Below are 104,562 nucleotides of genomic sequence, written 5' to 3'. Positions count from 1 at the left end.
ATTGAGCAATTCAAAAGAGATATAAAGTGAAAGGGGCAAAAAAAGCAGTGAAGTGTGATTCATATGGTACTTGTGGGAAAAAAAAAAAGATGTAAGCTTTTATATGCTTAAAATAACTCAAGAAGGACACAAGAAACCGGTTATAGAAGTTGCCTCAAGGGATGGGAAAAACACTAGAGAAGAGATTTTTTTGGTGAAAAACAAGCATAATACACATACAAATAAGTTCACATATCACAAGTGTACAGCTCAGTTTTCACAAACTGAATACATCTGAGTATCCAGCACTTAAAACAGGAATCAATCTGTCAGCACTCTAGAAACAAAAGACAACCCTCTATCACAATTCTTTCATGGGGGGGGGGGGCAGGGGGCTATGCTGGGTCTTCCATGCTCTGTGGGATTTCTGTAGCTGTGGAGTATAGGGGCCACTCTCTAGTTGCTGTGCTCAGCTGTCTCACTGGAGTGGCCTTCCTTGTTGCAGAGCACAGGTTTCAGGGCACGCGGGCTCCAGTAGTTGCAGCTCTCAGGCTCTGGAGCACAAGCCGAATAGTTGTGGGCTTAGTTGCTCCAAGGTATGTGGGATCTTCCTGGCCCAGGGACCAAACCCGTGACTCTCGCATTGGAAGGCGGACTCTTTACACTGAGCCACGAAGAAGCCCAACTCTGTTGTTTATACTCTGGTTTTTTGGCCATGAAGCATGTGGGATCTTCTGACATTTTAACTGTGTCTTGGTGTGGGTCTCTTTGGGGACATCATGTTTGGGACTCACTGCTTTCTGGACCTGGTTGTCTGGTTTCTTTGCCAAACTAGGGAAGTTTTAAGCCGTTATCTCTTCAAATAGGTTTTCTGTCCCTTTCTCTCTCTCTCCTCCTTCTGGGACCTCTCTAATGCAAATGTTCATCTGCTTGATGTTCCCTCAATGGTCCCTTAAACTATCCTCATTTTTGTTTTGTTTCCGTTTCTTCTATAATTGAGATTTTACTGGTTGTTTTGAGGATCAATACACAGATGTTTCAATTTGTACACAATTCTTAAGGTACATACTAAAAATCTAAAAAAATCATTTAGTTGTGATTATTTTCTGAACAGTTATTCCAGTGACTTTCCAGCTTGAAATTAGAGGAAAGTTTTCCTTAACAGGATGTGCTTAGTCGCTCAGTTGTGTCTGATTCTTTGCAACCCCGTGGCTCCTCTGTCCGTGGGGGTTCTCCAGGCAGGAATACTGGAGTGGGTAGCCTATCGCTTCTCCAGGGGATCTTCCCAGGAATTGAACCAGGGTCTCCTGCATTGCAGGTGGATTCTTTACCAACTGAGCTATCTGGGAAGCCCCCTCTACACTCTATCCACTCTTAAGTTTCTCTAACACAAATTTTCCTACCAGGGGAGTTTACTAATATCTAACCCTTGACATTTACAGAAGAAATGCCACATCCAAATTTGCCACTATGCAAAAAATGTTCACTGAATGGAATTTAATGCATTGAACTCATAAAATGACTTGCTCTCATTTTGTCACAAGAAAAATGCTATCACCAGTAAGAGTGTTCCTGACCTAGGAAGCAGCAGCAAATGAGTCACCTTGGAACATGATTTGCCATAAATGACAAGATGCATAACTGTAAAACCCTATTATCATAGTGTACTTACACATATACATTTACTGATGATATAATAATATAAACAACATACTACAAGCACAACATACTGTAACTGAAGTACTAAACTATCTCCACCAAGGGGAAAAACACTACCTCATCAACAATGGTAAAAAAAAGAGCAAAGCAAAAGCACAATTACACTAAAAAACCATTAAGGCTCCTTCTATCCTTATGTTCCATGAAAAATACAACCCAATGATACTGCAAAAATGATAAATATAACCTAATCAAATTTTGAACAACATTCTTGCACTAATTTTAAAGATAGGATTGCTTTTATCACTTAGATTTCTTAAGATTTCAAGAAGAATAACGACACTACATGTAACGATCAAGAGTTCAATCCAATTATAAATATATATATAAAAATCCAATTATAAATATATATATATAAATCCAATTATAAATATATATGCACCAATACGGCTATGGATGGAGGTTTGTGACATTGCACTGGAGACAGGGATCAAGACCATCCCCAAGAAAAAGAAATGCAAAACGGCTGTCTGAGGAGGCCTTACAAATAGCTGAGAAAAGAATAGAAATGAAAAGCAAAAGAGAAAAGGAAAGATATACCCATTTGAATGCAGAGTTCCAAAGAATAGCAAGGAGAGATAAGAAAGCCTTCCTCAGTGACCAATGCAAAGAAATAGAGGAAAACAACAGAATGGGAAAGACTAGAGATCTCTTCAGAAAAATTGGAGATACCAAGGGAACATTTCATGCAAAGATGGGCACAATGAAGGACAGAAATGGTATGGACCTAACAAAAGCAGACGATATTAAGAAGAGGTGGCAAGAATACACAGAAGAACTGTACAAAGAAAAATCTTCATGACCTAGATAATCACGATGGTGTGATCACTCACCTAGAGCCAGACATCCTGGAATGTGAAGTCAAGTGGGCCTTAGGAAGCATCACTACGAACAAAGCTAGTGGAGGTGATGGCATTCCAGTTGAGCTACTTCAAATTCTGAAAGATGATGCTGTGAAAGTGCTGCACTCAATATGCCAGCAAATTTGGAAAACTCAGCAGTGGCCATAGGCCTGGAAAAGGTCAGTTTTCATTCCAATCCCAAAGAAAGGCAATGTCAAGAATGCTCAAACTACTGCACAATTACACTCATCTCACACACTAGTAAATTAATGTTCAAAACTCTCCAAGCCAGGCTTCAGCAATACATGAACCATGAATTTCCAGATGTTCAAGCTGGTTTTAGAAAAGGCAGAGGAACCAGAGATCAAATTGCCAACTTCCGCTGGATTCATCAAAAAACAAGAGAGTTCCAGAAAAACATCTATTTCTGCTTTATTGACTATGCCAAAGCCTTTGACTATGTGGATCACAATAAACTGGAAAATTCTGAAAGAGATGGGCATACCAGACCACCTGACCTGCCTCTTGAGAAATCTGTATGCAGGTCAAGAAGCAACAGTTAGAACTGGACATGGAACAACAGACTGGTTCCAAATAAGAAAAGGAGTATGTCAAGGCTGTATATGGTCACCCTGCTTATTTAACTTATATGCAGAGTACATCATGAGAAACGCTGGGCTGGAGGAAGCACAAGCTGGAATCACAATTGCTGGGAGAAATATTAATAACCTCAGATATGCAGATGACACCACCCTTATGGCAGAAAGCAAAGAAGAACTAAAGAGCCTCTGGATGAGAGTGAAAGAGGAGAGTGAAAAAGTTGGCTTAAAGCTCAACATTCAGAAAACTAAGATCATGGCATCCGGTCCTGTCACTTCATGGGAAATAGATGGGTAAACAGTGGAAACAGTGTCAGACTTTATTTTGGGGGGCTCCAAAATCACTGCAGATGGTGATTGCAGCCATGAAATTAAAAGACGCTTACTCCTTGGAAGCAAAGTTATGACCAACCTAGACAACATATTAAAAAGCAGAGACATTACTTTGCCAACAAAGGTCCATCTAGTCAAAGCTATGGGTTTTCCAGCAATCATGTATGGATGTGAGAGTTGGACCATAAAGAAAGCTGAGCACTGAAGAACTGATGCTTTTGAACTGTGGTGTTGGAGAAGACTCTTGAGTCCCTGGGACTGCAAGGAGATCCAGCTAGTCCATCCTAAAGGAGATCAGTCCTGAGTGTTCATTGGAAGGACTGATGTTGAAGCTGAAACTCCAATACTTTGGCCACCTGATTCGAAGAGCTGACTCACTGGAAAAGACCTTGATGCTGGGAAAGACTGAAGGCAGGAGAAGGGGACGACAGAGAATGAGATGGTTGGATGGCGTCACCAACTCAATGGACATGAGTTTAGGTAAACTCCGAGGGTTGGTGATGGACAGGGAGGCCTTGCGTGATGCGGTTCATGGGGTCACAGAATTGGACACGACTGAGTGACTGAACTGAATGGGTTTCCCACATGGCTTAGTGGGTAAAGAACCTGCCTGCCAATGCAAGAGACACAGGAGATTAGGGTTTGATCCCTGGGTCAGGAAGATTCCCTGGAGGAGGGCATGATAACTCACTCCAGCACTCTCACCTGGAGAATCCCATGGACAGAGGAGCCTGGCAGGTCACAGTCAACAGGATCACAAAGAGTCCGACACAATCAAAGCGACTGAGCACACACGCACACACCCAACAAAGGAGCACCTCAGTGTGTAAGGCAAATACTAACAACCATAAAGGGAGAAATCGACAGTAACAGAATAATAGTGGGGGACTTGACTACCCCACTTTCACCAATGGACAGATCATCCAGACAAAAAATGAATAAGGAAACACAGGCCTTATGTGACATTTTAGAAGAGCTGGACTTAAATGACATTTAAAGAGCATTTCATCCAAAACAGCAGACTACACATTCTTCCCAAGTGCACACGAAACCTTCTCCAGGACTGACCACATGGTGCACCACAAGGCGCGCTCTGGCAAATTTAAGAAAATTGAAATTAGACCAAGCATCTCTTCTGATTGCAATGCTATGAGATTAGATATAAACTACAAGAAAAAAACTCTAAAACACAAGCACATGGTGGCTAATCAATATGCCACTAAATAATCAATGGGTTTCACTGAAGAAATCAAAAAGGAAATTAAAAAAAGACCTAGAGATAAATTAAAATTAAAGTACAGGGGTCCAGAACCTATGGGATGCAGCCCAAGCTGTTCTAAGAGGAAGGTTTACAGCAACACAACCTTATTTCAAGAAACAAAGAGAAATCTCAAATAAACAACCTAACCTTACACCTAAAACAACTAGAGAAAGAAGAAAAAATCCCTGGTGGCTCAGAGGTTAAAGCGTCTGCCTGAAATGCAGGAGGCTTAGGTTCGATCCCTGGGTCGGGAAGATCCCCTGGAGAAGGAAATGGCAATCCACTCCAGTACTCTTGCCTGGAGAATCCCATGGAGGGAGGAGCGTGGTAGGCTACAGTCCATGGCGTCACAAAGAGTTGGACAGGACTGAGCGACTTCACTTTCAAAGTTAGTAGAAGGAAAGAAATACAAAAAGATCAAAGCAGAAATAAATGAAATAGAGACCAAGATAACAACTGCAAAGATCAATGAAACTAAAAGCTGCTTCTCTGAAATGATAAACAAAATTGATAAACCTTTAGCCAGACTCATCAAGAAAAAAAAGGGAGAGAACTCAAATCAATGAAATTAGAAATGAAAAAGGAGAAGTTACAACTGACTCCACAGAAATACCAAGGATCCTAAAAGACTACTACGAGCACCTGTATGACTAATAAGGGATTAGTCTCCAAAATTTACAAACATCTCATGACATCTAACAGTTAAAACGAACAACCCACTCAAAAAATGGGCAGAAGACCTCAGTAGATATTTCTCCAAAGATTACATACAGATGGGCAACAGGCACAAGAAAAGATGCTCAACATTGCTAATTATTAGAGAAATGAAAATCAAAACTACAACGAGGTTATCACCTCACATCAGCCAGAATGGCTATCATCACAAAAGCCACAAACAATAAATACTGGAGAGGGTGTGGAGAGAAGGAAACCCTCCTACACTGTTGGTGGGAATGTACATTGGTATAGCCATTATGGAGGACAGTATGGAGGGTCCTTAAAAAACTAAAAACAGAACTACCATGTGACCCTGCAATCCCACTCATGGGCATATCTCCAGAGAAAAACATGATCTGAAAAGATACACGCACAATGGAGGCTAAGACATGGAGGCAGAGGAAGCAACCTAAATGTCCACTGACAGAGGGCTGGGTAAAGTAGATGTGGTGCATATATACAATAGAATATTACTTAACAGGATACACCTACCAATATCTTCCAATGTTGATATGTTGTTACATCATAAGTCCCACTAATTCACAATTCAGTATCATATACAAGACATACTCAAGGTTTTCAAGTGTTCATAGCAAATAACAAAGTTACTAGGAAAATTGGACTACCATGACCCAAGACGTTACAGAGTGCACAAAATTCTGACCAGAGAGCCAAGATCAAGGAGTGGTTTGCTTTGGGAAACAATTCTACCCAAAAACAACAGGGAAAGAGAAGAAATTTAAAGTGTTCAATGAGACTGTCCTGGCAGTCCAGTGGCTAAAACTCCATGCTCCCAAAGCAGGGGGCATGGGTTTGATCACTGGTCAGGGAACTAAGATCCTTCATGCTGCGTGTCAGAGCCAAAAAAAAAAAAAAAAGTGTTTAAGACATTAAATGCACTGCTGATTCCAAATCGCCATTTAATATGCTTCCCAAATTCAATATAATAGTATTTTCTGGTTGTACCGGAAAAAAAAAAAAAACCAACCAGCAAATAATCTCAACTCTTAAATAAAAAGTATTTATAGCAGCAACATGGATGGAGCTAGAGATTGTCAAACTGAGTAATGCCAAGGAAAGACAAATATGATGTCACTTATATGTGGGATCTTAAAAAATGGTACAAAACAACTTACAAAACAGAAATAGAGTCACAGATGGAGAAAACAACCTTATGATTAGGGGTGGGGGGGCAGGGAGGGAGGGATAAACTGGGATTGACAAAGACACATACTATATATCAAATAAATTCCACAGTATACAGTATAGTACAGGAAACGCCACTCAGTACTCTGGTTTAGGCCTATATAGGAAAGAATCTGAGAAAAGACTGGATATATGTACACCTAATTCACTTTGCTGTGCACCTGAAACCAACACAACAGTGTAAATCAACTATGCTCCAATAAAAAAAGTACTTGCACTTTAAAAATGAAGTAGGATTTCTACTTTCTTAAAGATACTACTAGAGCTACTAAAAAACTTTGCATTTACAAAATAATTGATAAAAATATTCCTCGGGATTGTTTGAGAAGGGACCACTGATAGACTAGGGTGTGTGATATTAATCACACGTAACTTCTTTCTTTCCTTGTTTTCAGTCTCTCCATTTGATGCAGGTAAACCTTTAGTCTCTTGGGTGGCCATTTCCACCTGTTTTCCCTTTGCTCCCTTTTTCCCTTTTGTATCTGAAGATTCATCCTTTCCTGTTGCCTTCTTTGGCTTTGTTTCCACTTTGGCAGGAGTAGATTTAGTTGACAACCTCCCAGGTCGCCTCTTGGGCTCCTCCTTCCCCACCCCTGATGAGGAGTTGACCTTCCTCTGGGGCACCCTGGCAGCAGAGTGGGCACGTGCTGGGAGTGGGGAGAGGAGTCTGGAAGCTGGTCTGCCTGCCCACGGCTGCTCCTTCCCCTGCCAGAGCAGCTGGGATACCTCATGGGCCCTATTCTTGGTTTTTTTTGTTTTATTCTTTTTCCTTTTTGGTGTTCTGATTGAGTGACTTTTACTAACCTTGTCACCCAGATCACCGGTCTATTTTTTTCCCTTCTCTGACTTCCTGCTGGTTTCCACTAGTGTATTTTGGTGTCAGTAAATGAATTCATAAGTTCTAAATCTTTCTTTTTTATAGTTTCTAGCCCTTTGCTGAAGGAGGCTTGCAAATCGCCTAGGCTTTCGGTGATTCTCTCATCAAGTTCATCCAGTTTTCTACTGAGTCTGATGAACATCTTTACAACTGTTATTCTGAATCCTCTATCTGGTAAGTTTCTTATCTCCTCTTCATTCAGTTGTTTTTCTGAGAGATCCTCATATTTGAAAGATATTCTTTGAAAGACATTTTGTAGTTCCTTCATTTTGCCTAACTCTGTGTTTTTTTCTACGTATATCAGCTTTGTCGCCCAGCCTTGAAAGAGTGGCCTTATGCAGGAGGTGTCCTATAGGGTCCAGTGGTGCAATCTCCCCTGGTCAGCAAAGCCAGGTGTCCCAGGGTATCCCCTGTGTGGGCTGTGTGCCTCCTGTGATGGATGGACAGCAGTTGTTGCAGCTGTGTTGGTGAGTGAGATTGGTCCCCAGGCAGACTTGGCTGTGACTGCTGCAGATGGCCTTAGTAGGTCAAGCTGGTCCCTGGCCCAAATGTCTACGGGCTCTGGATGAAACTGCTGTGGGGAGGGGGTGCTGGTGTATAGGTGGCCTCTTGAGTTCTCAGGGGAAAGCAGGGGCAGGGCAGGTGGTGTTAGTTAGGCTGATGGAGACTGATTGAAATGGTGCTCAGCAGTACCATGCCAGCCACGTGGAAAGAAAGTAAAAACAAATGCTGTCTGCCAGCACTTCCGTCCCTAAAGTTCCACTGGACCTCTGCCCCTCTGGTGCATACCCTGAAATTAGTCAATGAGTCAATGACTCTCTTTCTTGCATGGCCCAGGCACTTTTCAAGCTGCTGCCTCTGTGATGGACTTTGGAGCAAGTGAGTTTCTTTGTGAGTCCTTTAAAAGTGGAGTCTCTTCCCTTTCCTACAGCCCCTGGGCTCCTCGAGATGGGAACCCTGCTGATTTTCAAAGTCAGCTGTTATGGGCGCTCAGCTTCCCAGTGCAGGTTCCCCCAGGCTGGGGAGCCTGATGTGGGACCTGGACCCCTGCTCCTCAGGGGTACCTCTGCAGTTGTGATATCTCTCCTGTTTGTGGGTTGCCGCACAGGAGTATGTGGGGGTGGTTCTCACTAGACCAGGACTCTGCGCCTCCTACCTTTCTTAATGTGGCCTTTTCTTTATACCCTTAGTTGTAGAAAATCTGTCTGCTACTCTTCAGGTCAGTTCTCAGAGGCAGTGGTTCTATATGTGGTTGTAGTTTCAGTGTGTCCTCCACCAGCTTGATATGAAACTGAACAAAATTTTTAAGAGATGGTCTGCTTCATTCCCCAGTGTTATTAATCATTTATGAGCAGTAATTTGAACACAGGTTTTCAGACAGAGGCCTGTCCAGTTAGTGTTATAATTACAATAACAACTACAAGCTCCTATTTATTGAGTACTTACTTTGGGCAAGGCTCTATCCTAAGCACTTGGCTGAAATTAAGTTCAACCTAAACGAGGGCTAGAAAAGGACTCTGGAATCGAGCTCTGCTGCCCCTTGAGCAGTCACTTGCCCCGTCATTTAGTTTCAGTGTCTGTAAAAGGGGAGACATCTGAGACCTTGGAGCATGGGCCAGATCAAATACCTGAGGAACCTATTTCCACGGCCCAAGGAGTCAGTCCTGCCCGAGTACCAGGGCACAGTTCAGTTCAGTTCAGTCGCTCAGTCGTGTCCGACTCTTTGCGACCCCATGAATCGCAGCACGCCACAGCGTTGGGATAAGCCTCCCTCCACTCCCTTACCTCCAGAACCCGCCTCAATCTTGCCCTTGGGCTTTTACACACCTCCAGTTCCCGGAGATCTCAAGAGATCTCAAGAGATCTCAAGAGAGCAACAGAAAGGAGCACCTTTACTCCGTCAGAACCTCTCTCTTAGATGCCAGAAAAGCCAGATCAAGAGCGACCCCACGGCCTTTCAATGCCGACCACCTTCAGCTCTGCCGTTACTGTACTCTCGGCCTTTTAAACAAACCGCCCCGGAAAGTCTAATCCGAGTCCTTCCCACGGCGACCCGCGCTGTCCAACCAACGCACGTTATCTATAGCCAGGGTTAAGCCTCCTTGTACGTAGAGGACAGATTGAAAAAAGCCCGGATGTTGACGTCGGCGAGGCGCCATCCTAGTTAAGGGCAGGCCTGTGGGCCCTTCTGGCCTTTTTGTGAGGCCGGGCGGAAACAGCTAACAGCATTTCCACATTTCCCAGAAGCCTCTCTGCGAAGCACGGAAGTTTCCCGTGGTGCCGCCCCCGGTCCTGTTGAAGGTGGCAGATGTGCCCTGGGAGGCCGAGACCCAGCGGACGAAGGAAATCAACCGAGGGGCCGGGAGCTTCGGCGGATGTGGCCGGGTACTTATTCCCGGAGGAGTGGGGATGTTTTGCGGCCTGCCCAGAGGGCCATGAACCTGGACATGATGCTGGAAACTTACAGCCTCCTGGCCGCGGTCCTTGCAGCACGGGCGGCTCAGCGAGGACGCAGTACTCTGTGGGAGGGGAGGACTGATGTGCCCAGAGGCGAGTGGGTTGGAAGTGTGGGGCACTGGGCAAGCGTCCTCAGCTCGCCTCTCAGGTTCTCAAGGGAGCCCAGTGTTTCCCTTTGAAGTGAAGTGAAAGTCGCTCAGTTGTGTCCGACTCTTTGCGACCCCATAGACAACTATACAGGCCATGGAATTCTCCAGGCCAGAATACTGGAGTGCGTTGGGTAGCCGTTTCCTTCTGCAGGGGATCTTCCTAACGCAGGGATCGAACCCAGATCTCCAGGATTGCAGGCAGATTCTTTACCAGCTGAGCCACAGGGACCCTTCTAGGAGGTAATTAAGACCCCATACCTGGATTCTACCCCTTGGTGGAAGGAGAGGTGCCGGCTCAGGATCCAGATCTCAGCTGCTGTTAGCAGAGACGAGAGAAAGATAAACGCCTCCCCTACTCTGATCCTTTGCACACATTCCCTTCTCCAGAGCCCCTCCATGTCTCCCTGAATCTCATCTCCAGAAAGCTTCCTTTCTCACCATACAGTGGCCCAAGTGAGTGAAAGTCGCTCAGTCATGTCCGACTCTTGGCAACCCTATGGACTGGAATAGGTAGCCTTCCCTTCTCCAGGGGATCTTCCCGACCCAGGAATCGAACCAGGGTTTCCTGCATTGCAGGCAGATTCTTTACCAACTGAGCTATCAGGGAAGCCCTGATATCACGGAAGCTATCCAGGGAAGCACAATGGCCCAAGAGAACACCTAAATTAGGACTAGTAGCACTCTTGGGTGGAGAAAGCAGTGGCAGTCCACTCCAGTACTCTTGCCTGGATGGAAGAGCCTGGTAGGCTGCAGTCCATGGGGTCGCTAAGAGTCTGACTCGACTTCACTTTCACTTTTCACTTTCATGCATTGGAGAAGGAAATGGCAACCCACTCCAGTGTTCTTGCCTTGAGAATCCTAGGGACGGGGGAGCCTGGTGGGCTGCCGTCTATGGGGTCACACATTGTCAGACACAACTGAAGCAACTTAGCAGCAGCACTCTTGGGACTGCATTGCTGCCATCTCTTAGGAGGGCACCTTCAGCCACCTGCTCTTAGTGTTCAGCATGAAGGCTGAACTCATTTCCTTTTAACTTTTTATTTTGTAGTGGCTCAGGTGGTAAAGAATCTGCCTGCAAAGCAGGAGACCCAGGTTCGATCCCTGGGTCAAGAAGATGCCTGGAGAAGGGAATGGCTACGCCAGTATTCTTGCCTGGAGAAGAATTGTAGCCTGGCAGGCTGCAGTCCAAGGGGTCGCAAAGAGTGGGACACAATTGAGCGACCAACACTTTCAGTTTCATAGCAGATTAACAATGTTGTGATAGTTTCAGATGGACAGTAAAGGGACTCAGCCATACATATACATGTATCCGTGCGTGCCTGCTAAGTCGCTTCAGTCGTGTCTGGTTCTTTGCGTCCCTATGGACCATAGCCCCACCCCCAGGTTCCTCTGTCCAAGGGATTCTCAATGGATTGGGTTTCCATGCCCTCTTCCAGGGGATCAAACTGGTGTCTCTTACATCTCCTGCACTGGCAGGTGGGTTCTTACCACTAGCACCACCTAGGAAGCCCCTAAGTGTATCCATTCTCCTCCAAACTTCCCTCCCGTCTAGGCTGCCACATAACCTGGAGGAGAGTTCCCTGTGCTCCACAGTAGGTCTATCGGTTTTAAATACAGCAGTTGAACCCATTTTCTGAGGCTCCCACTCACACTTGGAAACTAATTCATCTAACTGGCTTTTCTTTCTGGGTTATTTCCTCCCTTACAGAGTGTTCTGCTTTCTGAACTGCAGCTGGAAATATGCTGGGGAATTTTTTAAGAAGGAGTATATTACTTGTGATTAGAGTTGAAATCACGACATAGTTATCTTCCATCTTTATTTTTACCATAATGTTTTTATGTGTCAACAGTTGAGAGGTCTTTCTGACCCATTGAGATTTGCTAGCCCTACTTTAGAACAGAAAACTCTTAAAAGAATAAACAAAAGGTTGGTGGGACTAAGTATGTCTGCATGTAAGGAGTGGTGCTGGAGGCTCAAATATTGGTATCTCTTGACCAAAGACTTCTCTGAATATGTTTTCCAAAAATGATTATTAATGGGAACTGAGGGTTACTTTTACTTTGCCACATAGCCTCTTCTGAATTGGTAGACCTGGATTCCAGGTTCAACTCAGTCCCCACTAGCTGTGTAGCCTTAAGCATGTATTTTTAAAACATTTTGTTTATTCTTGGCTGCGCTGCGTCTTCATTGCTGCATGTGGGCTTTCTCTAGTTGCGGAGAGCTGGGGCTACTCTCTAGTTGCAGTGGGAGGGCTTCTCATTGCGGTGGCTCCTTCTGTTGTGGAGCATGGATTCTAGGGTGCAAGGGCTTCAGTAGCTGCATCACATGGACTCAGCAGTTGTGGCTTGAGGGCTTCATTGCTCCACAGCTTGTGGAATCCTCTCAGACCAGGGATCAAACCACGGTCCCCTGCACTGGTAGGCATGAATTCTTAACCACGTCCAGGGACATCCTGCCTTAAGTAGATTACTCAACATTTCTGAGCCTTAGTTGGCTCCACTAGCAAAATAAGACCAATGTCAACTTCACAGAGTTGTCTGAGATAAAAGATGAAGGCATCTAGGCATATCTTTATGATTTGAAGAATGAATAGCAGAGCTGCCTCCTCAACATTTTAGTGTGAAAAATTTTCAACATTTCTAGAGTTTGAAGAATTTTATAGTAAGACTTCTCTGGTGGTCCAGTGGTTAAAATCCACTTTGCCAACCAGGGAACTCCCGGTTAATCCATGGTTGAGGAACTAAGATCCCACATGCCACAGAGCAACTAAGCCAGAGCGCTGTAACTACTGAGCCCAGGAGCCACAACTAGAGAGTCTATGCACTGCAAAGAAAGATCCTGAATGACGCAATGAAGATCTCATATGCCACAGCCAAGACTCAACACAGACAAATAAAGGAAGAATTTTATGGTAAACACTCACATGTTCATCATGGTGTGGTTGCGCCCATGACACAGGCAGGATCTTAGTTTCCCAACCAGGGATCCAACCTGGGCCCCCTTGCATTAGGAGCAGGAAGCCTTAACCAGTGCACCACCAGGGAAGTCATTGTATTAATTTTTAAAAGCCATGCATATTAATTATTTCGGAAAAACCTGAACCGAAATTTAGGGTGGGAGAATGCTCAAGAGGGAGATTATATATATATATATTTATGGCTGATAGCCCTTATTGCACAGCAAAACCCAACACATTATAACGCAATTTTTCTCCAGTTAAATACACACACACAGATAATTTAAAACTTCCTAATTCCAGCTTCACCAAGCACCTTCCTAAGTCGAGTCGGAGTCGGGTGGGCGCCGCGGCGGGGAAGAGAGTAAACCTGTACGAGGTCTCTACGTCGGCGACCCCGGGTTAGGACAGGTGTGTGCGTCTTTCCGCAGGAGCCAGGACCCGCTTCCGGATCCGCGGTCGGGAGGTGTTGGGGCCGTTGGGACACAGTCCAGGACCCAACAAACGCCGAGGTCCTTGGTGGGTTCCACATCCGGCTCATCGAAACTTCCGGGCGGAAACGCCCCCCAAACACCGGTCTCGCGGCTCAGCCGCTTCCTGCTGTCGCGGCCAATCACCCGCCGCCATGCGACGCGGGCAGGGAGAGTGCTAGAAGGCCCGGGGCCTTCCATCTTTCTTGAAGGCAAGAAAACTACCCTTTGCCTTCCAGTCCCTTACAAGTCCACCTGCAGAGCCATTGTATTTAAGGGCAAGTGAAAGATGAGAAGCCAGACGGACGCCATGTTTGATACGGTCAAAGGACGGCGCCCTTAAAGGCAGACAGAATTGAAGCCACGGTGTCGCCATATTTTCTGGAGGCACCTTCCGGGTCTCTTAACTCTGGTGTCTGTGTCCAAGCTGCCATGAAGTGAATAAACACCGAGGCGGTCTATTTGTCCCATCAGAATCCCGAATCCCAGCCCTGCTACTTCGGTTCCCTTGGCTGCGTACGGAAGCCGAGGCTGGGCGGGGCCTCGGGCTTGGGAGCCCTTCTTGTGGACGACGAGAGCTGAGGCCGGGCGCGGGGACCAGGCGGCCGCTGCTCGGGGCTGGGAGGCCCCATGGCGCCGCCCCCGGCCCCGCTCCTGGTGCTGAGACCGGGGGAGACCGGGCCTGGTTGCAAGAAGCCCTTGGCCGTGAGGTTCGCGGACGTGGCCGTGTACTTCTCCCCGGAGGAGTGGGGGTGTCTGCGGCCCGCGCAGAGGGCCCTGTACCGGGACGTGATGCGGGAGACCTACGGCCACCTGGGCGCGCTCGGTGAGGCCCCGGGTCAGAGCCCCCTCCTGCTTCACTGGGGTTCACAGGGGAGATCAAATAAGGACTTGGAGGATTGTAAGCCTTAATCCCGCCCTATCCCACAAACAGCACCTGCCACCTCCCATCCCTAACGTTTCAGGTAACCCCACGGGAATCCTTGCATCCCACATCTGCTTCCTTCTGGAAGGCGCACTGGAGACCCAGTCCAGGTTGAGCCTAAACTTTGAGGAGATGCCCTCACCCTGACGCGGGGGGCGCCGTCTTCCCAGGGCAGCCTCAAGCCAGCACCATGATCCCTGTTCTCTCCCAGGATTCCCAGGCCCCAAACCAGCCCTCATCTCTTGGATGGAACAGGAGAGTGAGGCTTGGAGCCCCGCCGCCCAGGATCCTGAGGAGGGGGAAAGCCTGGGAGGAGCTCTGAGAGGTGAGGGATGGTCCCAGGTCTTCCCTGCCTGGCGTTCCAGAGCTTCCTGTCTAGCAGTGTTTCCTTTCAGATCCCCACCTCCGGCACCCCTAAAGGAATGAAAGAGCCAACCGATGTTGGATACTACCTAAGGAAAAAAGGCAGACCTGATACAAAGTTTTCAGAACTTGAGACAACTTGAGACCAGAATAAGAATCAGGAGCCCAGCCTCCCTGTCCTAGAAATGGTGCTCATTCTCTCATTTTCAGGAACAACTAAAACTCCCTAAGAGGTAAAGAACCTGCCTGCCAATACAGGAGACACAAGAGACAGGGGTTGGATCCCTGAGTGGGGAAGATCCCCTAGATGAGGAAATGGCCACCCACTCCAGTATTCTTGCCTGGAGAAACCCATGGGCAGAGGAGCCTGGTGGGCTACAGTCCATGGGGTCTCAGAGTTGGACACAACCGAAGCAACTTAGCATAGAAGAATGAAAACAGCTTCAGGTCTGCCTTTTACATTCCTCAAGCAAAGCAAAGTGGCACAAGAGAAAATACCCAGTAATTGACAGCTTGGCTCTTCACTCCCCACTGGCCCTCACCAGAATGCTCATCAGCAAATGTCTTTCCTCCTCTGTAAATGCCTTAATCCTAGCAAAAAAATTGAGGAACCATAAAAATAATAGCTACTGCTTATTAAGCATTTACTAAGTGATGCTTCTACACATGTAATCCTCCCAACAACCCTGTGAAGTAAAGAAAGCATTATGATTCCCATTTGACACATGGGGAACCAAGGTCCACCTAAGAGATTTGAACCCTGCTTATGGGTCGCTAAGGGTTGGACACAACTGAGCGACTTCACTTTCACTTTTCACTGTCGCATTGGAGAAGGCAATGGCAACCCACTCCAGTGTTCTTGCCTGGAGAATCCCAGGGACCGGGGAGCCTGGTGGGCTGCCGTCTATGGGGTCGCACAGAGTCAGACACGACTGAAGTGAGTTAGCAGTAGCAGTATGGTTTTTCAAAGCCGGTGTTACTCGCTGGGCAGTACTTTTCTGGCACTTCCCTGAGGAAAAGCATCCTATAACCTAAGACAATATAAGCAAATGTGTTTTTTAAAAGGAACTTGATTCCTGTTTCCTAGGAGCTACCCCCAACAAAAAGGAAGAGGAACCTGAAGCAGGACTAGGAGCCAAAGCACCGAGAAAGGCTCCTGGGAAGGAGAGGCCTGAGGAGCTTAAACACAACCCTGGCACGACCGTCAGCAAAACCTCAGCCAGAGCACAGCCACCCAGACAAGCTGTCTGGGACCAGGGTGCAGGTGCTCAGCCCCCGGCCCCTGTACCCAGCGCGGATGCTCAGGCCAGCCAGCGGCGCCACGTGTGTGCAGACTGCGGCCGGCGCTTCACCTACCCCTCGCTGCTGGTCAGCCACCGGCGCATGCACTCGGGTGAACGGCCGTTCCCCTGCCCCGAGTGTGGCATGCGCTTCAAGAGGAAGTTCGCCGTGGAAGCTCACCAGTGGATCCACCGCTCCTGCTCTGGGGGGCGGCGGGGCCGGAGGCCTGGGATCCGGGCTGTGCCTCGGGCCCCGGTCCGAGGTGACCGGGACCCTCCGGTGCTATTCCGGCACTACCCGGACATCTTTGAGGAGTGCGGGTGAGCGGCTTCCGCTGGCAGGGTTTGAGCCTGACCTCGGCGCTGAGGACTCACTGGGTCCCAAGGGAGGCTCCTGAGTCAGGGCTTTGGGACCCACAGTTCATCCCTTGGGCTTTCCTCAAGGATCCCTCAAGTTTCCAAGCTTGTAAAAAGAGAAGTGCCTGTAAAGATTCAAATAGATCAAACTCGATACCCCCTCTCCCCCCATCTTTCTTAAAAAAAAAAAAAAAACAACAACGAAGAGAGTGAGATGCTGGACTTTTCTCAAAGTGTTATCTCAGTGGCAGGTGCAACTAAGATCAAAACTGTCTACAAAAATCCCCACTGCTTATCTGCAGCAGAGGTAAATGCCGAGGGGGACTAAGGCTGAGAAGGAGGCCTCAGATGGAGGGCCTGGTCAAGCCCTAGGTCACTCAACCATCAGGAGGCCCAGGCAGTGAAATGGGTGGGAAGTGCACAGAAGCACCAGATGCAGACCTCATGTCTGTAGCTTGCTCTCAAGGCACAGCTGGTAAGTCACCCTCCCTCCCTGAGCCTCAGCTCCCTCATCTGTAAAATGAGGGTCAATAATATCTACCTCAAAGGGTTACTGAAGACCGACATTGTAACAAGATAATATGTGTGGCAAAGTAAATGTGCAATAAACATTTGTTGAAAGAGTGAAAATGACTATTGATATTTTCCACTTCAGATCATGAAAAGAAGTCTGCTAAGGAGGCAGGGATGAGTATCAATAGCTGTGTTTCCAGATGAGTCACCCAGGGCTCCAAGTTTCACTGCTACAAGGCCGCAAAGCTGGAAACTGGCACTGCCCACATATTTCTACTACTTCCTATGAGCAGTCAGATCTGGGCAGAACACAGATCAGGGCCTCAGGTAAGAGTGAAGTGAGGAGCCAGCCTTGCCCGTTGGGCAGTCTCAGCAGGAAAGTGAGAGCCCCACCATAGCTAGAGACCTTTCACTGAGAAAGGGCAGTCAAGGGACTTCCCTGGTGGTCCAGTGGTAAAGACTTTGCCCTCCAATGCAGGGGACTAGGGTTCAATTCCTGGTGGGGGAACTAAAATCCCACATGCCTTGTGGCCAAAAACCCAAAATATAAAACAAGCAGTGTTATAACAAATTCAATAAAGACTTTAAAAATGATCTAAATAAAGAAAAAGGTCTTAAAAGAGGAAAAAAGTCAACATTCAGTGATCATATTGAATGACTTCTGTTGGAGACACTGCCTGGTGATAAAGGACTCCCAAGATGAGGAAAACTAATTTCCCTCATTCTGCAACACCATCTGTGGAATTTTGTGTAGGGCTCCAGGGACACACTGACTCAGGACCAACATTCAAAAGATTGATTGGGGCTGTAATGGAGGAGTCCAGAGGCACCACCATCCTGGTTGGTGATATACCAGGAAATACAACTTGGAAGAAAAGGAGTGGTTGTGCTTCCTACAGCATTATGTAAGAAATGGTTGTAGTGAGATTTTTCAGGCAGAGGAAGTAGGGATGGAGGCTTATTTCCCAGAAAGGATAAAAGATGGACACAGTGTGGAGTGGAGGTTAGAAGCATGGGCTCTGGAGTCAGACTGTCTGCCTTCAGATCCTGACTCAGCTGCTTTGTAACTGTAAACTTAGGCAAGTCACTTCTTGCTCCAAGTCACCTCTATATACCTTACTATCTTCATCTATAAAACCTGGATAATAATAGCATCTACCTCAAAAGACTGATGTAACGATTAAATGAGATAATACAGGATGACGCCTTGTACATTATAGTTTAACAAACATTGGTTATTGTTGTTATTCAAACACAATACAAAATAGTACGTGAGCAGGACCAAGAGGAGACATGGGCAGGTCTTCTGAATCAAGGAAGTCTTCCTAGAGGAGGTACTTCAACTGTCCTTGAAGGATGAGAAAGATTTCAACCAGGATGGGCATGTATAGGGAATGATCAGCAGCTCCACTTGATTGAAACATAAAGACTGAAAGTAAAGAATAATGGATACCAGATGCAGCCAAGAAGTGGAACCTATCTGGGAGGACCACAGATCCTAGTGGGGGATCTTGAGGTTCACCCTGTAGGCACTGAGGAGCCATAGAAAGTCCCTGTACTCAGTAGGAGCGAGTTCCTGCTGTCAGAAACTGTCAGAAAATGTCTTTGTCTGGACTTCCCTGGTGGTCCAGTGGTTAAGACTCCAACTTTCCAATGCAGGGGCTGAGGGATTGATCCCCGGTCAGGGAACTAAGATCCCACATGCCCTGTGGCCCAGCCAAATTAATATATATATATGTCTTTGTCAAACAGTGTGCAGTGTGACCCATGAGAGGAGCCTGGGCATGAGACATGGGAAATCTACTGGGCATCTGCTCCCAGGTAGAAACAGTCAGTAGTGGGACCAAGCTAGAAAGCAAGACTTTTTTTTTTTTTTTTTTTGCAGTTGCCCTTGTCTGCTGACCTTGGAAAGAAAGGTACTCCTGAGAGACTTCTGTCATAGAACCTGCATGGTTCAGTGAACTGACCAACATGAGCTGTGAACAAGTAAGCCCCAGAGGTTTCAAGCGTAGAGAGCTGCAGCCAGGGAGCCCAAGCACTAGGGCAGGTGTGAAGGTCCAGGGGTGACCAGTACTGGATGAGGTGAGTTATGGGGGGCAGGGGGAGAACTGAGAGGAGGAGCCACCGAGAGGGGAGCAGAACCAGACATAATGTGTCACGCAGAACTGCCCAGGTCAGCACTTGGCACAGAGCAAGTGCTGTCTACTCTTTCTCGTTTATCCAGTTAACACATATCTACTAAGCAATTGAAAGTGAAAGTGAAAGTGAAGTCGCTCAGTCGAGTCCGACTCTTTGCGACCCCATGGATTGTAACCTATCAGGCTCCTCTGTCCATGAGATTTTCCAGGCAATAGCACTGGAGTGGATTGCCATTTCCTTCTCCAGAGGATCTTCCCGACCCAGGGATCGAACCCAGGTCTTCCGCATTGTAGACAGACGCTCTCCCATCTGAACATGTACCATAACTCCCAAGCACTCAAACGACATACTCATTTCCCATGATTTGACCCCTAAACACAACCCTATTATGTACTTTTGGTAAACAATCCACCTGCAATGCAGGAAACCCTGATTCGATTCCCGGGTCAGGAAGATACCCTGGAGAAGGGCTAGGCTACCCACTCCAGTATTCTGGCCTGGCAAATTCTATGGACTACACAGTCCACGGGGTTGAAAACAGTTGGACACAACTGAGCAACTTTCATTTTTTCTATTATGTACTTTTAATATTTAGAGTCAATGTTGATGTTTGATAGAAAACAACAAAATTCTGTAAAGCAATTATCTTTCAATTAAAGAATAAATTAATTAAAAAATTTGTCAGTTCAGTTACTCAGTTGTGTTTGACTCTTTGTGACCCCATGGACTGTAGCACACCAGGCTTCCCTGTCCATCACCAACTCCCAGAGTTTATTCAAACTCATGTCCATGGAGTCAGCGATACCATCCAACCATCTCATCCTCTGTCATCCCCTTCTCCTCCCACCTTCAATCTTTCCTGGCATCAGGGTCTTTTCCAATGAGTCAGTTCTTCACATCAGGTGGCCAAAGTATTGGCGCTTCAGCTTCAGCATTACTCCTTCCAATGAAGATTCAGGACTGATTTCCTTTAGGAGGGACTTGTTTGATCTTGCAGTCCAAGAAATTCTCAAGAGTCTTCTCCAACACCACAGTTCAAAAGCATCAATTCTTCGGCACTCAGCTTTCCTTATAGTCCAACTCTCACATCTATACATGATTACTGTAGCTTTGACCAGACGGACCTTTGTTGGCAAAGTAATGTCTCAGTTTTTTAATATGTTGTCTAGTTTGGTCATAGTTTTTCTTCCAAGGAGCAAGCATCTTTTAATTTCATGGCTGCAATCACCATCTACAGTGATTTTGGAGCCCCCCCAAATAAAGTCAGCTACTGTTTTCACTGTTTCCCCATCTATTTGCCATGAAGTGACGAGATCAGATGCCATGATTTTAGTTTTCTGAATGTTGAGTTTTAAGTCAGTTTTTTCATTCTCCTCTGTCACTTTCATCAAGAGGCTCTTTATTTCTTCTTCACTTTCTGCCATAAGGGTGGTGTCATCTGCATATCTGAGGTTATTGATATTTCTCCCGACAATCTTGATTCCAGTTTGTGCTTCATCCAGCCCAGCATTTCTCATGATGTACTCTGCATATAAGTTAAATAAGCAAGGTGACAATATACAGCCTTGATGTACTCCTTTCCCGATTTGGACCCAGTCTGTTGTTCCATGTCCAGTTCTAAATGTTGCTTCGTGACCTGCATACAGATTTCTCAGGAGGCAGGTCAGGTGGTCTGGTATTCCCATCTCTAAGAATTTTTCACAGTTTGTTGTGATCCACACAGTCAAAGGCTTTGGCATAGTCAACAAAGCAGAAACATCTCTTTCTGGAACTCTTGCTTTTTCTATGATTCAACAGATGTTGGCAATTTGATCTCTGGTTCCTCTGCCTTTTCTAAATCCAGCTTAAACATCTGGACGTTCACAGTTCACGTACTGTTGAAGCCTGGCTTGGAGAATTTTGAGCATTACTGTGCTAGCGTGTGAGATGAGTGCAATTGTGGGGTAGTTTGAATATTTTTTGGCATTGCTTTTCTTTGGGATTGGAATGAAAACTGATCTTTTCCAGTCCCATGGCCACTGCTGAGTTTTCCACATTTGATGGCATATTGAGTGCAGCACTTTCACAGCATCATCTTTTAGGCTTTGAAATAGCTCAACTGGAATTCCACCACCTCCACTAGTTTTGTTCGTAGTGATGCTTCCTAAGGCCCACTTGACTTCGAATTCTAGGATGTTGAAATAAAAAAAAAATATTTAGAGCTCATCATTTTAATTTCTTCTCTCTACATTTAATGCAACAGAATGGAATCACATACCCACTCCATTATTCTTTCTGGGAAATCCCATGGATAGAGGAGCCTGGTGTGCTAAGGTGCATGGCGTCACAAAGAGTCAGACATGACTTGGTGACTACAGAACAACAGTGGAATGGCATAGGTGACCAGAAGCAGTATTTCTGACTTCCAGGTCCCTGCTTCTTGTCCTACCCCACATACAACTGCATCTTCGTGACCTGGCCTAAAATCCCACCTCTCTCAGGTTGCTGAGATTGTGTCTTCAGTAACCCATGATGTCATGGGTTCTGGAGTCAGAACACTCACTAGCTGTGTGGCCTGCAGTAAGGTCATTCCCCGGGGCTGTGGTCTACTGATCCAGAAGGGTACTTATCTCTGAAGTGTTCTGAGGGATTAAATGAGTTAACAGGCAAATGCACTTAGAACAGAGTCTGGCATGTATTAATAGTAAGTGATCGATCAAGGTAAGCTAATATTATTGATGTCTTACTCACTTCACAGAACCAACTGCAGTTCTTGTATAATTGGCCACTGTTCTGTTAGGAGAGCTTGGAATTGGAGGCACACTGAGATGGAGCATTGAAAGCAAATGAGTCCTGTCATCCCTTAATTCATCTCACATTTTAAAACTTTTTTTTAATCTTTTTTTTACTTCAAACATAACTTAATAACTTGAGAATCCAGTTCGTTTTCACAATGTCAGCTGCTGCTGTTAAGTCGCTTCAGTTGTATCCGACTCTGTGCGACCCCAGAGATGGCAGGGGCCCGTAAATTCGAAACGTTACTGTTGCATTTCTGGAAGGCGTCTGAAGGAGGCAGCGCCAGGAGGAAAGGCTGGATTAGGAGTCTGAAGACCCAGTCACTAACACACTGCCAGACCTTGGGTCTTAACTGGGCTTCAGTTTCCTCTTCTGTAAAATGCCTGAACTCTAAGGCACTGAGAAGCATGCGTCCCAGTGCCCTCAGTAAGATACAGTAAATGTGTGAAAATGATAGATGTCTCTGCAGGGCGTAGACAATCAGTGTAGGAATATTTAAGAAACCGTTAGTAGAGGTATGGTGGGGGCTAGGGGAGAGGACATTCACTGAATATTCTGCTGTAACCTTCTAAATGAAAAATAAACAAAAATATGAGAAATAGTTTGTTAAAAAAATTTTTTTAAACACCAGGCCACTGAATGGGCCTTCTTTCGCGGATTGAGAAGGGGACATTTGTTCGTATCGCCCCTTATTCCTGGCCCTGTGGCCACTCTTCCTCGCCACCGCGCACCCGCGCACCCGCCTCACCTTTCACCCGCCAGATATGAGCGCGGACGCCGAAGCAGCTGCGGCCATCTTAACTATGGGCAAGAGGCCCTTGCAAGGCCACCGGCAGAACAGCAAGAGAAGACAACTCGAGGGGGGAATAAACCAGATATCAATGCCTTTCTCTAAAATGGACGGTAGAGTGCCACCGCCTCTTCTGAGGGAGCCTTCATTTCTCGACCCACGGACCAATGAGTTCGGTTAACGGGCCGTTACCCGCCGTCCTAGAGGGGGTCCCACTACAAGCTACTTCCGGTCGCCTGGGCCTGGAGGGACCCACCCCCACCCTGCATCGGAGGCCGAGTCTCTAGAGTCCACCCCCGGCTCCCGATCTGGGCGCCCAGAGGTGTCGGTGAAGACCCGGCGGGAAGAAGGTGGGAGAAGGCCGCGGGCATCGTGAAAGTGGCCCTATATTTCTTCCCCGAGGAGTGGGGTGTCTGCGGTGAAAAACCTGCACCTGGGCGCGTTCGGTGACGCCCAGCGTCCCGGATCTCCGAGAAGGGAAGGCAGTGGGTGGGAAGAGCCAGAGCCGGGCTGGGTGTCTGACTCCACTCCTGCCTCATGATAATTGGTTCCCGGGATCCTCGCCAGATCAGTCTGACTGAAATTCATGAGTTACCCTCCACTGTCAGATACCAATACTGGCTCCGCAAGACTTGTGCAAAAACTAAAGAACCTGTACTGGTCTTCAAGGCCCGTAACACTCAACATCTTCCTCTTTCTGTACCAGCACGCCATCTCATTGGCTCCTGCCAAGTAGAATCTTTGTATTTTGGACATGCTTCTAGCTTAATGAGTCTTTGTTCTTGCTGTTCTGTCTGTTACACACTACCCTCCAACTCTCACACCCTTCACTGCCTTCCTCAGATGCTGTCTTCAAGAAATTTCTTAGGAGAGGGATGAATTGGGAGATTGGTATTGACAAATACACACTACTATATATATTAAATAGATAACTAGAGCTTCCCTGGTGGCTCAGTGGTAAAGAATCTGCCTGTCAATGCAGGAGACATGAGTTCAGTCCTGGTCTGGGGAGATCCCACGTGCCGAGGAGCAGCTAAGCGCAGGTGTCACAACTACTGAAGCCTGCTCGCTCTAGAGCTTGTGCTCTGCAACAAGAGAGGCCACCGCACTGAGAAGCCCTGGCACTGCAACTAGAGAGTAACCACCACTCACTGAAACTGGAGAAAAGCCCTCCCATCAACAAAGATGCAACACAATCAAATCAATAAATAAAAATTTAAAAATAAAATAAATAACTAATAGGGACCTACTATAGAGCTTAGGGAACTCTACTCAATACTCTAATGATCTATATGGGAAAAGAATCTAAAGAAGAATCAATGTACACGTAACTGATTCACTTGGCTGTACACCTGAAACTAACAACACTGTAAATCAACTATACTCCCAATACAAATTTATAAAAGAAGAAGGAAAGAAAGAGAGTAAAGAAATTTCTTCTGGAGCTTTTCTGCCCTGTACTGGAAGTCTCCAAACTGTGGCTCTGTGTCCATCTCTAGCCCTGAGCACAGTCTGCCCAGAAGTCCTCTCTGCACCTTTGCCAGCAAAGCTCCTACCTGGAATCTCTCTTAAAACACCTAGAACAATGCCTGGCATATATGAGGTGCCCAGTGTGCTGTGTGCTTAGTCGCTCAGTCGTGTCTGACTCTTTGTGACCTCACTCTGACAGGTTCCTCTGTCCATGGAGATTCTCCAGGCAAGAATACTGGACCAGCGTGTTGTGCCCTCCTCCAGGGGATCTTCCCAAACCAGGGATTGAACCCAGGTCTCCCACTTTGCAGGCATATTCTTTACTGTCTGAGCCACCATGGAAGCCCGAGGTGCCCAATACATTTTCATTAAATGAATGCAAAGGTGCCCTCAGGCTGCACCTTCATCCCCACGCCACCGAGTGCAATCATGGTTTGCCTTTACTTACAACTTGGCCCAGTGCATGCCTCTCTTTTAAATGTTTATTTTATTTGGGTGCTCTGGGTCTTAGTTTTGGCAAAGGGATCACATGGACTCTAGTTGTAGCTCACAGGCTCAGTGGTTGTGACTCAGGGGGCTTAGTTGCTTCAAGGCTTGTGGGACCTTAGTTCTCCAATCAATGATTAAACCTGAGTCCCCTGCATTGTAAGGCAGATTCTTAACCACTGGACCACCAGGGAAGTCCATACAGGTAGTCTTCCCAGGAGTAGGAAGTCTGAAGGCAAGCCAGAAAGATGAAAAGTAGAATCGATGTCCCAGTTCCAGCTGAAGGGAAAAATGTTTGTTGAGTAAGAAACACCCTCTGCATGTTCTTTACCGCTGACCTTACTAGTTTTTGCTGATCTGAATTTATGACACCCACTGGATATTGCAATCTTGACCTTCTCTTTCTCACTTAATTGGCTCTGAAGCATCCAAGTGGTCCCATGATTAGGTCATACTTTATGAATCATCCAAAGGTCAGTGGCTGTGTGTGAATTCAAGTTTAAGAGGGAGGCAGTTTGAGACTTCCCTGGAAGTCTCGTGGTTAAGATTTTGTGCTCCCAAGGCATGTCCCACAGCATGGCCAAAAAATAAAAGTTTAGGATGGAGACAGTTTATCTGTCTCTCAGGTCCCTGGTCCCATCACAGCTGCTCCTCTGGTTGAGAGTATCTCCTCTGTTGACCCTGGAGTGGGTGGGAATGTCCCTGACCTGCAAGCCCTCAACTGGCCAACACAGTCTAGAAGGGGGCTTCCAGGGACTGGGTACCCACTGAATGCTTCTTAGTGAAGTTTGGTTCTATCAGCCTGAACATGAGTAGACCTTGGAGAGTTAACAGGGAAAAATGTAAGTTTTGAATCTGTTTCCCAGCACTCATTCAGAAAAGTGATACATTTGGAAGGGGTCAGCAAAAGTTGTCATGAGGCCCTGGAGTCAGAGACACTGACGTGGTCTTTGAGCCTATGGCCAAGGTTTCCTGTAGTCGGGGTTTTCCCAGGCCCTCAGCCTGTGCCCAGCTTCAACACCTGGCACTGACGACTTACCTTCATCCCCAGCCGGAGTGCAATTATGCTTTACCCTTACCTTCAACTTGGCCCAGGGCACTCTTTTTTTTTTTAATATTTATTTTATTTGGCTGTGCCAGGTCTTAGTTGTGGCATGTGACGTCTTTGTTGCAGCATGCGGGATCTAGTTTCCTGACCAAGGGTTGAACCCAGACCCCCTGCAGTGGAAGCACTGAGTCCTAACCACTGGACCGCCCCGGTAGTCCGGGCCCAGTGCACTCTGGAGAGGCACCCTTCACCTGCAGCTAGTGCTGTACCTCTCATGCGATTTGCTGACTCACACAGGCAAGGAGTCTTACTACTGTCCCCACAGTGCAAGGTGCTGCAGCCAGAGGCCATAGCAGACCCACCAGCCTGGTGCTGTGGCCCTCAGAATCCCATCTAGGGGAGCAGACTCTGCCCTAGGCTCTTCTCCAGGAGGGTCCAGACCCCCCTGCAAGTGTCCAGGACTACCCAGGGCTCTCTTCCGGGTCTGTGTGTGATGGGGTTGGGCACTGACAGGTGACAAAAAGCCTTCAGTCTTAATGGAAATTTTCTGTTGTCTTTTTTGTCTTTCAGGGGGCCTGAGAGGCAAGGAGGACTAGGGCCCCTAGTTAACTCTGTGCCCTTAGTCCTTGTCCTCTACTGGCCACCCTCCAACAAGCCTATCTCTTTAGCCAGGCTGACCCCTCCCAAGTTTATGTCTTCCCCTTCCCTTCTTCTGTTGAGATTTTTTTTTTTTTGGCTGTGCTGAATCTTAGTTGCAGCACGAAGGATCTTCGATCTTCATGGTAGCATGCGGGATCTTTAGTTTCAGCATGCAAACTAGTTGCAGCCTGTGGGATCTAGTTCCCTGATCAGGGATGGAACCCGGTCCCCCTGCACTGGCAGTGCAGAGTCTTAGCCACTGAGTCACCAGGGAAGTTCAGAGATCGGTTCTTTACTTGCCCAGCTGGCCTGGGGAAAAGCAGCCACCAGATACAAGGAGTCTGCGAAGGTCTCAGGGAGGCCTTTGGAAGGAAGGAGGCAAACAGACCAAAGCTCCAGAGTAAGACCCCAGACCAGCAAATGTGAAGCGCTTGTCCATGAAGTGTGTGAAATGCAGTGATTGATTTATCTGGCCAAAGGAAAAATATCAAGGCTTCTTAGGCAGGGTATATTTATGAAAGCTTGTGGGAAGCACTGAGTAGGCAGTCAGTAAATGTGTCCAGTGAGAGAGAGAGCTTGGAGGTAAAAATGATGAAGAGAGTTGGTGCCATTTGCTAAGACAACACCCCAGGGGCGGCAGGCAGAGGGAAGTAAAGGATGAGTTCAGCTTGAGCCTGCAAAATCCGAGGTGTTCGTGGGTCATCCATGCCAGGGCACGGTGGCAAGTGGCTCTGGGACCAGGAATTCAAGGAACTCGCCTTGCTGCTGCTGCTGCTAAGTCGCTTCAGTCGTGTCCGACTCTGTGCGACCCCATAGATGACAGCCCACCAGGCTCCCCCGTCCCTGGGATTCTCCAGGCAAGAATACTGGAGTGGGTTGCCAACTCGCCTTGAGCTAGAGCTAAATGGATGTTTGGGAGGCGTCCTAAAGGGTACGTGGGGAGGGGGTAAGCTTACAGAAAGAGGGTCCTTCCGACCTTTCTCAAGACCTCATCCTACCCTTCGCCGACTGCCCCCACGATCTCCTGAAACTGAAGTTCCCACAATTTCAAAGCTCGATCAAGTTTCTTTTTCCCGCTCCATTCTTTTACTCTCGACAGTGCGGGAAGCGTGCGGTCACCCACCGATGGGCCAGCCACGAAACCTAACGTCTGAAATCACTGCGCGGAGCGGGCCGGAGTCGGGGCTGGAGGTCTCTGCTCCAAGTCTGGGCGGGGCCGCGGCGAGGCCTCCAGCCCGGCGGGCGCGGGGACCCGCCGGGGAAGCCCGGCCGCCGCGCCTCCGAGGCCCGGCGCCGCGCTGGAGAACGCCTCCCCCACTGCCCGGGCCGGTGGCGGCGCCTTCCCGGGCGCCTGTAGCCGCCGCGGCCATGTTGGCTGAGGGCTCTTAGACAAAGCCACCTGGAGACAGCAGGGTGGCGTCATCCGGGCACGATGGCGCGGGAGCGAAATGCGTGGGGCCGCGTGGCCGCCATCTCTTAGGAGAGCACCTTCAGCCACCTGCCCTCAGTGTTCAGCCACCCCCGTGGACCCTCGAGGGGCCGTTCCTGCTCTCCCGGCCTCCCGACCGCGCCCTGACTCTTGAGCCCGGCCGAGGAGCGTTCTGGATCTCGGAGGCTCCGCGGACCCCGGCGGGTAGGGGTGGCGCCGGCCCGCCGCCCGGATGGCATTTACGATGGCGCCGCCCCCGGCCCCGCTCCCCGCGCGGGAACCTAACGGGGTCAGGCCCCAGGGGGGGACATCCGAGCCCGTGAGCTTCGCGGACGTGGCCGTGTACTTCTCCCCGGAGGAGTGGGGGTATCTGCGGCCCGCGCAGAGGGCCCTGTACCGGGACGTGATGCGGGAGACCTATGGCCACCTGGGCGCGCTCGGTGAGGCCCCACCCGCCCGCCTGTGCTCACAACCCCATCCACCCCGCCCAGCCTCTGGATCCTGCACGTGGAGTGGGAGGGCCCAGGAAGTCGGGACCCTGGGCTGCGGCCTCCCCCGCAGCGTGGGCTTTGCGTTCTCTCCCCCTTCCCTCCAGGCTTCCGAGGCACCAAGCCAGCCCTCATCTCCTGGGTGGAGGAAGAGGCAGAACTGTGGCGTCCAGATGCCGAGCCTCCTGAGATGGGAGAGTGTCTTACAGAAGCAGACACAGGTGAAGTAGTGGGGACCTCCTCTGGGTCCTACCCATCATGTTACCCTCTGCCAGCTCCTTACCTGCTCATCAGTTTCTTGCCTGAATTGCTTTCCCAGCTAAGGTTATAATTATGCCTGATCCTGCCTCGCTTCTGGATTCAGCCTAGAAAGGGCCTGAGAGTGTGACCCAGGCATCCCTGCCTCTCCACTCCCCAGCTCCTCTGAACCTGAGCCCCTGACCTCTAGCTGGTCTCTAAGTTCCTCTGAGCGCCACATCACCCCACCTGTTGTTAGCCTGTTCTCTAGCTCCTCCACCACCTCCTGTGTTCACTTTGGTTTTGTTATATTTTTGTTGCAGCCTCCTTTCTCTTGGCTGGTACTGTTTTGTTCCTTTGGTTCATTCTGTCCTCCTGTTGCACTTGTGCCCAGCCCCTTTGAACTTGGCAATGCCTGCCTCCTTCATGCCTCTCAGTGCTGTTCCCGCTGCTGGCTGCATACTTAACATCCACTCATGCTCTGTGATCTAGCTCAATTGTCGTCTCCTACCCCCATTTCCCCAGCTCCCAGAATGTACTGTGCCCCTGTCCTTCCTTCTCTTTTTGTCTCTACAGTTTTTCTTTCTGTCCCGTGCGACTGAGGGTACAGTGTAACTTCTAACTTCCCTGCCTGTACCGAGCTGAGTCCCAGAGGCAGCTGTATCTAAGAGGCTTCTCTGACCCCATAGTGGGTGTGGGCATCAAGGACCAGGATAAGCTGAGGTCTGAGCTCTCCCCTTGTCTCCCAGCAGTTTCCGGAAATCAGGCAGAAAAAGGACAAAGAGGAGGGAGGCAAGCACTGGGGAAGATTCCTTCTGTGGACACTCAGCTTCCCGGGCTGACGGCTCTCAAACCCCTCTCTGCTGGCTTTCCTTATGGTTGGCAGCAGCCACCGAAGGTGCCTCGCCGGGGTCGCCTGCCACTCTCTGCCCACCCCCCGGTCCCCAGAGCCGACCGGCGGCATGGCTGCTACGTGTGCGGGAAGAGTTTCGCCTGGCGCTCCACCCTGGTGGAGCATCTCTACACCCACACGGGCGAGAAGCCCTTCGGCTGCCCGGACTGTGGCAAGGGCTTCAGCCAGGCGTCCTCTCTGAGCAAGCACCGGGCCATCCACCGTGGGGAACGGCCCCACCGCTGCCCGGACTGCGGCCGGGCCTTCACGCAGCGCTCGGCGCTCACCACCCACCTCCGGGTCCACACGGGCGAGAAGCCCTACCGCTGCGCTGACTGCGGCCGCTGCTTCAGCCAGAGCTCCGCCCTCTACCAGCACCAGCGGGTCCACAGCGGGGAGACCCCCTTCCCCTGCCCGCACTGTGGCCGCGCCTTCGCGCATGCCTCCGACCTCCGGCGCCACGTGCGCACCCACACCGGCGAGAAGCCCTACCCGTGCCCAGACTGCGGGCGCTGCTTCCGGCAGAGCTCAGAGATGGCCGCCCACCGGCGCACCCACAGCGGCGAGCGCCCCTTCGCCTGTCCTCAGTGTGGCAGGTGCTTTGGCCAGAAGTCAGCCATGGCCAAGCACCAGTGGGTCCATCGTCCAGGGGCGGGGGTGCGCAGGGGTGGGGGTGCCGGTGGGCTGCCTGTGCCCCTGGCCTCTGCCCGAGGGGACCTGGATCCCCCCGTGGGCTTCCAGCATTACCCAGAGATATTCCAGGAGTGTGGGTGATGGCTTCATGGGTGACAAGGCCAAGGGTGAAGATGTAGACATTGTCTGAGGCCCAAGATGGCCTCAGGGGCCTCAAACTCAGGCAACTCCAGGGAGGTCACAAAATTCCCAGAGGGCACTGGACCTGGGGGTGGGAGGTGAGGACCATTTTATCTTAGGCCTTCACTAGTTTCATCTGCTGAGACCTTGTCTCCTGTGGTCCCAGATTCTAGAGCCCCCTTTGTTGAGTCAGGGCTGAGGTAAGAACCCCCACTAGACTTCCACTCTGGGAAAGGCTGTTTCTCAACTTAGGTGTAAGAGGACTGAGGTGGAGAATTTTGTTTTATCCACTGACGACTGGAGAAGTTAAAAACTGACGGCCAGGTACTGAATCTGGTCTCCCAGCTGCCTTTTATAATACATGTAGTTTTAGACCAGCCAGCATTTTTAAGTGTTATGAATTATTTGTTAAGATGTAAAAATCAGGCTATTTCACACAGAAAACCAAGTTTCTGGCCTCTTGAAAAAAATCCAAAGATTGGCGACTTGACCTGAGCTCCCACAAAACCACCGTTGACAGGAGCTTAGAGGCCCCTTTGAATGGAGCCCAGGCTCTTCAGTTCAGCCCACCTGCCAACTCAGCACTTCCTGACCAGTGTCAGCTGCCACTTGTCATGGCTGTTTCTGGCAAAGCAGGCCCTCTTCATCTGGCATTTTCTACTCATTTACATGACCTGTTGGAGTCCTGTAGTCACTTTTTAAACAATATGTATTTTTAATACATAAAAATATGTATTTATTTATTTGGCTGGTCTTAGTGGTCTTAGGATCTAGTTCCCCAACCAGGGGTCGAACCCGAGCCTGCTGCATTGAGAGCACTGAGTCTTAGCCACTGAATTGCCAGGGATGCCCCCTCCTGTAGTCATTTGAGTTTACAAACTATAGTCTCTGGCATTCAGTTGTTTTTGAATCAGGGATTCAGGTAGAGAGCACATTTGTGAAAGGGCAGCAGGAGAGAAGTAAAAGTAGGCATTTCTGTTAGATCTTGGATCATATTGCATTTTATGGTTTACAAAGGACTATCTTGTCCAACAACTCAACTCACCCTCATAGTAGCCTCTGGAAGGAAGCATCTGCTTGGAGAGGACAGGTCATCAGGAAGAGGCAGTTAGGACTGAATCTTTTCAATATTTATTTGGCTGCATTGGGTCTAGTTGTGGCACACGAGCTCAGTAGTTGGGGGTGCAGGTTTAGTTGCCCTGTGGTATGTAGGATCTTTGTTCCCAGGCCAGGGATTGAACCTGCATCCTCTCCATTGGAAGGTGGATTCTTAACCAGTAGACCACCAGGGAAGTTCCAGGACTGAATCTGTTGCACCAAACAAGTGGTGGCTCCACCTCGGCACCCCTCAGCTGACCTGAACTTCCTGTTTCTGAAGGAGAAGGACCCAAGAGCTCCTGTGATGTGTTGGATCTTTGTTCCCTTCTTGGGCCTCCCTGGGAGAGCCCTATGGCTTAGGCTTTGCCACTTTAGGTTCAGATAGGAAGGCCTCATTACATTTTTTTTTTTAATGGCTTTATTTCATTTAATCTTTTGCTCTCTGGCATGTAGGATCTTTGTTCCCTGAGCAGAGATCAAACCTGTGCCCCTTGCATAGGAAGCACAGAGCCTTAACCACTGAACCACCAGGGAAGTCCCTCATCACATTTTTGAACTGAAAGAGATCTGAGGCTTTCCATCCTTTTGCAGCTGGGGACACAGACTGGGAAAGACTGAGTAACCTGCCCACGATCTCACACAGGGCAAGAGACGCTAGGATTCTGGGTTTCCTTCTGTCTTCACACCACTCCTGAGTTCCTTGCCAGTGTCTCAGCCAGGGTTCTGGAGGCATCTCCCAGACAGGGACAGAGCAGCCCAATGTCAGTGAAGCCCAGGTACAGGATGAGTGACAAAGCCAAGGCAAGGGAAAAACCGGCCTGAGAGGAGAGTTCCAGGGCCAACAAAATCAAACTTTGCATCTTCACTCTCTAGGATCTCCATCACCAGCAAAGGGGGACCAGAACAGGAACATTTGGGATCAGCAGCCAGAGGGAACTGTGCTTGTCTATATTCCCAAGCTCTGCACAGAATCCCTCCCCCATCACCCTGCGACTCCATTATTCATCTTCCACTCATTTCTTTGTGGTCAGAGTCCAGCATTGCCCAGGTGATGGAAGCAGCCAGCCATGGACAGACACTTTCCTGCCACTGGTCAGGACAACCTTTCACCTCAAGCAGGATTAGCAAGGGCCTATGTTCTCGGTTGCCTTCTGACAACTCAGCCCTGTGTCTGGCCTAACTTAGGAAGAAACCAGATTTGTCAGCCTAAAGGAATTTCTAAAGGAAGAGCTTGAAAATTTGGGGAAAAGACTGTTTAGGTAAACTGATGAACTGACTTGATTCCAACCTAATTGGCCCCACCAAGACCTCTCTTAGCCTTAAGCACTGGGAGAATCTGCCAACTGTCACAAGGGAGATGTGGGAGTGAGGAGAGGCACCTTGGCAGTAGTAGCTACCTTTTAATCCCCTAAAGAAGCCATCCTTCTGCCCTTCAGCACTGCCTGAGAAACACACAGCCTGCAATACCAGTTCTCAGCTCAGCCTCAAAGCCAGATCTAGACCCTGCCCTGAGCTTGCAAATTAAAAGTATTGTAATTACTATTTTCTCTTGAGTACTTTGAAGTTTTCAAGACTTGCTTAGGGCCCTCAAACCAAATCCAACTCCTCTGCTTCCTGCCCTCCTGACCCAAATTTCCTCCATTTAATGAGTTTTTGAGAGTCATGGAACACCTAAGCCTCAGTCTTGCCCCCTTCTTAGCTCCTCACTCCTTGGCATGGATTCTTCCCCCTGGCCCCGCTAAAGATAGGGCTTCTCTTTAATTACTGGCTACACTGGGTCTTCACTGCTGTGCATGGCTTTCTCTAGTTGCAGCAGGTGGGGGCTACTCTCTAGCTGTGGTATATGGGCTCATTTCAGTAGCTTTGCTTGTTGCAGACCATGGGCTCTAGAGCGTGCAGGCTCAGTAGTTGTGGCTCACAGGCTTAGTTGCATCCAAGGCACGTGAACCCTTCCCAGACCAGGGACTGAACCCGTGTCCTCTGAATTGGCAGGCAGATTCTTAACCATTGGACCACCAGGGATGTACCATAGGTCTTTGAGGCTCAGCCCGTGAAGCAAGTTGAGCCAGGAAGAGGGTTTTTCTAGGGCTTCTTTGGTGCATCAGGAGAAATGCTATCTGTACTAGTGAAAACCTGAGCCCTATCCACATGGCCTATCCCTAATGTGTCCAGGTCATGTAAAGAGTATTGATTTGAGTTCCAAAGACCCCCTAAGTCTGGGCAGGGTTGGGGGATGGGCAATATTTGTTTATGTGTATCTTTCTAGGAACATGTGCAAAGACATTTATGATTCAGAGGCTGAAATCTGCCCCAGACCAGTACTTTTCAAAGTAAGGCCTTTCAGCCGCAGAATTATATGTAGTATCTTTTCAGAAGCAGCTGTCTCCCTGAGCCCTGTCCCTAGTCTGTTGAATCAGTATTTCCAGGGATGGAATCTTATGCCTGCTAAAGTTTGAGAGGACGACTGCTCTGAACAGAAAACTTATTTTTCTGGCTGCTCTTAGCTTTACAAGTGTAGGGGTTGGTCTCTGGGCATGTTCCGAATGTGTCAGGCCAGCCGATGACCTTGCCATACACACAGATTCCCATTTCCTTTGTTCTTCCCAAAAGGGCCTGTGCCATGACTGGTCTTTTCCTGGGTACCTTAAATCTTGAATATACTAGGACATCGCTTGTAGCATCTGACAGAAGGACTTTTACTTATTTTTTTAAGGTTTTTTTTTTCTTCTTTTGACTATTATTTGACTATTATTTATATGTGGCTGCACTGGGGCTTTGTTGCTATGCAGAGACTTTCCCTAGTTGCAGCAAGTGGGGGCTACTCTTCGTTGCCATGTGTGGGCTTCTCATTGCTTCTTGTTGCAGAACATGGGCTCTAGGGCACCTGGGCTTCAGTAGTTGTGGCACAGATTTAGGTGCTCCTCAGCACATGATCTTCCTGGACCAGGGTTCGAACCCATGTCCCCTGCATTGGCAGGCAGATTCCTAACCATGGCACCACCAGGGAAGCCCCAGAAGGCCTTTCAGAGGGTTGGTCCGTTGCATGCAGGGAGGAAGCAGATCACAGAGGTGCCTCTCTCACACTGAGAACCTACCTTGAATGTGGGCCAAGCCACCATAAACCAAGGCTCTGCCCCGGTGCTGCTGCACATCACGGGATGATTCTGTGGATAAAGTGGTTGCCCAACTCAGGACACACACACTCAGGGTCAAGTTGGAACCCTCATCAGAGGCTTACCTGTCCTAGCCTGTCACTGCTATGGGCGTGTGGCAGGCAGAGGCTGGCTGCCTCTTGAAGGCCCACTGATGAGAGAGGACAGGTGCTGGAGGAGGCTGCCTGGCAGTCGGTCATGTACTAACAGACTGAATTTCCACGTGGAAATACTGGTGCCAGAGCCGAATGAAGCCCTGGCCCCACACCTGCTACTCATGGGGCTTGAGGCTTGTGCTATGAAGAGTCCAGGCAGTGGACCACGTCAGAGATGGGGCTGGAGGGCTTACTATACACTTTGCAGGGGACAGCTGCTCTCTGGTATGAATTTCCTGGTAGGTAAGAAGGTTGGAGGTCAAAGAGAAGTGTCTCGGGAAGGTCCTTTGTGTGCTTTGGCAATGATCAGAAGATGCCCCAGGTCCCACTCTTCCCATAATCACTGCACTTGTAGGCTCTTCTGCCTGTGGACCCTCTAGTGCTGGACCCTGTGATGGGAGAGAGGTATGGAGCTGGAAGCTGATCCTTTGGAGGGCAGAAAAGGACTTCTGCTTTATTAGTAGGAAGGTGTCTGTCTGTGATTGTTTGTAAGCCTCTACTGAGAACTGTTTCTCTCCAGCCTTTGCCCATTTGCAATTCTCCAAATTCTTGTTCTCATCGCTTTTCAGGAGAATGGAAGATGTCATCTTTTCTCTCAACCAGTTTCCTTCCTTCATCTGAGTAGGCGACAGGAGAACAATCTATGGCTCCTGCATCATTCACAAAGGGAGAATTTGGTTCATTGGTTGTCAAGAACACTAGTTTTAGCAGCAAGGGTAGAAAAAGGTCAAGAATTGGATTCTATTCAGTTGTCTTTCCAGGATCACTTTTCCTTTGATTCAAAGCTGCACCTACGTTTCTCATGTTCCCTTTCTCTAGAAGCCTCTATCCAAGTCAGACAGGAGTGGAAAATTCTTAACTGCCTTAAAGGCCAGATGGTTCTCTATCCACTTCCCCTCCTGAACTCTATTACCCTCACCTGAAGGAATTTTCATAGGATCCTTGCCTCCCAGTGAGAAAATCCAGGAACCAGGGACTAAAGCTCCAAGGGACTGAGTTAAACTCAGGCTTCGGAGCAGGATGGGGGGAGAAGCAGGGTAACAGAAAAGGAAGCAACCTTCTTTCTGCAGCAGGATCCCCCCAACCCAACCTCCTCTGCTCGGACTGGCCCCTTTGGGAACCTGGAACCTATGAGAAAAAGAAAACTGCTGGGAAAGGGAGAGAGAGGAGCCAAGGGTGTCTGTCCTCAAATCCCTGTCTTTCATTCTTCAGAAAGATAAACTTTAATGAAGGGTAAATGAGGGCGGGAAAAGCCCTCAAAGTACAGGTCAGAGAAGACGAGAGACGCCAGGACCTCCCTCGCATTCCTCCCGGGGGCACTTTTGGAGCACGGAGAAGGTGGAACCGGCCTGCGCACCCTGCAACCAATCAGAAAGGTGCCTCGCGGTCCCTGGCGACCCTTAACGCTTAATAGTTGGTGTAGTGGTAAGAGGCGGGATGGTGAGAGCACGAGCTCCACCAACCAATCGCGGAGCTCCCTGGGAGGGACGGGCGGTGCCTCTGGAAGCTGGAGGCGGGGCTGTTTCCTTGGCAACGATCCTAGCCCTCCCAGAGCGGGGGAAGGGTGATTAGGAGAAGCAGCGAGGTGCGGGGGGCGGGGGGGACCAGGAGGAGTGAGGGCGGGAGCGCCCGTATAGGGGAGTGGAGTTCGAAGAGGGGCGTCCCGGACTCAGGTGCCTCGATGAGCCTAAGTCAGGGGTGAGGGTAACGGGAGGTCTGTCCAGGCTCCCGAGACGCGGCCAGAACTGACCCCAAGGCCCGGGAGGGGAGAGGAGCTAGACACCGCCCCCGCTGGCGCCGGGAAGCGTCGCTCCTTCTCGCTGACCTTGGTCTCTCTCGTTGCCTCGCCCTTGGCCACAGGCACTGACGGACGCAGGGCCCTGGAGACGGACAGATAGGCCCTCGGGCGGACAGAGACCTACGACATAGGCACATAAACTGCCCCAGCCTCTCCCGCGGGCTCCAGGGCGGCCAGTCTTCCCCCTACCTCGACGCCGGGGCCATCCTGCCCAGGGTTAATGCCAACGAGTTTCCACCTCCAGCCGCTCCTAGAGAGGCCGCGAAGCTAGCCGGCGGGGGAAACTGGCCGCGGACGGACACTTCCTGTGCGGAGGGGAGGGGGTCGGCCAGCCGCAGCCCAGCCGGGGGCTGGGAGGCCAGACGACGGGGTCTCGGGTGGGGAGCGGTATCGGGGGGCAGCAAGGCGAGTCGTGAAGCCCTTCACCTCCGAGGCCACGACGCTTGGGGGCCTGCGAGGACCCCAGGGCAAGCCGAGACCTTGTGGGTGGGGGCGGGGCCGCGGGTAGGGGAGGGGCCCGGCGGGCCGGAGAGGCCCAGGGTCAAGACGTCCGGCCTCAGGGGCCGGGGCTGGACAGCCGGGTCTCCTGGCCGGCGCTGAGCGGGCGGGCGGCGAGGGCTCAGGTCTTGGGGCACTCAGACCGAGTCGCAGGATCGTCCACCATCGCCCCCGCCGCCGCACTGGGAGTCGGCGGGGATGGAACGGGAGGCGTCGCCGTGGGGCCTCGAGCCCCGAGATATGCAAAGTCCTGATGAAATGGGGAGCCCTGAAGGGTCCCTCAAAGGTGAGGGAGGGAGCGCCCCTCCGAGAAGTGTGCCTGGGAGCGGGAGTGGGGGCTGTGGTGGGTGGGAGGGGAAGAAAGCAGGGGGCTTGGACACCTGGGACTTGGAGGAGGCGGGGTTGGGGACCTGGTGGCCTGGGTTTGCTGAGGGGGAGGTGGGAATTTCAGCACTTGCCTAAGGGCCAGCGACCCTGATTGAGGAGGAGGGAAAGGTTTGTGTCAATTAATGATGGGACCCAGTAACCTTCCAGGTCCCACACAATCTGGGTTTTTTGTAATTCTCTGATCCTGCAGGCAACATGAGTGAGAATGAGGAAGAGGAAATTTCTCAGCAAGAAGGCACTGGGGACTATGAGGTCGAAGAGATATCTTTTGGGCTTGAACCCCAGAGCCCTGGTTTTGGGCCACAAAGCCCAGAGTTTGAACCCCAAAGCCCCAGGTTTGAGCCTGAAAGCCCAGGTTTTGAGTCCCGAAGCCCTGGGTTTGTGCCCCCAAGCCCAGAATTTGCACCCAGAAGCCCTGAATCAGATTCTCAGAGCCCCGATTTTGAACCTCAGAGCCCTAGGTATGAGCCCCAAAGCCCTGGGTATGAACCCAAGAGCCCTGGGTATGAACCCCGGAGCCCTGGGTATGAACCCAAGAGCCCTGGGTATGAACCCCGGAGCCCTGGATATGAATCTCAGAGTCCCAGGTATGAACCCCAGAGCCCAGGGTATGAACCCCAGAATCCGGAGTTCAAAACCCAAAGCCCCGAGTTTGAAGCTGAAAGTTCCAAATTCCAGGAAGGTGCAGAAATTCTTCTGAATCCTGAGGAAAAGAATCCCTTGAGCATCCCCTTGGGAGTCCACCCCTTGGACGCCTTCACCCAGGGGTTTGGGGAACAGCCTTCAGGGGGCATGCCCCTAGGGCCCCCATTTGAGATGCCCACGGGGGCCCTGCTGGCTCCACCCCAGTTTGAGATGCTCCAGAATCCCCTGGGCCTCACGGGGACCCTTCGTGGTCCAGGCCGCCGGGGTGGCCGGGCCAGGGGTGGGCAGGGCCCAAGGCCCAACATCTGCGGCATCTGTGGGAAGAGCTTCGGGCGGGGCTCCACCCTCATCCAGCACCAGCGCATCCACACGGGTGAAAAACCCTATAAATGTGAGGTCTGTAGCAAGGCCTTCTCCCAGAGCTCTGACCTCATCAAACACCAGCGCACCCACACGGGCGAGCGGCCCTACAAGTGTCCCCGTTGCGGCAAGGCCTTCGCTGACAGCTCTTACCTGCTTCGCCACCAGCGCACCCACTCTGGTCAGAAGCCCTACAAGTGCCCACACTGCGGCAAGGCCTTCGGCGACAGCTCCTACCTCCTGCGGCACCAGCGCACTCACAGCCACGAGCGGCCCTACAGCTGCCCCGAGTGTGGCAAGTGCTACAGCCAGAACTCCTCCCTGCGTAGTCACCAGAGGGTGCACACTGGGCAGAGGCCCTTCAGCTGTGGCATCTGCGGCAAGAGCTTCTCCCAGCGCTCGGCACTTATCCCCCATGCCCGCAGCCATGCCCGCGAGAAGCCCTTTAAGTGCCCTGAGTGCGGCAAGCGCTTTGGCCAGAGCTCGGTGCTCGCCATCCACGCCCGCACCCACCTGCCAGGCCGCACCTACAGCTGTCCCGACTGCGGCAAGACCTTCAATCGCTCCTCCACGCTGATTCAGCACCAGCGCTCGCACACGGGCGAGCGGCCCTACAGGTGCGCTGTGTGTGGCAAGGGCTTTTGCCGCTCCTCCACGCTGCTGCAGCATCACCGGGTCCACAGTGGGGAGCGGCCCTACAAGTGCGATGACTGTGGGAAAGCCTTCTCTCAGAGCTCCGACCTCATCCGCCACCAGCGGACCCACGCAGCCGGCCGGCGCTGACCCGGGGCCCCGTCGGGGTTGGGGAGCTGGTAGGCAGAAAAGAAGGGGACAGGGAGCTAGAGCAACTTTGCGAGAGAATAGTGGAGACGGGAGGAGAAAAGAGATTCTAGGAGGTGAGGGGGCCAGGGTGGAGGAAGTGACATGCCCTGGAGAGTTGTGGTAAATGGGCTGTGAAGAGGGGTTGGAGGGAGGCCAAGCTGGCAGCCGGAGGCTCTGGGAGAGATCGAGAAAGAGGTCAGTGGAGAGCTGGCCTCAGCAGCAGCATGCCCCTTGGTGGAAGCCTGGCTTGGCAAAGTGCTAGATGGGGGTGGGGGGAGGGGGGGTCGGGTTACTTAATTAGATCGGGTAGCTTAGACTGGTAGCTACTGAGACCCTCATTGAATCAGGAAGGGGTGAGGGGAGGGGTGGGGCCCAAAGTGGGGCCTGGCTTCTGAGCGCAAACCCCAGCCTCTCTTGTCTTCCTCAGGCTTTGGAGCCCCTGAATTTGAGTTCAATAAATACCTTTATGTGGTAAAAGAGACTTGTCCTTAAATTTTGTGTGTGGATAGTTCCCTGGGCATTGAGAGATGCTGGGTCATAACGGCAGCCAACGAAGCCATAAGGCCTTGTCTGGGAAGTGCTTTTAGATTCAGCGTTTCACTGGAATCCTATAATCCAAGGCACAGGAGACATGACTTGCCCATATCTGCTCAAGTTCATGTCCTGTGCTTTGAATCCTGCACAAATGCGAAAGGGATTCACGGTCGGTGTGAGAAAAACTCACCTTTGTTCACAAACACGGAAGGTCTGTCCTTGGGCCAGAAAATAGACCCTGATTCTCATATCCAGGCCCAGAGCCTGCATTCCAGCATTCCTGGGCTCCCAGCACCCAGCTGGGCCATCCCCTCCCCCTCCCAGCTGGAACCTCTAGCTACCCTTCTGTACACACTGGTGTGTCAATTACAGGGAGTGTCTCCAGTTCCAACCCCACCCACAAGGGAACATACTGGATCCAGTATGAAGGATAGACAGCTTCAGGCTTCAAGACCCTCCCACCAGGCTGGTCCTTTTTAGGACCACCTTGTTACCACCCCACCTTTCTCCTACTTTCCTTTCCTGAGTCTCAGCCCTCCCAACACTCAACTTCTCAGGAAATGATGGGGAGTTGGTGCCATCAGTCTGGGGGATTCTGGAGTGTGGCCAGTCATGACCTTAGCTGAGGAGGCCAGGCTGCCCCTCAGGGAATTACCCAGCTGCCGGACACATCTGAGATGAGCACCTACAGAGGGCTGGGCAGTGCCCTGTGAAGGAGACATTCAGAACATGCCTGCCTGGCACCAGCTGCCCCCAGCAGCTCAGCCTCACAGGCGGGTGGGGATTCATTGCTCCATGAGACCTCTAGAGCCCCAGGACCCTGACATCACCCTCGGCCCCACACCCATCCTCATAGCCGCCTTAGAACTTGTCAAAAGCAAATAACTTCTCTAAGCACATTTCAGTCCAACCTCTTGGGATCTATAAACTCTGGAAAGGGCCCCCAGACACATAGTTCAGTACAGTTTGGTGTGTTTAGTGGTTTTCAAAGTTTAGATGATTTTGGATACAGAACATTACTTTTCAAGTGAAATCTCAGTTTTTTAAAGACCTTTGTAAAATGTATGCATATTTCTGTACAGACACACTACTACACACAATTTCAGATAGTAAAATACTCCAGTTCTCACATCTAATATAATTCATATATGTTGAACAGAACTGCATTTGAATATCTGACATGATATCACATTAGTAGACATTTACTGCAACATTTATTTCAATTATACAATTCAATCTCCTCATTTTGGAGGTGGATTTTTCTTTGGCTCCAAAATGTAGGCACTTGAAAGCTAGTAGGCCTTGGGCACAGTGCCTGTGGTGTTCAACTGTAGCACCACAAAGTAGCCTTGGTTTTTTTTTTTTTTTTCTTTTTGGTTACATCCTTTATGCCAAATCTTAGTTCCCCAACCAGGAACTGGATCTGTGCCCTTGGCAGTGAAAGTACTGAGTCCTAACCATTGGACTGTCAGGGAATTGCCAGTAGCCTAGGTATTTAAAATCGGTTCAAATGAGGATGGAGATGTAGATGCTCTGCTCCTACCCCTCCCTTCATGACAGCTCCTGGGGTACCTTCAGTTGCCAGGTGGAGCAGACCAAACCCAGAAAGGACATGTGTGTTCTTCAGCATCAAGGTAGAAGGGATAACGGAAGATCTTGGTCTCCAGCACCAAGTCTCTTGACTCTTGGTCAACCTATTGCTTTTTTTTTTTTTGATGGTCATTTTGTTTATTTAGTTACTTATGGCTGTACTGGGTCTTTGCTGTTTGCATGGGCTTTTCTCTAGTTGCGGTGAGCGGGGGCTTCTCTTTGTTGTGGTGCTCAGGTTTCTCACTGTGGTGGGGAGCGTGGGCTCTAGAACTTGGGCTCAGTAGCTGTGGTACATGGGTTTAGTTGCATCAGAGACATGTGGAATCTTCCTGGACTAGGGATCAAACTGGTGTCCCCTGCATTGGCAGGCAGATTCTTATCCACTGTGCCACCAGGGAAGTCTCAGCCTGCTGCTTTTACTATGCCCTCCTGCTTCCCTTGTGGCTCAGCTGGTAAAGAATCCTCCTGCAATGCAGGAGACCTGGGTTCGATCTCTGGGTTGGAAGGATCCCATGGAGAAGGGAAAGGCTACCCACTCCAGTTTTCTGGCCTGGAGAATTCCATGGACACAATCCATAGGGTCACAAAGAGTCGGACACGACTGAGTGACTTTCACGTCACTTCACCTGCACAACAGACCAACCACTTCTGTCCACCACCATCAGTGCTTACACACTAGGAACAGTGCTAAGCAGTTTACACATGTTACTTAATGCTCAGAGCAGCTCTGAGCTATTACTCCCGTTTAGCAGATGAAGAAATGAATCCCAGAGAGGATAAGGAATTTGCTCTACATGACACAGCTAGGAAGCGGAAGAGCCTGGATTCCATCCCTTCCTAAGGATACTAAGGGCTTCCCTGCTGGTTCAATCGGTAAATAATATGTCCGCAATGCAGGAGACTCAGATTTGATCCCTTAGTTGGGAAGATCCACTGGAGGAGGAAATAGCAACCCACTCCAGTATTCTTGCCTGGAGAATTCCATGCACAGAGGACCCCAGTCCATGGGGTTGCAAAGAGTTAGACACGACTGAGCGACTGACATTAATAATACTAAGAAGTTATTTACTTTTTTCACTCTCTTTCTCCCACAAGGAACAGTTTTCTAGAAGCTGCTTGACATATGATAACGTATGTCATCACTTTGATGGCTTGCGTGGAATGTGGACTGGGGTATTCTTATGTTTTAAATTTTTCTCCATTTCAATTTCTAATTGGATAAAACCAATAGATTTAATCCATATACACTTAGGATCACTGAATCAAACCATTATGAAATGATAGCTTACGGTGAATGATGTCAGATTTGTGGTCTCTGAAGATTTAACTTTGGGATCAGGGACCATGCTTGATTACTCAAGAGCTTTTGTGTAGCAGAGTTTTATTAAAGTGAAAAACGACAGAGAAAGCTTCTGACATAGACATCAGAAGGGGAAGGGAGAGTGTCTCCAGCTAGTCTTATCAAGGCCTTATATACTTTAACAGACCCACTCCCATAACATAAATCTTAAATTAACAAGATTAGAACTAAGAATAGAAAAGTCTTACCAGACCCACTCCCACAATTTGCTTTTTAAGATAACAGGTTTAATCAGAAGTTTCTTAAGAAGGAGAAACATGTTCTCGAGCAGGATACATTATTGGTACATAGTTTAAGATGAGTTGTCTTGTGTAATCATTGACTCTGGGCTTAAAGAAAATAAAGTCTTAGGTGACTAAGACAAATCAATGTAGAAAAAAACCAAAAAGTTTGTCCTTTTCTCCTCCTTGGTCTAGTCAAGGCTATGGTTTTTCCAGTAGTCATGTATGGATGTGAGAGTTGGACTATAAAGAAAGCTGAGTGCTGAAGAATTGATGCTTTTGAACTGTGGTGTTGGAGAAGACTCATAGGAGTCCCTTGGACTGCAAGGAGATCAAACAAGTCCATCCTAAAGGAAATCAGTCCTGAATATTTATTGGAAGGACTGATGCTGAAGCTGAAACTCCAATACTTTGGCCACCTGATGCGAAAAGCTGACTCATTTGAAAAGACCCTGATGCTGGGAAAGATTGAAGCAGGAGAAGGGGATGACAGAGGATGAGATGATTGGATGGCATCACCGACTCAATGGATATGAGTTTGAGTAAACTCCGGGAGTTGGTGATGGACAGGGAAGCTTGGTGTACTGCAGTCGATGGGGTCGCAAAGAGACACAGCTGAGTGACTCATACTTTCACTTTGGATGAAAACATCCACTTTTTCCCTCATGTCACATCGTATTGCCTCCTCAGAGAGACTTTCCCGATCACCTATGTAAAAGGCCCCTTTCCTTCACCCCCTTACCCCTTACCTTGCTTCATTTTTTTTCACGGCCCTATCCCTACCTAGAATCATATTTCTACTTTTTGCTCTGTTTCCCACTGGAGTGAAGCTTCTTGAGGGCAGGGACTTGTCTGTTATGTTCACCATGTCCTCAAACTCAGCCCAGGGCCTGACACAGAGTGCTCAGGAAACCCTGAATAGAACCTCTTGCTTCCAAGGCTTATAGATCATTCCATGTACTTTTAGTAGTTCTGTGATACTCCTTTAAAAACAAAAAAAACTTGATATGATGAGATTTGCCTGGAGGAGGGCATGGCCATCCGCCTAGAGAATCCCCATGGACAAGGAGCCTGGCGGGCTTCAGTGCACAGCGTCGCACAGAGTTGGACACAACTGAAGCAATTGAGCATGCACAAGCATGATGAGATTTCATTTTAATAGTATTATTTTGGCCATGCCACATGGCATACAGGATCTCAGTTCCCTGACCAGGAATGGAACCTGTGCCCCTTGCAGTGGGAACTTGGAGTTCTAACTATGAAACCACCAGGGAATTCTCCTGTGATACGCCTGGTCAAAACATTTTTTCCCCTCTTTGGAAAAATGAGCCTTGCTTCTTCCTGCTTGATGTCTTGCTTTGGAGCCAGACCCATGGTTCCTTGGGGGCTGGACCAGAAGGGCATTGATGAAGTGGAGAGGCTGGCAGGCTTCGAAAGACTGTTCTGGGCTTTGTGTGTCTGGCTCGAATGTCCACTTACCCTGCTGTAGACAGAAAGGAGCCATCAAAGGTCACTGCTTGGAGAACAAAATGTTGCTTCTCACCTCCCAGGTCTGGACAGGAGCTGGCCGTAGGAGTACTCAATACTCCCCTGGAATCCTACTGACCACAAGAGGGCAGCAGTGACCAGTCCCGTCTGTTCCTTCTGAAGGTAGAGGTGGTTTCAGGGTCAAGGCCCTACAACAATAAATTGCTTTTTTAAAAAGAGGGGGCGGTGGGCATAAATCAACAATAGGATAAATCAGCAACGAAGATCCAGGACAGACAAAATAATAAATTAATAAATAAAATTTAAAAGAGGGGTTGTCTACCACCTCTGTTTCCCCAAAGCTGACCTGGGATACTGGTGAGCTAGCTTCTTTATTGTGAAGCCTGCTCTCCCACTCATGGCCATCGAGCGCTCGGAATCTGCCCAGGATCCATTGGTATTATCACCGGTGACCCGGCTCGGGAAGCCATGGGGAAGTAGCAGCCTGGCAAAGCCAACGGCAGCTTCCAATCCTGAGTGACCACCAGCAGCCCCCAGACTTCCTTCCAAGGCACAGGCTCATCAGAGACCCCTCCTCTCCCATCCCCTCTCCAAGACTAAGCAGACTGCAACCCACAGAGACAGTTGGGCTTTTAATATGAAAACAGAAAAATACCAAGAAGGAAGTTGAGAGAACCCCATCCTTTACTATCCAAGCCACTCAAGAGACTTCCTGATGTCCCATAACCCTTGCCTTGTACCAAGTGGAAAATAATCTCCAAGCAACAAATAAAAAAAGGTGGGGTGGGGGGGTAATGTCAGCGAAGGTCTATTGTCACAGCCTAATAAATGTTCAATGCCCCTCCCTAACCTGTTCCTCACTTTCTGTGCCTCTCTCACGGCTTCTTCTTCTTTAAAAAATATTCATTTATTTATTTATTTGGCTGTGCCAGGTCTTAGTTGCGGCACACGGGATCTTTAGTTGCAGCATGTGGGATCTTATTCCCTGATCAGGGATTGAACCTAGGCCCTCTGCATTGGAAGTGCAGTCTTAGCCACTGGAACACCAGGGAAGTCTCTCTTGCTGCTTCTCTTCAATTAACTCACAATATCAGGCACAAGTCAGTTTCTGAGGGTCATCATGGCAAAAAAGAAGAAGAAGGGGAAGGAGAGGAAGAAGGGAAAGAGGAAGGAAGAAAAAGAAAGGAAAGAAAACAACCAAAAAAAAATCTGACTGTTTTGGGCCCACTTAGTGGAAGGGTTGAGGAGGAAATGTTCATTTAATTGAGTCAGGCTGGAATGTCACACCAGTACAAAAACATCACAAAATTGGCCAGAGTTTCCTGTTTATTTGCTAAATACATGCAAGCACTGTGGTTGGCACTGGGGGCCAAGTCACTGGACGTAGTTTCCATCTTTGAGCTCACAATCTCCCAGCGGGGGCCACAGAAGGATGTGATGGGGTCCTGGGGTGGGGGGCTGTAGAATGAGGAGGCAGGTGCCTGGGGGAGGCTGAGCCTCAGTGGATGAGGTTGCCCAGGGGGCCCACCCAAACTTTTTTCCCTGTCTTCCCACAGGCACCCACACTAATACAGTGAAACTGTGTCAAGCACCTACTATGTATCTGGCTCTGATATCACCAGGGGTCCCAAGGTGAACAAGACAGCTATGATCCTCACCCTCATGGAGTTCATCGTTTAATTTCAGAGACAGATATGAAGTAAATCATTTAACAATTAACAGATATGATCAGTGCTATGCAGAACAAGTACAGGCTGTGTAAGCATGTATAACATGGGAACCCAACTGAGGTGAGGCTGGGGGGGTGGTGCTGCTCTGCAAAAGTGATGTGTAAGCTGAGAACTGAAGGCTGAGAGTTAGGCAGGAGGAACGTGAGAGGAGTCTGAAGTGAGAAGTGAGAAGAGTCTGGGTGAAGGCAGTAAGCCAGGAAGGAGCGGTGCAAGTGAAAAGGCTAGTCACCTCAGGAAGGAAGGTGGGACATTTCTAGAAGAGTCTGGGAGGGAAACAGGGGCCCAATTTTGCAGATTCTGGAAGGCATATTAAGGAATTTGGTTGTTAGTCAAAGGGTTTGCAGGAGCAGTGTAGTGACACAGAAGAGATTTGCTCTGGCATGAGAATTAAAAGCTGACAGGATTCCAGGGAAGGCAGGGCAAGGTTCTGGGGAGGGGGGCGTGGTCTGAGGTCCCTGAGGACATCCAGGCACAGGTGGATATGACAGCCTGGAGTGTTACTAGGTCCTGAGATGACCATTTCTCCAAATTTAGATCGGATGTTCTCTTCCAGGGGAGGAAACTAACAGGGGCCGGTGGGAACCAGGACATGTGATGATTACAAGGCCTCACCTCTGTGACCTTCCTGGTGCATCCCTAAGTGGATCTTTACCACAAGCCTGCACAGGAGGCAGGCAGGAAAGGGCCCATGTTCAAGATATGGAAACTGATGCTTATGGAGGGGCAGTGACTTGCCAGGAACACACAGTGAAATTCAGGTAGAGGTAGGCTGGTACCAGGCACCCCGAGTCCAGTCCTGGGCCCTCTGCATATGGGCTGCACCTCAATCTCCACCACTTCCATCCTCATCCTCCTTCTGGAGGGGCTCCAGGCAGCCTGGGTCCTTGAACTCTTTCTCCAACTCCGGCTGCCCAGCATCTTCTCCAGGGATTTCACTGGAAGCATCTACATTCGCCTCCATCTTCTCCTTCAGGTTCCGTTTGAAGAAACCAACCTGTAGGAAGACAACACTGGAGTGAACAACGAGCCAGCAGAGCCCTAACTTCTATTCATCCTTCAAATCCCAACTCAAAGGCCGCCTCTCTTGAGAGGCTTTCCTGGACTTCCCCAGCCTCGGTTAGACTCCTGTGTTACAGGCTGCAGAGCATGTTCGCATCCATCTGCCGTAGAGATTGGGAGCATCTCAGAGGCATGGACCATGTGTGTAGTCTGTGCCTCTGTATCCCAGGGTCTGGCCCTCAATACACGGGAAGTTCCTTCTTCTTCTCCCTGGGTACCCAGGTCTGGCTTTGCTAGTGCTTGTTGAGGGATGGGGCAAGTCTTGCTTGCTCTTTAGGCCTCAGCGGGCTTATCTGAAGAAGGGGGAGTAGGCTGAGGTCCCTTCTGGCTTTAACACCCTCTCGTCTTGGTGCTCTGCTCCCTGACTCCATTCAGTTCTGCTTTCCACAGCCTGGTTGGGTGCCCGTTCTTTCCAGAAGCTCCTACCTTGTGCAGAGCTATGAAAATCAGGAGCAGCAACAACAGCCCCCCGATTCCACTCAGCACGTAGAGATAGAGCATCTTTTTCTCATATACAAGGTCAACCTTCATGACGACCTGTGGGAGAGGAGAGACAGAAATGCGGGGAGGAAGCTCTTCCCACCCTGGATGCAACGTGTGAATCTGGCCTCAGACTCTAGGTCTTAGCTTTTCCCGTCTGGACTGTGTCACGCAGAGCACGGGGCTTAGGACCAGACCCTCCCTCTCTAGTACATCTCCCACCACAGCCACTGAAATGAACCAGCAAACCTGCACCTCAGGCCCCCACTTAAGCTCTTGAAAGGCTTCGCTCAGTCCCAGGATGAAATCCCAACTCAAAGCCTTCCGGAACCTGGCTTCGGTTTACTTTTTCAGCTATCTCTTCCCTTCTGCTCTGAGCTCTCTGCTCTTATTTATTTTTATTTTTTTCCTTTTTCTGGCCATGCATCACAGCCTGCGGACTCTTCAGTTCCCAGACCTGGGGTCGAACCCATGCCCCCTGCATCGGCTGCGTGGAGTTTTAACCACTGGACTGCCAGCGAAGTCCCTGAACTTCCTGCTGTTAAACCCACCTCGCCCGCTCTCTCAAAGCTGGGCCCTGCACGTGCTACTCTCTCTGCCCAGAGCACCTTCCCATTGTGTCCCGCCTGCAGGGTAGCGGCCCCTTGGCTGAGCTGCCGTCAAACTCATCCTGGCCTTATGGTTGGTCTGTCTGCCCGCCAGCGGTGGTGGGGAGCTGTGCCAAGGCCAGTGGCTCTGGCTGAGAGGAGCTTCTTATGGCACTAACGCCCCAACCTTCTCCTCCCTGGCTTCCCACACTCCCAGCTTCCGCTCTCCTAGCTCTGCCCTGGGGCTCCTCCCACCCCTCTGCTCTCCCCTGTTCCTGGGGCTTCTGAGGCAGAGATACCTGGGCCATGGAGGCGTTGCTGCCATAGAGGTGAAAGTGCTTGCTGCTGTTGAAGGAGATGGAGAGGGAGCTACAAAGGCTCAACATGGAGGAGGCCTGTGGGAGGCAGGGGTGCAGGAGGGGCAGCTATCAGGCCAGAGGGAAGGAGGACTCGGGACCCCCTGACTTCTGCCCCCCCAGCACAACTCAAGGGGCAGAGGCAGTGGAAGGGTCCTGGTGGGCACATTGTCTCTACTCCATTCTCTCCTGGAGTGTCCTAACGTGCCGCTTGTTACTGTGGGAAGGAGGTTTTTCCTACAAAGAACTTGTAAGAACCATCCGTGAGTGAGTGAGTGATAGTCACTCAGTCATGCCCGACTCTTTGAGACCCCATGGACTGTAGCCCGCCAGGCGCCTCTGTCCATGGAATTCTCCAGGCGAGAATAATGGAGTGGGTTGCCATGCCCTCCTCCAGGGGATCTTCCCGACCCAGGGATCAATGCCAGGTCTTCTGCATTGCAGGCAGATTCTTTACCGTCTGAACCACCAGGGAAGCCCTAAGAACCATCGGTCGGCCCATGAAAACAGTCCTGCAAATTTTAAACAAATGTTGGCCCTCTTTCATCTGCAACTGTGTAAATGTCGGGGACATTTCCTCAAGACAGAACAACAAAAAAAAGGCAGGTCTGCTGGAAGAACCTACTCTCACCTCTTGAGGCCAACCCCCCTGCCAACCATTTGGGGTCTGTGGCCAGTGGGTGCTTCCTACCTTGATCGTCCCCCTCAACTCCACCGTCCCGTTCACTTGGACAAGGATCTCCTGCCTGAAGTCGATTGGGCAGCGGAACTCAGTTCCAAACAAGCAAGGCTGATGGGAAGAAGGAAAGCAGGGAGTCAGAGAGGTCTCTTTCCACCTGCCCCCTGCCCAGCCCCTGCCCCGCCCCTGCTGCAGTTGCTGAGGTCACGGCCGGTACCTCAGCCACATCAGATGGACTCTCCAGATTTCTGGGGCTGCAGTTGACTGGAGGCTCCTGGGAAGGAGGAGTCAGGGTCTTCAGTTAGTCCAGAGCTGAGAGGATGCTGGCCCCTTGAGCCCAGACCCATCATTCCTCCCCACCTCTCAGATACCACCTTGTCTCCCAGTTCACCCCTGCTTGGTTCTTGGCAGGTTCAATCAGTCCACTACCATCTCTACCCATCTCTCGCCCCTCATTCCCCATCAGGAGCTCCCCCTCACAGACCTGGGTGCCCTTCCCTCCTCTGGGCCCACTCACCATCTGTATGCTCCACCTGTGGGTGATGAGCCCCTCGCTGTGCACCCGTGGTACCCTAACCAAGGCCTCCAGTGGGGGCACGTTGTCATAGTTAGAAGGCTGGATCCTCACCTGGTACAGAAGACAAGGGGCTGCAGAGCCCTGAATGCCACCCCAACTGTCACCCCAGATCCAATCCTCCTTGGCTGGGGCCCAAGGACCCCCCTCTTCATTAGGCAGCGGGCCATGGTCAATCACACCCTTAGAGCTTGGGTTCTTCTCTGCTTCCTCCATGTGGCTTACTCTTGCCCATCCTGCAAGATACTGCTCAGACATCATCCCTGAAGGTCTGGCTGACTCCCCCACAGCACTTTTGTTCCCCAGCAAGATAGTAAACCATCTGCTTGTGTGTGTGTGTGTATCCCCCTAGACTGAGCTGTGTGAGGGCAGGAGCCAGGGATCCTTTCACTTGCACTTCATACGGCCATGACACAGTACGCAGCACATAACCAGCCTCACAAGAGTTGTTTTCTGAATGAGTGGAAGAGGAAGGACATTTAACAAGGACGGATGCAAAAATTATTTGCACAATGCAGGTTGGCAAAGACATTTTGGCAAGTGCACTGGATTAATTTAAGAAACATTTCCTGGGAGTTCACTGGCTTAGTGTTTAGGATTTCAGGCTTTCACTGCTGTGGCCCAAGTTCAATCCCAGGTTGGGGAACTGAGATCCTGCAAGCAGTGCCTTGAGGCAAAAACAATCAAACAAACAAAAACCTAGGTTTTCTCTGAAAGACATGAATTGGATTCCATACCTAACTGAGAACACAATTAGCAGATCAAATGTCTACATAATTGAATCTTAAAATAAATGGGAATTTTCTATTTCAAAAAACCAAAAAAGCATTATAACACTGAAAATCAATTATGCATGAATGCGTGCTAAGTTTTGCGACCCTATGGACCATAGGCTGCCAGGCTCCTCTGTCCATGGGATTCTCCAGGTAAGAATACTGGAGTGGGTTGCCATGCCCTCCTCTAGGGGGTCTTCCCAACCCAGGGATCTAACCTGCATCTCTTATAGTCTCCTGCATTGGCAGGTGGGTTCTTTACCACTATGCCACCTGGGAAGCACATATCAATCATACTTCAGTAAAATAAATACAAAAACCACAAATCAGTGACTTCCCTGGTGGTTCAGTGGTTAAGACTTTGCCTTCCAATGTAAGGGGTGCAGGTTGATCCCAGGTCAGGGAGTTAAGATCCCACATGCCTCAGGGCCAAAAAGCCAAAACAAAAAACAGAAGCCATATAGTCACAAATTCAATAAAGACTAAAAATGGTCCATATCAAAAAAATTTTTAAATATGAGAACAAAACTCAAAAAACTAGGTTCTTTCTTAGAGTACTGGGCTCTAGATTCTGAGTTCTTGAGTTCTGTGATTCCAGAAATAATTTATCCAGGGCTGGAAAGGAGCCGATGAGTATGCTGCCACTGGGAGCGTCTCAGGAAAGGATCACAGAAGGTGGAGGGTTGGGGTCCTTTAGGGACAGGATCTAGTTGGTCTCTGCTGCATACTTAGTTCTTAGGATGGGGCTGCGCCTGGCACTTCTAAGGACTCTTACACATTGAGGTTCATACCTGGTAGATGTGCTTGACATGGTGGATCTTGGGACTCTTGGGGGTGAAACTGATATACAGCGTGGAGTTTTCCTGGCTGCGGAGAGAGAGGAGCAGCTGGAGATGATGGAGAAGACAGCAAACCAGTCACACGGGGGGCCCAGGGCTAGGGGAAGCCTTGGAGTTGCCAGCCACTGTTCTAGAAATGGCGCAGGTTCGGTCTCACATCATCCTGACGCTGCTCGGCTGTTGCCCTTTGGAAATTCAGGCTCACAGAAGGGGTCGGTCTCACTCAGAGTCCGGCAGTGGGGGGCCAGGGCTGGATCACAGAGGGGTGGCCTTTGGAGCTGTGTTCTCCCCACTAGACATCACCTCGCTGGGGCCTCCGTTGTCCTCTGGACCCCACTGCTTATCCCCTAGAGAACTACACCAGCCTCTGGACCACTCCCCACTCCATCCTTCTAATGACCTTCCTAATCTTGTCATGCATTTCCTTTGAATCCATCAGTGGTTCCCTGGTGCCCACAATGAGTCAGGTCCAGTGTTCCCCCACAGCCAGACCTGCTTGTTTCCTGGTCTACCTGCTGACTGCTCCCCGCTCACACCTGCCACCTCTGGGCCTGCCCACTCCTTGCTCCCCGGATCGGCCCCACTGTTTGCTGCCTCCATGTTGCCCCCTCCACTTGTCTCTCTGATAACCACAGATGCCTTCCTTCCTGGCCCATATCTGAACCACTTCCACCCCCATCCTCCAGACCCCAGTTCAAGCTCCTGTTCCCCACCAACCCTTCCTTCCAAGTGTCCTCCAATCCACATCATCTTTCCTGACTCTAATTCCATATCACGCCTCAGAAAACATCATTGTGTGTGGCATTTATGTTCAAAAGCACCAGGGACGCCGGCTCAGACACCATCCTCATCCTTATCTCATTCAGATGACTTAAAAATGCCACTTCCTTTTTCTGGCTTCCTCCCCTTTTGGTAAACGAGAAAATCCAACAAGTGAGCCCTATGGGTCCTTCCTACCACAACATTCTGAGACTCATTTCCTCTGTGTGTACATGAGTTTGGGCTCTCCTACCTGACCATAAAATCGTGGGCAAGGGTCACGGTGAAAACTTTTCTATCTCTTCTAGCTCTGCTGGCCCCGGGGAAGAGGGAGTCTAGCACAGCTGGAAGTAGTAAAGAGCTTGGCTGGGGTTTGAAGTCAGACAGACTCAAGTTCAGATCCTGGGGTCAGTGCTTCGTAGTTGTCCCCTCTGGGCAAGTTCTTCCCTTCTCTGGGCCTCGTGGTTCATAAGTAAATGGGACAGAGGCAAATGGCTGCCCCACGAGGTATTAAAAGCTCCCAGGAAAGTCCCCAGCTGTGCATCGCAGCTGGTGCAGAAGGTGACACCAGGTCAGTAAGTTTCCATCTGACTCAGACTCAGAACTCTCTGAGGGCCTTTGCTCTACAGAATACTGAAATCTGCTGGGGTTGTGGCTGGAATCAGTTCTTATCGCCCCTGGGCCTCTAGTGGGTGGGGGGAGGGGCAGCCCTGGGAGGAAGGCTGGGGCCCTGCGTGGGGAGGCCGAGGCAGGAGGAGAAGGCGGGGTGGCTGCTCAGGACTCACTCCTTGGTGAGGATGTTGATGGGGTACATGACAGGGATGCTGGCGGTGGCCGAGTTGTCCTCCAGGAGGCTTGAGTTCTCATTGTCGCTGCAGGGGGCAGGATAGAGGGCGGTGTTAGGAGACAGCTTGGCCAGGACTGTGAGACAGTCTGAGGCCAAGGGCGGGTGGAGACGCGGCTGGGGGTCTGCTCACCAGCTCACATTGGCGTGCAGCTCGATCAAATCCCCCCAGGAGCCTTTCTGCAGCGTATTAAACATCACCTGGATATCAACCTGGCAGGAGAAGAGAAGGGTATGAAGAAGGAAGGGGCCTGGGCCTCGGGGGACTGCCTTGGGCCCTCACAGCCCCGTGGCCCCACTGCCATAGTCATAGGAACCTCCCTGGGCTAGGTGCTTCATCCCCACTGTAGAGACGAGGATACCGAGCTTCCGAGTGATTAAGACGCGAGTGTACGGTCACAGTATGTATGACCCAGCCCTGGGTTTCTCCGATTCCAAAGTCCAGCTTCTTGAACATGACACAGGACACCTCTGCACACACTCTCTTGGGGGTAGGGAGTGGGGTACACCTGGCCTTGTCAATCACCTTCCCCTTCCCCAGAGCCAGGAGCTCCCTCCCTCCCCTCCTGAGCTTACAGCCCCTGGCCACTGGGCTCCTGGGGGCTGGAGGCACTCACCATGCTGTCTGCTCCGAAGATGGGAGAGCTCACGTTGCAGGAGAGGGCCCTGCTCTGCAGTATGGCCTCCTCAGGAAGCTCCTCGCAGCCCACAGGTACATGGCTATGGGGCTGGGGGTGAGACGCGAGAGAAGGAGCTTTTTAGTGGGCAAAGCTAAGGGTTCCCCAAAGGCCACTAACCTCTCAGGGCCCACTTCCTCCCTGCCAGGGCCCGTGTAGAGAACAGTTGGGCCAAAGAATCAGGGATTCAGTACAATGTTCACTGTAATGATTTCCCTGTGGTCCAGCATTTAAGAATCCTCCTGCCAATGCTGGAGACGTGGGTTCCATCCCTGGTCTGGGAAGATCCTACTTGTGGGGGGCAAACAAAGCCTGTGCGCTGCAACTACCGAGCTGGTGATCTAGAGCCCACGTCTCAACTCCTGAAGCCCATGGGCCCTAGAGCCTGGGCTCCCCAACAAGAGAAGTCACTGCAGTAGGAAGCCCAAGCACTGCAACTACAGAGGAGCCCCTGCTTGCCGAAACTAGAGGAGGTCCACACACAGCAAAGAAGATCCAGTGTAGCCAAATAAACAAATAAAGTTTTAAAAAAGATGTTCGCATATGTATGACTGAGTCCCTTCACTGTTCACCTGAAACTACCACTATGTTTTTCATCGGCTAAACCCCAATACAAAATAAGTTTAAAGTTTGGGAAAAAAAATAAAGGTACAGGAATTTTTTTAAAAAAACAGTACTTAAAAAACAAGGATGTTCACTGCAATACTATTTATCCTAGGGAGAAACTGGAAGCGATCCAACAAGCCAAAGAGAAGCATGGTTCAGTGAATTGAGGTACAATCACAGGAGAGTTAAAATGCTACATTCACACATTCAGTAACCATTTCCAAAATGTATTTGATCCTGGGCTAAGCAGAACAAAACCCTTTATCTTCATGACTATCTGGAAGGGACAGGTTTCAGCTTAGATTGGGAAGAAAGTTAGACAGGAAATAAGGATTCAGGCAAGTTGAGTGACTTTCCCACAGTCTCATAATTAGGTAACCTTGGCAGGAATCTGGTAGGAACTTGAACACAGGTCTGTTTAACTCCAGATCTCAAGTTCTTAATAGCTCTACTATGTGTCCCTTAAGGAAGCACTCAGAACTTCCATAGTGGTCCAATGGTTAAGAACCTGCCTGTCAATGCAGGGGACACAGGTTCCAACCCTGGTCCAGGAAGATTCCACATGTGAGGGAGAAACTAAGCCCATGCACCACAACTGCTGAAGCCCGCACGCCCTAGAGCCAGTGCTCCGCAACAAGAGAAGCCAGCGCAGTGAGAAGCCTGCGCACTGCCACGAAGAGTGCCTGCTCACCGCAACTAGAGAAAAACCCGCGCGCACCAACAAAGACCCAATGCAGCCATTAAAAAAATAAATAACAATTTTCAAAAAGAAGCAGTGAATGTTGCTGTATAAGAATAACTCAAGGGTCCATCAACAGGTCAGCAAAATGTGCTATATCCTTGTGATAAAATATTAGCCTTAAACAGGAATGAAATTCATACGCTATCCCAGGGATGAACCTCAAAAACATTAGGCAAAGGTGAAGAACAGTATGCTAAGTGATACAAAACACAAAAGGACAAGCATTATATGACTCAAGGTATACAAAATATCTAGAGATGGCCAATTCATTGAGACAGAAAATAGATTAAAGGTTACCAGTGGCAGAGAGTGGGGAATGGGAGTTATTGCTCGTGGGTACAGAACTTTTTTTGGAAAGTTCTGGAAACTTTTTCAGATAGATAGTGGGGATGGTTGCATGAACTGTGAGTGTACTTTTTTCTTGTTGTACACCTTCCACTTATACAGTGCTTTCTGTCAATTATATCTCAATAAAACTGGAATTAAAAAAAAAAAACAACCCAGGCCATTCCTCGAAAACATGTTGGTCACCTTTAGGAGGAAGGTGGCTCCATCTCTCTGAATCTGTGTACTTCTTTTTGGTCCCCAGGTCCTTAAGCCTCTGTCACACTCTCCATCTCATGCGACCTTCTCTCTAATCCCATGACATCCCCAGCTTCACCTCTTGTTGGCAAATCTGAGGCTCACAGAGCATGAACCTTGTATCTTAGTTCTCACAGTTCATGGGTGGCCATCAGGCTGAGAACCCAGACGTGATCTGAAGACTTCCACCCACATCTGCAGGCTGTCCTGGCCGCCTGGGGCTCCAGGAGGCAGCAGATGCTGCAGGACTAGCCTGGCGCCTGGTCTGTGGGCAGGCCCTGCCCTCTCACTCACCTTGAGCGCCTCCACTTTGCGGAATGAGAGTCCCTGGGGGAAGGTCAGGGTGACCTGGACCCAGTAAGCATCTTCTGCTGTGTTCCGCAGTGTCAGCCTCACAGAGAGGCTGGCGGAGGGGGTCAGATGCAGGATTTTGGATCTGAGGGGAAATCAGGGCAAAGTTATGGGAGTCCATGAAAGAAACAGGATCAGAGGTGGAGGCTTTCAGAACTGAGGGATCCGGTAGGCCAGAAAAAAGAAACATAGCAAAATGTGCTCCTATGCACAGGCTTTAAGTTTTGCCATCTCCTCTATTCCTGATAGGAGGGCTGCAATGAACCAGCATTTCTCAGAGGAGGAATCTAAGGCCCAGGTGACAAATAAGAGTCAGTGTCCATGGGGGTCTTCAGACCGTCACATCATACAAATACTACTTCTTTCTTTTCTTTTAAAAATTACTTATATATTTATTTATTTTTGGCTGCTTCAGGTCTTGATTGTGGCATGGGGGCTTAGTTGCCCTGAGGCACGAGGGATCTTAGTTCCCTGACCAGGGATTGAACCCGGATTCTTTTTTTTTTTTTTGAACCCGGATTCTTAACCACTGGACCACCAGGGAAATCCACCCTGTGTTCCTTCTATAGCCAGGAGCTGCCTCAGGAAAACACTGGGTGAAACAGGAGGGCCCGGGGGTGGGAAGCCTTACAGACCTCATGTCGGAGAAGGCCAGCTTCAGGTCTGCCTCACAAGTCTTGTCCTCTCCGCAGTTCTTCTCAAAAGGAATCTGAAAGGCCAAGAAGAAAGGACCTGGAGGCTCAGGTCCCCACACCCAGGAGGGCTGGCCCCCGCCTCTCTGTCTGCCCCTCTGCCCCTCTTACCTCCTTGGTCTCCAAGTGTGGTGAGGGTTTCAGGATGGGCTGGATGTCCCTGCCCTGCTGAGCACGGAGGAGGGGGAGACAGGAGTAGGTGGTTGAGGCAGCAGAGCTGGAGGGCTCAGAGCCGGGGCTCAGCTGGGGGGTGGGGTGTGGTTGCATCCCTCCCAGGAGCCAAAGCCTTCCCAGTGTGGGCCCCACCTCCCAACTCAGCCTGAGGCTGTCTGTGCTGCCCTCCTCTGGAGGCAGCTCCTCGAGGGAGGCTCAGCACGTGTGTCCACTTCCCATCCTGGCCAGGAGATCTGGGCCTTGACCACGCATTCCCCTAGCTTTCCCCAGCCCAACTTCTCTGCTCTCAGGAGCACCTGGCTGCACAGCATCTAGGCTCTTCTGCTGGGGAATAGCTCTTCCTGTGGTTCTTTCGTGTGAGTCCCACTTCCCTTCTAGAATAGCTCTCCAGCTCTTATTAGATCAAGGCCAGTTTTTTCAATGTTTCTAGAATTTCTGCTCTGGACCAGACTCCCATGTGCATGCATGCTCAGTCCCCTCAGTCATGTCTGACTCTCTGTGACCCTGTGAACCGTAGCCCCCCAAGCTCCTCTGTCCATGGGATTCTCCAGGCAAGAATACTGGAGTGGGTTGCTATTTCATCCTTCAGGAGATCTTCCCAACCCAGGGATCAAACCTGAGTCTCTTATGTCTCCTCCATTGGCCACCTGGGAAGCCCCCAGGCCCCCCCCACACCAGAGAACAAAACAGACACCCTGCCCTTCCTCCCAATCTGGTGAGAGAAAGGGCCAGGCACCCTCAAGCATGAGGGTGGGACAAGTACAGGATGTGTTTAAAGGGTGTAGAAGGGGACTCTCCCATGCTTGGAGATCAGGGAAGCTTCCTGAAGGGATGGCATCACAACTGAAATATAAAGGATGAGGAGGAGGGAGCCAGGTGAAGAGGATGGAGAGAGAGGAAGAAAGAACAGTTTACACCGAGACCAAGGCAAGAGAGACTGCCCGCGTAAGGTGTAAGGAGCAGAGAGGTGCTCAGACCGGCTGGGGTGCCACCTGTCAGGAGGTGTCCAGATGTGGGGTCCAAGTCCCCCTGGCCTGACAATTCATATTAGGCAGTGGAGGGTAATGGGGTCACAGAAATATTTTATGGGTGATCCTCTGTATGTTCTAGAGAAGACTCCAGCCTCCTCGACTTCTAAGCCACCTGCCAAGCAGCCTCTGACTCTTCCTTAAAGGCAGGGGTCCTGGCATTCTCTGCTGAGTGCTTTCGCCTACCCTCAACATTCACACACAAATTATTCCCACCACCCACCAGAAACTACAGTCAGTCCCCAAAGGGGCATCCAGGGCCTCTGTCTTGCTCAGTTGTCCTGACAGAAGCTAAGCCCACCTTCTCATTGTCTCCAAAATTAAAACCATGCCTCTCCTCCCGACAAAGTCCACTCATTCTGTGAGATCCAGAACCAGTGACAGACTCCCAGGAAGCCTTTTTGACAACTGTGACCTCAGGTCTCTTTTTAACCCTGAGTTGCCACCCCACACAGTTTGTCTTTTCTTTTAATTAGTACCAGGGGGAGAAACTGCTGGTTGTCCCTGTACATCCTGAGTGCGTGGCAGATTGGGGAGTGGGGCACTGGCAAAACCCACATGGTGCTTAGCAGTCACCATGCTCCAGCTCTGAAGGGGCCCACAATGCTGGGACTCACTTCAGAGCAGAGACAGTGCTGGAGTAAGACAGAACCTGCTTGTGCCGGGGCAGGGGAAAAAAAATCCAGGGGTCTTGGCTGGTGGCTCAGTGGTGAAGAATCTGCAGCCAGTGCAGGAGACAGGGGTTCGGTCCCTGGTCCAGGAAGATCGCCCAGGCTTGGGAGCAACTAAGCCACAACTATTGAACCTATGCTCTAGAGCTTGGGAGCCACAACTGCTGAGGCCATGCGCCTGCACCCTGGAGCCCATGCTCTGCAGTAAGAGAAGCCAGTGCAAAGAGAAGCGTGAGCACCACAGCTAGAGAGTAGCCCCCACTCGCTGCAATTGGAGCGAAGCCTGTGCAGTGGCAAAGACCCAGCACAGCCATAAATAAAACAATAAACAGCTTTGACTGGGTCTGTAATCAACCAAGAATATTCCTTAAAAAAAAAAAAATCCTCATCTTCAGGCTTCCAGGCCCAGGTTCCTTCCATCAGACCCTGCTCCCTTCAAACAGAAGCTAAACCAGTGGCTGAGTGTCAAGGATTTGAGAAGAGGACACCAGGCTTTTGGTGCTGGGCAGGGAGCATGTGATCAGGTAGACAAAGATAGACAGGGTTTTCCTCTTCTTTTCCATAACAAGGGCACCCCAGTGAGGCTCTGCGGGAACTACCTGCCCCCTCAGTGGAGTATCCTTTGGCAAGGCTGATCAAGGTGCCCTGTTCTTCCACAGATATGGTCCTAGGGCTTCTGGTGTTCTCTCCCTGGAATTTGAATCTCTCAGACATTTGCCTCCTGTTGGAAGCCTAATGAGGCTTCCCAAGTGGCCCAGGGGTAAAGAATTTGCCTGCCAATGCAAGAGACGCAGGTTCAATCCCTGGGCCGCGAAGATCCCCTGGAAGAGGAAATGGCAACCCACTTCAATATTCTGGCCTGGGAAATCCCATGGACAGAGGAGCCTGGCAGGCTATACAGTCCATAGCATTGCAGAGTCAGATACAACTGGGCAAGAGAAGCCTAATGAAGTCTGAAGCTGATGCACTGAGGGACTGGGAGAAGATTCACAGAAGGGGCCATGCCCTGGGCAGTCCATCCGTTATTTCTTCCTACTGAGAGCCCCTAGAGACTCTACCCACGCTGGTCCCCCATCTTTCCAACCCCAGTTTTCCAAATGTCTTGTAAGTACAAAACTCCCACAGACTCCTTCCTGCTTAAGTAAGCATATTTCATTTCTACTGCTTGAATCCAATATAATACAATCCTGCCAAATCGAATTTCTATTCTCCCCTGTTTACTATCAATTCCCCCAGCTCATCTGTTCTTACCGCCCTTGGGTCCCTCGGTGTCCCTTCTTCCTCCCAGAGAGAGTAACTTAGGGAGACGTTGATGGGAGAGATGAGATCTTGAATGCATATCTGAGGACCACAAGAATACATCCTTTGTCAAGCGTTTAACCTTTACAACACTTCCAGTGAAAGACACACCTTGTCCGTACTTTATAAATGAGGGAATTCCAGCAGCCAGTTGTCTGAGAACTTACCAATGGGAATATGTTTACTACACATCGGGTGTTTGTGAAATGCCTGACTTGCTTTTCTGTCAGTGTTCATCCCTCAGCCCCAATTCTAAGGCAGGTATCAGCCATCAACCACCGTGCTTTTCCTCCCTGAGTCCTAACAGAAGCCCCCAGATCTTTGTCGAACTCATCTAGGCAACAACTATCAAAGTTTGCACAAAGAAAAAATACTCTGGAATAACCAGAATATCTTAGGTCCTCGAGAACAGGAGTGGGTCTTAGTCTTTTTAAAAAATTAATTAATTTGGACACCTTGGGTCTTAGTCATGGCACCCAGGATCTTTAGCTGTGGCATGTAGGATCATAATTCCTGGACCAGGGCTTGAATCTGCGTCCCCTGCATTGCAAGAGGGATTCTTTTTTTTTTTAATTTATTTAATTGTGCACTTTATTTCTATTATTATTTTTTAAAATTTTTTATTAAAGGATAATTGCTTTACAGAATTTTGTTGTTTTCTGTCAAACCCTCAACATGAATCAGCCATAGGTATACATATATCCCCCTCCCTTTTGAACCTCCCTCCCATCTCCCACCCCCATCACTCCCCTCTAGATTGATACAGAGCCCCTGTTTGAGTTTCCTGAGCCATACAGCAAATTCCCGTTGGCTATCTATTTTACATACAGTAGTGTAAGTTTCCATGTTACTCTTTCCATACATCTCACCCTCGCCTCCCCTCTCCCCATGTCCATAAGTCTATTTTCTATGTCTGATTCTCCATTGCTGCCCTGTAAATAAATTCTTCAGTACCATTTTTCTAAATTCTGTATATATGTGTTAGAATATGATATTTATCTTTCTCTTTCTGACTCACTTCACTCTGTATAATAGGTTCTAGGTTCATCCACCTCATCAGAACTGACATGCGTTCCTTTTTTGTGGCTGAGTAATATTCCATTGTGTATATGTACTACAACTTCTTTATCCATTCATCTGTCGATGGGCATCTAGGCTGCTTCCATGTTCTAGTTATTGTAAATAGTGCTGCAATGAACAATGGGATACATGTTTCTCTTTCAATTTTGGTTTCCTCAAGGTATATGCCTTCAAGGGTGATTCTTAACCACTGGACCACGAGGGAAGTCCAGAGTCTTGGTCTTTTATGTTATTATTAATACCAGTGCCTGACACTTCGGAGACATTCAGATTATACTTAGGTAACATTTCCCCCAACTTGAAGAGGTAGGTATCATTATCCTCAAATTATACACAAGGAAAATGAAGTATAAAAAGGTGACACATTTCCCTAAGGACCAGAACTAGGGAGTGAACCCAGACCCTTCCAACTCCCAAGCCTAAAGTCTTTCTATGATGTCACAGTGCCTCTTGTCTGGCTAATTTCTATTTAAAATGTCTAAATTCTATGGTGGGGATTTGCAGTATGAGACAGACAAGCTCTGAATGAAGTAAGATTGTCAGTGATAATTGTTGAAACCAGGAGATGGATATTTGGGATTTCATTGAACTATTTTTTCTACTTTTGTATGTCCAAAATTTCCCTTAATAAAAAACTAAAAGCAAACTTACACACCAATTTTATACTCAGTTTCTTATGAAATACTTAAGAGACCAGGATAAAATCTAGTATCAATCCTATTTCACACAGGATGGTTGTCAACAAACTGAATTTGGATATTTTAGCAGTTATTTAAACTAATAACTTAAAAAAATTCTTTTGGGGATGGATGCTAATAATAAATGACGATGTATACCTGGAAAATAGTGACACACTGCCATGCCTGAATATTCCATAAGACTATATATTCTGTAGCCATTAAAAATAATCTGGGGATTTCTCTGGTAGTCCAGTGGTTAAGACTCTGAGCTTCCAATGCTGGGGGTAAGAGTTTGATCCCTGATTGATTGGGGAACTAAGATCCCACATGCTGCTCGGTATGGCTCCCCCCCAGAATCAATAAATCTGAAAGCTAGACTGCAGCATTGATATACAATGTGTGAATAGAGTATGGGAAAAATGGTAAGCATTTTACAGTTGTAGTCATGTTAAAAATGCCTGTGGACGTGGATTAAGGACTCTAAGATAACATGCTGAAGGTATAGTCACTACTATGGTACAAAGAGGAAATGGTAGGACTGGGAGATCAAGGTGACCTGTGACCCTCACTGGACAATGATGGAGCTGAGCCTGGCACTGGGGCTGCCTCCCACTGTGGTCAGCTCATCCACCCCTCCCCTGCCCCAAGCAGCCTTGCTGGCTCCTCACCGGGAAGTGGAACCAGAACATAAAGCAGGACTTGACAGAGGTGACAGCTGTGTTCCCGTTGAGTTCGTGTTTCCCTCCTGGGAACAACCCTCGGCTTCGGGTCCGATGGCCGTCCAGCTGCAGAGTGTAAGTGAGGTTGGCAACCAGGTGCCCTGGGCAGGGTGGAAAGGCAAGACGTGAGTGGTGGCAGATCCTGGGGCCAGGGGCTGGGATTGGGGGCCACCCAGAGGACAGCACTGACCTTCGAAGGTGGAGATGAGAGACTTGACCTGGAAACAGACTGTGATGTTAACGCCTTCCTTCTCCTGGTTGCTGGTGGAATAGGAGCACTCGACTTCACGTACTGGGATCTCGGCCGGGGAGAAGGACATGCTTGTGATGATGTCTACCACAGGCCGAGAGCTGCAGGGCAGGAAACAACCAACACTCTCCCTTGGCCTCAGCTGCCACCCCTAATCAGACCTGGGGCTCCAGCAGAATCCAGAGGACTTCCCTTCCCCACTGCAGACCTCATTGTCACTGTCTCTTTGCAACAACAATAATAATGATCATTCATTAGGGCTCCCCATAATGATAATTCATCCTACCAGCCTTCTGACCTATTTTCCATACAGAAGAGTGAGTTTCTAAAGAAAGAAGTCAGGGAAATCCCTGGTTGCTCAGTGGTTAGGGCGCCAAGCTTTCACTGCCAAGGGCCCAGGTTTGATCCCTGGTGGGGGAACTAAGATATTGTACTACTTCAATGCCAGTAATCTTGCAAGGATGCCCCATGATATTCAGAGTAAAATCCAGACTTTTCACTGTCTTTTCATACCGCCTGCCTCTCCAGTTTTACCACCTACCACGCTGACCCTCTTTCAGTTCCTTACCCTCTTTCAGTTCCATCATACTTGTTTTTTTTTTGTTTTTTTTTTTTAGTAATTTTTAAAATATCTTGGCCTGACTTATTTATTTATTTTTACATTGTGGCCTCAAGGCATGTGGAATCTTAGTTCCCCAACCAGGGATCAAACCTGTATCCCTTGAAGTGGAAGCTTGGATTCTTAACCACTGGACCACCAGAAAAGTCTTGACATGTCATACTTTTGCCTGCCTTATAGCCTTGGTACCTCCTGGGCTTTCAACATAGAAAGCTCTTATCCCAGATTTCTGCAAACCTGGCTCCTTCTTACCTTTCAAGTCCCAGCTCCTCAAACAGGCCTTTCTTGGCCATCCAGCCTATCGTAGTTCTCCCCTGCTATTCTCTCTCACAGAACCCTGTTCATGTCCCTAGTGGCACTTACCACAGTTATAGTTACCTATTTATTGTACTTTTTTATTATATGTTCCCCCCGACCCCATACACCCCGCAGTCAATGCCTGTTTCAGTACTGAAGACAGCAGGTGCATCAAGTACTTAGCATGATGTCATTCACTATGTGACATGACATGAGGCTTCCAGTGACTCTAAAACATGCGTCAGGCAGGAAATGCCATTACAGTTTCAAAGATGACTAAAACCTTGAGGTCCGGAGCAGCTAAGTGACTGGGGTAAGATGACCCAAGAAGTTAATAACGGTCTTTGACTTGAACTCAAACGACCAGGTTCTAAAGCTATCACATGCTTCAGTAGGAGGTTTTAGTGTCAGACAGTTGTTGTTTAGTTGCTAAGTTGTGTCCAGTTCTTTGAGACTCCATGGACTGCAGCCCACCAGGCTCCTCTGTCCATGGGATTTCCCAGGCAAGAATACTGGAGTGGGTTGCCGTTTCCTTCTCCAGGGGATCTTCCCGACCCAGGGATCAAACCCACGTCTCCTGCATTGGCAAGCGCATTCTTTACCACTGAGCCACCAGGGAAGCCGGTGTCAGACTTCAGTTCAAACCCCAATCTGCCACTGAACAGCAGCTGTGTAATCTGGAGTAAGACATGAAGCTGGTATAGAAGGAGAACCAGGTTCACAGGGTTGGGCTGAAGACCAAATGTGCTGATGGCGATAGCATTTAGCATGACGCCTACTACACCACAACTGCTTAAAAGATGAGAGCTGCAACTACCCCTAGGTAGGACTCAGGAGTCCCATCTTACCTGAGCACAATCACCTGGCCCTCAGCCCCCACAGCCACATCTGCCAGGCCATCCCCGCCGAGGTCCTTCACCCCGTGGATGGAGCGTCCAAACCATTGAATTCCTGAGAACATCTGGGTCCCTTCTATCCGCTGAAGCCAAGAGAGAAATTCATGCTAAGCTAGCGGAGAGGATGGGCAGAAGGGTGGGAAGAGCTGGACTGGGGAGCAGGATAGGGGTTTGAAAGCTTCCAGGGGCCTGGGAATGGGTTTTGATTGGCAGGTCAGGATCCTCACCTGACTGGGCCGGGAGCTCAGCCCCCCTTGCTGCCCATTGAAGATGTACACAGCCCCCTGCTCCTCCAGAGGGGCTCCCACAGCCACGTCCGTCAGCTCATCCCCATTGATGTCTGTCAGGGCAGCGATGGCGGCTCCAAATCGTCCAAGGGGGTAGCCGGTCTCCCCTTGCAGCTCTGAGACCATTTGGAACCCCAGCTGGGAAGGAGCAAGGCGACAGGTTGCGCCTCAGTCACTCAGTAAGCTTTCACAGGGTAAGGCACTGGATCTGGAGTGTGTGTGCCCGCTTCAGTCGTGTCCGACTCTTTGCAACCCCATGGAACGTAGCCCACCAGGCTCCTCTGCCCATGGGATTCTCCGGCCATGAATACTGGAGTGGGGTGCCATTTCCTTCTCCACTGGACAGGAAGAACACTACAGAAATACTGGGTGTGGTCCTTTCCAGAACTGGAACAGTGCCGTCACATCAATCTGGGTTCAAGTTCCAGCTCCCGCTTTTTTATTTGGCAGAGGTCTAACTGCTGGACCACCAGGGAACTCCCCACCCTTGCTGTCGGTATGACTTCGTGCCTTTGGAAAGTTGCCCAACTATGCTGAGCTGCAACATTTCCATTCATAAAGCTCATAGTATCCCAGAAAGTGATTATGAGACTCAAACGAGGTATCCTACATATAAAAAGTTTGGCACTGGGCCTGGCACACATTTTAGCCACCCCTGCATACTAGCTATTGTTTGTCATTGTTCTAAAGGTCTGATTAACACAGGGTCAGACAGGAAACTTTCAGAATAACTGAGACCTGAGAAAGCCTGGGAGTCTCTCGCTCGTTCTGTGCTTAGTTTTCTGGTCCCCACCTGTATTTTCTGGTAGATAAACACCCGGCCTCCTCTCTGCTCCCCATAGTACAGGGGGGCTGCAATCAGCAACAGCTCTGTCTCCCCATCTCTGTCCACGTCAACGCCACACAACTCGCCACCAAAATAAGAGCCAACCTGCAAGGAGAGGAAAATGTTTGAGGAAGAAATCCAGAGCCACACACCTCTTTCCTCATCAGCTGCACCACATCCATCCTACTCCAAGCCCTCAAATAAAGGTGCAAGTCCTGGATCCTGAGACAAGCTAGGACCTGCGACACCTTGGGCTGCAGCGTTGCAATGCTTGGACCTGCACACATCTCTTTGTATTTTATACAAAGAAATTGTGTGAGACTAAATTTAACTGTGTATGTGCCCGCAGTTAGGTCAAATTCTGGACAAATGATACAAAGAGACCAAAAAAACCTAACTGCGGCTTTTGAAGAGCCTGGAGCAAAAACAGGGGGTTGGGAGCAAAAGCAGGGTAATGCACATGCCCCCGGCACCCAACACCACCTAAGGAGTGGGCAAACCACCTAAGTCAGCCCTCCCTCATAGAAGGAACCCTACCCTCACCTCACAGAAGGAACAAGTCTGCCCCCTCTTGGGGAGCAAGCCCACAAGGGAACCTGTTGTTCTTGATCTGCCCTGCTGCATCAAGGACCCCAGTAAAGCCACGCCTGAGTTTCTTGTCTGGCCTCTGATCAATTTCAATTGATGAAGGAGGCCAAGTAACAATCCAGCTTAGAGCCCATATGAATTTAGACAAGCGGGGTTCTTTTTGTTTGTTTGTTTAGTTGTGGCCCGTGGGCTTAGTTGCTCCACGGCATGTGGGATCTTCCCGGACCAGGAATCAAACCCGTGTCCCCCCGCATTGACAGACGGATTCTAATCCACTGTACCACCAAAGAGTCCAAATTGGGTTCTTAAATTGGCAAGAAAGTGAAAGTGTTATTCGCTCAGTCGTGTCCGACTCTTTGCCACCCCATGAACTGTAGTCTGCCAGGCTCTGCTGTCCTGGGATTTCCCAGGCAAGGATACTGGAGTGGGTAGCCATTACCTTCTCCAAGGGATCTTCTCGACTCAAGGATCGAACCTGGGTCTCCTGCATTGCAGGCAGATTCTTCACCATCTGGGCCACCAGTTCAGTTCAGTTGCTCAATCATGTCCGACTCTGCCACCCCATGGCCTGCAGCATGCCAGGCTTCCCTGTCCATCACCAACTCCAGGAGCTCACTCAAACTCATGTCCATTGAGTTGGTGATGCCATCCAACCGTCTCATCCTCTGTCGTTCCCTTCTCCTCCTGCCTTCAATTTTTCCCAGCATCAGGGTCTTTTCCAATGAATCAGTTCTGTGCATCAGGTGGCCAAAGTATTGGAGTTTCAGCTTCAGCATCAGTCCTTCCAATGAATGTTGAGGATTGATTTCCTTTAGGATTGACTGGTTGGATCTCCTTGCGGTCCAAGGGACTCTCAGGAGTTTTCCCCAAGACCACAGTTCAAAAGCATCAATTCTTTGGTGTTCAGCTTTCTTTATAGTCCAACTCTCACATCTATACATGACTACTGGAAAAACCATAGCTTAGACTAGATGGACTTTTGTTGGCAAAGTAATGTCTCTGCTTTTTTAATATACTGTCTAGTTTGGTCATAGCTTTTCTTCCAAGGAGCAAGTGTCTTTTAATTTCATTGCTGAAGTCACCATCTGCAGTGATTTTGGAGCTCCCATACCCCCCAAAAAATGTCTCTTGCTGTATCCATTGTTTCCCCATCTATTTGCCATGAAGTGATGGGACTAGACGATCAGCCATCAGGGAAGCCCCTAAATTGGCAAGAGGGGATGATAGAACACCCCAGAGGCTTTGTGGGGAACAAATGTGACAGTGGTTGGCATAGGGCCACCACACAACAGGTGCATGAGTGTTCAGAAGACGACAGAGAGCATAATTAGTATCACGCCAGCCCCTCATCGACTGATGCCACTGCAGCCACGCTCACCTGGATCCCGTCTATTTTCTGGATCTGGCTCCAGGGTCCTCCTCTCTTTGGCTGTTGGAACAGCAGCACCCGCCCAACATGCTGGTATCTGGGGGCTCCAGTGGCCAGCAATGACATCATCCCTCGGGAGGGCAGCCAGGTCACCGTGTAACCTGAGGAGAGAGAGAGGGAGGGCCTTGGAGTCAGGAACACAAGGGCTGCTGAAAGAAGGCACACCCCAGGGGAAAAGGTGGTGGAGATCCTGGGAAGCTGGGTTAGCAGGAACGATGCACTGAAATCATCAGAAGACCTTCTCCTGAGAAGAGCAGCCATGTGCTCCGAGGGGTACAAATCCTGGCGCCATGGTCCAAAACTATTTCTCAAACCGTGGATAAAACGCATGCGCAGACAAAGCAGCCGCGTGCTAAAGGGTAAACATCTTTCCGAGATTCAGTTCACCTGAGGGTCTGTAAAGGAGACTACCTTCTTTTTAAAGAATGAAATAAAATGTGATATATTAGTAAGAAGAAGGCAAAGTTTGCATGAAGATTAAAAACAGGGCAAGAGAGACCTCAAGACTGCCAGCCTGCCCTATGGATTTCATACTTGGCAGTTCTCACACCGCATGACCCAATTTCTTTCTTTCTTTTTTTTTTTTAAGAAAAACATTTATTTTTGGCTGAGCTGGGTCTCAGTTGCAGCAAGTGGGGGCTACTCTCCTGCTGTGGTGCAAGGGTTTCTCACTGTGGTAACTTGTCTGTTTCAAGCACAGGCTCTAGAAGGCTTCAGCGGTTGTGGTGCACGGGCTTAGCTACCCCACAGCATGTGGAATCTTCCCAAACCTGGGCTAGAACCTGTGTCCACTGCACTGGCAGGCAGATTCTTAACCGGTGGACCACCAGGGAAGTCTCCAGTTTCTTAAAACCAATCTCTTTATAGATAGATGAGAAAAGAAACAAAAAGAATTATTTATCTTTATAAAGATACAGATCTAGATATATCCTGTTGGCTTTGTTTCCTCCGGAGAATGCTGACTGATAATATACATTTGTGTATATTATTCTTTACATATATACGTAAAGAGAGATAAATCAAAAGTGGCCAATGTTAATAACTGATAAGGTGAAAAGTATATGGGTGTTCACTGTACTGTTAACTTTTCTCAAAAGTTTGAAAATTTTTTCATAAAAATTTAATAGAAAAGATTGAAATGAAAAGATTATACAAATCAATCAGCCTCGAGACATAGCCTAATAAAAATACTGAAATGTAAATAAACATAAAGAGCTGGGGTGACAGAGAATGAGATGGTTGGATGGCATCACTGATTCAAAGGACATGAGTCCGAGCAAACTCTGGGAGATGGTGAAGGCCAGGGAAGCTTGGCACGCTGCAGTCCATGGGGTCCCAGAGAGTCAGACACAACTGAGCGACTGAACGACAAACACAAAGAGTAGTGACTGTACAGCACAGAGAATATAGCCAATATTTTATAATAACCATAAATGGAGCATAATCTATAAAAACTTGAATCACCATCTTGTATATCTGAAACTAATATATTATTGTAAGTCAACCATACCTCAAGGAAAAAAAAAAAAAGGAGGTGACATGAAAATATTTCCTGCTTCAAAGTATCACGGAGGTTATCTTCATACTTCACAGCTTCTGTGGCGAGGTTTCCTGCCCTCTGTTCCTACTGACAAAATGCTGGAGCAAGTGCTGCAGGAAATTAGATCAGGGATTGTGTGAGAGCCAAGAGCCAGCTTATAGGACTGCTCTGAAGATGGCTCACTAACCCAACTTGACCTTCTTTGCTTATTTTTTAAAATTAATTTGTATTGGAGTATAGTTGATTTACAATGTTGTGTTAGTTTCACATATATAGCAAACTGATTCATATACATATATCCACTCTTTTTTAGATTCTTTTCCCATATAGGCCATTACAGAGTATTCAGTAGAGTTCCCTGGGCTATATACAATATATACTTCTATTTTATATATAGTAATAAATGGCAACCCACTCCAGTATTCTTGCCTAGAGAATCCCATGGATGGAGAAGCTTGGTGGGCTACAGTCCACGGGTGGCAAAGAGTCAGATATGACTGAGGGACTTCACTTTCACTTTCACTTTAATGTGCATATATCATTCCTGATCTCTCAGTTTATCTCTTCCCTGCATGACCTTCTTTGCTTAGAGCAATTCAAAGTGAGTGAGACAAAGAGATGTCTGAGAGTCTATAGCCCAGGAGAGGAATGGTGAAGAGGCCAAACCACTCTCCTGGTTTCTTCATGTATATTCCTGAAGCACAGGGATTAAGAACTTGATCTCTGAAATTAGAGAGACTAGGTTTTAATCCAAGTGTGACTTCTTCCTGGCTGTATAATCTTGAGTAAATTACTTTCTTTTTTCTGAGCCTCAGTTTTCTCATTAAAAAAAAAAAAAAATGAGACAGTACCAATCTTACAGGGTTGTTTTGAGGATTAAATAAGATCGTGGATGTAAGATGCTTGGCACCATGCTAGTGAAACATAAACTAAGATCTGAAGGACAGTAACGTAGCAGGAAATCAAGAATATATTTACTTCTACATATATATAAACACACGCACACAGACATCTATGTGTGGGGGTGTGTGTGTGTGTATTGTGGGGTGGGTGCCTAACTAGAGATTCAACTTTGGCATTATTTCTTATTTAGGGAGCCACCTTGCCAACTATTTTACAGTACAGTTGTCCCTAGGTATCCGCAGTGGATTGGTTCTAGGACTTGCCCCAATACCAAAATTCACAGACGCTCAAAGTCCTACAATTGGCCCTTGATATCCCCGAGTTTCAAATCTGTGGCTTCAACCAACCTTGGATCATAAACATGGAACCCACAGCTGCGGAGAGCCAGCTGGATACTGAAGCACAAAAAACCTCTTTGAAGGCAGCAGTGTAGATGCTGTAGGGTAAGTGAAGTGGTTACCAACCACAGACCCTGGGTTCCACCCACTAGCTCTGTGACCCTGGACAAGTTATTTAAAGTCCCCTGGGCTTGGGACTTTCCTGGTGGTCCAGTGGTTAAGAATCCGCCTTTCAGTGCAGAGGATGTGGGTTCAACCCCTGGTCGGGGAACTAAGTGCCCAGGGGCAACTCCACCCATTTGCTGCAACTAGTGAGCTTATGTGCTCTAGAGCCCAGGCACCATAGTTCGAGAAAGCCCTCGATCTGTTGAAGACTCAACGCAGCCAAAATAAATAAATAAATAGTCTCCTGGCCTCAGTTTCTTCATCTGTAAAATAGAGATGATAAAAATACCTACTTACAGTGTTGCTGGGAAGATAAAATGAGATCAAAGAAGTTAATAGGTGTCATGCACTTAGAACAGTGCCTGGTGCATAATACTTGCACAAAAAAAGAATGTATGAATGCTAAGTCGCTTCAGTCATGTCTGACTCTTTGCAGCCCGTGGACTGTAGCCCACCCAGTTCCTCTGTCCATAGGATTCTCCAGGCAATAATATTGGAGTAGGTTGCTATGTCCACCTCCAGGGGATCTTCCTGAATCAGGGATTGAACCAGCATCTCCTGTAGCTCCTGCATTGCAAGCAGATTCTTTACCACTGAGCCACTGGGGAAGCCTTCACAAAAAAAGAATACTTGTCCCAAATACTTGTCAAAAAAAGAAAATGAAAAAAATCACTTGGGGCAGTCCCCCTTAGAAGGGTAGATGCGTGATGAATAGCACCAATTTCCCCGAGGAAAGTATTTAACAAGATCTTTGTGTTCTGAGAGTTGAAAAATAATAGTCTTTGTGTAATGAGCCCACTCCTAGGCAAGGGTCACATGTGAGGAAGGGAGGAAGCTGTTGGTTCTAGACCTGTGAGGGGGTTTGACCCAGAAGCAGTCCTACTGCAGGGCTCTTGAAGTCAGTTTATGCCTTGAGACTGGTTGAACATGAACTAGAATGGCTATAACCCTGAGTGCAAGGCCAAGATCCCTCTGTTCATGAGACTGGCATCACCTTGGATGAACAGCATCCCCAGGACTGTGCAGGACAAGACATCACGAGGCAGAAAGAAGTAATAACAGTTGTGAGTTGACCAAACGCATTTCCTCTGTGCTTGGCATCTGGTGAACTCTTGAGACTGAATCAATCCTGGAGTTCCTGGACAATTCTAGAAGAAGAAACCTTGCAGAGGAAGGGCTGGTCCGCCTATTAATGAGTTAGATTGTTTTAAAGTGTACTTGGACTTTCCTGGTGGTCCGGTGGTTAAGAATCCACCTGCCAATGCAGGCGACGTGGGTTCGATCCCTGGTCAGGGAAGATCCTACATACCATGGGGCAGCTAAGCCTGTGCACCACAACTACTGAGCCTGAGTGCTCTAGAGCCCAGGCTCTGCAACAAGAGAAGCCACCACAGTAAAATGTATTCAGGACTTAATGCATCAATTCAGTTCAGTTCAGTCGCTCAGTCGTGTCCGACTCTTTGCGACCCTATGAATAGCAGCACTCCAGGCCTCCCTGTCCATCACCATCTCCCGGAGTTCACTCAGATTCATGTCCATCGAGTCAGTGATGCCATCCAGCCATCTCATCCTCCGTTGTCCCCTTATCCTCCTGCCCCCAATCCCTCCCAGCATCAGAGTCTTTTCCAATGAGCCAACTCTTCTCATGAGGTGGCCAAAGTACTGGAGTTTTAGCTTCAGCACCAGTCCTTCTAAAGAAATCCCAGGGTTGATCTCCTTCAGAATGGACAAGCTGGGTTTCCTTGCAGTCCAAGGGACTCTCAAGAGTCTTCTCCAACACCACAGTTCAAAAGCATCCATTCTTTGGCGCTCAGCTTTCTTCACTGTCCAACTCTTACATCCATACATGACCACTGGAAAAACCATAGCCTTGACTAGACGGACCTTTGTTGGCAAAGAAATGTCTCTGCTTTTCAATATGCTATCTAGGTTGGTCATAACTTTCTTTCCAAGCAGTAAGCGTCTTTTAATTTCATAGGTATGACTGAATGACAACATAAAGAGGTTGGGCTTCCCTGGTGGCTCAGAAGGTAAAGAATCTGCCTGCAATGCAGGAGACTTGGGTTTGATCCCTGGGTCAGGAAGATCCCCTATAGGAGGAAATGGCAACCCACGCCAGTATTCTTGCCTGGAGAATTCCATGGACAGAGATCCTGGCAGGCTATAGTCCATGGAGTCGCAGAGTCGTACACATCTGAGTGACTAACTTAGACACACACACACACACACACACACACACATAAGACTGGGCGGTTTGAATAACATTGGTAGGCTCTGAGCTATAGGGATGGTCTTCAGTTGTCTAGTACCTGGGCCAGGGATGATTTAGGTCAGGGCAGATACTAGCCTGGTGCATGAAAGTTAGATAAAGAACTGATCGGGGAGCAGGCTCTGGATTGGCTGGTTGGCCAATGGAAGGCCTTCTCCCAGGCAAGCAGTTTTCTACCTGTAGAAATTAACTAGCCCTGGGAGGAGCCAGTCTCTCCAGGACTAGCGAGGCCATAACATGTCAAAGCATCATAAGACACAGAAAATAAAAATGTGATTAATACCTAGGTGAGAGGTTATTAAGGAAAAAATAAAGACTGTCAGGACCATACTTGGGGCTTCCGTGGTAGTTCAGGGGTAAAGGATCAGCCTGCCTATGCAGGAGACTCAGATCCCATCTCTGGGTCAGGAAGATCCCCTGGAGGAGGAAGTGGCAAACCACTTTGGTATTCTTGCCTGAGAAATCCCATGGACAGAGCAGCCTGATGGGCTGCCGCCCATGGGGTCAAAGAGTCAGACATGGTGAGCATGCACCCACACACAAGGGGCTGTTAAAGAAAAATGGAGACTATTATGACCATATTTAAACTGAACTTCTTCATACTGTTGCTTCATTGCTTTCATTATGATTTTGAAAGTCAACGTGAGTGATTCTCTGGTTCCCCAAACCGGAAAGAAACCAGCAGAAAAAAAAGAAATACTTACCCAAATATCCTTCCCTCGATTCTACTGTCGGTTGTTCATTCCCAACAAATGTGCTGCTCTGCAGGTCTGCCTTCAGGTCGAGAAAGCCCCCAGCCCAGTCCTTGGCTCCAACGGCCCCCACAACGCCATGGCCCTGCCAAGAGTGGCAGACGAGCGGGATCAGCTTCATTCTCACCACTTTCCTCTGCTGGTTGCCCCAGGCCCGTCACTCACCTCACTGAGGTCCGCACTGATCCCGCTGGAGGACAGCTCCATGTTGAAGGATGTCAGGTCCTGTTTGCTTGTGCCTGAGGGATGAAGTAGGGAGAATGGGTTGAATCCCAAGGAGCAGTGATGCTCATGAAAGGACTGAGAAAAAAAATCACACAGCATCTGCCCATAGGCAAGGTAGAAGGAGCATGAACTTTTGGGGGGGCTGCATCACACAGTTTATGGGATTTTAGTTCCCCCACCAGGGGTCGACCCTGGGGCCCTAGCAGGGAGGGCACCAAGTCCTAAACACTGGACCATCAGGGAATTCCCAAAAGCATGGACTTTAGAGTCAGACGGGGAAGCCACTTATGCCCTGAGTGTCCCCTGAGACTCCATGGGACCCAAATGTGCATATTCTGTTATCCAACTCAGCACATCTAAGAGGCAGCTGTTGATTTCTGTTTCTCCTCAGGCTTCCCCTCTTCAATGAAGGCCACTCCCATCCACCTAGCGACTCATGCTAAAAGCCAGGAATCAACCTTGATTCTTCCCTTTTCTTTCGTTCTGTTTAATTTCTTTTTGACCATGCCTCAAGGCAAGTGGGATCTTAGTTCCCTGACCAGGCATCTAACCCACATCCCCTGCAGTGGAAGCACAGAGCCCTTACTACTGGACTGCCAGGGAACCCCCTTGGACTTCATTTTTTCCTTTTTCTATGCCTTTTTCCACAGAGCAAGTTAACTCTTTTTTTGAAAAATGTGTATCAGATCCCATCTTTCACTTTCTTAAAGCCTTTCACAACTTCGCATTGGTCTGAAGACTAAAATTCAAACTCCTTATGAGGAACTGGGAGGCCTTGCCTTCCTCTCCAGCCTTTTCTCTCCCTTACTCCCCACATTCATTACACCGACCTTTTCCCCTGTTCCTCCATGTCCATCCCTGCCCCATCTCTGGGCCTTTGCACTTGACCTTATCTCTGACTATAATCCTCTTTGTCTACTCTCCTCCCATAACTGTCTGATTCTCATCTTTCACGCCTCAGCTCAAAAGTCATCTCTGAGTGAATTTTATCTCAATTAAAAAAAAAAAAGGCATCTCATGAGAGTTCCTTGGTGGCTTAGTGGTTAGGATTCCAGGCTTTCAATCTGTGACCTGAGTCCAACCTCTGGTCGAGGAACTGAGATCCCAAAAGCTGGTCAGTGTGGCCACAAAAAAATTCTGCATCTCAGAAAGGCCTTCCTTAAAAAGCTTCCTTAACATGGCTTCTTCCAGTTAAACCTGTATTATCTCTTTATTCATTTACTTTACAGTACCTATCACAATCTTGAAACATCCTGCTTCAATCCAGTTGCTCAGTTGTGTCCAACTCTTTGTGACCCCATGGACTGTAGCACTCCAGGCTTTCCTGTCCATCACCAACTCCTGGAGCTTGCTCAAATTCATGTCCACCGAGTCGGTGATGCCATCCAGCCATCTCATCCTCAGTCATCCCCTTCTCCTCCTGCCTTTAATTTTCCCAGCATCAGGGTCTTTTCAAATGAGTCAGTTCTTCAAATCAGGTGGCCAAAGTATTGGAGTTTCAGCTTCAGCATCAGTTCTTCCAATGAATATCCAGGACTGATTTCCTTTAGGATGGAATTGTTTGATCTTCTTGCAGTCCAAGGGACTCGTCTTCTCTAACACCACAGTTCAAAAGCATCAACTCTTCAGCACTCAGCTTTCTTTATATCCAACTCTCACATCCATACATGACTACTGCAAAAACCATAGCTTTGACTACATAGACCTTTGTAGGCAAAGTAATGTCTCTGCTTTTTAATATGCTGTCTAGTTTGGTCACAGCTTTTCTTCCAAGGAGCAAGCGTCTTTTAATTTCATGGCTGAAGTCACCAACAGCAGTGATTTTGGAGCGCCCCCAAAATAAAGTCTCTCACTGTTTCCACTGTTTTCCTGTCTTACTATCTTTCTTTGTATTTATTTGGTTTTGGCTGTGCTGGGTCTTAAGGGCTTTCTCTAGTTGCCACAAATGGGCTTCTCATTACAGTGGCCTCTTCTGTTACAGAGCTCAGGCTCTAGAGTGCTTGGACTCCATGGGTGCAGCCCCTGTGGGATCCTACTGGATGAGGGATCACATACATGTCCCCTGCATTGGCAGGAGGACTTTCAACCACTGGACCAGCAGGAAAGCCCCTTATCTTTCTTTATTCAACCTGAACATGAGTTCTATGTTGACACTATCCCTGAGAGTCGGATTCACAGTGTCTGCTCCATAGTTGCTGCCAGCATTAATCAATAAGATGAAAATAATTACCACCAGGCTGGCAAGGATACTAAGAATGGATTCAGTGATATAGATAAAGGGCCTGTGACCTGTAAGTTTTTAAGAACCATAGCCATTATTATGAAGATGTGTTCATTCACTGAAGAAATATTTACAGTCACTAAATACTTGGTGCCAGGAACACAGTGGTGGAAAATCAGGCACCATGCATACCGAGATAGACATCTCAGTATAGTGTGGGAGACAGACATCTAATAGAGAGTTCTTCCTCTTTTTCAATTTTTTTCAGTCCAAGTTTTTGTTTGTTTTAAATTTTTATTTATTTATTTGGCTGCACCAGGTGTTAGCTATGGCATGCAAACTCTCAGCTGCAGCATGAAGAAGTGAAATCGCTCAGTCGTGTCTGACTCTTTGCGACCCCATGGACTGTAGCCTACCAGGATCCTCTGTCCATGGGATTTTCCAGGCAGTAGTACTGAGTGGCTTGCCATTTCTTTCTCCAGGGGATCTTCCCAACCCAGGGATGGAACCCGGGTCTCCTGCATTGTAGACAGACCGCTTAACCGTCTGAGCCACCAGCTGCAGCATATTCCCTGATTAAACCTGGGCCCCTTGCATTGGAAGCACAGAGTTTAAGCCACTGGACCCTCAGGGAAGTTCCTATTTGTTTGTTTTTTAATTGAATTATGATCGATGTACCTTCTCCAGTGATTTTCCAATGTATTCTTTTTTTTTTTTTTTAATGTATTTATTTATTTTCGGCTGTGCTGGGTCTTCATTGCTGTGCAGGCTTTCTCTAGTTGTGATGCTTCTCACTGCAGTGGCTTCTCTTGTTGCAAAGCTTGGGCTCTTGGATGCTTAGGTTTCAGTAGTTGTGGCTGCCAGGCTCTAGAGCACTGGTTCAATAATTGTGGTACATGGGCTTAGTTGCTCTGTGGTATGTGGGATCTTCCCAGACCAGGGATCAAACCTGTCTCCTGCATTGGCAAGCAGATTCTTTACCACTGAGCCATCAGGAAAGCCCTCAATATATTCGTGACTCCATGGCTAGAATTAACAAACTTGAACTTCCCTGACCAGACATCAAACTTATGCCTCCTGCAGTGGAAGCTCGGGGTCTTAAGCACTGGACCCCCTAGGGAAATCCTAATAGGGAGTTCTAATACAATGTATATCCTAGCGGTGTGATGGGAAACACAGTGGTTAAAGCAGCACACAGGATCCCAGACTTGGGATCAACAAGGAAGTATCAGAGAGGATGACATCTAAACTGTGATCTGAAGGATGAGTAAGGGCTGGGAGGATAGAGGATAAGAGCTATGACTCACTTAGAGCCTACAAGCTACCAAGCACTTTCTAAACAGTCATTAAGGCTTGAACTGCGTACCTTAAAGAAAATATACTGAAGTCTTAACCCCTTGTACCTTAGAACGTGACCATATTTGAAAACAGGGTCTTTACAGAGGTAATCAAGTTAACAACTTACTGACCAGAGTCATGGTTATACGTCTTTTGTTACTCGGATGTTATTGATAAGAGCATTTCAATATTCCCTTATATAACAAATTGCCAGCCACAGGCATTAGCTTATGATGTGTTTAAACGAGGTCATTAGAGTGGGCCCTGATCCGATATGACTGGTGTCCTTATTAAAGGGGCAATTTGGACACAGAAGGACAGAGACACAGAAAAGATAATGGCAGACACACAGGGAAAAGACAGCCAGGCAACCAAAATGATGTAGCTACAAGACAAGGAATGCCAAGGAATGTTAGCAAACGCTGAAGTTAGAAGAGGTGGGAGGGACTTCCCTGCTGGTCCAGTGGCTAAGACTCCACCCTCCCAATGCAAGGGGACTGAGTCAGGGGACTAGATGCCACATGTTGCAACAAAAGATCCTGTGTGCCCCGATGAAGATCAGAGATACTGTGTGCCTCAACTAAGACCCAGCACAGCCAAATTAATTAATTATTCACCTTTTTTTTTTTTTTTTTTTAAAGAAAGAGGCAGGGAAGGATTCTCTCCAAAACCATCCCAAGGAGCATGGCCCTGTCAAGCTTTTGAGTATTGATTTCTAGGCTCCAGAACTGTAAGACAACCCATTTCTCTTGCTTTAAGCCCCCTCATATTTGGTACTTTGTTACAGTAGCCCTAGGAAATGAATACAGTGGTTAAACCTTACCACCTTCTGAGATAGCTATTACTATTCCTGTTTGACAGAGCAACGAGCCTCAGAGAGGGAACGTGACCTGCCTGAGGTCACACAACACAGGCAGAGTTAATTCTGCTTGGTCCCATTATATATAACACATTGCCTCTTCACATGATGTGAACACCAAGGGTGTGTCCTAAGTGAAGGGGCTTCCTGAGGGAATCACGTACCTTTCAGCAGACTAGGCTACTTGGGGAAATACTCTCCTGTCTGACAACTACAACCAAACTTCTCTTATTCTGGGGCAAGAAAGAGGGCCTATGGGCTCCTTGCACTCAGCCCCTCCCTGCTTGCTCTCAAATAATTTAAAGCCCAGGTTAAATGACAACGAGGGAGCTGAGTTATGGAAACAATTATAGTCATTCTACAGAACACAGCTGACACCAATAAGACATAGGTCAGCTCGGAGCCCCGTCCTGGACCAGGCCGAGCTTCAATAGGAAGACAGAACTTCAGAGGAAAATAGAGGCTGCTCCTATATCACCCTCCCCTAAGTTCCTACCTGAGGTCTTTTATCCAGAGAACTCTTAGCACAGTGACACATGCTTTGTAAGCGCTCATGATTATTATTCCGCATGCCTCAAATCTAACGTCCTAGGTGAGGTTCTTTATACACCCCCAAAACCTCTCTCCCAGGGCCTGCCACTCACCCTCAATGACATAGATCTTTTTCTGCAGCTCGGTGAATAGGTCTTTCAGCTTCTCAAATGTGTCCAGGATCTTTACAAACTCCTCCACGGGTTTGGAGGCAAACTGATGGAGCGCCTCCTGACTTTCTTTGGTCTTAAAGTTCTTTCCAATCTGGAAGAAATGAAGAGTGAAGAGCTGGCATCTCCAAACTTGCAGAACAATTTTCTACTATTTTCACAAGACCCTGGCCCCGGGGAGAAAGGGAGTGGGGTTCAAGAATAGGAGAGGGAAGACGGGTCCTAAGAAGTAGCAGGGACCTGGGGCCTGTACCCCAATGATGTAGCGGATGATGTCTTTGGCCGCATCAATGTTCTGTTCGTCGGTGGCTTCCCCATCAGTGATGATGATAAGCACTTTGGTGGCATCTGGGCGGGCTCCCAGCTCTTGCCGGAACACTTCTTTCCTGTATCCAGGAAGAGGGGGATGTAAGAGACTCCCTGCTAGATCCTCTGAAGCTCTGCCTCACCATGCTTATTAAGTCACTGCCCTGCTAATGATGACAAACCCCTCTTCACAATTACCAGGCAGCTATTTCCAGCCCTCAAAAGCTCTCTTCTGAGCCTCCTTCCTCAGCCCAGATCGCCATATCTCTCCTTCTGGACCAGTGGTCTTCAACGGAATTCTAGGTAGCCATGAGGTTGTCCCAGAGACCGTGGGCAGTGAGGGGAGACTCTGGGCTTCCTACTCTCCATTTCAACCATATGGCAACTACCCTTCAATCAGTTAGATATGCTGGTGATCTAGGTGAGATTCCAGGGGAAGGATGGGTTCCATAGCCAAAGAGAACTGGAAAGGCACTCTTCTAGAGAAAGCTCATTCAACACCACCTCTGCCTCCCCAATCATCTCCAGGCTGCCTGTACATCTCTGCAATGGCAAGTTTCCTAGGGAATCAAAGAGGCTTGTTTTCACATCAATTTCCCCCACAAATCATGAGCTCCCCGAGGAAAGAGCCATGTTTGATTTGCTGCTGTATCTCTGGGTTCTGACTCGAGTAGGTGCTCAGTCATGTGACAGAAGAGAAAGAGGGGAGGGCTAAATTCTGGACAGGTCCAGGCTGCAAATTCCTGCCCTGCCCACAGCCTCCTTCTGAAGCAAGACGGGCTGCCCACCACTTCCCCTGGGACAGCCACTCTATCTGAACCATCCTTCTCTCCTCACCCCACAGCTAACCAACTGCTGCTGCTAAGTCACTTCAGTCGTGTCCGACTCTGTGTGACCCCATAGACGGCAGCCCACCAGGCTCCCCCATCCCTGGGATTCTCCTGGCAAGAACAACTGGAGTGGGTTGCCATTTCCTTCTCCAATGCATGACAGTGAAAAGTGAAAGTGAAGTCGCTCAGTTGTGTCCGACCCTCAGCGACCCCATGGACTGCAACCCACCAGGCTCCTCTGTCCATGGGATTTTCCAGGCAGGAGTACTGGAGTGGGGTGCCATTGCCTTCTCTGCAGCTAACCAAAGATGGACAATTTATCCAAGAGTGGCCATCCCACCATCGCTGACTTAGGGCATGATCTGCTTTGGGCACAGAAGCTGAAAATCACCTGGAGAGGCCACAGTGTGAGGTGAAGAGATAACAAGGGGAGAATGGGAGAGCTATTAACACTCGGAAGCTGCCAAGGACAGAAGAATCTAATGGGTGGGCCGGGTCAAAACCACTTGCTGCCAATATCTCTGGTTCTATCTCAGATGCAACTGTTTCCCTAGCTTCCATCCACCTGAACACAGTTTATCATGGATCCTGTTCAAGGATTCCCACCCTGGCTTAAGCCACCATCGTCTCTCTTCTAGATTGTTCAATAGCCTGCAAACTGGCCTCCCTGCTTCCACCCTTGCCCTTCCCACAGTCTGATCACAACTCTGCAGCTGGAGGGATCCTTTTAAAAACATAAGTCAGATTATCACTCCTCTGTCCAAAATCACCAATGAGAGACTTCCCTGGTGGTCAGGTGGCCTATACTCTAGGCTCCCAGTGCAGGGGGCCCAGGTTTGATCCCTGGTCAGGGAACTAGATCCTACATGCAGAAACTAAGACCCGACACAGCCTAAAATAAATAAATAATTTTTAAAAAAAAGGTTGTGAGAGTGACATTGAAACATATACATTACTATATGTTAAAAAAAAATGGCTACTAGGAAGTTGCTGTATAACTCAGGGAGCTCAGCCCATTGCTCTGTGAGGACCTAGAGAGGTGGGATGAGGTGGAGGGTGGGAGTGAGATTCAAGAGGGAGGGACATATGTATACTTATGGCTGATTCACGTTGCTGTATGGCAGGAACCAACATGACATTTTGAAGCAATTATCATTCAACTAAAAATAAATCAATGAAAGGACCTGAACTAAAATAGCTCCCCTTGAATTCTTACAATAACCTGTCCCTTGCTAGATCTACCTGTTGAGTTCCTACACCTTGCAACCTGAAGAAGCTAGTAATACCCAGGACAACCGATGGATGGGATCTTTCACAAAAGGGAACTCACGCAACATAGTTGATGGCACCAAAGGTGTTGGTCAACAAACGCATGTGTTTGACTCCAGCCAACAGAGCATCAGGGTCCTTCTGTCTATTGTAATCCAAGAAAGTAAATTCTGTTTTGAAATCTGTAGAAAACTGAACAGCCGCAAACTAGAAAAAAGAAGGAAGACATGAAGCTCTTTACACAGCCCTTCCCACTTGTCTGCTCCAATCTCAACTTCTTATCCAAGACCTGGGCAACCCAACTCCACATTCCTGCCTCAAATCATTCTTTTGAAAATGAGGCTGTATAAAAGAAGAAGAAGGAATGAGGTCGTATATAAACAAACACAGAAATAAATACATTTCAAATCCCTTATAGAATGCTGTCTGCTGGGCTCTGGTTCTCTGGGTTTGCCCACCTCACCAACAGGAGATGGTTCCTAGCAGCCATATTTCTGCTGAGTATGAATATGACCCTGCTAAATTGGGTACAACTGGCTGGGCCGAAGTTGGCCACTGGACTGAGGTGAGGCCAGTCAAAATCTTCCCTGTGTGAAACTGGAATTTACAGAGGGAGGGGTTGCTTGAGAAGATGATTAAAAAATTTTAAAAAACCCAACAGCCCTCCTGCAACTTGAACATGTGAACTTGGGCACTTTCCACCAGCCCATGTGATCTAAAGAAGCTGAGAGCCAGTCTGCAGAGAGAAACGGAAAGAAAGAGAAGAGGGAAGCAAGAGGCAAAAAGAAACAGAAATACGAATTAGGGAGAATTCTGGAAGCAAAAGTCCAGTAATAGTCATGCCCTTAGGTTATAGAGACACATTGTATTAGTACTGGAATTTCCCTTTATGCCTTTAGGTAGCTATTGCCTACCGCCAGGAATCCTAACTACTATATTTACCTGGTAGGAAGAGTTGCTGAGTTTCTTCATCACATCCTTCATGAAGTCCACAATTTTCTCAAATTCATCTTGCTGCAAGCTCATTGAGCCATCAAACAGAAATACCAAGTCTACGTTGCCCTTTATACATTCTACAGAGGTCAGACACGGAGGGACTTGGTAAAGGGTCTCCAGGGGTTGGCCTCCCCATGCTTGTTCCCATGAAAGGGCAACCACTTGGAGGTATTGCTCCCCACTGGGCCCCCCACTCCTTACCCTGATAACCAGGGTACCCTTGTAGCACGGGACCCCTCAGATTCTCGTGGATGAGGTAACAGAGACCACTTAGATAGATGTTCTGGTCACATGTTCGAGACAGCCCAGGATCACAGGCCTGAAGGAAGCAAAGAGTTTCAAAAAGGTTGAGGCGGGCTTCCCTGGTGGCTCCATGTGGTAAAGAATCTGCTAACCAATGCAGGAGACACGGGTTCGATTCCTGATCCCGGGAGACCTCACATGCCTCAGAGTAACTAAGCCATGTGCCACAACAACTGAGCCTTTGTTCTAGAGCCCAGAAGCCGAAACTACTGAAGGCCATGTGTTGTAGAGCCTGTACTCTGCAACAAGAAAAGGTGCTGCAATGAAAAGCCTATATACTACAACTGGAGAGTAGCCCACTCAGCAATGAAGACTCAGCGCAGCAAAAAAAAAAAAAAAAATTAATTAAATTATTAAAAAATGAAACGGGTTGGGGCTTCCTCTTGCTGTGTGTCTTTTGTGCATCATCAGCCAAGAACAAAAACCTTCACCACATCCTTCATGAAGTCCATAATTTTCTGAAATTCATCTTGCTGCAAGCTCCTTGAGCCATCAAATAGAAATACCAAGTCTACGTTGCCTTTTAGCATCGTTATCCCTCGACTCTCATTCCTTATAACCAACTGGTTACCAAGGCAAGGTAATTCAGCCTCCAGGTCTTTTGTATCAGTCTCTTCATCCTCACTACCAATGCTATACCCCAATGGATGCTCGCTGCCTCCAGGATGAAATCTAAACTCGTTAGTTTGGCATTCATATTGTTTACAGTGGGCACTGTTGTACATTTCCAGGCCCATCTGCTTCTATTCCCAATGACACATTCTGCGTTTACACCAAATCAAATGACTATTCCTAGAATCTTCAATGCTGCTTCCTTTTTGATGACTATCTTTCCTGCCAGACTGTAATTTTGAAAGGTCTGGATCATGTCATAGTCGTCTCTGTATCTCATTCCCCTTTCCCCCATCAGAACCCAGTACGGTGCCTGGTGTGTAATCATAGCTAAGTAACCAAACTCCAAGTAAATACTGGATAAATATTGGGTTGGCCAAAATGTTTGTTTGGGTTTTTCCATACTGAACCCAAAGGAACTTTTCAGCCAACCCTTTATTTCACTCACTTAACCTTCTGTCTCTCATACACCTGGGTCAGGATACTGCTGAGATGAATTGGGAAGAACAATGGACTTGTCTCAGATAGCAATCTGATTCAAATCCTGACTCTACCTCCTTAAAACTGTGTGATCTTGACAAAGGCTTTTAACCCCTTGGGTCCTGTTTCTTCCTGTGTAAAATGTGTATACTGATCCCCATCTCACCTCTGTCCTAAGGATTAGAAGAGATAACGCAGGGTTTCTCAAGCTTTAGGCATTTGTGTAGGAATTCACAATTTCTGCCATATGGGCATATCACACATACTATTATTTATTTAATATTTCATTTAATTAAGATTTATTTTTTTAAAACATTGAAGTACACTTGATTTACAATGTTGTGTTAGTTTCTAGAGTACAGCAAAGTGATTTAGTTACGCATATATATATGTACATTCTTTTTCATATTCTTTTCCATTATGGCTTATGACAAGATATTGAATATAGTTCCTTGTGTTATATAATAGGACATTGTTGGGAGAGAAGGGATAGGGGAGGAAAGGATTGGGAGTTAGAGATTAGCAAATGCAAACTATTATATATAGTTATCCTATATAATGTATGTTATACATAGGATAAACAGCAAGGTCCTACTGTATAACACAGGGAACAATATCCAATATCTTGTCATAAGCCATAGTGGAAAAGAATATGAAAAAACATATGTATAACTGAGTCACTGTGTTGTACGGCACAAATTAACACAACATTGTAAATCAACTAGACTTCAACAGAATTAAAAAGAAAAAAAAAACAAATCCAGGACTTTGTGGCTTAAAATCAACTCTGGGCATCGGGTCTCATGGTCTTAACGGACCAAAGGGGTAAGAAAAGGGATAGGGGGCTTCTCCTCCCTGTACAGCCTCTGAACCCAATTGTGAATACAATGTAGCAATTTTGCTGGCCCCGCACTCCCCTCCCCGGCCAGTTCTGAAACTCTTGTTTCTAATGACAAAGCGGCTATGTGCAATGGATAGAAATGTATTGTGAGTCTCTTGGTTCAGTAATAACGGGTTCATTTTTAACTTATTTATGCTGTAAGTTATTTTGCTTCCTTCTCCTGGACCTACTTCCAGTCCCATTTTGCATTACCTCTTGGGTTTTTGCTTTGTCTAAAAAAAAAAAAAATTTACTTTTTAAAACTTTAGCCTCATAAGCAATGCAATCCAAGAAATCATGAATTTGAGGGACTTGTATATTTTTTTCTAATAAACCATTAAATCAATGTATAACTATTAAAATGTTAAAGTCGTATACCACCATAAGTCATCTTGTGTATGAATGGTCACAGATATTTCACATTTGGGGAAAAAAACAACAACTGAGGTAGCTAAGGTCTTAAAAAGAGCTGATAGTTGGGTCTCAATAAATGCTAACTGAATCCAAATCTCTCTGGTGCCTTTAATCTTCCATAGGATCTTTTTTAAAAAATGGAGTATATTTGCTTTACAATGTTATGTTAATGTATGCTGTACAACGAAGTGTACGTATAGTGCCAGCTATACGTATACATGGACCTCTTGGACTTCCCACTTGGGCCCTTGGCCCTCCCTCCCAGTCCCCTCATCTCGTCCCTCGAGGTCATCACAGAGCACTGAGTTTAACTCCCTGTGCTATGCAAAAGCTACCCATTAGCTATCTATTTTACACATGACAGTGTATATGTGTCCATTCTAATCTCCCAATTCGTCCCACCCTCCCCTCTCCAACTGTGTCCGCACATCCGTTCTCTCCGTCTGCGTCTCTATTTCTGACCCGCAAATGGGTTCATTTATATCACTTCTCTAGATTCCACATACATGTGTTAATATATGATATTTGTTTTTCTCTTTCTGATTTACTTCACTCTGCATGCAGACTCTAGGTCCATCCACATCTCTACAAATGACCCAATTTCATTCCTTCTTATGGCTAAGAAATACTCCATTGTGTGATTTCCCCAGTGGCTCAATGGTAAAGAATCCACCTGCAATGCAGGAGACTTGGGTTTGGTCCCTGGATCAGGAAGATCCCCTGGAAGAAGAAACAGCAACCCACTCCAGTATTCTTGCCTGGAGAATCCCATAAACAGAGAAGCCTGGTGGGCTCCATGGCGTCGCAAAGAGTTAGACACGACTTAGAGACTAAACAACAGCAATATTCCACTGTATATATGTACCACATTTTCTTCATTCATCTGTATAGGATCTTTAATTCACTTTTTTCTTTCTTTTGTCTCCCTTTCCTAGCAAAAGCTTCATAGGTACTGATATCACACTATACAAAAATCTTACCAAAAGGTTGCCACTTGTGGGGTCTGTTGCCAAGGTCATTCCCAAGTACTTGGAGGTATAGCTGGAACCTGTGGGCACCAGAAGATTCACCTGGAGAAACTTAGGCAACCCAGGTGTGATGGGGCCAGCCTCGACTTCCTGAGCACATTCCTCCCAAACCAGTTACTCACTCAGTGTGACTGGCAGGCAGTCTCCAGTTTCTGGCTGGCACTGATACAGGTTTCCCATCCTGTTCCCTTCATTTGGAGCTCCCACAACAACCCTGATGAGAAATTCCACCTGTGAGATGGAGTTGCCCAGGTCTTTGCCCAACCACTCTGACCTATTAAGGGGGTTCAGATCTCCCAAAAGGTTTCTGGAAGCAATTCAGCCACTCCCTATCCGGGTGGATGCTAAGCTCCCATCTCTTCCTTATTGGATCCCAGAAAAATAATCCAATATGCCAGAATTCTAGAAAGTTAAGGATCTTTTCCATTGACAGTACAGAAAAACAGGCCGAGAGAATGATCTGCCAGAATGTGACACTGTGGTTTCATTCAATCAGCAATCAATTCAAAAGTCACATATGGCTTACCTGCTATGTGCTATGTACTAGGGATGGAGAGGGGATTTGAGAGAGAAACAAAATCTCTGCCTTGAAGGAGTTCACTGTCTAGTTTGGGAGAGAGTCTGGAATTGAGAAATTGTGGCTAAGCGTTTTAGGGGTTGTCATATGTATCCCCTTCTATTAGGCACTTATAGGGCTTTTTTTTCTTTTTTTTTTTTCACACCGCAATGTGGGATCTTAGTTCCCCAACCAGGGATTGAACTCTGCCCCTGAAGTGGAGGCCTGGGGTCCTAATCACTGGACCACCAGGGAAGTTCTGGGGCCCTTTAACGATGGATAGTTCTCATCCTACTATCAGATGGCCTTGCTTGGATCCCACCACAGACTCCTCGAAACAGAAAGGTCCTGGCCAGGGCAGAGAGGGCCTGCAGCAACAGCTCACCTGTTTCCCACTTGCAGAACACGGTACCCAAAATGCCTCCCGGCAAGTGGGAAGGAGAAGCTTTGCACGTGTCGCACATCCAGGTTGTAGCTCCAGGCTGGGGCTGAGACAAAAAGCGGGTCAGCCACTTCCGACCAGGGGCTCCTCCTTACCTTACAAGCCCCCACAGCGGCAGGCGCTGATTGGCCGCCAGCCACAGCCCTTAGTGTGGTCAAGCCACCCACACCTGGGGCAGGACCAGAAGCTGCAGGACCTCCAACCTCTCCTGGGGGTCTGGACTGCAGGGCATATGGAAGCCGCGATTCCTACTACCCAGAGCTCTAAAGGGCGCACAACTTAAGACTGGCCTCTCAGCAAAGGAAGGATGAGAAGATGGTGGCGCCTAAGGGAGGAGCAATCTGAAGGGGCCGCCCGTGGTGATGGGAATGCCGCAAGGGTTTGCAGCTCCTCACACACCCGCTTCTCCCTGGGACATGGGGCCCAGTCGCCCTGAAAACTCAGATCATTAGCCTCAGGCTTCCTCCCTGTGAAAGTTGGAGATCCCCTGACTCTGTGAGGCTGCCTCCTTGTTTAGGTAACACTCCCTAACTTCCCCCACCCCCATGCACCAGTCTCTGCCATAACCATTAGATCTCAAATTCCCCTATCACCTCCCCAACCTCAGTGATCCTTGGTGTCATCTGAAAGGCCCCAAACTGTCTTTTTTCAGCCCTGCTTTCCTTACAGGTCTTGGGCTTATTTCATACAACTTAAGGTGTCAGAGATGCAGGCCTCGTTTATTCAGATGAAGAAACTGAGCCCCAGAAGGGACTTGTCCAAGATGACAATGAGAGGTAGAACCATGCATAGAACCAGATCCTAGGCCAGATCTATGTGCACATTAACCATTCCCCCCAGAAAGCATGGCACCCCCCCCCCCCCCGCAGTGTTCTTGCCTGGAGAATCCCATGGACAGAGGAGCCTGGTGGGCTACAGTCCATAGGGTCGCACAAACGTGCAAAAGTGAAGTCTCTAAGAAGTTGCGTCTGACTCTGTGACCCCATGGGCTGTAACCTACCAGTCTCCTCTGTCCATGGTATTTTCCAGGCAAGAGTACTGGAGTGGGTTGCCATTTCCTTCTCCAAGGTTCACACAAAGTTGGACACAATTGAAGCGACTTAGCACGCAGGCACATCCCCTTTTTAAGGGCCCCCTCCCCCATCTCTCACTGCTGTGACCTTTTTCTCCCTCTTTTGCCTAAAAAGACCTTCAGATCCTGCCTGTAGTTTGTTTGTTTGTCTGACTTTCTTTGTTTTCCTTCCCCTCTCTCCAGGATTCCCCAGCCCCCCGCATTGCCTATGGCCCATGCCACACTTAAATCAGCTTCTCATTTACTCCGTTCTAAGTTCTACAAAGACCTGCTGTTTCCCTCAGCACAGAGACATGCCCCTTCCCCTCCCCATCTCCCTTGCCTACCAAAGACAAAAGGCCCAGACAGCAGGAACCTCATCACGATGGTGTAGGAATTCATCTTTCAGGCGGCTGGAGGGAGCCACCCCAGAGGGCTCTTGGGATTTACTGGCGACCGGAATGGGTGAAAGAGGGAAATGATAAATCCCCAGGGCGTCTTGCAGTGGAACTTTCTCACAGAGGCGCCAGGCTGGTGACAGAATCCGGGGGAGAGAGCTTGTGCCTAGGGAGGTTGTGAAACCGCATGCATGGGGTTTGGAGAGGAAGTGTTCAGCAGGTTAGACACTTCCTGTGCCTCTTGCACTTTTATATTATCCTGGGGAAGACAGCACAGTCGCGCTGCCCAACAGCTGCAGTGTCTCAGTCCTTCACCAACACAAGAACTTAGGATTCATTAACGCTCAGGGGAAGACTGGTCAGATGAACTGTGGTACAACCGTCACGAAATGCTATGTAGCCACAAAAAAGGAAGGAAAGAAAAAAATAAGATGGGGGTGGGGGGAAAAGGATGAAATAGCTTTCCCTTGACATTGAAAGATGTCCGTAATATACTCACTGTTAAAGAAAAGAAAAAAAGCAAGTTACAGAACAGTGTATTTAATCATTCATTTTGAGTCTAAAAAATAACAACAAAAAAGTAATTTCCACAGAATGGAAGATATATGATTTGTAAATCATCTGGTACAGGACTTGTATCCAGAATATATAAAGAACTCTGGTGAGATTTCCCAGGCGTTCAGTGACTAGGATTCCAAGCTTCTCCTGCAGAGGGAGTGGATTTAATTCTTGTTCTGGGGACTAAGATCCCACAGGCCGTGAGGTGTGGCCAAAAAAGGGAAAAACGAAACAATATATGAAGAACTCTTGTAGCTCAGTGATAAAAAGACAACCCAGTTTTTCAAGTGGGCAAAGATGTTTCTCCAAAGACAGTATATAAAATGGCCACTGAGCACATGAAAATGTTCAATATTATTAGTCACTAGAGAAATGCAAATCAACACTAAAAGATACCACTTCACACCCACGAGGATGGCTAGACTGAAAATGAAAAAAAGAAAAGAACTAAGGGTTCGTGAGAATGTGGAGACACTGGAACCCTTTTGCTTTACCAGTGGGAATTTAAACTACTGTGAAAAACAGTTTGACAGTCCCTCAGAAAAGTTAAACACAGTTTCGGTCTAGATCCAAAAGAACTGAAAACATGTGTTTACAAAAAAACTTATACAAGAGTGCTCAAATCAGCATTATTCGTATTAACCCAAAATTGGCAACAATGCAAACGTCTACCAACTGATGAATGGGTAAGCAAAATGTGGTCTATTCATACAATGGAATATTAGTCAGTCATAAAAAAAGAATGATATGACATCCCCTACATGTGGACTCTAAAAAGAAACGACACAAATGAACTTACAAAACAGAAAGAGACTCACAGACTCAGAAAACGAACTCATGGTTGCCCCAGGGGGAAGGGAGAGTTAAGGACTTCGGGAGGGTCAAGAACACACTGCTATCTTTGAAATGAATAACCAACAAAGACCCGTTGTATAGCACATGGAATCCTGCTCAGTGTTATGTGCCAGCCTGGATGGGAGAGCGTTTGGTAGAGAATGGATAAATGTATATGTATGGCTGAGACCCTTTGCTGTTCATCTGAAACTATCACAACATTGTTAATCATCTATACCCCAATACAAAGTGTTTTGGGTGTTAAAATAAATTTTTTTTTTTAAAGAATGAAGTTGGCACCTCCCTGGTGGTCCAGTGCTTGACATTCTGTGCATCCACTGTAAGGGGCTTGGGTTTGATCCCTGGTTGGGGAACGAGGATCGTATATGTAGTGCAGTGTGGGTAAAAAAAATTAGTGAATAAGAAAAAATAAATTTTAAAAAATCAGGGACTTCCCTTGAGGTACAGTGATTAAGAATCCTCCTTGCAATGCAAGGGACCCAAGTTCAATTCCTGGTCTGGGGACTAAGATCCCACAGGCCTCAGAGCAACTAAGTCCAAGCCACAGCTACTGAGCCTGCAAGCTCTGGAGCCTGCAAGCCACAGCTGGATAGTCCATGCGCTGCAACAACAACAAAAGATCCCCGATGCCAGAGCTAAGACCCAAGGCAGCTAAATAAATAAATAAATACAAATTGTTGAGCTTAAAAAACAAATATTTTTAGAAGGATGAAATATTAGTACATGCTTCAACATGGACAAGCCTTGAAAATCACGCTACGTGAAAGAAAGTGAAAGTGAAGTCGCTCAGTCGTGTCCGACTCTTTGCGACCCCATGGACTGTAGCCTACCACACTCCTCCCTCCATGGGATTCTCCAGGCAAGAGTCCTGGAGTGGGTTGCCATTTCCTTCTCCAGGCGATCTTCCTGAGTCAGGGATTGAACCTGGGTCTCCCGCATTCCAGGCAGACCGTATAATTGCACTGAGGTGAAATCTCCAGAACAGGCAAATCTCTAGGGACAGAAAATAGATTGGTGGTTGCCAGGATCAGGAACTGGAGAAAGGGAGTGACTGCTATTGGGTATAGAGATATTTTTAGAGTGAGGAAATGTTCTGAAATTAGTGGCGATGGTTGCACAACTTTGTAAATACATGAAACCGATGAATGGCGTGTGATTTATATTTAAAAAACAAAGGAAGAGGGGAAAATGGAAGTTGAAATCATGAGTGTGTAGAAAAAATAATAATCTGAAAGGACACAACCAAACTCCAAACAGTGGCTACCTCGGCAGAATATAGATTACATATTTCTGGAAAAAAAAATTTTTTTTTTAACAACAAAGATGTCAAACTTGGGTAGCTTCAATTTTATTTACTCATTTATTTTTGGCTGCACTGGGTCTTCGTCGCTGTGAGGGCTTTTCTCTAGTTGTGGTGAGAGGGAGCTACTCTCTAGTTGTGGCTTGGGCTTCTCATTACAGCGGCTTCTCTTGTTGCGGAGCTGTTGCGGAGCACGGGCTCTAGGCCACGTAGCTCAGTAGTTGTGGCTTGTGGGCTCTAGAGAACAAACTCAATAGTTGTGGCGCACGGGCTGAGTTCCTCCGAGGCATGTAGGATGCTCCCAGATAGGGGATCAAACCCGTGTCTCTTGCATTTGCAGGTGGATGCTTTACCACTGAGCCACTAGGGAAACCCCAACTTGGGTAATTTTTTTAAAAAAATTAAAAACACAACAGAATAGAGGAAGTGTACTTGTTTATGGGAAGGCAATGCTGATACACTTCAGATTATCTTCCTGTTGCGAGGAGATCCTGCTCAACCAGTAAGATCACTTTTAGTATTATTGCCTTGAGGAAGGCTTTTTTTTTTTTTGGCTGCACCATAAGAAGTGGGATCAAACCTGCACCCTCTGTATTGGAAGCATGGAGTCCCAGTCATAACCAGGGAAGTCTCCTGGGGAAAGCTTTTGCAAGCAGATTACCGGTAATCTACTGCCAAGCAGTTACAATGCGACAAGCTAGCTCTTGATAATGAGATGATGTTAAATAGTCTTTTTCAAATTCAGTTAAAATCAGGTAAGTCAGACTGATTTCGTTAATTCTCTGTACAGCAGTTCCAATTTACAGCTAACCAAATTCTTCTGTTTTTTAACTACAAAAAGAATGCACATTTTAAAATTCAAACATCATAGGAGTATATAAAGTAACAGAATAAAATCTCTAGAATAACCATAGGCATCACTGACTCAATGAACATAAGTTTAAGCAAATTCCAGGAGAAAGTAGAAGACAGGGAAGTCTGACGTGCTACAGTTCATGGGGTCGCAAAGAGTTGGACACGACTTAGCAGCTAAAAAACAACAAAACCATTTGGAGTTGTACATTCTTCGTGACAAAAAATTATTCTAGTAGTTAAATGCATACGGATTTTATCTGTCTGGAAAAATTGTAATTCTCCTCTGACCACGGAGCATCTGTTGTTGTTTACTTGCTCTGTCATGTCCGACTGACTCTTTGCAACCCCATGAATTATAGTTCACCAGGCTCCTCTGTCCATGGGATTCTCTAGGCAAGAATACTGGAGTGGGTTGCCATGCCCTCCTCCAGGGGATCTTCCCAACCCAGGGATGGAACCTATGTCTCCTGCATTGGCAGGTGGATTCTCTACCACTCAGCCACCAGGGAGGCCCACAGAACATCTAACCCAGAATTAATAGTCAAATTAGCCATCTCCAGTGTGAAGGTTTTCCTATACAGTCCAGCAGTCCCCAAACTTTTTGGCACCAGAGACTGGTTTTATGGAAGACAACATTTCCTTGGACAGGGAGTCGGGCAGGGGGATGGTGATGGTTTCAGAATGATTCGAGAGCATTACATTTATTGTGCATTTTATTTCTATTTTTATTACATCAGTGCCACCTCAGATTATCAGGCATTTTAGATCTCAGAGGTTGGGAATCCTTGCTTTACACCAGCTTCAAATTTTAGATGCTTGAGTTAGGGCTTAAGTTTATAGAAACATTAAGTGTATTAGTAGCAATGAATAGAGCACCTGGGATGAAAGGAATTCAGGAAACAATCTCAAAGTCTCCACTTTTTGGCTTATAGTTTATGTGTATGTTTCAGCAGGTGGGTATACTCCTTTGTATATTTATCACATTTTGGTTTTCAGTTTGGAAAAAAAAAAAAATCACTTGCTGTCTCCTGCATTGGGCCTCTGACCTGCCAGAATGTGGGGGGCTTACTTGTGCTTTGTAGCTTCAAGAAGCTACAAATGTCTCCTCAGTGTTCAAACAGACCAAGTATCTAGAGAAAAACAGATGAAACTCACATAGTGTTGGTCATACTTGCACCTCCTTCTAAGGAAGTAGCTTCAGCAGCTGGTTCTGTGTTATGTCATCTGGGCTGCATCACATGAGCAGTGTGAAACAGATCCTGTTGGCATGGTGATGGCTGATGGGACCTGACGTCAAGCCCAGGGCAAAGATGGCCATGGATAGGTCGGACTCAACAGATGCAGCTCTCTCCAGGATGACATGGTTGTTCCACTTAAGAATTGTTCCATACAGGACCATGGAAATGAGCTCAAACTTATCACCTCGCAGAGGAGTGACAAGTGAGATCTCAGATTGGGGAGTTCCAGGTTACACAAAATCCATGAAACTAAGACTGAACCAATGGCTTGGATGCCTCAAGTCTCTGTGCCCTCTCTAAGGTAAAGTGATTTTCATTGTCTTAATTTACTGTAGGTTCATCTGAAAATGATGAGAAAATTTTCTCTTGCTCCAATCAAGAAGGCAAACAGGACGTTGTATCATGCCTTTTTTTTTTTTTTTTTTTTGGCCACACCTTGCAGCATGTGGGATCTTACCCAACCAGGGATCAAACCCATGCCCCTTGCACTGGAAGTGTGGAGTCTTAACCACTAACCTACCAGGGAATGCCCTATATTATGGTCTTTTGCACCTTCATCATTGATCATTCCATGGTTCAAGTGATCATCATTTTGTGCACAGATTTTTTTATTTTGCATCAGATTATTCTATATTTTTTGGTAAGTGCATCAGTACAAATAATACTGTAATCCTCCCTCATGCCCTCTCCTCAAGGCAATAATTACAATTGTTTGAAGGTAGTGATGCTTTCCATAGACTGAGGAGCCTGGTAGGCTACAGTCCATGCGATTGCAAAGAGTCAGACATGACTGAGTGACTTCAGTTCAGTTCAGTGATGCTTTTATATTTTAGTATGTATAAATATCACAATAAACATTTTGTGATATTTGTGATTTTTAATTGACAAAATAATTTCCAAACTGTATAAAATATTCTGTACTTTGCTTTGTTAACTCAGTGTCTGTGAGCCCAATCAAAGTAGATATGAATGCATGTATGTGTGCTAAGTCACTTCAATCATGTCCAACTCTTTGTGACCCTATGGACTGTAGCTTGCCAGACTCCTCTATGGGATTCTCCAGGCAAGAATACTGGAATGGGTTGCTATGGCCCTCCTCCAGGAGATCTTCCCGACCCAGGGATCGAACCCACATCTCATGTCTCTTGTAGTAGCAGACGGGTTCTTTACCACTAGCATCATCTGGAAAGCCCAGATATGTATAGCTCTGGTTTATTCATTTTGACAGCTATATAATATTCCATTATTTGGATTATGTTCACATGTAGTCTTCCTTTTTTTTTTTAAGTCTTCCTTTTCTGATAGATACTGAGTTGCAATGCTTCAATAAAAATCCTGGTATATGTCTCTTTCTTTATTCTTTATAAATTTCCTTATGATGTAGCCATAAGAATTAAAGTCATAAGGCATATATATCTTCAAAAACAATACATAATAATAAATTGTCTTTCAGAGGAATCATGGCAATTCTACCAATTCTCCTTTTCTTTACTTGTCAACATCTCACCTTTTTTTCTCTTGATGGTCTTGTCAACTGAAAAAAAAAAGTGAAAGTCTCTCAGTCATGTCCGATTCTTTGCAACACCGTGGACTAATTCTCTAGGCCAGAATACTGGAGTGAGTAGCCTTTCCCTTCACCAGGGAATCTTCCCAACCCAGGGATTGAACCCAGGTCTCCCGCACTGTAGGCAGATTCTTTACCAGCTGAGCCATAAGGGAAGACCCCCCCTGCCCGGCCCCCCCGCCAAAAAAGAAATGCACACCATAAAAGCATCAAATTTCAGTTTTATCTCAGACCTTATTGAGTATTATACCCAGGAGCTGGCCTCTCAGATAGCTCTGAGGAACTGCTCTCAAGTGGGAAGTGAGGAGCCAGGATACCCATGACTCTGGGGCTGGGAAATACACGTCGTCAAGCATGCATCTGGGTGTACGTGTGCTCAGTTGCTCAGCTGTGTGCAACTCTTTGCCACCCCATGGACTGTAGCCGACCAGGCTTCTCTGTTCATGGAATCTTCCAGGCAAGAATACTGGAGTGGGTTGCCATTTCCTACTCCAAGGGATCTTCTAGATCCAGGGATTGAACTCCAGTCTCTTAGTCTCCTGCACTGGCAGGTGGATTCTTTACGACTAGCACCACCTGGGAAGCCCATGCATCTTGGTAAAAGATTACTAATCTAATCACAAAGCCAGAGATCTTAAATTAATGATTTTACTACTTTTCTACATATGAGAAGATGCAAGCATCTGGGGTCATTGACATTCTTCCTTAGACATGCATCTTAATTATCTACATCCCAAACACAGGAAGCTCCACCTATTTTTCTTCTGGAATTCCCTGTACTGTCAGCAGGCAACTGCTGTGGTTTACAACTTAATCCTGTAGAACAGGAATGTGGGCAACATTGTTTCCATTGTAATGTCTAGGTGTTTTTAAAGTATTTATTTATTAAAAAAGAAATGCAAAAAGGGAAAATGGTCATCTGAGGAGGCCTTTCAAATAGCTGAAAAAAGAAGAGAACTGAGAGGCAAAGGAGAAAAGGAAAGATAAACCCATTTGAATGCAGAGCTCCAAAGAATAGCAAAGAGAGATAAGAAAGCCTCCCTCAGTGATCAGTGCAAAGAAATAGAGGAAAACAATAGAATGGGAAAGATGAGAGATCTCGTCAAGAAAATTAGAGATACCAAGAGAACATTTCATGCAAAGATTGGCGCAACAAAGGACAGAAATGGTATGGACCTAACAGAAGCAGAAGATATGAAGAAGTGGCAAGAATACACAGAACAATTATACAAAAAAAGATCTTCATGACCCAGATAACCACGATGGTGTGATCACCCACCTAGAGCCAGACATCCTGGAATGCAAAGTCAAGTGGGCCTTAGGAAGCATCACTACAAACAAAGCTAATGGAGGTGATGGAATTTCAGTTGAGCTATTTCAAATCCTAAAAGATGATGCTGTGAAAATGCTGCCCTCATTATGCCAGCAAATTTGGAAAACTCAGCAGTGGCCACAGGACTGAAAGAGGTCAATTTTCATTCCAATCCCAAAGAAGAGCAACGCCAAAGAATGCTCAAACTATCACACAATTGCACTCATCTCACATGCTAGCAAAGTAATGCTCAAAATTCTCCAAGTGAGACTTCAACAGTATGTGAACTGTGAACTACCAGATGTTCAGGCTGGATTTAGAAAAGGCAGAGGAACCAGAGATCAAATTGCCAACATCTGTTGGATCATCAAAAAAGCAAGAGAATTCCAGAAAAACATCTACTTCTGCTTTATTGATTACACCAAAGCCTTTGACTGTGTAGATCACAACAAACTGTGGAAAATTCTTCAACAGATGGGAATACCAGATCACCTGACCTGCTTCCTGAGAAATCTCAAGAAGCAACAGTTAGAACCTGACATGGAACAATAGAGTGGTTCCAAATTGGGAAAGCAGTATGTCAAGGCTGTGTATTGTCACCCTGTTTATTTAACTTATATGCAGAGTACATCATGAGAAATGCTGGGCTGGAGGAGACACAAGCTGGAATCAAGATTGCCGGGAGAAATATCAATAACCTCAGATATGCAGATGACACCACCCTTATGGCAGAAAGTGAAGAGGAACTAAAGAGCTTCTTGATGAAAGTGAAAGAGGAGAGTGAAAAAGCTGACTTAAAACTCAGCATTCAAAAGCGAAGATCATGGCATCTGGTCCCATCACTTCATGGCAAATAGATGGGGAAACAATAGAAACAGTGACAGACTTTATTTTCTGGGGCTCCAAAATCACTTGTGGATGGCAACTGCAGCCATGAAATTAAAAGATGCTTGCTTCTTGGAAGAAAAGCTATGACCAACCTAGACAGCATATTGAAAAGCAGAGACATTACTTTGCCAACAAAGGTCCATCTAGGCAAGGCTATTGGTTTTTCCAGTGGCCATGTATGGATGTGAGAGTTGGACTATAAAGAAAGCTGAGTGCCGAAGAATTGATGCTTTTGAACTGTGGTGTTGGAGAAGACTCTTGAGAATCCCTTGAACCGCAAGGAGATCCAACCAGTCCATCCTAAAGAAAATCAGTCCTGAATATTCATCGGAAGGACTGATGCTGAAGCTGAAACTCCTATACTTTGGCCACCGGATGCGAAGAACTGACTCTTTGGAAAAGACCCTGATGCTGGGAAAGATTGAAAGCAGGAAGAGAAGGGGACAACAGAAGATGAAATGGTTGGATGGTATCACTGAGTCAATGGACATGAGTTTGAGCAAGCTCCAGGAGTTGGTGATGGACAGGGAGGCCTGGCATGCTGCAATCCATGGGGTCACAAAGAGTCGGACACAACTGAGTGACTGAACTGAACTGATAATTCAGAAACAGCCAGAAGGAAAAGATGAACAGGGCAGGGTGTGAGGAAAGAGCTTCCTTGTCCTCTCCAGGCATTACCCTCTCCCAGCACCTCCACCTGTTCACCAGTACAGAAGCTCCTTGTACCTAGATTTTGTGGCAGTCCCCTAACTAACCGGTCCTGCTTCCAACTTTGCCTCTGCTACGGCCAGAGGGGTCCTTTGAAAATATGTCAGAGACTTCCCTGGCAGTCCAGTGGTTAAGACTTCAGGTTTCCATTGCAGGGAACATGGGTTGATCCCTGGTTGAGGAACTGGTAACCCACATGGCATGTGCTCAGCCAAAAATAAATAAACAAAAATAATAGATCACATCAATCTCTTGCTCAAAACCCTCCAACTTCTTCTCATTTCACTCAAAATACCAGCCAAAGTTCTCACCATTGCCCATGCAGCTTTAATCCATCAGATATCTCATCATCTGTTTGAGCTTGCTCGCCTCAAGCTCACTCGTTTTCAGCCTCTCTGCTCTCCCGGCTCTTTGATCACCCTCTGCCTCCGGACACTTGTTCTCTTGCAGGCTCCTTCCCTCATCTCCTTGAGGTTCTTGTTCCTTAGCACTAACAAACTACTTTTACTGCCTAATTTCCTTAGCCATCCAGTTGATTGTCCATCTTCCCTGTGCTGTGCTAAGTCGGTAAGTCGTGTCCAACTCTTTGCAACCCTATGGGCTGTAGCCCGCCAGCCTCCTCTGTCCTTGGGAGAGTCTTCAGGCAAGAATAGTGGAGCGGGTTGCCATGCCCTCCTCCAAGGGATCTTCCAGACCCAGGGATCGAACCCTCGTGTCTTCTGCATTGGGAGACGGGTTTTTTTTTTTACCACTAGCGCCACCTGGGAAGCCCTCACTGTGTGCCCAGTACCTAAAGCAGTACTTGGAGCAAAGTGAATAAATATTGAATCAGTAAGTATTTATTGAATGAATGAATGCTTGGGGCTACCCTTTTCTCTAAGGATAGTTAAGAGGCTTTTGCTTTCCAGGATCTAGGCTCTTAAGAAGCAAAAATCTGTATCATCCTAAAGGAAGAGGTTGAAGGAGATTAAAGAAGAAGGCTGAGTTCCTTACTTAATGGCTGTATAACACGAAACAACACACTGGTGGCAGGTAAGCAATCCATTGGCTTCTGCCAGAATGTGAGCTGGGGAACAGAGAGAGGATTGTCCAGTTATAAGTGAGGAGAGGGCAGTGCAAACACGCAGAGAAATATGTCATGAGAGATAGAAATATGAGCTCCATAAACCAGGCACAGCGATAACTTGGAAGGCGGCATCCACTCCTAATGGCCTCTCGTGTCCCAGTCCACTCGGACTCTCACACTGAGCCTTTTCTTTCCTGTGGCTCTTTTTTTTTTTTTTTTAAGCTTATTTATTCATTTGGCTATGCTGGGTCTTAGTTGCAGCATGCAAGATCTAATAATGGTTCCCTGACCAGGGATAGAACCCAGGCCCCCTGCATTGGGAGAACAGACTGTTACCCACTGGACCAGAAAAAAAGTCCCTTTCCTGTGGCTCTTGAATGAATAAAATATTGACTAAGCAAGGCTGTGGCAGGAGGGAGACTCCAGTGTTCAGGGACCAGCGGGCCTCTGGGTGATGTAGCTGGCAACAGGAAGGGGCTGAGGCCTCCCTGCCACACCCACCATCCACCAGGCCCAACTGCCTCTAAATCCAGGACAAATCAGGGCAGAGTTCTCTTTTTAGATTCACAGCAGATCCGCTGGTGTAAATGCCACCGGCTGCCATCAGCTGCTATTTCCCAGCCGCCAGGTCCCCACCCACTACTTCGTCCTGGGTGTCTTGATACAAGCTGCTTTGGTCAGGATGATTCTGACACAAATATCTGGGCCACCACAAGGTTGCTTCCTCTTCTTCCCAGCTGCCAGTAGAGGTTAGAAGGCAGACCTCCCCAGAGAAGGAGACAGAACCTCAGGGGAAAGGAGTTTACTAAGTCTATCACCCTCTTCCAAGGCCCTTATGATGTCATGGCTAGGTGGACCATGCATTCTAAAGTTCTAGAAACTCAACTTGGGTTTTTCCTCTACCTGGAGGGAGGGCTGAGTGGAACACACCAAAGGTAGGGATCTCCTAAAGATGGGCATTCACCTGCAATCCATGGACCCCGTGGTCCCTGGGTGACCTCACTTCAATGGCTCCATTCCCAATCTCTAGATGTAACACTGATTTTTTTTGGGGGGTGGGGGGGGGATTGACTTTTGTGGCCAAAAACTAATATAGTTCAGGGCCAGCAATCTGGAACTCAGTTGAGCCCTACTGTCTTGCCATGTGGTGCTGATCAATTTCTTTACCTCTCTGGGCGGTTCCTTCTTCTGAACGTAGCTCAGAGGACAGGAGTCAACCTCTGTGAGTTCAAATAGGATCATATTCATCTTTATCCTCCCATGCTGTTGCATTCTGACCCCCACCTGCTACTACAAGGTCTCCAGCTTCCTGCAAGTCTTCTGTGCTATTTCAGAAGGCCAGTCCCGGTGTGTGAGCTGCTCCAGGCTTCCTACCTCAGCTTCTAGAGCCTAGACCTGAGGCAACTAGCCCCAAGTCCTTCAAATGCCAAAGTTGACTCCAGGGGGTGATAGAGTCGGGAGAAAATCTCTCTATTCTGAATTTCCATTATGGTAGAGGTGTCCCCAAGGCTCCACTGCTTGGGCTCCAGGGCGTTCAGCTGGTGAAGCAGTTCTTTCAGTTTTTACTTACTCTGCTGTCTCAACTTCTCTTGGTCTTGAACCCTCAGTTATGCTCAGGGGGCTGAGCCAGATATATATACTTAGATAGTAGCTACTGTACATAGGAAAGACCTCAGCTCTCCTCTGGCAACTTCATTCTTGGGTCAAGTTCATGAGTCTCCCTCACCTTCAGGAAACTTCTCTACTCTCTCTTGAAAAGAATTTCTGTAGGGTTACCTCGAAACTTCTCTGGGCATGCCCAGGCATTCTTGAACTTCCAAAGTGGTCATAACCCAAGTTTGGCCTGCTTTATGTGTATTGAGGATATCAGTAACGTCACCCTGTTTGATTTGTTACGGCAAAGAAAGTGACTCCCATCTCTCTACCTCTGTGAGAAAAAAGAAAACATTTCCCATCTTCTGATTAGAAGGCTTGAGTCCATCTAGAAAACAGGTCAGGGAAAATTCCCTGGTGGTTCAGTGGTTAGGATTCTGTGCTTTCACTGCTGTGGGTCAGGGTTTGATCCCTGGTCAGGGAACTACGGTCCCACAAGCCATGTTGTATTGCCAGAAAGAAAGAGAGGAGGGAGGCAAGAAAGAGAAAGCAGGTCAAACAGAAAAACAGAATCTGGAAGACTGGTTATTGTACAAGTGTTTGCACCATATGAAGTGTTTGGGGGGATAGCTAAGTGATCAGGGAGACCTTACCTTCTCTGCCACCCCTCCTCCAGATGAATATTCCTGAAACTCCTTCAGGAACTATGGATAATTCCCTTCACGGCCTTGGTTGACTCCCTATGAAAGAAGGTCTTGGCCAAATCTCACATTGTGGCAAGTACCAGGAGCCCATCTGAACTGGCTAAAATTAAAACAATAAATCTGTTTAAAGGATATCACAGAGCCCTCAGGGGGACCTCAAAACAACTGAGTCTTCCAGGTGGCTGGAGCGAGCACCCCATCTCCCCCCATCCTTCACTTCCTCTCTGCAGACCACCTTTCTCTACCTCTTCAACAAAGCTCAAAAAAGGTTGCCCTTTATTATTTTTTAAATGCTTATTTACTTGGCTGACCCGGTCCTAGTTGTGGCATGCAGGATCTTTAGTTGTGGCATGCAAACTGTTAGTTGCAGCTTGTGGGATATATATAGTTCCATGACCAGGGATCAAACCCAGGCCCCCTGTCTTGGGAGCACAGAATCTTAGCCACTGGGCCACCAGCGAAGTCCCAAGTTTACCCATTATTGACAACCTCATCCCAAATGAAAAGACCATGGGGCCCTCAGGGGGACCTCAAAACAACTGAGTCTTCCAGGTGGCTGGAGCAGGCATCCCATCTAAAAAGGGAGAACCTGACTGGGCCAGCTACAGTGCCAATGTCTACTCTACAGTAGTCAGCTGAGACCAAGGGAACAGGGTCACATTCGAAATATAAACCAGCCTATAAACGTGCATCTGGCCATCTCATCCTCAACCCCCCTGGAAGGGGCAGTAGTACTCAGATAGAAGTTGAGAGGCTAGGGTGACGCAGAAATGCCCAAAGTTCTTTGTTATTTGGGGTAAATTTCAATCTTACGACATAACTAGGCTGAAACTTCTTTAGCTTCATGTCCTATTCGTTCTTCCTCAGTCTCTCGTCGGCCCATCCGTTTTGCCTGAAATGTGCATTCCCCATCACCATGTGTCAGAATCTTCCCAAGGTGATCTCAAAGGCTTCAAGCCAGCTTCTCCACTCCATCCTTTATGACATCTTCTGCTAGAAGTGTAATAAGAAAGTTTCCGATTTGAAAGAACTCCTGAATCACCTAATCCAACCTTCCCTCACTTCACATAAATCTGCTATATTTTAACTTCCACCAAATCTTCAGCCAGGGGCTACTCACACACCTCCAGAGATGGGACACGCATGACTTCTCAAGGAGATTCACTGTGTCTCCAGCACTGCTGCCTGTAGGAAAATGCTTTCTTGTATTACATGCCAATGTGCCTTCCTGCAAGTCCTATTCTTTAATTTTTTTTTTCCTGCATGGCATGTGGGATCTCCATTTCCCAACCAGGACTGAACCTGTGCCCCTTGCATTGGAAGTGCAGTGTCCCAACCGCTGGAATGTCAGGGAAATCTCCCCTGCTTTAGACTTGGTTCTGCCCTAGGGAAATTCTTGTACCTGCATTCCTGTGTGCTGAGTCACTTCAGTCATATCTGGCTCTTTGCAACCCAATGGACTACAACCTGTCAGACTTCTCTATCCATGGGATTCTCCAGGCAAGAACACTGGAGTGGGTTGCCATGCCTTTGAAACAAACTAAAACTGAAGTTACTCAGCCGTGTCCGACTCTTTGCGATCGCATGGACTGTAGCCTACCAGGCTCCTCAGTCTATGGAATTTTCCAGGCAAGAGTACTGGAGTGGGTTGCCATTTCCTTCTCCAGGGGATCTTCCCAACCCAGGGATCAAACCCGGATCACCTGCACTGCAGGCAGCTGCTTTACCGTCTGAGCCACCAGGGAGCCGACTCTCCCCCTTGAGAGAGTCAATTCCTAGGCAGGTTGATAAGAAGTCTGGGGTCCCCAGGGAAGAGAAAGGGGTCAGGGGTTCTTGAAATGGAGATAGCGGTCTGGAATTCTCAAGAAAGAGGAAAGGACAAACATCTGTTTTTCTCCACATTCCTTAATCTTAGTCACATAAAACGTTTTTTTTTCTTTAAACTGGGAACTGATGATTACGCAACAAACAACTCTCTTGAAACCCTGTACTAAGGATTATATAATAACAGTGTATCCTGCTTGAGGACAGTTTTTCCTGCCTGGAAAACCTTCTGGCTAATCCTGTTAGCGTAAATGTAAATTTACAATCTTGAGACCTTCTTTTGATTTATTGTCCATTCAGTTCAATTCAGTCCCTCAGTCATGTTTGACTCTTTGCAACCCCATGGACTACAGCATGACAGGCCTCCCTGTCCATCACCAACTCCTGGAGCTTGCTCAAACTCATGTCCATCGAGTCAGTGATGCCATCCAACCATTTCATCTTCTGTTGTCCCTTTTCCTCCTGCCTTCAATCTTTCCCAGCATCAGGGTCTTTTCCAAAGAGTCAGTTCTTTGCATCAGGTGGCCAAAGTATTGGAACTTCAGCTTCAGCATCAGTACTTCCAATGAATATTCAGGACTGATTTTCTTTAGGATGGACTGGTTGGATCTCCTTGCGGTCCAAGGGATTCTCAAGAGTCTTCTCCAACACCACAGTTCAAAAGCATCAATTCTTCGGCACTCAGCTTTCTTTATAGTCCAACTCTCATATCCATACATGACCACTGGAAAAACCATAGCTTTGACTAGGTGGACCTTTGTTGGCAAAGTAATGTCTCTGCTTTTCAATATGCTGTCTAGGTTGGTCATAGCTTTTCTTCCAAGAAGCAAGCATCTTTTAATTTCATGGCTGCAGTCGCCATCCACAAGTGATTTTGGAGCCCCAGAAAAAAAAGTCTGTCACTGCTTTTATTATTTCCCCATCTATTTGCCATGAAGTGATGGGACCAGATGCCATGATCTTCGTTTTTTGAACGTTGAGTTTTAAGCCAGCTTTTTCACTCTCCTCTTTCACTTTCATCAAGAGGCTCTCTAGTTCCTCTTCACTTTCTGCCATAATGGCGGTGTCATCTCCATATCTGATGTTATTGATATTTCTCCTGGCAATCTTGACTCCAGCTTGTGCTTCATCCAGCCCAGCATTTCTCATGATGTACTCTGCATATAAGTTAAATAAACAGGGTGACAATATACAGCCTTGACATACTGCTTTCGCAATTTGGAACCAGTCTATTGTTTCATGTCAGGTTCTAACTGTTGCTTCCTGACCTGCATACAGATTTCTCAGAAGGCAGGTCAGGGCTTCTGGTACTCCCTTTCCTTTAAGCATTTTCCATGGTTTGTTGTGACTCACACAAAGTCTTTTGCATAGTCAATAAAACAGAAATAGATGTTTTTCTGGAACTCTCTTGCTTTTTCTATGATCCAACTGATGTTGGCAACTTGATCTCTGGCTCCTCTGCCTTTTCTAAATCCAGCTTGAACGTCTGGAAGTTCACAGTTTACGTACTCTTGAAGCCTGGCTTGGAGAATTTTGAGCATTACTTTGCTAGCATGTGAGATGAGTGCAATTGTGCAGTAGTTTGAGCATTCTTTAGCATTGCCTTTCTTTGGGATCAGAATGAAAACTGACCTTTTCCAGTCCTGTGGCCACTGCTGAGTTTTCCAAATTTGCTGGCATATTGAGGGCAGTGCTTTCACAGCATCATCTTTTAGGCTTTGAAATAGCTC

At 47.9% G+C, this 104,562-nt stretch overlaps 3 protein-coding genes across 4 annotated transcripts; 2 read left to right on the top strand and 1 right to left on the bottom strand.

Moving 5' to 3' along the window:
- The first annotated feature begins 13,971 nt into the window (after positions 1-13,971).
- Positions 13,972-32,848, top strand: LOC101122752 (zinc finger protein 316). The gene is made up of 8 exons (XM_042240684.2): positions 13,972-14,392; positions 14,703-14,816; positions 15,942-16,455; positions 22,913-23,058; positions 27,451-27,725; positions 27,989-28,220; positions 28,376-28,489; positions 29,255-32,848. Exons 1-8 carry the CDS (start codon positions 14,197-14,199, stop codon positions 30,169-30,171), a joined length of 2,508 nt encoding a protein of 835 aa, XP_042096618.1. The 5' UTR covers positions 13,972-14,196; the 3' UTR covers positions 30,172-32,848.
- Positions 32,849-36,743: 3,895 nt separating this feature from the next.
- ZNF768 (zinc finger protein 768) lies at positions 36,744-39,602 on the top strand. The gene is made up of 2 exons (XM_015104171.3): positions 36,744-37,197; positions 37,489-39,602. The coding sequence occupies exons 1-2, from the start codon at positions 37,110-37,112 to the stop codon at positions 39,084-39,086; spliced, it is 1,686 nt and encodes a 561-aa protein (XP_014959657.2). The 5' UTR covers positions 36,744-37,109; the 3' UTR covers positions 39,087-39,602.
- Positions 39,603-45,626: 6,024 nt separating this feature from the next.
- Positions 45,627-88,531, bottom strand: ITGAL (integrin subunit alpha L). 2 transcript variants are annotated; one of them, XM_027961106.2, is made up of 31 exons: positions 88,317-88,531; positions 86,862-86,964; positions 86,043-86,134; positions 85,873-85,940; positions 82,405-82,522; positions 82,150-82,280; positions 81,269-81,414; positions 79,056-79,188; positions 78,746-78,896; positions 73,624-73,697; positions 73,411-73,543; positions 67,441-67,592; positions 65,442-65,579; positions 64,589-64,786; positions 64,314-64,444; positions 62,490-62,650; positions 62,249-62,400; positions 59,773-59,862; positions 56,760-56,813; positions 56,592-56,665; positions 55,900-56,041; positions 53,616-53,726; positions 53,132-53,211; positions 52,940-53,026; positions 51,348-51,423; positions 49,727-49,837; positions 49,427-49,483; positions 49,222-49,320; positions 48,474-48,569; positions 47,534-47,644; positions 45,627-47,042 (listed from the first exon to the last, which is right to left on the bottom strand). In XM_027961106.2, the coding sequence occupies exons 1-31, from the start codon at positions 88,369-88,371 to the stop codon at positions 46,872-46,874; spliced, it is 3,495 nt and encodes a 1,164-aa protein (XP_027816907.1). In that variant the 5' UTR covers positions 88,372-88,531; the 3' UTR covers positions 45,627-46,871.
- Positions 88,532-104,562: the final 16,031 nt, after the last annotated feature.

Source organism: Ovis aries, chromosome 24 (assembly GCF_016772045.2).
Source record: "Ovis aries strain OAR_USU_Benz2616 breed Rambouillet chromosome 24, ARS-UI_Ramb_v3.0, whole genome shotgun sequence".
In the NCBI taxonomy this organism is placed as follows: Eukaryota; Metazoa; Chordata; class Mammalia; order Artiodactyla; family Bovidae; genus Ovis; species Ovis aries.
This window is presented reverse-complemented; position numbering and strand designations above follow the sequence as displayed.

Coding starts and splice junctions, on each gene's coding strand:
- LOC101122752 (XM_042240684.2), top strand. CDS start 14,197: ATGGCGCCGCCCCCGGCCCCGCTCCTGGTGCTGAGACCGGGGGAGACC. Junction 14,393..14,702: donor CGGCCACCTGGGCGCGCTCG/GTGAGGCCCCGG, acceptor GTTCTCTCCCAG/GATTCCCAGGCCCCAAACCA. Junction 28,490..29,254: donor TCTTACAGAAGCAGACACAG/GTGAAGTAGTGG, acceptor CTTGTCTCCCAG/CAGTTTCCGGAAATCAGGCA.
- ZNF768 (XM_015104171.3), top strand. CDS start 37,110: ATGGAACGGGAGGCGTCGCCGTGGGGCCTCGAGCCCCGAGATATGCAA. Junction 37,198..37,488: donor CCCTGAAGGGTCCCTCAAAG/GTGAGGGAGGGA, acceptor CTGATCCTGCAG/GCAACATGAGTGAGAATGAG.
- ITGAL (XM_027961106.2), bottom strand. CDS start 88,371: ATGAATTCCTACACCATCGTGATGAGGTTCCTGCTGTCTGGGCCTTTT. Junction 64,445..64,588: donor TGAGCTCCCGGCCCAGTCAG/GTGAGGATCCTG, acceptor TCTTGGCTTCAG/CGGATAGAAGGGACCCAGAT. Junction 56,666..56,759: donor CACACTTGGAGACCAAGGAG/GTAAGAGGGGCA, acceptor TTGGCCTTTCAG/ATTCCTTTTGAGAAGAACTG.